The following is a 144,179-nucleotide window of genomic DNA, read 5'->3' as shown; positions in this document are numbered from 1 at the left end:
TCTACCCCGGGGAGGGGTCTGTGTTTATTTTTTTTTCTCCTTTAATTCTTTTTCTTTTTGGATCCTTTTTTGTTTCCGGAAAATACTCGCCATATGTTTTCAATCTAAGCACATATGTGTGGAAGGGTGGGGAGAGCCTGGAATTCTGGGAATTATTAACACATTTCTTCCTGGACGCAGCCAGTGTGATCTCACCACTATTTGAGGTGGCGATGTATCCTCCGGCTTTGTGCTTACAGAAGATCTTAGAAGCGCATCTATTACTCCAGAACCCAGCGTACATACAGAAGGTTACAGCAACCCTTTTATCCTCCATGAACCCCCTTTTATAACCCGACTCCGGGGCCAAATGAAAATCCTTCCTCCCAATGCAGCTGCCCGTGCGCTGTAAGATTTAAACGCAAGTGTAGGTCTAGGCCGGGGGTCTCCAAACTTTTAAAACAAAGGGCCAGTGGGGGTTATTTACTAAAGGAAAATCCACTTTGCACTACAAGTGCAAACTACTAGCCAGATTCAGAGAGAGTTACGCCGGCGTATCAGTAGATATGCCGTCGTAACTCTGAATCTGCGCCGTCGTAAAAATTTCTCAAATTGAGATACACTTAAATCTAGCTAAGATACGACCGCCGGCGCCGTCGTATCTTAGCTGTCTATTTACGCCGGCCGCTAGGGGCGTGTACGCTGATTTACGCCTAGAATGCGTAAATCAGCGAGATACGCCTATTCACGAACGTATGCTTGCCCGTCGCAGTAAAGATACGCCGTTTACGTAAGGCGTTTTCAGGCCTAAAGATATTCCACCAAAAAGATTAAATGTGTACGTCGGAACCGCGTCGAATTTTTACATTTTTACGTCGTTTGCGTAAGTCGTCCGTGAATGGGGCTGGCCGTAATTTACGTTCACGTCGAAACCAATAAGTCTTTGCGGCCTAATTTGGAGCATGCACACTGGGATACGTCCACGGACAGCGCATGCGCCGTTCGTTCAAAACGTCAATCACGTCGGGTCGCGATTCATTAGCATAAAACACGCCCACCTCTTCACAATTTGAATTAGGCGCGCTTACGTCGGGACATTTACGATACGCCGCCGTAACTTGGGACGCAAGTGCTTTGTGAATAGAGCACTTGCCTCTCTAACTTACGGCGGCGTAGCGTATATGAGATACGCTACGCCTGCCTAACGTTAGGCACGTGTACCTGAATCCAGCTATACAGGTGCAAAGTGCACTTGAAATTGCACTGAAAGTGCACTTGGAAGTGCAGTCGCTGTTAATCTGAGGGGTAGATCTGAAATGAGGGGAAGCTCTGCTGATTTTATCATCCAATCATTTGCAAGCTAAAATGCTGTTTTTTATTTTCCCTGCGTGTCCCCCTCTACAGCGACTGCAATTTCAAGTGCACTTGTAGTGCAAAGTGGATTTGCCTTTAGTAAATAACCCCCAATGTATTGCCCTTCAAACTTTATGGGGGCTGGACTGTGGCCACTGGGAATAGAAAATGCCCGGGCATCGGTGGGAGTAAACAACACCATAGGCTTGATGGTCAGTGGGATTATAAAATAATTGCTGTTAGAGGGAAGAATAGTGCCCCATCATTGGTGTCAGTGGGAGGAATAGTGCCCCATCATTGGTGCCAGTGGGAGGAATAGTGCCCCATCATTGGTGCCAGTGGGAGGAATAGTGCCCCATCATTGGTGCCAGTGGGAGGAATAGTGCCCCATCATTGGTGTCAATTGGAGGAATAGTGCCCCAGCATTGGTATCAGTGAGAGGAATGGAGCTCTATCACTGGTGTCAGTGGGAGGAATAGTGTCCTATCAATGGTGTCAGTTGGAGGAATGGTGCCCCATCAGTGGCATCTGTGGGAATAATGGTGCCCCATATTTTGTGGCAGTGGAAGGAATACTGACTTGTATCAGTGAAAATAATAGTGCTCCATCTCTGGTGCCAGTGAGAGGAATGGTGCCCCATCTCTGGTGCCAGTGGGAAGAATAGTGCCCCATCTCTGGTGCCAGTGGGAAGAATAGTGCCCCATCCCTGGTGCCAGTGAGAAGAATAGTGTCCCTTCTCTGGTGCCAGTGGGAAGAATAGTGCCCCATCTCTGGTGCCAGTGGGAGGAATAGTGCCCCATCTTTGGTGTCAGTGGAAAGAATAGTGCCCCATCTCTGGTGCCAGTGGGAGGAATAGTGCCCCATCTCTGGTGCCAGTGGGAGGAATAGTGCCCCATCTCTGGTGCCAGTGGGAGGAATAGTGCCCCATCTCTGGTGCCAGTGGGAGGAATAGTGCCCCATCTCTGGTGCCAGTGGTACCAGAGTGCTTTTTTGTTTCCCTTTCCCCTCTTTTTGACATTGTATCACACCAACGTTGGTGAAGTGTCACCCGATCCAATGCACCACAATGCCGGCATGCGTTTCTGAAGAAAGGGGAGGTTGCGTACAAGAAAGGGGGCAGGTAACCAAAGTTTTAGTGCATTGGATTGGGTGACACTTCACCAACCCTGGATCTGCTATTGGTGTGACACACTGTTTATGCGTTTTCCTCTTTTGTGAGTACAAATTAGGCTTTCATGTTTATCAATAAATCTTTTGGTAATGTACTAGGTGTTTGCACCCTCCTGTTTGTTTGTTTTTTCTACAGCTTTTTTCTAGATTCCCTTATCTGAGGAGAGCTGCACTGGCTGAGCATTTGAGTGGACGATTCCCTATGGACTCTGATGGTCCGCATATTATTGTGATTGTGTAGAAGTCTTGCACAAGAACAAGTTTTGGTTTTATTTAAAATGTCTCTCTTTTTTTTGTCACTTACAGCCTGGCAGCTCCTGAGATGAACAAGTTGCGGCAGAGCCTGAGGAGGAAAAAACCAACGTATGTTCCGGAGGCCAGCCGCCCGCACCAGTGGGGGGCAGACGAGGAGTCGGTGAGGAGGGGGAAATGCAGTTTTCCTGTCCGGGTGAGTGGCATTGTGTGTACCACCGTCTTCTGTCCCCTGTGACCTCCCCGTCATTGTGCACTCCTACAAAGTGTCTCCGCTCAGGAAGGTCGCCAGTGGAGGATTGGAGACCTCAGGAAATGCTCCAAATGTTAGAAAAGCAGAAGTGACGTCACTTGTACATGGCAGGCCTGGAGGAATGTCTTCCAACAGCTGGCCATATACTGCTCACATTTTGTCTGATTCGGGTGAAATTCTGACCACCGATGGCCTTGCCAACCCTACCTGCCCTAAAGTTGCCCCGAATCCTGTGGAAAAAAATGTTTTTTTGTACTTACAGTTTTGGTGTCTTGCGCGGCGTCCATCGGCGGCCTCGTCGGGTCCGGCGTCCGTCTGCGGCTTCGGGTGTCCTCTTCGTCGGGTACGGGTCCTTCTGCGGCTTCCGGGGGTCCTCTTCGTCGGGTCCGGCGTCCGTCTGCGGCTTCCGGGGGTCCTCTTCGTCGGGTCCGGCGTCCTTCTGCGGCGTCCTCGCGTCCTCCCCGCTCGTTTCCCGCGCCGAGTTTGAATACTGCGCCGACATATACCGAGCACAGTACACTTGTGTATCGTCGGGCAGGCTCGGCAACTCTCGCGCTGACGTCCTGTACGCTCAGGACGTCAGCGCGAGAGGCGCCCAGACTGCCCGAAGATACACGAGTGTACTGCGCTCGGTATATGCCGGCGCAGTATTCAAACTCGTGGCGGGAAAGCGAGTATCGGCGTATACCGCGCACCCACGATTTTGCCCTGATTTTCAGGGCAAAATAGTGCGCGGTATACACCGATAAATACGGTATATAGTGCTGTCAATTTACGCATTGCTTAAAGCGGAGCTTCACCCTAAAGTGGATCTCCCGCTGATCGGAACCCTCCCCCCCTCCGGTGTCACATTTGACACCTTTCAGGGGGGAGGGGGGTGCAGATATTTGCACACAGGTATTTGCACCCACTTCCGGCCACACAGTCTCGGGCAGACTGCGGGCATGACGTCACCTCCCCCCCCCCCCTGTTGTGTTCTGGGAACACTCGGCTCCCAGTACACAGCGGGAGCCAATCGGCAGGCGTAGCGCGATTCGCGCATGCGCCGTAGGGAACCGGGTAGTGAAGCTGGAGCGCTTCACTTCCTGGTTCCCTCACCGAGGATGGCAGGGGGAGCAGCAGAGTGATGAGCCATCGCTCGTCATCTGCTGCGGAAGGCGCTGGACTCCAGGACAGGTAAGTGTCCTAATATTAAAAGTCAGCAGCTGCAGTATTTGTAGCTGCTGGCTTTTAATATTTATTTTTCAGCGGAGCTCCGCTTTAACCACTTCAGCCCCGGACCATTTGGCTGGCCAAAGACCAGGCCACTTTTTGCAATTCGGCACTGGGTCGCTTTAACTGACAATTGCGCCGTGCGACGTGGCTCCCAAACAAAATTGACGGCGATCTGCATTTTTTTTTGGTACTGCGACATTATGGCGGACACATCGGACACTTTTGACACATTTTTGGGACCATTGGCATTTTTACAGCGATCAGTGCTATAAAAATGCACTGTTAACACTAGGGGGCGATTAAGGGGTTAATTACCCAGGAGGTATAATCTATTTGTGGTAAAAAAAAGGACGTCAATTTTGTTTGGGAGCCACGTCGCACGACCGCGCAATTGTCAGTTAAAGCAACGCAGTGCCGAATCGCAAAAAGTGGCCTGGTCATTTGGCTGCCAAATGGTCCGGGGCTGAAGTGGTTAAATTGGTTTTAAAGCCTTAAACGGAGGTTCACCCTAAAAAACATCTATATACCATTACATTCAGCATACTTTCACCATCTACAGTATGCCGTTTTTTTTTTTGCCGTACATACCGTTTTATCGTTATTTTCCCCCCGGCTTCCGGGTTCTGGCTCCCGTGGGAGTGGGCGTTCCTATTGAGAGGTTAGATGATTGACGTCTGGTGAAAAACTTCCCTTGGCGCATAAGGCGCGTCACCAGTTTTCCATAAATAGCCGACCTGCGAGTTGGCTCTATATGGCGCCTGCGCAGTCTGCTCTACACGGCGGACGCAGGCGCCGTATAGAGCTGACTCGGCTCAAGAGCATACTGTAGATGGCGAAAGTATGCTGGATGTAATGGTATATAATTGTTTTAGGGTGAACCTCCGCTTTAAGGTTAATGCATTCTATGCATTAAGGTGAAAAATCTTCTGTGCTGCAGCTGCCCCCCAGACCCCCTATTTTTCTTACCTGAGCCCGGTCCGATCCAGCGATATGCACGAGTGCAGCAGCTCCAGCAGCTATCTCTCTTCTCATTGGACAGATTGATAGCAGCAGGAGACATTGGCTTCCGCTGCTGTCAATCAAATCCTGTGACATGGGAGCGGGGGCCAGGGCTGAATCCCGCTGTCTGTGTCAATAGACGCAGACAGGGTGGCTGTATAGCAAGCATGCACGAATGTCCCCAAGGAAAACGGCTTTCCGTGGGGGCACCCAACTTAGAGGAGGGGCCTGCAACACCGGCGGGGGACCCCAGAAGAAGAGGATTGGGGCTGCTCTGTGCAAAAGCATTTCACAGAACAGGTAAGTATAGAGGTGTTTGTTATTTTAATACAACCACTTCAGCTCTGAAAGTTTTGTACCCCCCTTCCTGACCAGGCCATTTTTTGCAATACGGCACTGTTAATTTAAATGACAATTGCGCAGTTGTGCGTCACTGTACCAAAATAAAATTAGCTGTCAGAGTCCTGCTATGCTTCATGGGAGCTGGAGGTCCACTAATTGCATATCCCTGCTTTATATTATACCCAAAAACTGTGGTAAATGTTGCATTTTATTTTATATATTTTTGAAGTCATTAAAAAAAAAATCGCATTAAAAAAATTGCTGTGCAAATACCATGTGACAAAATAAAAAAAAACACAACGACCACCTGCTAAAAAAATTTATAATGTTTGGGGGTTCTGAGTAATTCTATAGCAAAAAATTATGCTTTTTACATGTAAAAAAGCGTCAGAATTGGCTTGGAGGGCAAGTAGTTAAATAGTTCTTGCTTCCTGTCATTGTGGTCTATACTGCCCTCTAGTGTTCATCTGTCATTACTGCCGCACTGTTGTGTTTCATGTCATTCCTTTGAATTCTCCTGTGTCTCCTGCGACTTTCAGTAATGTGTTCTTTTTTTTATTTGTGTGCGCAGTACCTGGGGCACGTGGAGGTGGAGGAGTCGCGAGGCATGCATGTATGCGAGGATGCCGTCAAGAAGCTCAAACTGGTGAGAAAATAAATTGACAGCATGACCGCTGAGTGCGGGATTTCTAATTTAATGGCAAGAAAGGATTAAAGGGGGGTAAGGCAGACTGACTGGCACAGTCCAGCAGCGAAGGCTTGCCATCTCCCCGGCCATCCTTTGCATGTCAGCAGCAGTTTCTTTTGAAGAACCTGAAGTGACACCAATAAATATATTTGCATAAGTAGTGTGGGCTGCGCAGAGGGAATTAGAAGGCCAGGAAATCTGCAGCTCTGGGTTCTCTGAAGATAAGATGAAAGGCTGCCTGTGTGTGAGGAATTAGGAAATTGCCCAAAAAAATGTACATGAAAGAGACGGCAACACTGCCAGCTTAATATAATATCAGGCCGCCTTGTTCCGCAGTACTGCGCAGCAACCAATCAGAGATAAGCTGCTGCCATTATTCTTCGCTTTAAATACATTTCTTTGTATTCCCTGTAGTAAAAAGTGAATTAATTTCTTTTTACTTCATTTTTAACTATAAGTCAAGCAGTTTTTTTTAGCATAATAAGCACCAATGTTTGTATCCATTTTACTGCGCTTCATTATTGTTAGGTATGAAAACAAGTTAAACCCTTAAAGTGGTTCTAAAGGCAGACATTTTTTTTCCCTTAAAAGAGAAGTATAGGAATTCATTTTTTTCTTGAATCATACTTACCTAGGTGGATGCAGCATCTGTCCCCTGCCGGCTCTAAGACTGAGAACCGAGCGATCAAACACTGCCAATCGCTTGGTCCTCTGAGCAGAGAGCGGTGACTGCCAGTCACCGTTCTCTGCTCTGCCCCCCCCCCCCCCCCACATGCTCACTGGAGCACTGGGCTGTGGAGGGATTGGCCTCTGAGAGCCTGGGCCCAGTGGCAGTCCAGGCATGTGGGTATATCCTGACCATATGGTCGCTAAATTTACCGAGCCTGGACTGGCTCGGTAGTGTACTGTCTGCTGAAAGTGGGTCACAGGAGTGCAGAACAAACTGCAATCCAGTGATCCATAGGAGAAGTACAGCCAAAGGAGCTTTGGCTGTACTTCTCCTTTAATTCTTTGCATTAAAGCGGGAGTTCACCCATAAAGGCCGTTTCTGCTCTTTTACCCTTAGATGTATGCTCATTTAGTCTAGGGGAATCGGGTTGTTGTTTAAAAATCCGAGCATTACTTACCGTTGTAGAGGGCGATCTTCTCCGCCACTTCCGGGTATGGGTCTTCGGGAGCGGGCGTTCCTTCTTGATTGACAGTCTTCCGAAAGGCTTCCGACGGTCGCATCCATCGCGTCACGAGTAGCCGAAAGAAGCCGAACGTCGGTGCGGCTCTATACTGCGCCTGCGCACTGACGTTCGGCTACTTTCGAGAAAATCGTGACGCGATGGATGCGACCGTCGGAAGCCTTTCGGAAGCCTGTCGGAAGACTGTCAATCAAGAAGGAACGCCCAGTGCCGCAGCCCATACCCGGAAGTGGCGGAGAAGATCGCCCTCTACAACGGTAAGTAATGCTCGGATTTTTAAACAACAACCCGATTCCCCTAGACTAAATGAGCATCCATCTAAGGGTAAAAACACAATTTTACCGGCGAACCTCCGCTTTAAGGTAAATAACCTTCTGTATGCAGATCCCCCACAATCTCCCTCCGATACTTACCCGAGCCCGATCTCACTCCAGCTATGTGCACAAGAGCAGAGGCACCTTTAGAAAAACTTGCTTACCAGATGGCAAGCAAAACCAGGCATGTGGCTTTAGCCCAGCCAAGGCCTTTGCTTGCACAGAAGATCGTGGAAATAAACTCTGGATGCCAGGTGCCTCTTTTTGGTTCAGGCAGCCCAACTCCCTGGTGACGCATGCCGGGCCCACTCTCCTCCAGCCTCTATGAATGGAAAGTAGGCATCCTTGTATATGTGACATGCATAGGGGTCTAGGGAGGCAAAGGAGAAAAAATTGCAATTTTAGATTGCATAGGGGGTGGAGATAGCGGTGATGCCTGGGGTATCTAGTGGGTAAAGGTTGGCTTTTAGATTATTATTATTATTATTATACAGGATTTATATAGCACTGACAGTTTATGCTGTACTCATCAGCTAAAGGGGGCCTCAATTGTGGCCCCTGACATTACCAAAGGGCCACACATTATGTTCAATATGTGTGATGCTTGGGAGAACTGTCAGAGACTGCAGACCTAATAGAGGAAATGAGGGTCAGAGAGTGAGGACAGGATACATTGTTGGTGGGAATATGCTGCAGAAGACAATCATGTTACATGAGGCTGGTAGAGATTAATGCTATTGCCCTAATTAATGTTTCCTTCGCAGACTGCTGAGTTCCGAGGGCTGTACATCACATATCAAAGGGTTGCATGTGGCCCTCGGGCCACAGGTTGGGCACCAGGGTTGTGCTCATCTCTCTGCAGTGTACAGAATGTTCACATAACAGCATTCCATATTCCAATACTTGAGACTAGAAAAACCTGAACTTTTTCTTTTGGAAGCTTAGGGCTTGTATATAGGGACAAGGTTGGACATATACTGTCTAGTATATTGAACAGAAAATCGTGTACTTTGTTGCATTTTCAGAGGGGCTTATATAGTCTAAAATCAGCTTAATTTATTACACGTTGCTAACATTTTGTTTTGTGTTCATCTCTACATGGCCAGCTTGGGAAGAAATCTGTGAAAGCGATTCTGTGGGTCTCCGCTGATGGCTTGCGGGTTGTGGATGATAAGACGAAGGTGAGCTAAAGAATTATATAGAGTCCGCCAAAAGTCTCATTATAACTTTCTTTAAATGGATGTTTTACTATGACATATAAATCATAAATACAGTGTGGAACAGTCAGGGTCGTCTTTAAGGCAGGGCAAAATGAGCAGCTGTCTTGGGCCCCGTAATTATTGTGGGGCCCAAAGCAACTGTCCCATACTTTTCAACTATCCCAGTTTAAACGCTCGTCCCTTAAGGTTTTTTGTCCAGTGCTGTGTCCTGATATCTCAGTGTGAAGTTATGTTACTAATGCTGCCCAGCTCTGCCCTATTGTTGTGTACAGATGACTCACCTGCAGACTCTGTGTTTATATGTAAATACCAGTATTAATATGTAAATAGCGGACGCATTCATATGTAAATAGTGACGGACCAGCAGCATTCATATGTAAACAGAGGCAGTATTCATGTGTATATCATGCCCCACTGAGGTCATATCCACCATCACCTATACAGAATGCTGCCCACTAGCGAGATAAAGGGGCTAGGGACTCCCAGGAGTCCTATGATCTCTGGAGGTTTTGTGTCTATTAGTGGGTCCCCTCACCTCCTCAGTCCATGGTGTGCAGGCAGTGAGGAGATGATGTGCTGTATCCTCTAGCAACCAATCAGTAAGCAGTAATGATGTGCAGTCCCCTCTAGCAACTAATCAGTGAACAGTATTGATGTATATTAATCTCTAGCAACCAATCAGTAAGCAGTAATGATGTGCAGTCGCCTCCAGCAACCAATCAGTAAGCAGTAATGATGTGCAGTCACCTCTAGCAACCAATCAGTGAACAGTATTGATGTACATTAATCTCTAGCAACCAATCAACAAGCATAAATCATGTGCTGTAACTTCTAGCAACTAATCAGTGAGCCGTAATGTGTGCTGTAACCTCTAGCAACCAGTCAGTGAGCGGTAATGATACACTGTAACCTCTGGCAACCAATCTCAATCACTGCCTGATCTGATTCAGGAAACGGATTTTGAGTCTAGCTGCTATTTATTGTATGCCTCAAAGCACGTAGAGAGCGAAACTGCATGGAGGGGGAGGGTCTAAGAATTTTTTTGCCCAGGGTCCAATCAATATTAAAGATAGCCCTGAGAGCAGTGATTTCGAACCTTGACACCCCAGATGTTTTGGAACTACATTTCCCATGATGCTCAACTACACTGCAGAGTGCAGGAGCATCATGGGAAATGTAGTTCCAAAACATCTGGGGTGCCAATGTTCACCATCACTGGTGTAGAACAACTCAAAAGTATTGCTACCAATGCTATACCATGAAACAATATCATAAGTATGCTCAAAAAATATATAAACCAATCAATAATTAGGTGCATAAAGTGTCCATGTAAATTATCATGTCGAACTTCTTGTGGATCAACACCATGAAAATGTTCACCACCGTGTTGCAAGATCAAAAAATGCCAGTGCAGCCCAATACCAGTGCTTACTAGCCACTCACCTTACAGTTCTGACTCCTGCATCACCAGTAAGGTCATAGCAAGCTGTTGTTCCCTTTATGGGAAATAAGGATGTAGGTGAAGCCTTCCCACTATTCCGTGTGTCCTATGCCAACATGACAACCTCAGACCTCGACTGGCAGTGCCCCCAGTCTGCCCCCACCAAGCCCACCAGGACCCCCCTTTTTCCTCCACATAGCACCAGTGCCCCCTTTCTCACACTGATTGGCAGTGCCTCCAATCTCTCCTTACTTAGCACCAAGACCCTGCATCTCGCCCCACTAAGCAAAAAGACTCCCATCTCTCCCCGCTAAGCACCAGGACCCCCCCCCCCCCATTTCCCCCACTAAGCAACAAGACCCCCATCTCTCCCCGCTAAGCACCAGGACCCCCCCCCCATTTACCCCACTAAGCAACAAGACCCCCATCTCTCCCCGCTAAGCACCAGGACCCCCCTATTTCCCCCACTAAGCAACAAGACCCCCATCTCTCCCCGCTAAGCAGCAGGACCCCCTATTTCCCCCACTAAGCAACAAGACCCCCATCTCTCCCTGCTAAGCACCAGGACCCCCCCCCCACTAAGCACCAAGACCCTCCATCTCCCCCATTATGCACCAGGACCTCCCCCATTTCCCCTCACGCTAAGCACCAGGACCACCTAATTTCCCCCACTAAGCAACAAGACCCCATCCCTCCCCATTAAGCACCAGGACCCCCCATTTCCCCCCACTAAGCACCAAGGCCCCCATGTCTCCCCGCTAAGCACCAGGACCACCCCATTTCCCCCACTAAACAACAAGACCCCATCTCTCCCCGTTAAGCACCAGGACCCCCCCAATTCCCCCCACTAAGCAACAAGACCCCCATCTCTCCCCACTAAGCACCAAGACCCCCCCATCTCTCTCCCACTAAGCACCAGGGCCCCCCCTCCATCTCCCCTGACTGAACACCAGTGTTCCTTTTTGTCCCCCCATGAAGACAAACATTTTTTGTCGGGTATGTGGGGTCAGGGTCGGGGTTGGGGCCCCCATCAGGTAGGCTTTATGGGACCCCATGTTTTCTAACTGGGAGAAATCAAGTCATTTTTTTTGTTCAACCCACTGGTGAACATGCATGACCCAGTGACATCACTCCTGCACATGCGCACAGGCGTAAGATCACCGTGACACAGATTGCGTGCCTTAAATGTATGCTGTGCTGCGCATGCATCATGACATCATCACAGCAAAAGAGACAACGTAGGAGGTAGGAGGAAACATTTATGATGGAAGATTTTCATAAAAATCCTACCTGTCGGCAATTAAAAAAATATATAGTTTAATATTCAAGAACTGAAACAAATAATAGTGGCCAGAAAAGTAAAACGGGACAATGAAACTTTTAGTGACCCCTGAACATTGGTGGAGGAAGGTTGTTTTATACCAATTAAAATGTGTCTTTGAACATCAGATCAGTCTATTCCTCCTCCACTCACATTTTCTTTCTTTCTTTCTAAGGACCTCATTGTAGATCAGACCATAGAGAAAGTTTCGTTCTGCGCTCCTGACCGCAATTTTGACAAGGCGTTTTCATATATATGCCGGGATGGCACCACCCGACGCTGGATCTGCCACTGCTTCTTGGCCCTGAAAGATTCTGTAAGTGAAATGTGAATGTTGGCATTTTAGAATGGTTGCAACGTTTGTTTATCCTACTGAAAGAGCTCTAGGTTTCTGGAAAATACAGAATTAAAGTGTTTGTAAAGGTAAAAGGTTTTTAAGCTTAATTCAGAGAATGCATTAAATCGGAGGTTCACCCTAAAAACGTGTATTTAACATTCCATTCGGCATAATTCCAACATTTACACTATGCCGTTTTTTGTTTTTGCTGTACATACCGTCTTATTGTTATTTTCCACCCAGCTTCCGGATTCTCACTCCCGCGGGAGTAGGCGTTTCTATGCAGAGGCTAGATGATTAACGCCTTGTGAAAAACTTCCCCCCGGCGCATAAGGCGCGTCACCAGTTTTCCGAAAATAGCCGAACTGCTAGTGGGCTCTATACGGCGCTATACGGCGACTGCCGCGTAGAGCTGACTGCGCAGGCGCAGTATAGAGGCGGCTACTTTCGCTGTAAGCGAAGGCTACACTGCCGGGTTCACTTACCCGCAATAGTGGTGGCAGCGCCCGACAGCTGATGGTAACATCAGCTGCGATGCCGACATCACTGGACTCCAGGACTGGTAAGTGTCCTATTATTATATATCATTTTTATTTTTGCAGCGGTGGATGAACCCCCGCTTGAAGGTAAGAAAACCTTTTGTGTGCAGCAGCCTCCACCCTAATGCAGCGTACACACGATAATTTTTCAGCATGTCCAAAAAACGATGTTTTCCCAACTTCATCATTAAAAACGATGTTGCCCACCACACACCATTGTTTTAAAAAAATGAACGCCACGCCTGCAATCCCGTGATTGCACAGACGTGGCGCTACCCATACTGCACTGTGCCCGACGCCCGGACTCAGTGCACATAAGAACCTTTTTTGGAAATTGTTTTTCCTTAAAGGGACATGTTTAAATAACCTTTTTTTTTTTTTTTAGATTTTTTTTTTTACTGACTGGGGGGGGGGGTGGCGCCCGGGCGCCCTTTATGGGCGGGCCGCCACTGGATATATGTAAACCCTAACTGGGCAACTGGACACACTTGCCTACAGCATTGTGTATCATAATTGTTTACCATAGTTTTTTTCATAAAATACTGCTTTCCCATCTGTTAAACTTTTTTTTGTCAGTGCTGCTGATCTCCTGCAGCCTCATTCAGCCACTCTAATAGTTTGCTGATAGTGACAATGGTGGGCCATGTGTGCACAATGTGTGTCAGTACAGCTACTTCTATTCCCCACCAGGGGGCGTATGTGACAGGGTGGCACAGTTGGAGACAACACGCAAGTGCCTGAACAAGGACCTTTATGGCAGGATCATTAATATTTTAAGTCTAACTTAAAAAAATTGAATATATCTTTTCGAATCACTATGTTAAAGCTTATACAAGATTTCAGTGATTGTGTTTAGATCTCCTTTGAATGTCTATGGAGGACTTCATATGAATGTGACCTCTTATCTCTCCGTAATAGGGGGAACGCCTGAGTCATGCAGTAGGCTGTGCATTCGCTGCTTGCCTGGAACGAAAGCAGAAGCGTGAAAAAGAGTGCGGAGTCACTGCGTCCTTCGATGCCAGCCGTACCAGCTTTGCTCGTGAAGGTTCCTTCCGTGTCACCTCTGCATCTGGCCAAAGCGACCGAGAAGAGACTATGCGGCAAGTTCAAGAAAAAAAGAAAGGTAGATTACAATGCCAAAAATCATGACAAAGATCTAAAAAAAGAATAAACAATGATGAACTTTAGGGGAAGCTGAAGGTCAGAAGGATCACCTCCTGAGCATACCTTCTGGTCTAAGAAGGCTTTGCTGTGCTACACAATGATTCAAGTGATACTAAACACACACTGGTTAATTTACATTGTCCCTATTTCTGTATATGGATGATGGCCAGGGCCGATCCGCCCTATAGGCTCACTATGCAAGCCGCTTAGGGCAGAGCTGCGGAGGGCCCCCCAAATTACTAGAGGCCCCGCCTGGTGAGAAGTCATTTTAGGCCCCTCACCCCGCTTCTCAACTCGCTGGCTGCATGGGAGAAGAGGTAAGAAGTCAGCACCCCCCTCTTCTCACTTTAATATAAGATGTAATTTCCGACAGCAGTACACCCCCTCCCCCCGCTTCTCAACTTTAATGTGACATGTCACTGTCAGCAGCGCCTGACCAACCACATGTCATTTTCGGCAGGCCCCCCGCTTCTCAACTTCTTTAATGTGACATGTCATTTTGCTTAGGGCCCCAGGGAGGTCAGGATCGGCACTGATGATGGCACTGTAATTATTTTTAATTTTTAGTTAAAAAAAAACATCTTTTTCCTACTCGATATACAGCTGTCACATGACCCAGCTCTTTCCCAGCCTGTCTGCAGGGAAACATAAGCAGGAGGAGCTTCTAGTCCTCTGTTGCTGGTCACATGTTAAGAAAGAAAAAAAAACAGCCTTTGGAATACAGAGTAAAAATAAATAATTAATATCAATAAACTGTTTTAAATCATCATACAAATATATATTTTAAATTAAATCTATTATTTTTTTTAGCAATAACATGGTGGGGGTGGATTTCTGCCAGTCACATGCTGTCACACCCCTCCAGCTGTGTCTTAGAATAAGAGGGAGGTGAAGCCTCCATCAATCTACATGTAATATCCCACCCCCATTGTGTTTAGCCGATTAGTGGGCATGGAGAAAGGGGGAGGGAGTGGGCTGTAATTTACCACTTTGTATACGCCCACATGTATGACTCTATAGTCACATGGGCTGCTCAGATGTGATAGGGAGGGAATGCTCAGCATAGAAACTCGCTGAAAACTGAGCATGTGCAGAGATGCCAACACTGCTCTGCAAAATCCCTAGCTGAATTGAGGACATGGACAGAAGGGGGAGACAGAGAGCAGCGGGATCAACCAGGTTTTTTGCAGAATAAATAAAGCGAATCTCAGTGACTGAATGAGTATGAACAGCATGTGATACACCATTTATTGATTGCTTTTTTATGATGTGGGTTTAGTGACACTTTAATAAATAGGAGGGCTTTTTGATCCCATTAGTCTCCTCTCACAATGACCTGTATGGTTATACTGTCTGGTTGGGTCCCAAGCCCTACTCCATATAACCCAACGGCGGATCCAGGGGGGGGGCAACAGGGAAATTGCCCCCCCCGAGGCAATCATGTCACATTGGCTTTAAAAAAAAAAAAAAAAAATTTTTTATTTTTTTTTACTATTTTTTTTTTAAACTGCTTTGTGGCAACGGCGAATCCAGGGGGGGGGCAACATGGCAATTGCTCCCCCCCCGAGGCAATCATGTCACATTGGCTTTTAAACTGCTTTGCGGTGCCTGCAGCTCCCGCTGTCGAGTCTCTAACTCTCTCTCCCTCTCTCATCACCAGGGCTGGTAGGCTGCCTGTCCTGAGGATGCTTTGAGCTGTAGCTGACTGCAGCACTCCCCTCTCTCCTGCGTGTATGACATCGGGCATCTCTGGCTGTGTGTGAGAGCTGGATCTGTGTTCGGCTGTGCTGCCTGTGCTAGACCTGCTCGTGTGATAGTAGATGGATATGGGACACTGATTGAATCAGTATTTTGTCTATCACACAAGCCCGTCTAGGGTGGGACTTTGCTAGAGCCGAACACAGACCTACAGCTCCTGTTTGTTCCATGACACACGTCGGGAGAGGAGATACCTGCTGTGTGTGATCGAGGCAATGCCATGGTGAGTGCCATGGACAGTGTGGCTGCATTAATAGACAAAAGTGGGGCTGCATTCATATACAAAAGTGGGACTGCATGTATATACAAAAGTGGGACTGCATTCATATACAAAAGTGGGACTGCATTCATAGACACAAGTGGGGCTGCATTCATAGACACAAGTGGGGCTGCATTCATAGACACAAGTGGGGCTGCATTCATAGACACAAGTGGGGCTGCATTCATAGACAAAAGTGGGGCTGCATTCATAGACAAAAGTGGGGCTGCATTCATAGACAAAAGTGGCACTGCATTCATAGACACAAGTGGGACTGCATTGATATACAAAAGTGGGACTGCATTGATATACAAAAGTGGGTCTGCATTGATATACAAAAGTGGGTCTGCATTGATATACAAAAGTGGGTCTGCATTGATATACAAAAGTGGGTCTGCATTGATATACAAAAGTGGGTCTGCATTGATATACAAAAGTGGGTCTGCATTAATATACAAAAGTGAGACTGAATTTATACACAAAGGTGGGGCTGCGTTCATATGCACAGTGAGGCTGCAATGGTGGGCACTGATGAGGCTGCATTGATCTCTTGTACCATGTGTTCAGTCTCTGACCATCCCTTGTACCATGCCTGCAGTCTCTGACCATCTCTTATACCACGTCTGCAGTCTCTCACCATCCCTTGTACCACGTCTGCAGTCTCTGACCATTCCTTGTACCACGTCTGCAGTCTCTGACCATCCCTTGTACCACGTCTGCAGTCTCTGACCATCTCCTTGTACCACGTCTGCAGTCTCTGACCATCTCCTTGTACCACGTCTGCAGTCTCTGACCATCTCCTGTACCACGTCTGCAGTCTCTGACCATCTCTTATACCACGTCTGCAGTCTCTGACCATCCCTTGTACCATGTCTGCAGTCTCTGACCATCTCCTGTACCACGTCTGCAGTCTCTGACCATCTCTTATACCACGTCTGCAGTCTCTGACCATCCCTTGTACCATGCCTGCAGTCTCTGACCATCCCTTGTACCATGTCTGCAGTCTCTGACCATTTCTTTCACCACGTCTGCAGTCTCTGACCATCCCTTGTACCACGTCTGCAGTCTCTGACCATCCCTTGTACCATGTCTGCAGTCTCTGACCATCTCCTGTACCACGTCTGCAGTCTCTGACCATCTCTTATACCACTTCTGCAGTCTCTGACCATCCCTTGTACCATGCCTGCAGTCTCTGACCATCCCTTGTACCACGTCTGCAGTCTCTGACCATTTCTTGTACCACGTCTGCAGTCTCTGACCATCCCTTGTACCACGTCTGCAGTCTCTGACCATCCCTTGTACCACGTCTGCAGTCTCTGACCATCCCTTGTACCACGTCTGCAGTCTCTGACCATCTCCTGTACCACGTCTGCAGTCTCTGACCATCTCCTGTACCACGTCAGCAGTCTCTGACCATCTCCTGTACCACGTCTGCAGTCTCTGACCATCTCCTTGTACCACGTCTGCAGTCTCTGACCATCTCCTTGTACCACGTCTGCAGTCTCTGACCATCTCCTGTACCACGTCTGCAGTCTCTGACCATCTCCTGTACCACGTCTGCAGTCTCTGACCATTTCTTGTACCACGTCTGCAGTCTTTGACCATCCCTTGTACCACGTCTGCAGTCTCTGACCATCCCTTGTACCACGTCTGCAGTCTCTGACCATCTCCTGTACCATGTCTGCAGTCTCTGACCATCTCTTGTACCATGCCTGCAGTCTCTGACCATCTCTTATACCACGTCTGCAGTCTCTGACCATCCCTTGTACCATGTCTGCAGTCTCTGACCATCCCTTGTACCATGCCTGCAGTCTCTGACCATCCCTTGTACCACGTCTGCAGTCTCTGACCATTTCTTGTACCACGTCTGCAGTCTCTGACCATCCCTTGTACCACGTCTGCAGTCTCTGACCATCCCTTGTACCACGTCTGCAGTCTCTGACCATCCCTTGTACCACGTCTGCAGTCTCTGACCATCTCCTGTACCACGTCTGCAGTCTCTGACCATCTCCTGTACCACGTCTGCAGTCTCTGACCATCTCCTGTACCACGTCTGCAGTCTCTGACCATCTCCTTGTACCACGTCTGCAGTCTCTGACCATCTCCTTGTACCACGTCTGCAGTCTCTGACCATCTCCTGTACCACGTCTGCAGTCTCTGACCATCTCCTGTACCACGTCTGCAGTCTCTGACCATTTCTTGTACCACGTCTGCAGTCTTTGACCATCCCTTGTACCACGTCTGCAGTCTCTGACCATCCCTTGTACCACGTCTGCAGTCTCTGACCATCTCCTGTACCATGTCTGCAGTCTCTGACCATCTCTTGTACCATGCCTGCAGTCTCTGACCATCTCTTATACCACGTCTGCAGTCTCTGACCATCCCTTGTACCATGTCTGCAGTCTCTGACCATCCCTTGTACCATGCCTGCAGTCTCTGACCATCTCTTGTACCACGTCTGCAGTCTCTGACCATCTCTTGTACCACGTCTGCAGTCTCTGACCATCTCTTGTACCATGTCTGCAGTCTGACCATCTCTTGTACCATGTCTGCAGTCTCTGACCATCTCTTGTACCATGTCTGCAGTCTCTGACCATCTCTTGTACCATGTCTGCAGTCTCTGACCATCTCTTGTACCATGTCTGCAGTCCCTGACAATCGTCTACAAACTATGGGATAGATTTATGGCATTTATATTTAAATATTTTTTACTAGTAATGGCGGCGATCATTGATTTTTTAGCGGTACTGCAACATTGCAGCGGACACACAGGACACCTAATTGAGTTCTGTAAGCAACACCTTATTTTCTGGCAGTGCCCCTCCCGAGACTAGACTCTGGATCCGCCCTTGATATAACCATGGTTTTCATTTCCTCTTCCCGGAGATGGGCTTTTTACATTAAAACATTGTTGTAAAATTGACTTGAAACCCACTTTTAATATCATTTATGTATTTCAGGTCTGACAAATGAAGGAAATCAGAGCCAGTCATCAAATGCATCTTCCCTGACTGCCTCTCCCAGTACTGGACTACCAGCCCAGACCGAGAACTCTTCTCCCCTGCAGGGGTCTTCGGTCCCATCAGAGAAGGCAGAGATGGGGGGCCAGCATGCCATCCCACGCCGACACGCCCCCATAGAACAGCTTGTAAGACAAGGATCGTTCCGCGGTTTCCCTGCTCTTAGCCAGAAGAATTCACCCTTCAAACGTCAGCTGTCACTGAGGCTCAACGAGCTCCCATCCACACTGCAGCGCAAAACTAATTTCCAGGACAAGGGCCAAGGTGAGACATGGGTGGCAGGCAAAATCTACTTGTTCTTGGTGGCGAGGACCGCCGATTAGGCTGTTCTGATCTAACTGATTAAAAGTCACCTCCAATCTTATACTTTAAATTAATTCCAAAGGAACATTTTTTTTTTAAAGAATAACAAACATGTTATACTTACCTGCTCTGTGTATTGGTTTTGCACAAAGCAGCCCACCTCCTCTTTTTTTTGGGGGCCCCCTTCTGGCAGTCCTGGTTCCTCCCCTCTGCCGAGTGCCCCCGAAAGCAAGCCTATTGCTATGGGGGCACTTGAGCAGGCTTGCTCCCGCTAGGCCCCACTCCTGATCTCTCCTCATTGGCTCAGCGACTGTTTGACAGCAGCAGGAACCATTGGCTCCCGCTGCTGTGTGAGCCAATGAGGAGAGAGGGACCCAGGAGAGCCTCTGCTCTCATGCACATCTCTGGATCGAGATGGGGCTCAGGTAAGTATAAGGGGGGGGGGGCTGCACCCAGAAGGTTTTTTACCTTAATACATAGAATGGTCCTCATTGGTATCAGTGGGAGTGGTAGACCCTATCATTGGTATCAGTGGGAGGAATAGTGCCCCATCATGGGTGTCAGTGGGAGGATTAGTGCCCCATCACGGGTGTCAGTGGGAGGAATAGTGGCCCACCATTGGTATCAGTGGGAATAGTTGCCCATCATGAGTGTCAGTCGGAGAAATAGTGGCCCATCAGTGGGAGGAATAGTGGCCCACCATTGGTATCAGTGGGAATAGTTGCCCATCATGAGTGTCAGTCAGAGAAATAGTGGCCCATCATTGGAATCAGTGGGAGGAATAGTATGCCAGCATTGGTATCAGTAGGAGGAATAGTGCCATGTCATTGGTATCAGTGGGAGGAATCGTGCCATGTCATTGGTATCAGTGGGAGGAATCGTGCCATGTCATTGGTATCAGTAGGAGAAATAGTGCCCCGTCATTAGTATCCATGGAAGAAATAGTGACCCATCATTGGTATCAGTGGGAGAAATAGTGGCCCATCATTGGAATCAGTGGGAGGAATCGTGCCATGTCATTGGTATCAGTAGAAGGAATAGTGCCATGTCATTGGTATCAGTGGGAGGAATCGTGCCACGTCATTGGTATTAGTAGGAGAAATAGTGCCATGTCATTGATATCAGTAGGATGAATAGTGCCCTGTCATTGGTATCAGTGGGAAAAATAATGGCCAATCGTTGGAAACAGTGGTAGGAATAGTACGCCAGCATTGGTATCAGTAGGAGGAATCGTGCCATGTCATTGGTATCAGTGGGAGGAATAGTGCCATGTCATTGGTATCAGTAGGTGTAATAGTGCCATGTCATTGGTATCAGTAGAAGGAATAATGCCATGTCATTGGTATCAGTAGAAGGAATAATGCCATGTCATTGGTATCAGTAGGAGGAATAGTGCCATGTCATTGGTATTAGTAGAAGGAATAATGCCATGTCATTGGTATCAGTAGGAGGAATAGTGCCATGTCATTGGTATCAGTAGAAGGAATAATGCCATGTCATTGGTATCAGTAGGAGGAATAGTGCCATGTCATTGGTATTAGTAGGAGGAATAGTGCCATGTCATTGGTATCAGTAGGAGGAATAGTGCCATGTCATTGGTATCAGTAGAAGGAATAATGCCATGTCATTGGTATCAGTAGGAGGAATAGTGCCATGTCATTGGTATTAGTAGGAGGAATAGTGCCATGTCATTGGTATCAGTAGAAGGAATAATGCCATGTCATTGGTATCAGTAGGAGGAATAGTGCCATGTCATTGGTATTAGTAGGAGGAATAGTGCCATGTCATTGGTATCAGTAGGAGGAATAGTGCCATGTCATTGGTATCAGTGGGAGGAATAGTGCCATGTCATTGGTATGAGTAGGAGGAATAGTGGCATGTCATTGGTATCAGTAGGTGGAATAGTGCCATACATGTCATTGGTATCAGTAGAAGGAATAATGCCATGTCATTGGTATCAGTAGGAGGAATAGTGGCCCTGTCATTGGTATCAGTAGGAGGAATAGTGCCATGTCATTGGTATCAGTAGGAGGAATAGTGGCCCTGTCATTGGTATCAGTAGGAGGAATAGTGCCATGTCATTGGTATCAGTAGAAGGAATAGTGCCATGTCATTAGTATCAGTAGAAGGAATAGTGCCTTGTATTAGCGGGAGGAATTTATGCCCCAATGGCTGAATAGAAGTTAGCAAAGGGCCGTATCCAGCCCATGGGCCACATTTTGGAGACCACTGCTCTGGAGCTAAGATAGTAAAAGAGCTCTTGGCCACGAAAAAACAGATTCCCCATTGTGATGGTTTAGAGAGTGTCTCAGAGGAGTGTGGAGATGCTTGTGGAAGAGAGATGAGCCCAGGACAATGGGGGGAGTTTGGCAATTATTCTCAAAACTAATAAGTACAAGTGGGGTGCATAGCACATTTTATACCTGCCACCAGGTGGCAGTGCAGTGTTCAGCACAATCCACAATATCGTGGTCCAAGAGAAGGGGGGGGCATTACATTGCAGCAGTCTGGAACATGTGTGAATGTTGCCTAAAATTTCCAGACCTGTTCCTCTAATACAGAACTCCTTCGCACATACATCTGTCAAATCCAATCTACAGATTTTGTTGATCCAGAGCACGTTTTTATTTTTCTATTGCCTCTATTCACATCTACTGAAAGCAAACAATTTACCGGTGGCCATCTGATTGATTCCAATGTTTCTTTCAGTCCCAGAAATGGATCCTACAGGACCACCTGACCCAGATGGAATTACTGACCTGTGCAACCAGATCAATAGCTCCTTCACCAACAAATCATCTGAAGATCACTATGTGAATGGGAATGGGATGAGAACCCCACCTAACGTGGCTTGTCTCCCTCCTCCTCCTCCTCGACAGGCAGTACAAAGTAAGAACGTGGGGGGGTGATTAAGATATGTCATGCTGCCTGTTCCTGAAGAACGGATATTCTCATTGGGAATTTGTCTTAGTGACACTTTTTAAAGCTCACCACAAATTTTTTAGTAACTTAACAATCTACTATGTATGAAACCTCATCAATTTCATTATAATATGTATAACATTTGTACCATTGCAATTAGTGGATTGTACAATCAGATTATGTGGCCAGCTCAACACAAACACGTCATTTTAAACATTGAGAATGATATGTCTTTCTTAAAAGAAGGTACTAGACTAACGATCGGTTTTGACCTATCGGTTACCAGTCCATCAATTCAATTTAAAACAAGTTCTAAAATTTTTAAACGATCAGTTTGGACTGATGAAAATGGTCCTTCAGACCATTCTCTTCTGGCGATCCTATCGTGTGTACGCGGCCTTAGATTAGATGTTCAGCGCATCCCCTCCCCTTACATTAGATGTCAAGAGCCACCCCACCATCAGAAGTTGAGTCCCCCACTCTCCCTTACATCACAGTGCTCCCCCTTTCCTCATGCTGCTGCTGGAAAGAAGCTGGATGCATTGCTTGAAAGCTGAAAGTAAGGTTCTGGAGGAGGGCTGGAGCTGCAGGAGAAGTGCGAGGGCCACATGAAATGGCCTAAAGGGCCGGATTCGGCCTGCGGGCTTTGTGTTTGACACCTGTGGCCTAGGCGGTCAGAGGCAGACAGACAGACACTGACTCAGAGACAGACAGACAAACAGACACTGGCTCAGTGGCAGAGACAGGCAGACACTGGCTCAGTGGCAGAGTCAGACAGACAGACACTGGCTCAGTGGCAGAGACAGACAGACACTGACTGAGTGGCAGAGACAGACAGACACTGACTGAGTGGCAGAGACAGACAGACACTGACTGAGTGGCAGAGACAGACAGACACTGACTGAGTGGCAGAGACAGGCAGACACTGACTGAGTGGCAGAGACAGGCAGACACTGACTCAGTGGCAGAGACAGGCAGACACTGACTCAGTGGCAGAGACAGACAGACACTGACTCAGCGGCAGAGACAGACAGACACTGACTCAGCGGCAGAGACAGACAGACACTGACTGAGCGGCAGAGACAGACAGACACTGACTGAGCGGCAGAGACAGACAGACACTGACTGAGTGGCAGAGACAGACAGACACTGACTGAGTGGCAGAGACAGACAGACACTGACTGAATGGCAGAGACAGACAAACACTGACTCAGTGGCAGAGACAGACAGACACTGACTGAATGGCAGAGACAGACAGACACTGACTCAGCGGCAGAGACAGACAGACACTGACTCAGTGGCAGAGACAGGCAGAGACAGGCAGACACTGACTCAGTGGCAGAGACAGGCAGACACTGACTCAGTGGCAGAGACAGGCAGACACTGACTTAATAGCAGAGACAGGCAGACACTGACTCAGTGGCAGAGACAGGCAGACACTGGCTCAGTGGCAGAGACAGACAGACACTGACTTAATGGCAGAGACACACTGTGCAGAGACAGACAGACAGACACTGACTCAGTGGCAGAGACAGACAGGCAGACACTGGCTCAGTGGCAGAGACAGGCAGACACTGGCTCAGTGGCAGAGACAGACAGACGCTGACTCAATGACAGAGACACACTGACTCAGTGGCAGAGACAGACACTGACTCAGTGGCAGAGACAGACAGACAGACACTGACTCAGTGGCAGAGACAGACAGATAGACATTTGCCGAATTTAGGACCTCCAGGTTGAAGCTGAAATATTTAAGCTCCGACAATGAAATGCTTCTCAGAATTATGAGATTGTTAGAACTATTATTGTATTATTAGTAATTATTATAATTATGCTTGAATGTCAACTGCTGACTATACTGTAATACTGATTTGTTAATAACATTTTCTGTTAAAAATTATTATAATTATTGAGAAATTTCAGAAATATTTACCCAGGAAAATTCCTAGCTCTGAGATAAAGGGGGTGTAAAGGTACAATTTTTTTCCTAAATAGCTTCCTTTACTTTAGTGCAGTCCTCCTTCCCTTACCTCATCCTTCCATTTTGCTTTTAAATGTCCTTATTTCTTCTGAGAAATCCTCACTTCCTGTTCTTCTGTCTGTAACTCCACACAGTAATGCAAGGCTTTCTCCCTGGTGTGGAGTGTCGTGCTCGCCCCCTCCCTTGGACTACAGGAGAGTCAGGACGCCCACTAACACACAGCTCCTTTCTCTATCTGCAATGTAGAGAGCGTCCTGACTCTCCTGTAGTCCAAGGGAGGGGGCGAGCACGACACTCCACACCAGGGAGAAAGCCTCACATTACTGTGTGGAGTTACAGACAGAAGAACAGGAAGTGAGGGTTTCTCAGAAGAAATAAGGACATTTAAAAGCAAAATGGAAGGATGAGGTAAGTGAAGGAGGATTGTACTAAGGTAAAGGAAGCTATTTAGGGGAAAAGTACCTTTACAACCCCTTTAAGTGAAGAACTTGAAACGTTTGTTGTGTATATGGGTCAGAATAAAGCAACTTAAATGTCTGTTTCATGTAGGCATGCCAGTTTGGCCAGATCAAGCTGTGACCACCAACTCAACTCCTTCTAACGTCCAAATGGGTCACCGTCGTACACCGTCTGAAGCAGAACGCTGGCTGGAAGAGGTAGCAAAGGCAGCCAAAGCCCAACAGCAGCAGCAACAGCAACATCCAGAGCCCTTACCGCAGCCTATGGTGGCTATACCGATGGGAGTACCAGCTTCAATACAGGCTTATCCTGTTTCATATGATGCCGCTCCTGCCCCCGTGGGTATGTTCATCACCCCTCATATGCAGCCTGCCTATGTTCCAGTGGGTGCTTATGTCCCACCCATGGCCAACAGCATATCCTACCCTACACCAAGCGTACCGGTGGTAGGCATCACACCTTCCCAGATGGTGGCCAACGTTTTCTGCTCTGCCACCCAAGCACCCTCGTCCAACCTGGCAAGCAAAACTAACCCATTCCCTCACAGCATAATGCACTCTTCAGCCACAAGTGTCCACAACCCTGCCCCAACCCAGCCTCACCTGTCTGGACCAAAGTCAAACAACCCTGCCAACGGTACTTGGCCTCCAGATCCCAGCCAGCTACGACTGGCCTCCACCGCACAAGAAGTGGACCAGTTCGAAGCTCAGTGGGCAGCACTCGAGTCCAAATCTCAGCAACGCCTGGCCAACCCTTTCTCCAATGAACTGCAGAAGACCTTCCAGATAGAATTGTAGCCAACCTACTCATTACTCAGACTTTGTTCAGGAACCACCACCAGTAATTGATCAGCCATGAAGAGCCATGTGACGGAACCTCAGAGGTTCCAAATCCCAAACGGGTGGTTGGGTAAAACTGGAGTTCATGTGACCCCCTCCCCACCCCCCTCCAATGACGACATCTGTACTGATGGATACAAACAATAGAGTTGTATGTTAACCTAATAGCAACATTACGATATATTAGGGTGCTGAGGATTGTTTGGACTGATACGGGAAGTGAATTACCATTCCAGAAAGATGTTTTTGGTGGGAACAATGTACAAACGGGACACGGATTCGGCAGATAAAAGAAAGTTATAATAAGTTGTCTTTGTAAGAGGGTTTGGTAGGTAAGGCAGAGGCACGAGGCACGTGATGTGAAGGTCTGTGAAGGATGTAATAAAGATGGTGCAGATGTCTCATTTTTCATGCAATATTTGACACCACATTAGACCTAGCCCTTATTCCTTTTTGCATTAGTTTGTCCATGTGGTGCTATTTTGGTTATTCATCCAGGGTATGCGCATTTTTTTTTTTATTATTATTTATTTGTATATATAGTACGTTTCATCTAAATTATACCTCTCGCAACAACCATGCCTCGGCTCACTACTGCCACCTGGTGGTAGAAGAGAAGTTTAGCATCGCATCTCATTTTTGTTTTCTGTGCCAAGTTCTGTTACATCTCAAGGTTACTCTAGAGCTGCCATTGGACGGAGCTCATGGCAAAAAAAAATAGGGGGTTATGTCTGTTTAAATCCTCTCAGAGGTTGACCATTTACTATTTTGTAGGTTTATGTTTTTAGCATTGTAACTTAAATGCCAAATGTATTTCATATTTAATATATATATATATATATATTTTCTTAATTTTTTTTTTGTTATCTTTAAGAAATGTAAATTGACCAAATAAGGATATGCCCTGGAGGATTCAGGCAGGGGCCCATTGATAAGAAAAAAGTGTATTTTAAAAAGAAATGCCAGGGTGTGTCTGGGCACAGGCAAGTTGAACCGATTGTTTAGTCAAATGTTTACGTTCTGTCGTGCGGCGATATTTGGAGATCTTATTGGCCGGGCATTATTGGGAGGTAACCAGAATGTTGGGGTGGGGTTGTTTTACTGGCACATAGAGACCTGCAACAGACTCATTAAAAAAGAGACGCACGTCTTGCAAATTGTACCCGACCCATAGCTCCTAAACGTGCGCCATTTAGGAGATATTTTTCTTGTTGTGCGCCGATGACCTCATCGGCGCATGCGCAGTGAAGAAACGGCCCTCAGTGCATTTTTGGCTGATGAGACTGATGAATATATCTCTCGTCATCACTCCACTCTCTACTCCCATCAGCATGCTCCTTGCTAGCACATAAGCACTGTAGCGCCCTTGACAGGCTGCTTCCCTTACCCAGTCTGAGATCTGCTGCACAGGAATTGAAAGAGTCTGATACCAAGACAAATTTAGATACATACACTGCTTGAATTAAACTCTTCTGGCCAGATTCACGTAGAGGCGCGTATCTTTATGCCCGCGTAGCGCATCCCATTTGCACTACGCCGACGTAACATAGTGAGGCAAGTACTGTATTCACAAAGCACTTGCCTCCTAAATTACATCGGCGTAGCGCAAATGGCCCGGCGTAACCCCGCCTAATTCAAAATAGGCAGGTAGGGGGCATGCTCCATGTAAATTACCCGTGACCCCATGTAAATGAGGGCCGTTGGTACAGCGCATGCGCGCGCATACTCAGAAACACGTCGCAAATACTCCTTGCTTTCGACGTGAACATAACCTACGCCCAGCCCCATTCACGTACGCTTACGCAAACGACGTAAAATTCGACGGCACTTCCGACGTCCATACCTTGCATGGGCTGCGCCATCTTTTTGATGGTTTATCTTTACGCCTGAAAAACGTCTTACGTAAACGGTGTAGCTTACTGCGACGGGCGTGCGTACGTTCGTGAATAGGCGTCTTGCTCATTTACATATTCTAGGCGTAAATCAACGTACACGCCCCTAGCGGCCAGCGTAAATATGCAGCTAAGATACGACGGCGTAGGAGACTTACGCCGGTCGTATCTTAGCAACAGAGAAGCGTATCTCAGTTTGAGAATACGCTTAAAGATACGACGGCGCGCATTCGGACTTACGACGGCGTATCTACTGATACGCCGGCGTAAGTCTTTTTGAATCCGGCTATATAGGTCTGCCCAGGGGCGGACTGACAACTCATGGGGCCCCCGTGCCCAAATTTTTGGTCTTTTATTGTATATCGAAAAAACATAATAACCCAGTGGTGATCAAATACCACCAAAAGAAAGCTCTATTTGTGTGAAAAAAATGATATACATTTAATTTGAGTACAGCGTGGCATGACCGTGCAATTACCAGTTAAAGCAGTGCAGTGCTAAACGGCAAAAAAAAAAAATTGCCCTGGTCATGGAGGGGCATTAATTTGTATTTTTCTATCTTCTTGGAGGTCAGCTTTAAATGAGACTGTTGTAGGTCTGCGTGTCTTTTTTGAAGCAGAGGCCAGTCGTATTCCCGTTTACAAAAAACACATATTGAATGTAGCTAAAGGGGTCTTCACTGCTATGGGTGACTCAGTAAGCCATAGGACCCTTTTAAAGGAAATCTATAACTGGAGAAACCTGGGGACAGTCAATGCTGACCCCCCCGTATCCAGGATTCAGGTCCTTGATTCTAAGAGATCCCAACCTTCTTTATCTGCATACCTATTCCAGGCAAATGACTCAACAAACTCTGCAGTCAGAATTCACAGCCCCCTTGTTTCTATTATGATTATTTTTCTCACTTCTTTGCTGCATTCTGTAAGGAAACCGCAGCGTTACCCTAAAGCAGTGGTTCTCAACCTGGGGGTCGGGACCCCCTCGGGGGTCAAATGATGATTTTCCAGGGGTCACCAAATCCTGGGCTGTTCCTGAAGCCCGCACCCTTCTCCCAGCCTTTTTGCATCTGCTCAGCTGGGCGGTTCCTGGAGCCCACGGCTGCCCACTCAGCCTCTTTGCTCAGTCTCTTTGCAGCCGTCCCATTCAGTTCATGGCATGGCTGGGGGGCAGAGACTAGAGGTCCACTGACTGGTGAGGATTGTGAGGTGGGAGGGACTGGAGGAGACCCTATATACTGATTTCTGCATAGGTGTCACTGCTACGAGAAACCACAAAGTCAGAGACAGTGGGTAACACTACCTGTGATTCTAGTTGCCATTAACCACTTGCCGTCGCCGCACCGTCGAAATACGTCCACAAGGTGGCTCTGCTGGGCGAGAGCACGTAATATGACGTCCTCTCTCCCAGCCGCCACTAGGGGCGCGCGCGCGCCCCCCGCTCGCCCCCAACTCCCGTGCGTGTGCCTGGCGGGCGCGATCGCCGCCGGGCACACGCGATCGCTCGGTACAGAGCGGGGAACGGGAGCTGTGTGTGTAAACACACAGCTCTCGTTCCTGTCAGCGGGGGAAATGCTGATCTTCGGTTCATACAATGTATGAACCGTGGATCAGTGTTTCCCCTAGTGAGGCCACCCCCCCCCCCCCACAGTAAGAACACACCCAGGGACATATTTAACCCCTTCCCCGCCCCCTAGTGTTAACCCCTTCACTGCCAGTGGCATTTTTATAGTAATCCAATGCATTTTTATAGCACTGATCGCTATAAAAATGCCAATGGTCCCAAAAATTTGTCAAAAGTGTCCGAAGTGTCCGCCATAATGTCGCAGTACCGAAAAAAAAAAACGCTGATCGCCGCCATTACTAGTAAAAAAAATATAATGAAAATGACATAAAACTACCCCCTATTTTGTAAACGCTATAACTTTTGCGCAAACCAATCAATAAACGCTTATTGCGATTTTTTTTACGAAAAATATGTAGAAGAAAACGTATCGGCCTAAACTGAGGAAAAAAAATGTTTTTTTTATATATTTTTGGGGGATATTTATTACAGCAAAAGTAAAAAATATTCATTTTTTTCAAAATCGTCGCTCTATTTTTGTTTATAGCGCAAAAACTAAAAACCGCAGAGGTGATCAAATACCACCAAAAGAAAGCTCTATTTGTGGTAAAAAAAGGACGCCAATTTTGTTTGGGAGCCACGTCGCACGACCGCGCAATTGTCTGTTAAAGCGACAGAGTCCCGAATCGCAAAAAGTACTCTGGTCTTTGGGCAGCAATATGGTCCGGGGGTTAAAAGTGGTTAAAAGTCCCCACTACAGTTCTCAGATCAGCAGATGACCTTGATCAAGAGCACCTAAGGGTGATCAGAATAACCCCCAAGCATTGCCACTCATCCCCCCCCCCACCAAGGAGTAAGAAAAGGAATACAAATAGAGAATACATGGGAGGGAGAGGAAAAGAGGGGAGGAAGAAAGAAAAAGGGAAAGAAAGAATAAGAGAAAAATTTGGATAGAGAGAGATAAAAGGGAAAGAAAGGAGAACAAAGAGTTAGGCCTCGTACACACGACCGAACATGTCTGCTGAAACTGGTCCGCAGACCAGTTTCAGCGGACATGTTCGGTCGTCTGTACCTCCGACCGGAAAATTTTCCGGTGGATCGGACAGGTTTCCAGCAGACAAATGTTTCTTAGCATGCTAAGAAATATGTCCGCTGAAGCCTGTCCGTCGGACATGTTCGGTCGTCTGTACGACTTACCGGACATGTCCGCTCGGCCGAAAGCCCTTGCATGCGTCAAAGTGATTCGACGCATGCGTGGAAGCATTGACCTTCCAGGGTCGCGCACGTCACCGCATCATTGTCGCGGCGACGGCGCGGACACGTCACCATGTATCCTGTCCACAGGGATTTTGGTTTGATGGTGTGTACAACCATCAGACCAAAATCCGGCACCGGACATGTCCGATAAAAACGGTCCGGCGGACCGTTTTCATTGGACAGTCCGTCCGTGTGTACGAGGCCATAGAGTGGTACATCCTAAAATGTACCATATGAGGTTTTAATACTGTACGAGTGGGGGGGCTCAGGACCACTAAATTTCCATGGGTTAGGGGCGCAAATTACTTGTCTTGCCTTGGGTGCTGACAACCCACGCTACGAAAATAATTTTACTGTTAGGGTTCCCCACAACTTAGGAAATTTTATCAAGGGGTCACGGCACTAAAAGGTTGAGAACCACTGCTCTAAAGACAGTGGCATCATGGGAGCTACCATCACACAATTGGCTGTTAAAGTGGGACTTTAGGAAAAAAATATTTTTTTTTATGTTTGCTAGGTCCAGCTTAGTTACCTCTAATTTTTGGAATACTGCGTCCGACTGGGGTTGCAAAAACAATCTTATGCCCCGTACACACGATTGGGCTTTTGCCCGGCCAAACTCACATCGAAATTTCCTGACGGAATTCCATCGGAGTAAAAGAGAACATGTTCTCTATCTAAACTCCAATGGAATTCCTCAGAAAAAAGTCCAATGGGGCATACACACACGGTTGGAATTTCCGATGGAAAAAGTCCAGCCGACTTTTTCCATCGGAGATTCCGATCGTGTCTCTGGCTTTAGTTGTTTTATGACACATATCACTGTTGGCTTTGCAGCCTGAAATGAAGACAGACACCATTTTTTCTTTATACAGCTGTATTTACTAGTGCAACTTATAACATCCCAGTGAAAGATATAACATCAACATGTCAGAAAAAAATAAAACAAATTCAAAAACCGAATCACTTAGTTGGAAAAAGGATCACCCCCTTATGTCAGCATTTTGTTGGACCACCATCCAATTTTACTGAACTTGAGCAGTTCTGCAAAGAAGAGCGGGCAAATGTTGTAAAGTCTGGATGTGCAAAGTTAGTAGAGACATATCCCAACAGACTAAAGGCTGTAATTAAAGCAAAAAGTGGCCCAACAAAATACGGGCATAAGGGGGTGATCCTTTTTACAATTCAGTGATTCTGTTTTTGAATTTTGAATTTTTTTTCTGACATGTTGGTGTTAGATCTTTCACTTGGATGTTATAAGTTGCACTAGTAAATACGGATGAATAAAACAAAAACTGTGTTTCTCTTCATTTCAGGTGGCAAAACAACAAAATGTGATTGTTTTAAAGGGGGGGGGGTGATTATTTTCTATAACCACTGTATATTCTCGTATTATTGTTTGTGCTGAAGACCACGCTGGACTGACTGGATCAGTCACTAGTTGTGGATGGGTGAGGAGGTGCCCCTCCAGTAGGGCGTGCCCAATGCGGATATGGGCTGTGAACCTTCTTAGGGCTTGGGCTTCTGCCTTTCTGGTACGGCCTTAAGGTCGTTTCCACATGTAGACTTGGAAGAATAGGAAAGAAGGCGCGCGATGTCCAAAAGACGAATGTGTTCAGACAACATTAGTTACCCCAGAGTTCAGCTTTAAAGTGGTTGTAAAGTCAGAAGCATTCTGTGCATTAAGATAAAAGGTCTTCTGTGTGCAGCAGCCCCCCCTAATATTTACCTGAGCCCCATCTCTGTCCAGTGATGTCCACGAGTGTCTTGGCTGTCCAAAACTTTCCCTTTTCATTGGCAGAGACAGAGCAATGCGCCATTGGCTCCTGGTGCTGTCAAAGTCAGTCAGCCAATCAGGAGAGAGAAGGGGCGGGGCTGGGCCACAACTCCATGTCTGAATGGTTACAGGGAGCTGTGACTCAGCTTGGGTGCCCCTATAGCAAGCTGCCTGCTGTGGGGGCACTTGACAGGAGGGAGGGGCCAGGGGCACAGAAGAGGGACCCGAGAAGAGGAGGATCCGGGCTGCTCTGTGCAAATCCATTGCACAGGGCAGGTAAGTATAACATGTTTGTTATTTGTATGGAAAAAAAAAGAAGACTTTACAATCACTTTTAAACCAGAAACCCTTTTTTGCATAGTCATCCCGGGTCAGTGGTTCTTAGTACTGAAGCTAGGGGGCCAACTTGATGGCCAGACAGCTAGCATTTCAAGAAGAAAGGAAGAGCAAAAGCAGCCTTCCTGTTTTCCATCTTGCGGGTGTCCCTTTAAATTTAAAATACATTTTGGAAAGGCCGCCATTGATCAGCTCTGCCATAGTAACGCGTTTCAAAACCGCTTCTTTCTACAGTGCCACCTGCTGGAGCCTGATAGAAAGTATATTCCATAGTTTTATGTATAGATCATCTTTTATGTCTTTGGCTAATGCCCAGAATCATTCAGTTTCTAAATGCTTTGTTCAGCTTTGTAAAAATTGTGAACATCCAATATATGCCGACCATGCAGAGTGCAATGTGTTCTGTCCAATAGGAGCATATTTCTTCCAGACGACAGAGACTGGATCATGGCCGACATTAGACGCAAAGAACGTATATATATCTTGAGACTATAACCATATATAATGTGTATATAAACATACATCTGTATGTGTACATATTCAGAAAACTTGACTCAGGTGTCTGTTTAAAGTGTAAATTATCTTCATTATAGATTATATCCAGAACATGTGTCTATGACTGTATAGGATTCGCATATACATCATAAAATTTGTGTTCACATATAAACTGAGCGCGTAGGTGTTGGGTGTTTTAATGCATTTTATATACATAAAGATATGTTGCCTTATATGAAGGAGCTAATGGGGAAATATGTGGAGATGGTGTCTGCTTGGTCAGAAGTATGAATCGAAAAAAGTTTTTTTAACAGGTGTAAAGGCGGTTCTGAACAGGCGGCGGATTCCTGCGGCACCAATTACAGGTGTATGCAAAAGGCTGCGGCCTTTAAAAATGAGTGACAGGCTGACAGTAGATGCATCTGTCCATGGCTGTCAGCATGTAATCGCACATAGAACAATTACCTGCAGTTAGGGATCAGCCATGGACACAATCTTCCTGCATCTGGGGCCAATCATCCGTCTCTAACCGAAGGCAATCGCTCCAGGGCATGCGGACATATTCGGCCACTGTCAGCCTTTCATTCATTTGCATACAGCTGTGATCCCTACTGCAGGAATCCAATAAATATTGTCTAATAAATATTATTGCGCTGTACCGTTAAATTCAATTGTGCAAACTTCTCAACATTAAAGATAATTCATTTTATAATCGATAAATATAATTCCATCACAGTTAAAAACTTTGTATGTGCCATGCTTTTAAATCAGAAAAAAATGTGCAAACACTGCAATGTGCGGACATGTGAATAAATAATCAATAAGGAAAGTCCATCGCTATTACTAGTGGGCTTCTTTTTTTTTATTTTTTAAGCCCGTGGTGTGGGAACACGCTTCAAAAACTCCACCCGGTGACAAAAAAAGTGCACACATGTGAGACACATAACGGGCAAAGGGTGTACACATGGTCCTCCAAATTAGAAGGACCTTAACCTTGATCCTCCGGGGCGTTAGGCTCCAGAAGGGGAATGGGGTACTTACACTTGGTCCATCTGGCCGCAACCAGACGGACCCCATTCTTTGGAGGGTCTGCCGAAACAGACCCAAGCAAGTACTAGGTGACCATGACAGAGGTCGAACTAAGCCAAAAGGCCTTCCCCATCCCAAGACTTTCAGGGCAGGCCCAAGGACCTACACCCTACCAGTCACACGTGCAAAACCGTGTACAACACCAAAGAAAGTGACAAACAAAGGGCAATAAATGAATAAAGTGGGGGGAGGAAGTGGAGCGAGTAAGTGAAAATGACCATTGTGCAATACAATGGCCGGCCCTTCAGCTAGGAATAAAAAATTCCTCTGGTCCCAACCAAAAGGCCTGTCCCAAGAGGCAGGTGTGAAAAAAATGTGTGGCAGTGCAGTGACCTTGGTGCCGCAACACAAAGTGACAGTCACAGTGAAGTTACGGCACCCCTGGACGGCCACTCCAGGGGCACATGCAACATGGGCTTCTTTCAGGCCAGGCCTTCCGCCAGAACATTGCAGCCCCCATCCCTGCCAGATAGTGAGCCCTTCTGGTTTTCTCTAGTGGGCTTCTTGGTGACTTCATGTGATCCACCACCACGCAAAAACACCAGCTTCTTACCAGAATAGAAGACCCCAAAATTATAGGAGGTCTGTATGGCGCTCAGTGAGATAAGAAATCTGTCAACTGTGCTATCCTGTATAGATAGGGTACTAGGAACCGCAGTTGCACAATACAAGCAAAGATATAAATCACAAAACCAGAAATCGCCAGTTTATTTACTCACAATATGTAATATAAACAGAGCAGTAATACAAAACTGACCGTCAGCATGATGATGTCAGCTATTAGCCCCACCCTGACACGTTGCGTCATAGGGAGACATTTCCAAGGGGATTACTGCAGGAATCTGCCTTCCATTTGACTTGTAAACATAACTTAAAGGAAACCAGTACATATAGAACTATGCAGGCTGCCATTACTGACCTCCCTCTGAACATTTTAGCTGCCTGACTATTTTTGAGTCACTGGAGCAGGACAAGCCTGCAGCCAGTAACGTCAGGACATCTGCATACTTGTTCTGGGTCATTGAGGCTTTATTTACACAGAGGGTCATCCACGAGAATCAATGATTCTTAAGCCTCGTACACACGATAGGTTAACCAGAGGACAACGGTCTGAAGGACCGTTGTCATAGGATAACCGATGAAGCTGACTGATGGTCCTTCACGCCTACACACCATAGGTTAAATAACCAATCGTGTCAGAACGCGGTGACGTAAAACACAACGACGTGCTGAAAAAAACGAAGTTCAATGCTTCCAAGCATGCGTCAACTTGATTCTGAGCATGCGTGGATTTTTAAACCGAGGGTCGTGCCTACTAACGATCGGTTTTGACCTATCGGTTAGGAATCCATAGGTTAATTTTAAAGGAAGTTGGCTTTTTTTTAACCTATGGTTAAATAACCTATGGGGCCCACACACGATCGGTTTTGACCGATGAAAACGGTCCTTCAGACCGTTGACCTCTGTTTAACCTATCGTGTGTACGAGGACTTACCGGTGGAGAAACGATCCCCATTCACAGTCAGCAGTGGTGCAGCCAGATTTGTATTCTTTACAGATTAATAATGACACTGCTGTTGGCATCTGAATGGCCCTGGATGCAGACATTTGTGTCCAGAGATGGCGTTTATGATTGCATACAAACTAATTGTCCAGTTTGTATGTGGCCATAGTATCAGCCTAACCACCATCATTCTACTGTTTGAATGAGGCCTGACTCAGGTGCTTCCGCATGACAGTCAGGTAGTTCGCATTTTCAGAAGCTGCAGTGGCGCATATATATTGGGTAATACACACACTCACACTGGGTTGAGAAATGACGCAGCCTGCAGCTCATGAGATTACAAAAAAAGTGAGAGTTTAGTTTAGAGCTAGGGATGAACTCGGGTGAGTTGATATCCTAGTCTGAACCCACCCGAGCAGTGGTCTAGGCAGGGGCAAACTGACAACTCATGGGGCCCCTGGGCAATCGGAGATTATGGGGCCCCCGGGCAATAGGAGATTATGGAGCCCCCAGGCAATAGGAGACTATGGGGCCCCCAGGCAATAGATTATGGGGCCACACAGTATACACACACACAGAATACACCTACACACACTGAAAAGGTACTGGAGAGGCAGGGCAGCTATAATCTTGGGATATAAATACTGTCCCTGGTTTTACTGAGGCTGGCAACCCTGATGGGGCCCCCTAGTGGCATGGGACCCTTGGGCAGTGCCCGAATGGCATTTTCTACCCTACAGCCACATCTATACACGCCCATTATAAATGTATGGCTGCGTAGTGGGGAGTCACATGGCCGCAGATCCTTGGCCCAGTACAGGAGACATCCTCCTGGCACTCTTGTTCAGGTGGGTTTCAAACGAGAACCGAACACGCCTGAGCTCATCACTAGTTAGCGATGAATCTGGAGCGCACACACAAGCTCATCTATAACATAATAGCACTATACTATCATCCTCCCCATGTCCTGGCCGGAGTTGAGCCAAGTTTCTAATTTTCTGCTGGGACGGGGGAGTAAGATATGACCAGCCACTAGAAGAGTAGATAGTGATTTTTATTAATGACAGGTCCTCTTTAATTAAAGCGGGGGTTCACCCTAAAAACGAATTTTTAACATTAGAGCCAGCATACTAGGGACATTTACTTTCGGCACGTCATTTTTTTTTTTTTTTTCGTACATACCTTGATATTCTGATTTTGTCCGCGTTCTGATGACTCTGGGACTGGGCGTTCCTATCCCTGCCTCAGGGTTCCGATGACTGCGGGACTGGGCGTTCCTATCCTTCGGTTCGATGATTGACGGCTTGTGAAACAGGTGACCTGTCGCAAAACGCGCGTCACCAGATTTCTGGAAATAGCCGAGCTGCGAGTCGGCACTATACCGTGTAGAGCTGACTGCGCAGGCGCCATATAGTGCCGACTCGCAGCTCGGCTATTTCCAGAAATCTGTTGACGCGCGTTTTGCGACAGGTCACCTGTTTCACAAGCCGTCAATCATCGAACCGAAGGATAGGAACGCCCAGTCCCGCAGTCATCGGAACCCGGAAGCCCTGGACAAAATCAGGATATAAAGGTATGTACGGAGAAAAAAAAAATGACCTGCCGAAAGTAAATGTCCTTAGTATGCTGGCTCTGCTAGATGTAATGTTAAAAAAAAATGTTTTGGATGAACCCCCGCTTTTGACCAAAAACGAGCTCCCCCCGTCGCGTAAGCTGCGTCACGATTGGCGAAAGGAGCCGAACAGCGAGTCGGCGCTATACTGCGCCTGCGCACCGCCTTTCGGCAATCGTGACGCAGCTTACGCGACGGGGGAACTCGTTTTTGGTCATCACGTCAATCACCAGCATGTTAGGAACGCCCACACCCGCGGGACTCGCAACCCGGAAGCCACGGGTGAATTAGCTGTACCAAGGTATGTACAGCATAAAAAAAAACATAATAGGCATAATTGTATTGTAATGTGGGGGGCCAATGTAATACTAGAAAGTAGTTTTAGGGTGAACCTCCCCTTTAAGTATTTTAATTTTCCTAAAACATATCAGCATTGAGACTGCTCTGTTTTATAAAGTGATAATCAGCATCGCAGCGGGTTTCAGGCGCATGCACATCGTATGCCTTGGCTGCTTTCGTCAAGACTTAAAATGGAAATTTTACTTTTGTTTTCAAGCAGCATGAAGATCATTTTTTTCCCACAAACTGCTGACTTTGTCATTCTGTAACGTCCTCATCGGCTAGGCCAGAGAAGTCATTGAAATGAACAGCAGGCATTTTGTTCTTGGGAAAAGGAAGACGGGAGGAAATTGATTTCCCAAAGGAACACATTGCATTTCAGATCTAGGTTTTGCCAAGTGGTGTAGGGTCCTGGTGGTGAGAAGTACAATTGGCTCTTTCATATAAGGAACAGCTTGTGTTTTAAATACCGCCATAGAGCGCGGTCTCTGCCGCTCGATCCGACTGCCTATTACTGTCACAGGTGGAGGCTCGGCAATCATTGCCACCAATACACGGACGGGTTGTTTCTCGTGAAGGTGGAAGCTCATTCAATCACTGCCATACAACAGCACCTGACGGGTGATTATTACTGAATAATGACACTGCCACTCAAAATCCCCTTCTTTCTGCCTTTCTAAATGATCTTTTATATAATCTGATGAGTTTCTATAAAGAAGAAATCGTCTTTTTTTTTTTTTTTTTTCCCCTGTCCTCCAGTTTTTTTTTTGTCAATCTAAACAAAATCTGAACAGCCAATCCTGACTTCCAAGATTTTATATGTAAAGACCTTCTGTATTTGTATTATAACATTGTGCAAAAGTAAATAAATTCAGTGAACTCCTTTAAGTTCTGTCTATGACTCTTTTATTTCCAGCTTGGTGGGAAAGAGCTAAAGTCTGCAACAAACTCAAGTTGCCCAGAATGTGCGGGAAACTGTTGCATGATAGCTGGTCGCCGGCCCAATCAGTTGCTGCCGTGGAATTCCCCTAACAAAAAGACAGGGATGCTGGTGATGTCAGGGACTTAACCACTTAACCCCCGGACCATATTGCTGCCCAAAGACCAGAGCACTTTTTGCGATTCGGGACTGTGCCGCTTTAACTGACAATTGCGCGGTCGTGCGACGTGGCACCCAAACAAAATTGGCGTCCTTTTTTCCCCACAAATAGAGCTTTCTTTTGGTGGTATTTGATCACCTCTGCGGTTTTTATTTTTTGCGCTATAAACAAAAATAGAGCGACAATTTTGAAAAAAAATAATATTTTTTACTTTTTGCTGTAATAAATATCCCCCAAAAATATATTAAAAAACATTTTTTTTCCTCAGTTTAGGCTGATACGTATTCTTCTACATATTTTTCGTTAAAAAAAATCGCAATACGCGTTTATTGATTGGTTTGCGCAAAAGTTATAGCATTTACAAAATAGGGGGTATTTTTATGGCATTTTTATTAATATATATTTTTTACTAGTAATGGCGGGGATCAGCGTTTTTTTTTTCGGTACTGCGACATTATGTCGGACACTTTTGACACATTTTTGGGACCATTGGCATTTTTATAGCGATCAGTGCTATAAAAATGCATTGGATTACTATAAAAATGCCACTGGCAGTGAAGGGGTTAACACTAGGGGGCGTGGAAGGGGTTAAGTATGTCCCTAGGTGTGTTCTTACTGTGGGGGAGTGGCCTCACTAGGGGAAACACTGATCCTCTGTTCATACATTGTATAAACAGAAGATCAGCATTTCCACCCCTGACAGGACCGAGAGCTGTGTGTGTAAACACACAGCTCCCGGTCCCCGCTCTGTAACGAGCAATCGCGTGTGCCCGGCGGCGATCGAGCCCGCCGGGCACACGCACGGGAGTTGGGGGCGAGCGGGGGGTGCGCGCCTCCGGCAGCGCGCACGTGCCCCTAGTGGCCGCTCAAAGAGCCGCCATATAGCTACGGGCTCTCGCCCAGGAGAGCCGACCTGCCGCCGGTGCGCGGTAGGCAAGTAGTTAATATGGCCACTAGAGATGGGCTCTGGCGTGTTCGGGATCCTAGTCCCAACCCACCTGCCCGATCCCACCAGGAAGCTGTCACTGTTCAACGCTAATCACAGGCAGTGAGACATTACCGTAGTCTGCAGCTGCACAGATCAGGAAATGTCTCACTGCCTGTGATTAGCGTGTGCAGTGTCAGCTTCCTGGCAGGGTCAGGCACGTGGGTTGGGACTAGGATCCCGAACACACCCCCGAGCCTTTCTCTAATGGCCCCATAGCAATATTTGGAGAATGTCATTGAGCAAATATGGCAATGTTGGGTCAAAGATGTCACCAGCAGCCACTTGGAATAAAGGTGGGGGAATTCTGTTGATATAATTGACCTACTATGGCTATGGAGACCCATGGCTGTGGTTGATTGGGCTGGCGCCTGCTATCATGTGACAGTTTTCTTTGGTTTGGGTCAAGCTGAGTTCAACCTGAACCTTACCTCATCCTACATGGGAGGTTTTACCCTCTTATGCCCCGTACACACGATCGTTTTTTCCGTCGGAATAAACTCCAATGGGTTTTTCAGACGGAATTCCGCTCAAGCTGTCTTGCATACACACAGACACACCAAATACCTACCATCCAAAATGTGGTGACGTACAACACTACGACGAGCCTAGAAAAATTAAGTTCGATGCTTCCGAGGATGTGTCTCTTTTTTCTCTGTCGGAGGTCCATACAGACGAACGGAATTTCCGATAGAAATTTGATCTCTTTCTAATTCCGTCGGAATTTCCAATGGAAAAAGTCCGATGGGGCATACACACGGTCGATCGTGTGTACAAGGCATTTCTATTGAGAGATATATAAACCTGTGTAATTATGAAACAAACCAATAAGAATGAGCTAAGGTTTGGGCCGAACACGGCTTTACCCAAACCCACAGAAAACTGTCACATGATAGCAGATGCCGGCCCAATCAGCTGTGGACACGGAACTCCATGATCATATTGGGTCAATGAGGTCACCAGCATCCCATTTGTGCCTGCTGGTGACATCTTTGACCAAATATTTGACCATTTTTTATTTTTAATTCTTTAAGTTTTTAAAAAATACAGCAATAAATTGGGGTAAGGTAAAGAAGGCCAACAATAAGCCAAAAATCTTGGTGCACATGAAAAATAAAAAAGGTACATAATGAAGTAATAAACAGTATATCAAAAATACTGGGTGATATCTCAACAAGTCCATCAGGACATAAAAGTCAACAAAGCCCAGGGCTTTTTTTCAGGGGGAACCTGGTGGAACTCAGTTCCACCACCTATGGCTCAGACCCTTTGGTGCCTGCTCACCACAATCACTTGTAAACACAGAAGTTCGGTTTCTGTTTTTACAAGTGACAGCTCTGCACTCTGTGTGTAACCCCCCTGAACTCTGCACTCTGTATGTAATGCAATCCTGGTATTTAATGCCCCTTTAAGACCCTCCTACTGTTTGTGAAATTTGACCACACCCACTATTTGATGTGATTTGGAGGGTGTGTGTGGGGGAGGGGTTTTGGGGGTCATGGTTGAGTTCCAGCACCTATTGAAGAAAAAAGCCCTGCTCACGCCGATGGATTTTCGGAAAAAAGCCAGAAAAAAAAAAGAGGGGGGGGAGAACTTGGTTGTGGGGGGGGGGGGGGGGGGTGTAGAGGAAAAAAAATCCTGCTAAATGGCGGGTCTGGTGCGCCGTGACCCACCAGGTGTCCCTCCAGCGCCCCAGCAAATGAGAGTAGGCCTATGCGACATAGCTGAATTGTGGTTAACCTGCAGAAAGTCAAATGCGAAGGTTAAGTTCAACTATTAAGGTCAATGGCATAAGCAGCAGAGAAAGTATAGTCAAACCAATAGAACCAGATTTTGCTAAATTGTTCCTCATTATGGTTAGATGAGGCTATGATATCCTCCATTGTGCAAATATCCTGTATTTTATGTAACCAGACCTTCGTTGACCTTAACCAGGCTTTCTACCTTCCTCCTCGCAAGATGCTTTTTTAATGTACCCTGAGCTGCCTATGATCAGCTCAGTATACAGTACAGGCAGTACACCTGTAAGGCGCCCGGAGGCCCCCAGGGCCCCAGATGGCAACCCCCTCTTTTTTTTTTTTTTTTTTTAGGGGTTCGGAGATCCCCAGGGCCCTTTTTTTATAAAAAGAAAATATTTTTTTTATATATATTTCATGTTCTCAATTCTAATTCCGTTGGAATTTCTGACGGAAAAAGTCCGGCATACACACGGTCGGAATATCCATCTGACTTTTTTCATCGGAAATTCCGATCGTGTGTACGAGGCATTTTAACTGAGAGATATATAAACCTGTGTAATTATCAAACAAACCAATAAGAATGAGCTAAGGTTTGGGCCGAACTCCTCATTACCCAAACCCACAGACAAAACTGTCACAAGATAGCAGACGCCGGCCCAATCAGCTGTGGAAATGGAATTCCACGATCATATTGTAATTACACACTGCAGAGCTCAATGCTCAACTCACAAAACAAACATAAGTAAGCGCTTTTCAGACAGCTGGACTGGACCTCACGGCGCCTGCCAGTAAATCTTCAGACATCAAAACGGCTGACGCGTTTCTGGGGCGTACCCCCTTCTTCAAAGCCTAGATGGTCCGTGATGATCAAAAGCGTGTCTGAAAAGCGCTTACTTATGTTTGTTTTGGACCATTGCTTTTATTCTGTTTTAATATAAAATTTTAAGTGGTAATGCACAAGGTCGGTGCGCCCTCCTTTCTTTTTCTTTTCATTTTAGCAGGAATTATGCCCCATTGCTGGTGTCATTGGGAGGAATAGTGACCCATTGCTGGTGTCATTGGGAGGAATAGTGACCCATTGTTGGTGTCAGTGGGAGGAATAGTGCCCCACTGTTGGCACCAATGGTAAAAATAGTGCTCCATTTTTGATGTGGCAGCAGGAATTATGCCCCATTGCTGGTGTCATTGGGAGGAATAGTGACCCATTGTTGGTGTCAGTGGGAGGAATAGTGCCCCACTGTTGGCACCAATGGTAGAAATAGTGCCTCATTTTTGATGTCGGCAGCAGGAATTATGCCCCATTGTTGGTGTCAGTGGGAGGAATAGTGCCCCACTGTTGGCACCAATGGTAAAAATAGTGCCCCATTTTTGATGTTGGCAGCGGAAATTAGGCCCCAATGTTGGTGTCAGTGGGAGGAATAGTGCTCCACTGTTGGCATCAATGATAGAAATAGTGCCTAATTTTTGATGTCGGCAGCATGCCGCTCGGAAACAATTCGAAGCAAGCTCGGAGGCATTGGACTTCATTTTTCTTGGCTCGTCGTAGTGTTGTACATCACTACGTTTTTGATGGTTGGAATTTGGTGTGTCTGTGTGTATGCAAGACAGCTTGAGCGTAATTCCGTCGGAAAAAACGATCGTGTGTATGAGGCATTACAGAGCTACACCAGATTTTGCATGCTGCAGATTTAGTAAGTCTCCCCTTAATTGAGACAAGTATACACTATAGAGTGATATGCTCTGTTGGGAAGGGAGCCCAGTCATAAGACTTGTTAAAGTCACGTGATCATCTCTCCTCCAATCAAGGAGTTCTCCCTGCAGCTTTAAACAAAGACAACACCATAGGATACCAAAGTCTTTATATTGTGTACTAAATGTTATGTTCTCTATTATATATGAGCCCTATAATGTTGTTTAGTTAAGATTTACATCTACTTGAAGCTTGAACTCAGGGTTAGAGGTCACCTCAAATCAGATAGTTGTTTTCATGTTACTGCTGCAGTGCACACAACCGCACATATACGCTGTGAGCAGGGGGTAACCATTGTTTTCAATGTGCCCTTGCACATTGATGACCAACAGACCTGGTTTGAATGAGCCTTAAAGTGGAGGTTCCCCCTAAAAAAAATTCTAACAATACATTCAGAAGACTGATTACACTGCAGGTAGGCTGTTTTTTTTTTTTTTTTTTCGTACATACCTCGATATCTCCGTTTCATCCCTCGGCTTCTGGATTTGATTATTGTGGGGCTGGGCGTTCCTAGTTGATTGACGTTCCTCCGACCGACGCATACTTGACGTCACGACTTTCCGAAAGAAGCCGAACGTCACTACGCAGGCGCCGTATAGAGCCGACTCTATACGGCGCCTGCGCAATGACGTTCGGCTTCTTCGGAAAGTCATGACGCGCAGTATGCGCCGGTCGGAGGAACGTCAATAAACTAGGTCCAGCAAGAATCATACCCGGAAGCCGAGGGATGAAACAGCGATAACCCAGCCTACCCGCAGTGTAATCAGTCTTCTGAATGTATTGTTAGAATTTTTTTTTAGGGGGAACCTCCACTTTAAGTGTAAGGTTCAGCCAGAACTAAATAAGAGAGAACCTATCCATCTGATTAATGCAAGACTGTATAAACCATGAGGCAACCTATACATCAGATAAAAACAAGACTGTAAAAAAAAGGGGGACAACTATACATTTGATAAAAGCAAGACTATATAAAACAAGAGAGAAACTATACGTTTTCTAAAAGCAAGACTGTTTAAAACAAGAGCAAAGCGACACACCTTACAAAACCAAAACTGTATAAAACAAGGGGCAACTGGAAATGTGAGAAAAACGATACATCTTATAAAAACAAGACTCTAAAAAAAAGGGGGCAACTATACATCTGATAAAATCAAGACTATATAAAACAAGAGATAAACATTTTATAAAAGCAAGACTATATGAAACAAGGGGGCAACTATACATCATAAAAAAGCAAGACTGTTGAAACAAGAGGGAACTAAACATCTTGCAAAAGCAAAATTGTATAAAACAGGGGCAACAAAAAATGTGATAAGTAAGACTGTATAAAACAAGGGGGCAACTACACTGTACATCTTAGAAAAAGCAAGACTTGAAACAAGAGGGAACTCCACATCTTACAAAAGCAAAATTGTATAAAAATGGGCAACTATAAATGTGATAAAAGGAAGACTGTTTTAACTATACAATGGGGAAAATAATTATTTGATTCCCTGCAGATTTTTTAAGTTTGCCCACTTACAAAGAAATGGAGGGTCTATAATTTTTATCATAGGTGTGTTTTAAATGATAGAGATAGAATATCAACCAAAAATCCAGAAAAAAACACTTGACGCAAATGTTATAAATTGAGTTGCCGTTCAGTAAGTAAAATAAGTATTTAATCCCCAAGCAAAACATTACTTAGTACTTGGTGGGAAAAACCCTTGTTGGCAAGCACAGAGGTAAGACGTTTCTTGTAGTTGGTTACCAGGTTTGCACACATCTCAGGAGGGATTTTGGTCCACTCTTTATTACAGATCTTCTCTAAATCCTTAAGGTTTCTTGGATGTCGCTTGGCAAATCGAAGTTTCAGCTCCCTCCAAAAAAATTCTATAGGATTAAAGTCTGGAGACTCCATGACCTTAATGTGCTTCTTCTTGAGCCACTCATTTGTTGCCTTGGCAGTATGTTTTGGGTATGTTTTGGGTATGTTATGCTGGAAGACCCATCCATGACCCATTTTCAGTGTTCTGGCCGAGGGAAGAAGGTTCTCATCCAAGATTTTACAAAACATGGCCCTGTCCATTGGCCCCTCAATGCAGCAAATTTAGGCTGCATTCACACTATAACGCGGCGTATTTTGCCGCGACAAATTGCGGCGTATTGTACCGCAGCAAACGAGTCGTTTAACCTTTTTTTTTTTTTTGTTACAAAACATTGATTAACATTGTTGTCTATGCCAAATGCCGAAAGCCGCCTGAAAAAAAGGGTCCGGGACTTGTTTTGAGCTTCAGGCGTACGACGTTTCGGTGTTCGGCGTGGAGATGTGAACCATCTCCATAGACATCAATGTTAACTCACCCCTCCAGCGGCACGAGCGTCGGGCGTAAATACGCCAAGGTGTGAATGCAGCCTTAGGCCCCGTACACACGAGAGGATCGATCCGCTGGAATTGATCCGCGGACCGGTTTCAGCGGATAGATCCCCTGGTGTGTACGATCCGGCGGATCTATTTCCGCAGATTTTTGTCCCCGGGGATGGATTTCCAGCGGATCAAAATTTCTTGATATGCTAAGAAATCGATCCGCTGGAATCCAGTCCAACGGATTGATCCGCTGGTCTGTACAGACTCACCGGATCAATCCGTCCGAATCCATCCCCCGCATGCGTCGTAATGATTCGACGCATGCGCGGAAGTCCTTATATCACAGCGTCGCGCACGTTGCCGCGTCATCATCGCGGCGAATGCGCGACACGTCACCGCGGACGGAATTCCGCAGGGATTTTGATCTCATGGTTAGTACAACCATGAGATCAAAATCCGCCAGAGGATTTATCCGCGGAAACGGTCCCCCGGACCGTCTCCGCGGATAAATCCTCTCGTGTGTACTAGGCCTTAGTCTTTACCCTTAGCAGAGAAACAGCCCCAAAGCATAATGTTTCCACCTCCGGTCTTGACTGTAGGGATGGTGCTCTGAGGCCTCGTAAACACGACCGAGGAACTCGGTGGGCGAAACACATAGTTTTCCTCGTCGAGTTCTTGTTAGGCTTGTCGAGGAACTCGACAAGCCAATTTTCTCCATTCCCGTGGAGGAAAAAGAGAACATGCTCTCTTTTTGGCTCGTCGAGTTCCTCGACAATTTCCTTGCTGAAAAATGTACACACGACTGGTTTCATCAAGTTTCTTGATGGATTCTGCCGAGGAAACCGGTCGTGTGTACGAGGCCTTAGGGTTATAGTCATCACTTTTCTCCCTCCAAGCATGGTGAGTCCCCCTCCCCAAGAAAACACATGTACAGTAATGCCAGTGAACATCTAAATGATTCAGAGAAGGATTGGGAAAAAGTGCTGTGGTCAGATGAGAAACCAAAATTGAGCTCTTTGGCATTAACTCGACTCCCTGTGTTTGGAGAAAGAAAAATGCTGACTAAGACCCTAAGAACACCATCCCTACAGTCAAGCATGGAGGTGAAAACATGATGCTTTGGGGCGGTTTCTCTGCTAAAGGTGCAGGCCAACTTTGTTGCATTGGGGGGCATACCTCCCAACTTTTTGAGATGGGAATGAAGGACACCTATCAGCAAAAGTATGTAGACATAAAACACACCCTACCACACCCACTTAAAGGAGAATTGTACAAAAAAACAAATAAATTGGTTAAATCGTGCTTTTTTACCACTACTATTCCTTTATATAGGATTTTGGAATTTACAAATGCAGCAATTTAGAAATCAGATGAAAAGTTTAGCACTGGAAAACACTTTTTGAAAGATAAAAAGTGCATTTTATTTACAACTATATAGTTCAGACTAAAATGAGGGACAAATGAGGAGGAAAGAGGGACATTGCTCAAAATCAGTGACAGTCCCTTAAAATCAGGGACAGTTGGGAGCTATGGGGGGGCCATCATGCCATACGTCTCCTGTGGGGAGTCGATCGCCACATTCCTGTCTGTCTCCCGTGAGTGGCAGGGGGGCTTTGATTGCTGTAGTCACGTCTGTCTCTGGTGGGATGGCTTGGTATTAGTTTTCTGCCCCCCCCCCCCCCCCCCCAATATATTAAGCACCAGCCACCACTGAGAGAAACTAAACATCTTTTAAACAGCAAAAGTGTATAAAACAAGGGGGAAACTATTATTGTGGTAAAAGCAAGAGTGTATAAAACAAGGGGGCAACTATACATCTTAAAAAAGCAAGATTGTTGAAACAAGGAGAAAATTCTACATCATATAAAAGCAAGCCTGATCAAAACAAGAGGGACACTACACATCTTATAAAAGCAAGAATTTAAAAACAAGGGGGCAACTATACAAGCAAGACTGAAGATGAAAAACTATACATGTTATAAAAGCAAGACTGTATGAAACAAGGGGGCAACTATACAGTATAAAAAGCAAGACTGTTGAAACAAGTGGAAAACGTTACATCTTTTAACCCCGCTGGCGGTATTCCGAGTCTGACTTGGGGTGAGATTTTTTTGCTAGAATCGGTAACCCCGAGTCAGACTCGGGCTTGCCTCGCAGCATCCATAGGCTTGGTTTACTTACCTTGTCCCTGGATCCAGCGATGCCGCCACGCTGTGTGAGCGAGCGGGACCTCGCTCGATTCACACAGTGCCTCTGTGTGCCGCCGATCTCCGTTCCCTGCGACGCTACGACGCACGGGGGCGGAGAACGGCGCCAAATTTAAAAAGGTAAACAAACACATTACATACAGTATACTGTAATCTTATAGATTACTGTATGTAAAAAATACACACCCCCCTTGTCCCTAGTGGTCTGCCCTGTGTCCTACATGTTCTTTTATATAATAAAAACTGTTCTTTCTGTCTGCAAACTGTAGATTGTCCATAGCAACCAAAAGTGTCCCTTTATGTCAAAAATGGTTTTAGAGCAGCTAGAAAATAGCGATAATAAATTATAATCACTTGCAGAATTGTGCGATAGCGATTTGTGGGGAAATTCGTCATAAAAAAATAAAAGTAATGACAGCGACAATTCTGCAACTGAGCAAATTTCAGTGATTTTGAGTTGATTGCATTATTGAATAATTTTTATTTTAATTATATTATTATTTGTTATAATTATTTATTATATTAAAATTTATAATTTTGTTTTTAAAAAAAATGTCATACCCGGGATGCCTATTAGACTCTTGTTTGGTCAGATTTAAGTGAGTTATTCCTAAGAATTACAGGCCTACAGTATAAAACGCCAAATTTCCTTGCAAATAATGGTACCGCTTTCAGCACCTTTTTTCTGAAATAATCATACCGCCAGGGAGGTTAAAGAGGAAATAAACCCTGAAGGGTTTTACTTCCTCGTTATTCCCCTGCAAAGTGAAAGTATAATTGGCTAGTATGCATTGCATTAAATAGTCCCTAAAACATATTAATAGCTCCCCAATTGTTCCAGAAATCATTAAAAACACTTGCTTTATATCCTCCAGCTCAAGTTGTGGCGTATCCATCATATGTGTGGGCATGTGAAGCCCAGTTCCTTTTTCTTCCTGATTTTCAGGGAGAGGTGCATGCTGGGTGATTTTTAGGCACAGTAATGTCCAGAGACTTCTGGGAAATGAGTGTCATCATTTCCCAGGAGGCAATGGGGTCTTTGGACAAGAAGTTGAACCACCTAGAACCAGGAACTAGGCAGATTTACGAATACTGCCCAGTAACTACCAGATACATTAACATTACATTAACCACTTCCCGACCGCCGCATGTATATGTACGTCCACAGGCAAATGGGCGTACATGTACGTCCTTGCCTTTCCGCGGGTCGGGGGTCGGGACCCCCCCCCGCTACATGCGGTGGTCGGGTTCCCTCGGGGAGCGATCCGGGACGACGGCGCGGCTATTTGTTTATAGCCGCTCCCCGGAGCTGAAGAACGGGGAGAGCCGTATGTAAACACGGCTTCCCCGTGCTTCACTGTGGCGGCGTATCGATCGAGTCATCCCTTATATAAGGGAGACTCGATCGATGACGTCAGTCCTACAGCCACACCCCCCTACAGTTGTAAACACACACTAGGTGAACCCTAACTCCTACAGCGCCCCCTGTGGTTAACTCCCAAACTGCAACTGTCATTTTCACAATAAACAATGCAATTTAAATGCATTTTTTGCTGTGAAAATTACAATGGTCCCAAAAATGTGTCAAAATTGTCCGAAGTTTCCGCCATAATGTCGCAGTCACGAAAAAAATCGCTGATCGCCGCCATTAGTAGTAAAAAAAAATGTTTTTATAAAAATGCAATAAAACTATCCCCTATTTTGTAAACGCTATAAATTTTGCGCAAACCAATCGATAAACGCTTATTGCGTTTTTTTTTACCAAAAATAGGTCGAAGAATACGTATGGGCCTAAACTGAGGAAAAAAATTTTTTTATATATGTTTTTGGGGGATATTTATTATAACAAAAAGTAAAAAATATTGCATTTTTTTCAAAATTGTCGCTCTATTTTTGTTTATAGCGCACAAAATAAAAACCGCAGAGGTGATCAAATACCACCAAAAGAAAGCTCTATTTGTGGGGAAAAAAGGACACCAATTGTGTTTGGGAGCCACGTCGCACGACCGCGCAATTGTCTGTTAAAGCGACGCAGTGCCGAATCGCAAAACCTGGCCTGGGCATTTAGCTGCCTAAAGGTTCGGGGCTTAAGTGGTTAAAGGCAATCTGTTAATAGAAAGTTCATTTTTAGGGTGGAACTCCGCTTTAAGTGGTTAAAACAAGCAAGACTGTTTTACCAAGAGGGAAACTTTACATCTAGTAAAAAAGAATGTATAAAGCCCTCTTTTTAAAAGCAATACAGTGTAAAACAAGAGGGATAACTACACAGTTGTTTAAACCAAAAATGTAAAATGATCCTAATTGAAGACTGTAAAGTCAAATTCTCCCTAAGCACAATTGTGACTGATTCTCTTTAAAGTGACACTTGGCATTGTTCTTCTACAAGACAACTAGTTGGGAAGTCACGTATGGGTTGGAAAATCAGAACATACACAGGCACACCCCACTTTTCATGTTTTTCAGTGAAATGTTTATTAAAACGTTTTGATTAAAGATTTGATTACTATGTCAAAACGCCACTTAAAAAATAAGTCCATAGCAGAAGGAGGGTTAGTTGATACTTTACAAAACAATCGTTTTTTTTTTCTTCACTTCAAATATAAAGTCACTTTTATTCTTTTTTTTTTTAATAATTAACAGTAATGGTAATACAAAAAAAGACATTATACACCTTGTAGTAGCCCATCGATTTTCACAAGTATGATTACACAGAATGACGAATGCTGTTAGCGATAACACAAATGTCACATCAGTCTGCAGGACGATAAACTCTCTTGTGCTACAATCCCACTCTAACCTCCAAAATACAAGAAAACCCATTTATTTTTTACATGCAGCTGTCTCCGACAGTCTATGGTGGTTATGTAGACCCGTCTCGGTTCATCTTATGTTTCTCCTAGAAAACCCACTAGGGATACACACCTAAAGCCTCGTACACACGACCAGTTTTCCCGTCGGGAAATGTGCCATGACAGCTTTTGGCTGGGAAAACTGGCCGTGTGTATGCTCCATGGCAGTTTTCCCAACAGGAAAACCAACAGGAATTAGAACATGTTTCCTTTTTTGCCCGCCGGGATTCCCAATGTTTTTTAACCCGGAAGTTTTCCAATGGGGAAAGCCTGCAGGGGAGCATTCACACGGCCGGGTTTCCCGGCCAAAGTTGTCATGGCAGTTTTCCTGCCAGGAAAACTGTCCGTGTCTAGGGGGGAAAAGCTGCTGAGCCAAATCTCGGCTTTCCCGGCAGTAAAAAGTTAGCCGGGAAAGCCGATCGTGTGTACGAGGCATAAGGGTAATGCAGGAACAAGTTGACCATTTTGTTTCTGGGCAACTTTGGCAGGAAGTGATGTCATTAAGAAATGCTAAGCTGAACTCCAGGTAGATATAAAAAAATAACACCAAGTATGTTTGTTTGTTTTTGAAAAAAAAAGATTATGTGTATTTTTAAATGTAGTTAATGTAAATACCTGACTTTATTTCAGCCTCATAAACAGATTGAGAGCAGGAGGGGCAGCACTAGGTGCCAATCATGTACCCTGAATGCACAAAGGAACATGCTAACAGGTGAAGGGAGCAGACAGATGACCATATTAGTCAGCTGCTGCTCTTTCACTAGCCAATCACAGGCTGGGGGCAGGAGGTGACCTAGCTGTATTGCGCAACTGGTACAAAAAAAAAAACTCTGGTCACCCAGCAGGTTTAGGCTGTGTAAATCTCAGGACTGGATGGACAGAAACACAAATCCTTTGGCAGGTGAAACAGTTCTCATATATGTGTTCTCATGCTGTAATTATCTGTTTGTCTGGAGATCAGCTTTTAACAATACAGGGGCTCCTGACACTTCCCAGAGAGTCTTTAGTTTGCTCTGAACAATCTGTAACTACTAGTCAAAAGCAGAGCAGGAGTAGAATTGCTGTCGATAGCAACTGGTCTGCTTTTATCTCTTACCGAAATTTGGATATCAAGTTGCTACAGGCAAGATTCCACTCTTGCCCCATTTTTTTCTTGCTTCATCGTTCATAAAAGAAGACATTAAAATGAACTTAGACACAAGAATTAGAATATGCATTAGTCAACTGCTGGCTCACTAATTCGCTACAGGGTTTGCGTTGTAACAGCAGTCAGTATAAGCCTATACATACAATGTTGTATACAATGTTGGCATTATATACAGAGCAAAATTGTCAGGAAGTTGTATGTACTTCGCAATTTAAGGTATAAAGATGTAGAGATGGTGCTTATAGGTTTGAATGGTTCTAACAATAAAGCATAATCTGGAAAAAAAGATCTTAACGCCCAACTCTTTTTAGCTTTGGATAGACTTGGGAAAAGTAGATTGTTTTGTCTGTCAATGCTGTCTATCCATGATCCAATTGAGGGAAATCACATCACTTCCTGTCCCACAGGAACAAAAAAAAATTACCTGACAGATGTTCTAATCCTTCTTAATTTTACTAAAAATAAGTAATTTGTTGGAGGATGCGTTCCCATTGGAGGAATTTGCCAATACTTACTGTCCCAACAGGAATTGAGGGAAAATGTCTCCAATGGAGACACAGACTGAAAATTAAACCCGACAGGGATTCCCTCTAAACTGAAAACAATATGGTCTGAAGTTTACATATCCCTTACTCAACAAGGTTTCAGCCTTATTAACGAAGAAACCAGAAATTGTTAACAAAGTAGACATGCCCACTTTTTGGGTTTAGAGGGAGTCTGTAATAAAGCAAGTCACCTGTTATGAGATAGCTGGGATAGAAGTAGCTATAAGCCGACTGTGTTCCCCTTCTAGTATTAGGGCATTGATTTCACTGATAGTACAACTATGTTGCACATGCATTGAGCCACCTTTTGCCTTATATACCCAATGAGCAAGCCATCAGAGGGGTTGATTTACTAAAAGTAAATAGACGATGCATTTTGCAAGTGCAGTTGCACTCATTTTTCCCAGAACTAGTAAATGTGGTGAAATTATGATCGTCTAATCATGTGCAAGCAAAAATGCTGTTTTTTTATTTACCTTGCACCTGATCAGGTATTTTTTACAAAGTGAAGCTTCACCACATTCACTAAGCTCTAGGGAAAATAAGTGCAACTGCATTTGCAAAGTGCACAGTCTATTTTCCTTTAAAAAATCAACCCCAATGACTCCCTCCTATGCTGGAGAAATGTGTAATGACAGTGGAACAGCTGAATAACAAACCTGGCAATATAGGTATATACACGAATACAAAATGCAAAAATACAAATGCATCAATCTGTTCTGGTAGGACAGTCTGACCCTGTATAATAAAGAAAGACACTTTAGTAAGGTGATGCTCTGGACAGGGGCCCAATATGTGCTGATGATTATCCAGTTTTCTGTACGTTATATGCTACTGTATAAATACACAAGAGATTTACATATAGGCCAAACCATTATACACACATGACCATCACACCTATATTAGTCTGTTGGACATCCATTGGCACCCCCATTGAAGCTGTAACGGGCTCCTCTCTTCTGAGAAGGCTTTCCTCAAGATCTTGGAGTGGGCATTTGTGCCCATTCAGTTGTAAAGAGCATTTGTGAGGTTGGGTTGGACTATTGGACAAAAAGGTGTTCAATAGGGTTGAAGTCAGGGCTCTGTACAGGCAACACAATTATCTCCACCCCAAACTCATCAAATCAGTCTTTATGTTGCTGGCTTGTTGCAAGGGCCAAAGTCAAGCTGGACCAGAGAAAGGCCTTACCTAATTTGATGCCATAACGTTGGAAGTACACAATTGTCCAAAATGTCTTTGTATGCTATAGTATTAACAGCTCCCTTTGTGGAATCACCCAAACGTAATTATTTGGAGGGGTGTTCACATACTTTTGTCCATGTGGTGTATGTTTGAAAAAAGTACAGCGTATAACACTTTTTACCCAGGGATAACAAAACGTCCATACTTGAAGCAAGTATTAAAGGAGTTGCTCCTCGCTCTAGATTATGTTGGACCTTTCTCCTTGCAGTTTTTTTATTGGCCATCTCTGTTGACCTACAACTATAACAGGTAAATTAAGAGCTAAGACAGTCAAACAGCAAGAAGAAGTATGTAATCTGCCCCATATAAGTGGATAATGAAAACTGGCTTTAGGAAATGTCATGGAACAATTTTGGCATTTGAACCAGTGACCCCAAGAAAAATAACTCTAGAGTATTAATTCCAGTTCTGGCATCAATATCCCAATAGTGCTCTATCCAACTCAGTGGTAATTGCCCCAATGACAATTATAAATGTTTTCCACAATACTACTCGCCACAGCATTTACTAAAGAGAGAGAACTCTATATTCATTATGTAGGACACTAACACCTTGTTTTTTAGTGTTTTTCTTAAGCAATGTGTTATTATAGTTTGATTTAAACTGATCAATTTCAGAAACAAGCCAAAAAGGTCACTATTACAATGATGTCTTTAGCACTCTTTGATCGAAGCTGCATTAGGGGTTAGAGTGGAGAGATTATCTTGGAAATGTGAGGCCTGCAACTATTAAATACTGTTGTTATATCAAGTGTTTGGCAAAAAAAAAAAAAAAAACAGTTCTGATTGTCTTATATGGCCAGTGTCTTCTCTGTTACAGTCTCTGTCTTGATTTGTTTTGTCGTTGTAACTTTCAGGAAGCCCATAGTAGTCTCTTCCTCCTTGGTTATCTGGTCTTCCTGATGGGTGGTGAAACTCACTTGTGGCAGGCTGATCTTGAAACCTTCTTGAGAACCTTCTTCAGTGTGTTTTTCTATCTCTTTAGAACTGTCCACTTCTGTCCCTGTCTTAGTCCCCAGGGATAATTTAGGTATCTTATATTTATTTGATTTGTCTTTGCTGGTGCTCCCCTCTGTGTCATCCTCTATGCCAGTATTGTCCACTGTGTACTCCCCTTTGGATTTACTTGACAAGAATCCAAGTGAAATGCGACCTCTTCCTGATTTTGAGTCTCCCTCCCCAACGTTTTCCACTGCTGCTGTATACTCACCTTTATCTTTTTTCTTGAAACCAGAGAAGGCTATTTTAGGAGATTTAAATTTGCTCGAGAAGGAGCTCTCATTTGTTTCCTCTTTAGAATCTAGCTCTTCCTTCTTCACCAAATTTAGATTCATTTCAGAGTCTATTTCTTTGCCTTTGTATGGTGACGAAAATTCAAGTTTAGGAAACCTGAGTTTCCCAACCTTCAAGACCCCATCCTGAGATCCATTTTGGACAGACATCTCATTCTCCCCATTCAGGTGGCCAGAGGAACCAGTTCCATTTACATTGATCTCTCCAGAATGTGCCTTTGAGGAGGAAAACCCTAACTTGGGAAATTTAATCTTCGAAGACTTCCCTGAGCCATCAGCACCAATATCAGCATCTGCAGCATCAGATTCTCCATTTACTTCTGCCCCCTTTGCCTTTCCTCGTGAACGACTGAAAGAAGGTTTCATTTTTATTTTTGGTAACTTTATCTTCAGGTCTAGTCCTTCAATTTCTAAACTTCTATCTAGATCAGATGTAGTTTTATCCTTTCTTCCAAGAGAGAAAGTCTTTTTGGCTTTTTTTCCCTCGTGATCTTCCCTGTGGCTTGAACTTTTCAAAGTTATGTCATTGTCATTCGTATCTGACTTTAGTTTGGGAGCAGAAAGCTCAATATTAGCAGACACATCTTTCGGTAAACTGACTGCAACCTTGGGGAGTTTCATGTTGAGTTTCTTTTCAGAATCATTTTCCGTAGTGCCATGATGTTTGTGTTCCCCCTTGGTTTTACCACTCTTCTTTAAAGAATCACTTCCTTCTGTGTCCAGTTTTGCACTATCCACTTCATATTCACCATGTGCTTTGATCTTTGGAGCTGAAAATTCCACATCTGGCATCTTAAGGAAAGACTTCTTCGTCTCTGACTCCTCATTAAGTGACATCTCCATTTCATCATCTCGCTTCCTTCCTGGTAATCCAATTGTTGGCATCTTGATTTTTGGCATTTTCATGCCCAAATCTATTTCTAAATTTTCAATGCTTGATGATGTGGTGCTTTTGATTCTGTCCATAGTACTGGCTTGACCACCTTCTGAAGACACCAATGCCCCACTATCACTTCCTGAAAATCCAACATCAGGCAAAGAGATTTTTGGCATTTTGAACATTGTACCTTCCTCAGATGGTTGCAGTGGCTCAGTAGCAGCATCTGCACTGTCCCTGGTAATTCCAAATGAAGGCATCCTGATATTGAACAGTCGCCCATTTTCAGAATCTTCATGATCTGAAGCTTTTGCATCACCTTTCACATACACTTTATGGTCACCTTCTTTCTCAACATCCCATTTTTCCTTAGGAGATCCTACTTGAAGCTTAGGCATTTTAATTTTAAAGCCCATAATCCCTGAATCTGAACCTTCCTCTTGTTTGGAAGCCTTAGCATCTATTTTGACCGTGTCTTCTTGCACACCAGCACTGTGACTTCCAAATTTAGGTAACTTTATTTTTGGCATCTTGAGTTTTAGCTCATGTTGTTCACCTTCAGAAATGTCTAAATCTGCTTTTAGTGTCTTTGACGTGTCTCCAAATTTTACATCATCTTTGCTTAGGCTGACACCTAGCTCAAGTTCTGGAGCCCTTATTTTGGGAGTAGACATTTTTGGTAACTCTACAGAAGGCAAAGTGAATGCGGCTTCAGTAGATCTTGTTTCAGCACTTGAACCATGCATTTTAAGTTCACTCTCAATAAATGGTATGTCTTCTTCATCTAATTTAACTTTGGGAAATGAAATGTCCACATGTGGCATTTTAATTTTTGACCCTTTCATGCTGCTGTCCTCTTTGGCTTCTGGCTCTCCAAACTTTGGCAGTTCAATCTTTGGCATTGACGATTTTGCAGCTGACTTTTCCAGGCTACGACTAGTTTTATGTGCTAAAGTAGTGTCCACAGTTGCTTTGGGTAATCCAATGTCCAGTTCTACATCTGGAAAAGAGACATCAATGGAATGTATTTTGGGTATTTTTAAATCACCTTCATATCTTTTAATATCTGCATCAGAAACATCAACTTCTGCTTTGGGCAAGGAGGCACAAATATCTGGTTTAACGCATGGTACTGAAATTTGCAAAGCGGGAACATTTGGTGGAGTAGAGATCTCCAGAGAGGGAATCTTCACCTTTTCACTAAGCTGAACCTCAAGGCTTTCCAGTCTCTCTGATATCGTTGTCTCTGTTTTTGAAAGAGTAGCTTCTGCTGCTTGATCACCCTTTATGCCAAAAGAAGGCAGTGTAACTTGGGGTACTTTCACATGAATGTCTGGCAGGTGAAGGTCTTCTTTTGAACCTTTTAGTGTAACATCAGCTTTGGATGTCTGCACTTTTGGAGAGGACATTTTAAACATAGGCATTTTAATAAAAGCCATTTTTCCATCATCGTGTTTTGTTTCTTTTGCTTTTCTAGTTTTATCATCAGGAGTTTTGATCTCCACTTTTGCTTCAGTGATATCAGCATCTTTCTTTGACATTCCAAATGAAGGCATCTTGATTGCTGGCATTTTCATTTTCACTTCTTTGCCTTTTCCTTTGGCCTCAATGCTACCGTCACCGAGTTCAGCAGAAACCTCAACAGTCTTTGTTTTTTTAGATGGAGAGACTGCACTTTTTACTTTTTCTGATTCTGTGTCTTCATCAGTTCCTTTGCCCTTTCCAAATTTTGGCAAAGAAAATTTGGGAAGGCTCAGCTTTGTATCTGGAATGTCAATATTTATTTCAGGTGGTTTGTCCAAGATTTGAGATTCTTCAAATTTTGGAACTGCAATGTCTACCTCCAACTTTGGAGCCTTGATGTCAATAGTAGGTAGTTCAATGGATGGGAGCTTTACTTTCCCATCAGTGGATAATTCAAAGGACTCCAACTTTCCTTTACTAGCTTTTTTGTCTCCTTCAGCCTCAACATCCTGTTTTGCTTTTGGGAACACCATTCCAAATTTAGGCATTTTCAACTTTGGTCCTTTGATTGCAATCTCTGTATCTTTCTCTGTGTGTGATGTTTTTATATCTACCTCGCCAACTTTTTTCACTTTATGGCCTGAAATGCCAAATTTGCGAAGAGAAAATTTTGGACCTTTCCATTTAGCTTCCGCTTCACTGGACACATCAACTTTTGGTACACTGGTATCAAAGTCTACATCAGGAATGCTGGGCGTAGTGATTTCAACAGAAGGAAGTTTGACTGATGGAAACTTCATTGTAGCTCCTACATCTTCCACATCAGGCTTTTCCAGTTTTACTTTAGGGAGCTTGACATCAACTTTTTGCTTGCGCTCACCAACTTCTAGTTCAGAGACTTTCCCTAATCCAATCTCAACTTTTGGTAAGCTCATTTTCACACCTTTATCTTCTACATCCAGTCCAGGTACCTTTGTGTCTGCAGTAACATGTCGTAAAGACAAATCACCTGTGATCTTTGGAACATCAAGTTCTACAGCCATATCTTTGGCTACATCACTCAGTTTAGGAAGGTTTAATTTGGGCATTTGGAATTTAGCCTCCGTTTCATCACTAAATTCAAATTCATCAGTTTTCATTTTTGGAAGGTTAAAGTCAACCTGAAGACTTGGGGTCTCTATCTCAAGAGCAGGCATTTGAAAAGAGGGAAGACCAATTTTTGAGTCTCCCATTTTCCCATCAAATGCTATTGCATCAGACTCCACTTTTGGAAGCTTCATTGCTAATTTTGGCTTCTCCAGCAAAATGCTGTCATCAGATTTAGGTAATGTTATGCCAAAGTCAACAGGTTTAATCTTGGGAATAGAAATATCCAATTCAGGGATGATTTGTTTTTCTTTTACAGTCACGTCACCTTTTATTTTTGAATCACTGCTTGGAATGTGGATTCCCACTTTCGGAGGAGATGCGTCAGGTTTACTAAGCTTTGTAGAAACATCTAACTTGGGTAGGGAGATTTTCGGCATTTTGAGCTTCAAGTCTGGGCTTTCCAGCTTAGAGGCTTTAATATCTACCTTAGCTGAGGGAGCTGTAACTTCCAGCTTACTTGGCTCAGTGACTTGGACTTGTGGTAATGAAATGTCAACAGATGGCAACTTAACAGAGGGAAATTTTAGTTTCCCTTCCAATTCTGTAGATGTTTTTTCTGGAGCATCATCTGATTTCTCCTTGGATGACAAAATTCCAAAGCTGGGCAACTTTATTTTAGGCCCTTTCAATTTAAACTCCTCATCTTCGCCTTTCTCAGCTACCTCCTCCTCCTGCTTATCACCTTTTAAGCCCACTTTAGGTAGGCTAAGTTTTGGCATTTGAATCATCACATCAGGTATTTCAACTGTGCCCCCTGCTTCAGACTTTTCTGTCTTTGCATCGCCCATATGGGCTCTTGCAGCATAAGCATCCTTAACTTTCATGCGTACTCCAGGGGGGCTTATTTTTGGCATTTTTAATGTTACATCTGGAAATTCAACTTGTTCAACAGCAATGTCACTTGTTTCCAGCCTGGGGACACTTACATCAAAATCCAGTATTGGAGCAGATATTTCAAGAGATGGCAATCTTATGGCACTTTTGCTTTGACCATCAGGACTTTCTCCTTCCACTTTACCTTTAGGTATAGAAATACCAATTTGTGGTGTTTTTATAGATGACATGTTTAGCTTATCATCAGAAACTTTCACCTCAATATTTTTTTTTATTTCTGGTGGTGTTGCTCTAAAACCAGTTTCTGGAGTTTTGCTAGACATGCTAAATTTTGGCAGTTTCATTTGAAAACCATGGCTAGTGCTTTCGGGAGGCTCAACCTCTACAGCTCCTTCAACTTTTGGCAGACTCAGATCTACATCCACTTTAGGTGCTGCTATTTCAATTGAGGGTAATGTGATTTCTGTTTTAGACCTTCTATCAACCCGAATAGCAATATCTTGCTCCTTTTCCATATGAGGTGTACAAATGCCAACTTTTGGCAGTTGGGGAATGCTGAACTTAGCTTCTGGAGCTTCCAATTCAACACTAGCTGTTGGCATCTTTATTTCAACATCTGGCATTTTAACAGCAGTGCTCAGCCCAGGTACTTTAAACCTTTCAGGAATATCTGGTGCTTCTGTTTTTATAGCACAAACAGGTATGTCAAGTTCTACTTGAGGTGCCTTAAAAATAGTTTCTTCTTTGGTTTCAATTGCAGCCTTTGTCATAGACACATCAACATCTGACTTTGATACGGTCACGTCCATTTTATTTTTTTTCATTTTCGGAACAGAAATACCAAATTTGGATGAAGATTTTTCTTTAACCTCGCCCTCTGCTCTGGCTTTTGCTTTGTGTTCATCTACAGAAACTTTTCCAGCAGTATCCTTGAGCCTAAATCGTGGGAATTTCATCCTTAGCCCTTTCTGTTCTTCAGTTGTGGAAACCTCTGTAGTCTTGGTGAAAGCTTCACCTTCTGCACCACCTTTTGTTTTTAGTAGCTTGGAGAATTTGGGGAAGGAGAACTCAACATCTACTGGTGGAATGTCCATATTGGCAACAGATAGTTCAGAGCCTTTCACAGCCTCCATTGAAACCTCGGAGTCCTTCACTTGACTTGGCACCTTCTTTTTTTTCTTCTTCACAGGTGTAAGGCTTTTGACAGACTGGGGGGAAAAAAACACATTGCTTAGCATACATTTGATTTTCGTTCCAACATTTTACAGCAGTTCTTATAATTCATATATCAAGGGGATAACTTTTTTGTTTTGCTTATTGATGTTGTATCACTTTTTCACAACTTTAACATATCTGGTGATCTAAATATAAAGGTAAGCAATAATTATATTGGGTCAATTTTAGTTGCTTCTTTTAAAGCAAACCTGTGTTTTTCCTATTCAGGTTCTTTAGTCCCCCTACCCCTTCCCAGTATATTCTTACCTTTCCTTAGCCTCTCCATTCAATGCTTAAAGATAAAGGAAATCACTGATTCCTGTGGCTATGGTGAAGCATGTGAATCACTATGTGACAGCACTTGACCAATCCTTGCTGAGACATGGTGAGCCCAGAGCCCTGTGTAAGCTACAACTCTGGAAACTGGTAGCTCCTGGTTGCTAAATTCAGCAGAGAGGGCATCGAGGGGGAGCAATGCATGCTGCTGATGAAGGATAAATTAAAGGGACCCTGTTGTTTTCCCACTCAGTTTTCTGTTATATTTACAATGTTTTACATAATTATATTAATTTTGTATTATACAATATTTATTGAAGTTTTATATATTGGATTATAATCAGAGCTTTTTTTTTAAGAAAATAGGTGCAGGAACTCAACCACAACCCCTTCAGATTTCACAAACAGTAGAAGGGTCTTAAAGGGGCATTAAATACGAGGATTGCATTACATACAGAGTGTAGAGTTCAGGTGTTACACACAGAGTTTAGAGCTGTAACTTGTAAACACAAAAAACAGACTTCTGTGTTTACAAGTGTTTGTGGCGAGCAGGCACCAAAGGGTCTGAGCCAGAGGTGGTGGAACTGAGTTCCCCCAAGTTCCCCCAGAAAAAAAGCCCTGATTATAATAGTTATATAACTTCTTTATTGTACAAATAAACATTTTACAAGATGCAACATGTGGTTATGTAGAACATTCAGGGTTTTTCTATAAAGAGATCTCAGCTCAGTAGTAGCTTTCCCTGTTGTAATTATCTTTTGAATATTAAAGGGGTTGTAAAGGTACAATTTTTTTTTCCCTAAATAGCGTCCTTTACCTTAGTGCAGTCCTCCTTCACTTACCTCATCATTCGATTATGCTTTTAAACAGAGCTTTTTTTCTCAAAAAATAAGTGCAGGAACTCAACCAAGACCCCATTCAAATTTCACAAACAGTAGAAGGGTCTTAAAGAGGCTTTAACCAGTTAGCAACCGCCCTATAGACGAAATACGTCTACAAGGTGGTTGCTTAACTCTGGGAGGGCGTCAATGTACGTCCTCCCAGAATCGCGCTCCCGCGCGCCCTGTGGGGCGCGCACACGGGAGTCTCCGTGACCGCCGGGTCCTCCGGACCCGGCTGATCACGGATCACGGTAAATCGCGCTGATAGCGGCGATTTACCACGTGATCGCTCCGTCCAATGACGAAGCGATCACTAGTAAACAAACCGGCGTCATGTGATGACGCCGGTTCCTCCGTCTCCTCTCTGTACCGAACGGTACAGTGTGAGAGAGGAGAGGGGAGAGCGGAAGCAGCAGCAGCTGCTGCGGGCTGGATCTGTGACACATGCAGTCACAGATCCAGCCATCCCTCCCTGTGCAATACTCTGCAATGCCCCCATACTCTGCAATTATGCCCCCATACTCTGCAATTATGCCCCCCATACTCTGCAATGCCCCAAAATACTCTGCAATGCCCCGCAATACTCCGCAATGCCCCGCAATACTCCGCAATGCCCCGCAATACTCCGCAATGCCCCACAATACCCCGCAATACCCCGCAATACTCCGCAATACCCCGAAATACCCTGCAATACCCCGCAATACTCCGCAATACCCTGCAATACCACACAATACTCTACAATACCCCACAATACTCTACAATACCCCACAATACTCTGCAATACCCCACAATACTCCACAATACCCTGCAACGTCGTCTATGGGGATTTTTAAGCAGCAACGTTTGGCACCATTCCACAAGCGTGTGCAATTTTGAAGGGTGACATGTTGGGTATCTATTTACTCGGCGTAACTTCATCTTTCACATTTAAGCAAAAGAATGAAGAAAAAATACTAAATTTGCCAAATTTTATAACAGAAACAAAGAAAAATTATTATTTTTTACAGAATTTTCAGTCTTTTTTCTCTTATAGCGCAAAAAATAAAAAACCCAACGGTGATTAAATACCACCAAAAGAAAGCTCTATTTGTGTGAAAAAAAGGACGAAAATTTCATTTGGGTACAGTGTTGTTTGACTGAGTAATTGTCATTCAAATTGTGAGAGCACCGAAAGCTGAAAATTGGTCTGGTTATTAAGGGGGTTTACGTGCCCAGTGGTCAAGTGGTTAAATACCAGGATTGCATTACATACAGAGTGTAGAATTCAGGGGGTTACAAACAGAGTGCAGAGCTGTCACTTGTAAACACAGAAAACAGACTTCTGTGTTTACAGGTGATTGTGGTGAGCAGGCACCAAAGGGTCTGAGCCAGAGGTGGTGGAACTGAGTTCCCCCAAGTTCCCCCTGAAAAAAAGCCCTGCTTTTAAATGTCCTTATTTCTTTTGAGAAAACCTCACTTCCTGTTCTTCTGTCTGTAACTCCACACAGTAATGCGAGGCTTTCTCCCTGGTGTGCAGTGTCATGCTCGCCCCCTCCCTTGTACAACAGGAGAGTCAGGACGCCCACTAACACACAGCTCCTTTCTCTATCTGTACTGTGTACTGACTCTCCTGTAGTCCAAGGGAGGGGGCGAGCATGAAACTCCACACCAGGGAGTAAGCCTCGCATTACTGTGTGGAGTTACAGACAGAAGAACAGGAAGTGTGCATTTCTCAGAAGAAATTAGGACATTTAAAAGCAAAATGGAAGGATGAGGTAAGTGAAGGAGGACTGAACTAAGGTAAAGGAAGCTATTTAGAAAAAAAAAATTGCACCTTTACAACCCCTTTAATACTCTGTATGGAGATGTACAGAAGCGAGATAGAGGGTAAGAGGGATTGCTCATCCGACTCATTCATTTGTGTGGCTAATTTGAGCTTCAGCTATCTAACTCTGTAAACAGTAATAATTTGTTCAGGACAGTAATTTAACATTTCCTGTTAGCTGGATAGTGGCATAACTATGGACATAGTCTGGGACCCATGGCCGGGAAGGAGGACTCTGATGTTTATATTCACTTCTGTCTTTGAGTACATTGTTTTGCCTTCAGAGCTTCTGCTCTTCCTGGCCAATGCTTCGGCCAACACTTTGATTTTAAAGTGAAAGTCCGGTCAAAAGCTAACTAAGCTTAAAGGGTCACTAAAGTAAAAAAATTGTTTAGCTGAAATGACAGTTTACAGGGTATAGAGACATAAAAGTTAACTGATTCCTTTTAAAAATGATTAAAAATAGATAAAAAACAATCATATAATGTGCCTGCAGTTTAGTTTTGTTTTTGCTGTTGTTTCCTGGTTCTCTGAGGTACAGAGAGCCAATAGAGGGCAGTTAGCCAATAGAGGGCAGTGATACGTTGTCTAAAACTCCTCAGCACCAATCCAGTTTAGTTTTACACACAGTAATCACACCTCCTTGATAAGTCACCACAGTGAGAAATCTCCCAGTACTGTGGTGATCAGAAAACAGACAACCAGGAAGTGTCCAGAACAGAGAGGATTTACAGCAACATCAAAGCAAAAACGGACAATTAAGGACATGAAACCAGGACTGCAGTAAGGTAAAGGAAGCTATTTCGCTAAAAAAAAAATATTCCTTTAGTGACCCTTTAAACCTACTTCCACCCCCATTCTAAGTACTAAACTAACTACCCTGTAATGGAAATATATGTATACTTACCTAATCCAATCCAGTGGTCCAGTCATGTGATCTCCCCAGCAGCAGGCTTAAGGAGAGAGGAGACAGCAGCAATAACGGGTGCAGAGCCTGGGCGGTGACGTCACCCATAGACTTACTATGTGACATCTATTGTCCGCTGTCCCTCCTCTTCCCTGAAGCCATCGATGGAACCTGACCATGTGAGGTTCCTTAGATTAGGTAAGCATACGTGTCTTTCTCTTGCACAGTAGTTAGTATAGGGCTTAGAATAGGGTTGGAAGTAGGTTTAAGTTTAGCTAGCTTTGACCATACTACTACTTTAACTCTGTATGTCAGTAGTTTGTCTAAAAAGTCTGAATCAACTTACAATTAAGTGAAGGTAGACAACTGATATCTCCACTAGGATGCTGAACAACTGTAAAGTTTAAGAAGTATACTAAACTAAACCACTCTATTCAAAACAGAAAAAAATGACTCTGAGTGGATTGGTCAGGTTCCAATACCTGTATAAGTCCTATTTTTTCCAACATACCATTTTTGGCATCTTGGCCTTTGGGCCTTTGACCTCTACAGTCCCAGATTCTGATGACACTGTGACATCACTAGACGGCACTGTTCTCTTGAGGCAATAGGAGACTTTGTAATGTTCTGCATACTGTAGGATTTTTAATGCATCTTCATACTTAATGTTCTCAAAGTATACTCGGGCACTGATGATCTGGTCCCCTGTGACATTGTTAAGGAGAGAGAAGGATGAATTAGCACACACTCAATAATTATTCTATAGCAAATAGAATGCTCTAGTTCCTTGTTAGACTTCTGAACAACAGGCCTGCTACAGCTGTTTGAATTAGGAAGAAAGAAATACAGTATCATAAGGTTATTGCCAATTCCATCCCAGATGAGACATGAACACCATCCCGCTAGATCATTTACCTTCTTGCAAAGGCAGATTTTTGGCAGCTGGGGAGTCTTTGAGGACATCTGATATGAACAGTCCATCCTTTCCTCCTCCAGAGATGCTGATGCCACTCATTCCAGACTGAGCCTCAGTTTCTACAATAACCTCCACCATCTCCGAGGCTCTCAACTTCTCCTGGTATCAAAAACATTAAATAGTTGTTAAGCAGATTAGTATGATCAAAGTACATACTTGCCCTTTCTAAGACTGGCCATAAACATCCTGATCATTACCAGGGCTTTTGTTTCAGCAGGAACGTGGGGGAACCCATTTCCAGCACCTCCAGCACTGAATGTATGCAGTAGCAAGGGCTAGTGGGGTGTGTGAAGGGTCCAAAGACGTCAGCTTCTGGGGGAGCTATTGTCGCTGGAGGGTTCTTGTGTGTGTAGCCCCCGTTGTTGTTGGGATCGGCATATTAAGTTACCTCAGTGTTGTCTAGGGGTGTATTTGATGAGCAGAGTAGTGAGCGAATTCCCATTTAATGAATAAAGGTTTTCAAATGCTTTATTTCCAGGAACTCCGTGTAAAATGCGACCCCGGCCTGGTAGGCCATCATCGGGGTTCGTTGGATGCTCACACCCTGAAGGTGGGTGCCGCACCTGGAATCCGGAACCCGTGAAGGACCTAGAAAAATGGCGTCTGCCACAGATATACTCTCCCCCAGCATGCTCCGTGAGTGAAAACTCCTCTAATTGGCTGCTGGGGAAAAGCATCTCTGCCAGAACCCCTCTAGTGCCACCTGTCGCCCAGGGGTGGTGACGACACCCCTGGAGCGCAGACTGATAGTTCAGGAATGACAGCAGCCCAAAATTTAGCAAATTGCGAATGGGAGCAAAATAACTCTCCCATTCCCCACTAGCTTTAACGTAGTGCCCATACTGAAAGTAAGGGGGCGCTACATGTTGCTAGTGGGTCAAGTGTTGCTGGGAGGGATCTACTGTTGAGGGAGGGGTCTGTTGTTGCTGGTGGGGTCTATTGTTCCTGGGGTAGATCTGATGTTGCCAGGCATTTATGTTGGGGGTGTGTATTATTGCAGGGGGTCTATTATTTTTGCTTTGTGGGCGGGGGGGGCTAACGTTGCTTGCTGCATGGGATCCATTTACTGCTTTTTTTATTATAATTAACAAATTTTATACAGATTACTTAGCACTACAAAATTATACTTGGTTCTGTTTTCTCTAAAATAGGGGGTACTGGGAGGTGGGTTATGGGTGGAAACATCTGACGGTGCTTGGAGGTGGGCAGGGGGCGGCGACATCTGATAGTGCTTGGAGGTGGGATGGGGCGGAGACAAGGGGTGGCTTGGGAGAGGGGAGTTCCTGCACCTATTCTGTGAGAAGAAAAAGCCCTGATCATTACTCAATTTATCTAATTTCAGTAAGATCAGGCAGGAATGATCTCCTGCCTATGGGTGCTTTGAGAGGTTTCCAATCGACAGTGTTCATTGGTTCAACACCTTTTGGAATAAAGATTGATGCGGAAGGGAAATGATTCTGTCAGATCATTAAAGTGATCATCAACTGCTTGAAAATAAGGTGTATTGTGAGATCTGAATTATAATTTCCAATAAAGGAAATTATAATGTGTTTTTCTGGTCAACAGCCTGCATGCAAATCAGTTTGCATCATGTCACAACGCTCAAATCATCTCACCACCAGTGTTGCCAACCTACCAGATTAAAATTTACTGGCACAAAACTCTAAATTTACTGGCGCAGCTACGTTTTTACTGGCATTTCACAAAAGTAACTAAATTACATTTTTAGGTGCAAATTTCAGTATTTAGGCTACAAACAAGTACGCTAGGCAAATAGCAATGTGATTTAAGGTAGATATTAAGGTAAACATTTTTTTTTTTTTTCGATATAATAAGGGCACATTATTTAGTCACATCACCCCCTGCCTCCATCCCCCTCTGCCACCAACACCCCCTGCCTTCACCCCCTTCTGCGGTGCCACAATCTCCCCCTGCCTCCAATCTCCCCCAGGCCCCCTGCCTCCAATCACCCCCTGCCTCCGTCGTCCCCTGCTTCCATCCCCCTCTGCGGTGCCACCAACACCCCCTGCCTCCAATAACCCCCTGCCTCTAATCTCCCCCTGCCTCCATTGCCCCCTGCCTCCACCCCCTCTGCATTGCCACTGCAGCCACCATCACCCCCTGCCTTCAATCACCCCCTGCCTCCATCGTCCCCTGCTTCCATCCCGCTCTGCGGTGCCACCAACACCCCCTGCCTCCAATAACCCCCTGCCACTAACACCCCCTGCCTCCAATCTCCCCCTGCCTCCATTGCCTCCTGCCTCCACCCCCCTCTGCATTGCCACTACAGCCACCATCACCCCCTGCCTCCAATCACCCCCTGCCACTAACACCCCCTGCCTCTAATCTCCCCCTGCCTCCATTGCCCCCTGCCTCCACCCCCCTCTGCGTTGCCACTACAGCCACCATCACCCCCTGCCTCCAATCACCCCCTGCCTCCATCGTCCCCTGCTTCCATCCCCCTCTGCGGTGCCACCAACACCCCCTGCCTCCAATAACCCCCTGCCACTAACACCCCCTGCCTCCAATCTCCCCCTGCCTCCATTGCCTCCTGCCTCCACCCCCCTCTGCATTGCCACTACAGCCACCATCACCCCCTGCCTCCAATCACCCCCTGCCTGCAATCACCCCCTGCCTCCTATCTCCATGCGCAGTTCCAAGCCGAACCGATCTCGGCTATTTTTACTGGTACATTCCCGCAACCACAGACATTTACGAACGGGGGAAAAAAGTGCTTGTTTTTACGAACTGTCCGTAAAAATACGAACGGTTGGCTGCTCACCACTGGTTTCTTGAACATGACAATGAGGCCACTGTACTCCAATGGCCTCCACAGTCACCAGATCTCATCCAATAGAGCACCTTTGGGATTTGGTGGAATAGGAGATTCACATCACGGATGTGCAGCCGACAATAAGTGATGCTATCGTGTCATTATGGACCAAAATCTCTGAGGAATGTTTCCAACACCTCGTTGAATCTATGCCACAAAGAATTAAGGCAGTTTAGAAGGCAAAAGGGGGTCCAACCCGTTACTAGCAAGGTGTACCTAATAAAGTGGCAGGCGAGTGTATATGTAAATGCTTTCCCTCTCACCTCAGTAATGTGGATTTTAGTCTCCATCTTTGGTTCTTCTGTCTCTGCCGAGTTTCTTTGTCCTTTCAGTAGTAAAACTTTCTTTAGCTCCTCATGCAGCTTCTCTTTCTGTGCCTAAAAACAAGATCAGAAACAACAGTTTAGGCTACTCCTGATTCCACCATATTACTGAAAGGAAGAGCATCCAGAAAAGAACGAACACAGTCCAAGCTATGCTGTCTCACTTGAGGTTGGTTGGTTTTTGTTTGTAGCACCAGTTCAACATAAAACCGGTAAACTAGTTCAAATACCGTATTTATCGGCATATAACACGCACAGGCGTATAACACGCACCTTCATTTTAAGACGGAAGTTTCAGGAAATGTTTTTTTTTTTAAATAAAGAACTTTGAAGCAAAATAAAGGTCAGTGCCCATCAATGCAGCCTGATTAATGCCCATCTGCAGCCTCACAATTGCCCATCAATGCAGCCTGATCAATGCCAAAGTGCAGCTTCACAATTGCCCATCAATTCAGTTTGATTAATGCCCATCTGCAGCCTCCCGATTGCCATGAATTCAGCCTGATCAATGCCCATCTCAGGGAGGGGGGCGGGATGAGCGCCGCCAGATTACATACAGCGAGAATCTCCTGTTTACTCAGCGGCCTCTGTAATACAAAGTCCCGCCTCCTGGACCGGGTTCTATGATAGACCGTAAACTGGTCCAATTCCAGCCCAGGAAACGGGATTATTTTTAATTTTATTTTTATTTTACTTAATTTTTTTTATTTTTTACACTTTCTTTTTTTGATCACTTTTATTCCTATTACAAGGAATGTAAACATCCCTTGTAATAGGAATCAGTGTGACAGGTCCTCTTTATGGAGAGATGTGGGGTCAATAAGGCTTACAAGCATGAAATCTGTGAAAAAAAAATCACAGATCACATGCCGACAGCCGCGATTGCGGCTTTGTTTACTTCCGGGTACCGGGCGTGACGTCATAACGTCGCGCCCGGGCCTTCCGGCGGTCATAGAGATGACTGGTGACCATCTGGTCCCCAGTCATCTCTATGCTTTCCAGGCACCGCCGACCGATTCGCTCTCCGGGCCCCCGATGGCACGGGAGAGCCCAGAGAAGCACCGGATGGCGGTGGAAGGGGGGGATGTCCCGCCCCGCTGCCTATAAGAACGATCAAGCGGCGGAACCGCCGCTTTAATCGTTCTTATCGTGCACAGAATCGGCGGCTGAAGTTTGCGATATCTGAATGATGCCTGTAGCTGCAGGCATTATTCAGATATCACCGCACAAAGTCGAGGACGTCATATGACGTCCTCCGGTGGACAAGTGGTTAAAGGAAGTAAAGACTGGTGGCACGGTTGACAGGACAGGTGTATGTAGTATTCATTATTTTCTTTGCAGAAAGCACTTTTTAAAGTTTTTAACTCTAGTAATAGAGATGCTTTAAAGTTCTGCCTATAAGCGATCACCCCGAGATGACTGTTATTACATTTATTAGCCAGAGAAGCCTATTTGAACTTTGTTATTGATACCTGACATTCCATAACTGCATAGCGAAGCCTAACCATTACCCTCTGGCCAATGAGGTTGTCTTGGTGTCCAATGAAGGCGCTCTCAATAGACAAGTTTGTAGCAATTGGGCACAAATACAATAATTTTCCCAGTAACAAAGCATAAAAAGGCATCTTGTGATTTCTGCTTCTTATACTTTCATCCACTTAAAATGACCACCTACTTTCCTAAATAGGGCAGATTAGGACCCTTTCAAAGCCAGTAAGAGAAATGAGCAATGGAACTTTACTGATCCTCACAAATGGTTTTGACAGGAAACATTAGGAATTTGACTTACAGGAAAAACGTCTTCTGTTGATGTTACTCATAAGATAACTGGGCACAGGCTAGATCAGGAAACACAAGCAACTAGGGACTGGAAAATTGGGTCAGGGGGGCTGAAGGTTTCTCAGAAAAATATTACCCATTCACTTTTCACCCTGTCCCATTTCCTCGCTGCATTTTCTAACTATTACAGAATATCATTTAGAAGTGAAGTTCTACTTTGGGCTAGGTAGCTTATAAGGAACAGTCATAACAATGTCTTCTTGTGATTTTCTTATTTATGTACGGAACAGTCAGTATTACAATAATGAGTTCAACTATGGACAGTAAAGCACTTCTGCCACATCTACTGCCACAACACCATCAATTTTGCAAGACTTGCATACAGCAGAGTGATCGAGGGTAATCAGGGCTCAAGTCCTGCGGGAACGCGTGGGAACGGAGTTCCTGCACTTTTTTCACAGCAGGAACTCCGTTCCCTTTGCAGGACTAGAGCAGCCGAGCCGCCCGAGCCAATCCTTCACTAAGCGGCGATGCCCAGCTTGAGTCCTTTATGTTACTGGCCGCTTCCTGTATATGGATTCATCGGGTAGTGTGCGGGTATTCCGTCATTTCCTCGATGCCGCAATGTCTCCTGGGAGCTTTTGTCATTGTTCCCAGGGGACACTGCGGAGGTCTGCCGCAAGTTGTCGCGGGATTTAGAAAGAACTTGAATCCCGCGATAACTCGCAGAAGACCTCCGCAATGTCTCCTGGGAACAATGACAAAAGCTCCCAGGAGACATTGCGGCATCGAGGAAGTGACGGAATACCCGCACACTACCCGATGAATCCATATACAGGAAGTGGCCAGTAACAAAGAAATACTGAGGTACAGTGGATCGGAAAAAAAAACATGCGGTTTAGTAATTATGCATATGAGCGTATCATTTTTTTTTTGGTGGGGGAGTGGATCTTGGGTGGGAGTTCCCACACTTTTTTCCCCAGGACTTGACCTCTGAGGGTAATCAAGGATTACTTCTTTAAACAGGTGCCCCTTGTGGCTGTCACATGTGGCCTTCCAGAAGGGGTGCTGTGCTGCAAGGATGTACCAATCCGGATAGCAGGCTGGGCACAAAGGTCCTTCTCCAAATGGCAGGGTGTCTCAAGAGTATGCAGGACTTCTCTGAAACCTTTCCCTAGGATTAGCCTGCCCTTTCATAACCAGTGGGTGTCTGTCTCTGTTTCTGCAGATATAATCAAAGTCCAAGTCTGAGTCCAAGGTGGCTTCTCAAATCTCAGAAAAGATCTGCCCCCAATCAGACACATCTCCCCCTTGGGAAAATGAACTCACTGGGAGCCTAGTGCAGAGGACAAGTCAGTCCTTTGCAAGGTTCCTCTAGTTCTCAACCTTTCTAGTGCTCTGACCCCTTGATAAAATTTCCCAAGTTGTGGGGACCCCCAACAGTATAATTTTCATAGCGTGGGTTGTCAGCACCCAAGGCAAGACAGGTCATTTGCGAGCCTAACCCACATATTTTTAACGCTCACTGAGTCCCTTCCAGAGGTACAGTATTAAACCCCCTTACGGTACATTTTAGGAAGTACCACTCTTACTCTTTGTTCTCTTTTCTTTCCCTTTTATCTCTCTCTATCCTAATTTCTTGTCCCCCATCCCTCTTTTTAGCCGTCTTTCTTGTTCTTTCTCTTATTCTTTCTCTTCCTTTTTCTTTGTTCCTCCACCTCTTTTCCTCTCCCTTTCATGTATTCTTAATTTTTTTCCCCTTCTCTTACTCCTTTCTGGGGGGGGGGGGGGGGATGGGATCAGTGGCAGTGCTGAGGGGAGATCTGATCGGCCAAGTTAGGTGCTCGTGATCAAGGTCATCTGCTGACCTGAGAACTGTAGTGAGGACTTAATGGCAACTACAGTGATACCTCGGTTCACGAACTTAATTCGTGAACTGACTCTGGTCGCGAACCGAATTGGTCGCGAACCGAGGCACATTTTCCCATAGGGTTCAATGTAAATCCGATTAATCCGTGCTGGGGGTTTTTGAAGCACAAAAATATGAAACAAATTACAATACACATTAGTACAGTATGGTAATGTATATTTTCTTCACAACCTTGCTGTCACCTTTACTACTGCTCTGCACTTTCTTTTTGCCACCATGCTTGCGCTGCACATTCTTGTCACCTGCATTTCCACTTTGCACATTGTCACCTGCATTGCTATTCCTGTCACCTTCATTGCTGCTCCGCACTTACAGTACTGTAGTACAGTACAGTACTGTATGTGCTAAAAAGCACACCAAAAATCCAAACATCACTTAAAATGTTTGCAGAGTACTCACAGTACTTCTTTCTGTGTGTCTTCTTCTCTCCACGGTCTTCCTACAGGAAGTCACAACCATGTGAGAGCCTGGAAATAGCATTAAAATGGCCGCGGCTCCTGTTCGTGAACCGAGGCGGAGTTCGTGAACCGGAGCATATTTTTATGAACTTTTCTGTTCGTGAACCGAGTTGTTCGTGAACAGAAGCGTTCGTGAACCGAGGTATCACTGTATAATCACAGGGAGTGTTACTCACTGTGTCTCCGGCTTTATGGTGTCTCATAGCAGTGACACCTAAAGCGAAATCAGGAGATAGGGTCTCCTCCAGCCCCTCCCACTTCACATTCCTCACCAGTCAGCTGACCTCTAGTATCTGCCCCCCAGTCATGCTGTGACCTGAATGGGCAGCTGCGAAGAAGCTAAGTGGGCGGCTGCGGGCTCCAGGAACAGCCCAGCTGGGCGGCTGCAAAAAGGCTGGGAGAGCGTTGCGAGCTTCAGGAACAGCCCAGGATTTGGTGGCCCCTGGCAAATCGTCATTCGACCCCCAAGGGGGTCCCGACCCCCAGGTTGAGAACCACTGCTCTAGTGCCAGAGGTAAGCAGTGATCATGTGATAGCTGTGTTTACTTCTGGCAGCAAACCTGTGAATCACAACCTCACTACCTGTACTGTTATCTGCTAGACAATTGTACCAATTTTCGGGTACAGCCGTACTTGCACAACACCCTCCTTCATACACGCTGAGGTCAGAGGTTGTCATGTGCACAAATATATTCACATAAAACACAATTAAAGAAAAACGATTCTAAAAGAAAATAAAGGCTGCCAGTGCTGACATCTCTGCTAGGCTGTCATGCTGTTTTTTCATGACTTCAAACCCCCCCACACATACACACATGTATTATACCTTATTTCTAGCCGTCGTTTGATTGACAGTGCCACCTTACATTACCCTTCCTCTGCTATTTTGGTGTCAGTGGTGGGAGATCTTTAACGTTGTACTTATTAAATGCGCTCAGGCCAGGGCTCAAGTCCTGCGGGAACGCGTGGGAACGGAGTCCCTGCACTTTTTTCACAGCAGGAACGCAGTTCCCTTTGCAGGAATAGATCAGCCGAGCCGCCCGAGCCAATCCTTCACTAAGCGGCGATGCCCAGCTCGAGTCACTGTCAGGGGCAGGCGAACCTTAGTAATCCTTTATGTTACTGGCCGCTTCCGCTTAAAGTTCTTCCTAAATCCCGCGATAACTCGCGGCAGACCTCTGCAATGTCTCCTGGGAACAATGACAAAAGCTCCCAGGAGACATTGCGGCATCGAGGAAGTGACGAAATATCCGCACACTACCCGATGAATCCATATACAGGAAGCGGCCAGTAACATAAAGAATAACTAAGGTACAGTGGATCGAAAAAAAACATGCGGTTTAGTAATTATGCATATGAGCGTATCATTTTTTATTTTTTTTGGTGGGGGAGTGGATCTTGGGTGGGAGTTCCCACACTTTTTCCCCCAGGACTTGACCCCTGGCTCAGGCTGACCCAGGGGTGTGTCCATGACTGCCTGTGCTCACAGGAAGTGGACAACAATTAACCTAGAAAAGGACCAGTGCCCCTTGTTAACTGTCGGGGGGGGGGGGGGATTTAGGGGCAGTTCTGGAGACAAGTAGCTAGATTCAGGTAGACTTAGGTCTGCGTATCAGTATATACGCCGACCTAACTCGGAATCTGTGCCGACCTAAGTTTAAGTGTATTCTCAAACTGAGATACACTTAAACCTATCTAAGATACGACGGCTTGCGCCGTCCTATCTTAGGGTGCAATATTTAAGCTGGCCGCTAGGTGGCACTTCCATTGCGGTCGGCGTAGAATATGTAAATCACTAGATACGCCTATTCACGAACGTACGCCCGGTGAAGTGTCTGGCCTCAGATGATACACAGAGATGGGTCAAATCCCCCTGTCTATATGCAGTGTTCTCTTCTCTACAGTTGTTCAAAGATCAGAATTATTAAAGCTTGTCTAAGCTGCCAGAAAAAGTGGACGGGGAGCCGAAATTTCACACTGCAGAGCTTAGTGAGGAGAGCTCACACCCAGTTCACACTTCATGCTGGAACACAGCTAAGGCTGTAAATCACAGGCTGTGTGCTGGAGATCCTTCCTCCCAGATGAACAAATCAGCAGAAACTAGAAACGAGTGCTCTTAATTGAGACAAGTACACACTAGGGTTGTCCCGATACGATACTAGTATCGGTATCGGGACCGATACCAAGCATTTGCCCGAGTACTTTTACTTGGGCAAATGCTCCCGATACTTGTACTGTTGGCGGTGATCAGTGCATGGGGAACTTACAAGCACCGATCACCGCTGATTTTAAAGCAGCTGAAAGCCGCCGTGTATCCTGTGTATGCCGCTGTGTGTATCCCGCCGTGTGTATCCCGTGTATGCCGCTGTGTGTATCCCGCCGTGTGTATCCCGTGTATGCCGCCGTGTGTATCCCGTGTATGCCGCCGTGTTTCTCTCCCCTTCGGTGCTCCTCCACCACCCCCTGGAAATGTCAGGATGGAGAGCGGGGTAGGAGCCGGCTCCTTACTGCGCCGAATGGACAGAGTCAGTGATCACTGACTCTGTCCATTCACATAACTGAAACATTGTAACCTGTGTTTACAAATGTTTCAGTTTATGAATGAAGAGAAGACACTGTCTTCACTCCATTCATTTTCAGCGCAGCTGATGCTGCTGAGAAAGGGACAGGGGAACATGTGTCCCTAGTCCCTTTCCCTGTCTCAAAGGGGAGATGTCAGAGGTCTGTTAATACCCCTGATATCTCACCAAAGCCCCCCCAACAGGGCTGAAAAAAGCCCCCCCAACAGGGCTGAAGAAAGCATTATAAATAAAAAAAAATTAAAAAATTAAAAACAAATTGTTAAAGATAAAAAAAAAAAAACATACTGACACATGTGCCGCTGTCACATGAGATTAAAAAAAGTATCGGTATTCGGTCTCGGTGAGTACTTGAAAAAAAGTATCGGTACTTGTACTCGGTCTTAAAAAAGTGGTATCGGGACAACCCTATAGTACACACTATAAAGGGCTATGTTCATATCTCATGTCTGAGGCCTCATACACACGACCGAACATGTCCGCTGAAACTGGTCCGCGGACCAGTTTCCGTGGACATGTCCGACCGTGTGTAGGGCCTAGCGGACAGTTTTCCGGCCGAGCGGACAGGTTTCCAGCGGACAAAAGTTTCTTAGCATGCTAAGAAACTTGTCCGCTGGAAAGCTGTCCGTCGGACATGTCCGATAGTTAGTATGACGCATCGGACATGTCCGCTGGTTATGACGTATAACCAGGGACCGGAAATCCCGCGCATGCGTCGAATTGATTCGACGCATGCGTGGAAGCATTGTACTTCCGTGTCAGAGAACGTCGGTGTCGTATACGTCACTGCGTTCTCTGTCCATAGGGATTTTGGTCTGATGGTGTGTACACACATCAGACCAAAACCTCCCAGCAGACATGTCCGATGAAAACGGTCCGCGGACCGTTTTCATCGGACATGTCTGGTCGTGTGTACAAGGCCTGAGGTTTACAACCACTTTTAGTACTTTTCGAGGCTCTGATTTGGAACAAGTATGCAGATCATCAGACCAACTATTTAGTTGATATTAGCGACACTTCACTTTTCCATTTCCCCCGCCATGTAACGTGCCTAGAATTCACTTGTGCGAGAAGCGCATTTCACCTTCTAACATAACACAGGATGTGAGCTGGAGTGATGACCCCAATCTCTGCTACTTCAGCCTAACATCCCTTTCCCCTCCTTGCAATGAATGAGAGGAAATTCTCACCGCTCGATCTGCGTCTTTGATTTCCTCTAGGGACAGGTGGGGGCGGCCGGCGGGGGGAGACCTCTGCTTTAGGGGGCTGAACTTCTCTTTTACAGTTGCTTGCTGTAGAAACAAAAATGATATACCATTAACAAGGCAGGTGAAGGGAAATCCGTTAAAAGAGAGAGAAAAACATTATTTAATGGCACACAACATACTCTAGGTCTGCGTTTTGGAGGGCTCCAAGTGTTGCCCTTTTCTGCAAATCCCAAGGGTCACTTCACATTTTTAGGGGGCAATAAATGTTTTTTTCTTTGTGTTTGAACATGGCATGCTGGTTTTTTCCTTGGGATTATAATTTATGTTTTGATAGCACCACCTTCACCCTTTTACATTTGGTTCTGATCACTGTATGGTGTGCCATTTTTTTGGTGGAACATGGTATGCTGGTGATCAGAGGCGGCTCTTTAATTAGGCAAATTAGGCGGTCGCCTAAGGCCTCGCACTCACAGGGGCCTCGCGGCTGCCTAACTTAACCAATGCATTACCCCAGTTTTGAGGGACAGGGGACCTTAACGCTGCTGTGCTCAGGCAGCGTTAAGAGCCCTGACTCAGGAACGGGGCCGTCAGCGTCCCTAACAACAAGTGAATATCAGTGACACCACCCCTTGTGAGGTCAATGACCCAGCATGCCCTCAGTCAATGACGTCACAAAGGGGCAGGTTCACCAGGTGACAACACCAGGTGGCCCCCACCCCTTAGTTATTAAAGAGCAGGATCTGGGGGCCACCTTGTTAAAGGGGACTTCCAGATTCCAATAAGCCCCCTGCCCACAGACCCCCACAACCACCGGCCAGGGTTGTGGGGAAGAGGCTCTTGTCCTTGAATTATTTTTCCCATCATGGGGGTGTGAGTGGGGGAACCATGTCAAGTTTTGCCTAGGGCCTCACAAAGCCTAGAGCTGCCTGTGCTGGTGATACCTTGGATTGGAACTTATGTTTTTATGGCACCATCTGCATCCTTTTATAATTGGGTCTGATCACAGTATAGCAGGGGTAGGCAACCTGGGGCCCTCCAGCTGTTGCAGAACTACAAGTCCCATCATGCCTATGGGAGTAATTGTAACTGCCAGCCTTGCAATGCCTCATGGGAAATGTAGTTCCACAAGTATAGAGTGCCCTGGATTTGTTTTAACACCCTAATGCCACGTACACACGTTCAGAATTTCTGACAACAAATGTTCGATGGGAGTTTTTGGTCGGAAATTCCGACCGTGTGTAGGCTCCATCGGACATTTTCTGTTGGAATTTCCGACAACAAACATTTGAGAGCTTGTTCTCAAATTTTACGACAACAAAATGCGTTCTCGTAAATTCAGAGCATGTGTAGACAATCCTGACGCACAAAATTCCACACATGCTCTGAATCAAGTACAAGACGGAATCGCTCGGTCTGGTAAAACTAGCGTTCGTAATGTAGATAGCACATTCGTCACGCTGTAACGGACTGAAAAGCGCGAATCGTCTCACTCACCAAACTTCTACTAACACGACTGGTATTGAACTTCCCTTTTCTAGTGCCGTCGTACGTGTTGTACGTCACCGCGTTCTTGACGGTTGGAATTTCCGACAACACGTGTCTATGCAAGACAAGTTTGAGCCAACATTACGTCGAAAAAAAAAATCCACAGTTTTCTTGGCGGAATTTCCGATCGTGTGTATGCGGCATTAGTGTCGCTGTCACATTGCTACTGGAACCTCCATTTGTCAATGTATATTGTTCTAGGGCACCACAGTGTCCATAGGAACAGATCCTAGTTTTATTCATAAGCGGTGCATAGGGCAAAAGAAGTTTATTATATTAATTAATACAGTAATATTATCTACTTTAGACCCGGGCCATAATAAAAAGACGGCCACCAGGTGGCTCTATAAATCCGGGAGGCCGTCTTTTTACGGCCTCGCGTCCTCCGGTCACTGGGGGGCGCGCGCGCATCCCCGAGATGCCGATGCGCGTGCCTGGTGGCCGCGATGTGCGCCAGGTACCCGCGATCGGCAATGACAGAGCAGGGACGTGGAGCTCTGTGTGTAAACACATAGCTCCACGTCCTGTCAGGGAGAGGAAACAGATGCTGTGTCCCTTGTACATAGGGACACAGTATCGGTCACCTCCCCAAGTCAGTCCCCTCCCCCCACAGTAAGAATCACTCCCAGGATACACATTTAACCCCTTCCTCGCCCCCTAGTGTTAACCCCTTCCCTGCCAGTCACATTTATACAGTAATCAATGCATTTTTATAGCACTGTTCGCTGTATTAATGTGAATGGTCCCAAAAATGTGTCAAAAGTGTCCCATGTGTCCGCCGCAATATCGCAGTCCTGACAAAATTCGCAGATCGCCGTATTACGAGTAAAAAAAAAAGAATAAAAAAAAAAGTCAGAATTCTATCCCCTATATTGTAGCCACTATAACTTTTGCGCAAACCAATCACTATACACGTATTGCGATTTTTTTTTTTACATAAAATATGTAGAATAGGTATCGGCCTAAACTGAGATTTTTTTTTATATTTTTTTTAAAAATGGGATATTTATTATAGCAAAAAGAAAAAAATATTGGGCTAGATTCAGGTAGCCGGGCGCATTGTTACGACGGCGTAGCGTATCGTATTTACGATACGCCGCCGTAAATCAGAGAGGCAAGTGCTGTATTCACAAAGCACTTGCCTCCTAAGTTACGGTAGCGTAGCGTAAATGGGGCCGGCGTAGGCGCGCCTAATTCAAAGGAGTATGAGGGGGGCGTGTTTTATGTAAATGGGTGGTGACCCGACGTGATTGACGTTTTTTTACGAACGGCGCATGCGCCGTCCGTGTACATATCCCAGTGTGCATTGCTCCAAAGTACGCCGCAAGGACGTATTGGTTTTGACGTGAACGTAAATTACGTCCAGCCCTATTCGCGAGCGACTTACGCAAACGACGTAAAAAATTCAAAATGCGACGCGGGAACGACGTCCATACTTAACATTGCGTACGCCTCATAGAAGCAGGAGCAACGTTACGCCAGAAAAGCCTTACGCAAACGACGTAAAAAAATTCCGCCGGGCGCGCGTACGTTTGTGAATCGGCGTATCTAAGTCATTTGCATGATCTACGCCGAAAACGACAGAAGCGCCACCTAGCGGCCAGTGTAAATATGCACCCTAAGATACGACGGTGTAAGAGACTTACGCCAGTCGGATCTTAGGCTAATTGCGGCGTATCTTGCTTTCTGAATACAGAAAGAAGATACGCCGGCGCAGCTTTGAATTTACGCGGCGTATCTATAGATACGCCGGCGTAAATCCTTGCTGAATCTAGCCCATTGTGTTTTTTTTTTCAAAATTGTCGCTCTTTTTTTGTTAATAGCGCAAAAAATAAAAACCGCAGAGGTGATCAAATATCACCAAAAGAAAGCTCTATTTGTGGGAAAAAAAGGACGTCAATTTTGTTTGGGAGGCACGTCACACGACCGCGCAATTTTTATTTAAAGCGACGCAGTGATGAAAGCTGACATTTCGCCTGGGCAGGAAGGGGGTATATGTGCCGAGTAAGCAAGTGGTTAAAAGATGATTTGTGTATTGCGAACATCTTCACATTTTTTTTTGCACAGGCATACTTGTGTACAATTATTTCCTTAGTATCTTTTCTCCCATAGTTCTGTTGTTATAGGATCGCACATGCCATTGATAAGGGTCCACAAGTATCAGTGCACCATTGCTCTGGAATCTTTCATTGTTGTTGTGCCATTATTGTTTTAATAGTCTTATATGCCATTGCCCTAAAACCCAAAATGTGTCATTGTCCTAAGATATAAAATGCCAGTATATTTTTGTTACCTTCATGAGTGACAAAAGCTTTGTGTAATGTAAAGGAGCAGCAATCAGGTATAGTCAAAGGCAGCATGCATATGATAGAAAAAATACTTACTGTGGGTTCAGACACTTTACTGACCACATGTCTTTCTAATCTTTCTTCCCCTATACCTGGGAGAAGAACAATAAGTCAGTATTTTATCCATTTTTACTAAAATCATGACATTCTAATAATGCTGAGCCATAAAATAATTTCACATTATCTTTTCTTACAAAGACGGTCATGCCATTAACAACTTGTAATACAATAATTATTGACATGAGACCAAGTAGAGTCCTGCAGGACTGTTACCCCATATTACCCAGCCTGTGACTACATAAGGTTTAAGCTGCTAAATAAAATCATTCAACTTCCTCTGAAGCTCTCCACCAAGCCCTCCTGCCATAAATGACAGGCAGGTGAAGGGACTGGTGTTTCCATAGTGAGAAGGTTGGATTTTAGTTCTTGGCTGTGTCCAAAAGTAATAAAATCTCCACACTACTGAGTTCTGCTTCCTTCACCATGAAGGTATGAATGAATGAATGAATGAAAAACTTATAAAGCGCGGCGCATGCGAACTGAATCGCTTCTGGGCGCTAGTTGTTCGTGTCTCATGACATCAAAAGAGCAGAGTTTTGATTCGTCTTCTGAAAGTCAGGTGGTTTTCCTCCAACCGAATTCTGGTTGGTAAAGCGTTCCATAGTCTAGGACCCTGAAAAGCAAACCTTCTTTCTCCTTTGGACTTGAATTTGGTTTTTGGTACCCTGACCAGATTTTGGTCGGTGGATCGCAGAACGCGATTCGAATTGTGAGGTTCTATCTTGTCGCAAAGATATTGCGGAGCCTTCCCATGGATGCACTTATGTGTCAGGCAGAGTGCTTTAAATGCAATTCTGTCTTTTACTGGCAGCCAGTGAAGGGTTCTCAACGAAGGTGAGATTGATTCCCATTTTTTTTTCCCAGTCACCAGTCTGGCGGCCGTATTCTGAACGACTTGCAGACGGGAGATTTGGTACTTTGGGAGTCCGAGGTACAGGGCGTTAGCATAGTCCAGTCTGGAATTCACGATTGTTCCCACCACGACTGCTACGTCTTCTTTGGGGATAAATGGAATAAGTCTGCGTAGTAGGCGCAACAGATGGTGCGCTCCGCTGACTACTGACCCTATTTGTGCGTCCATTGTCATGAAGGTGTCGAAGATGACCCCGAGACTTTTGACTTTGGAGCTAGGGGTGATGATTTGGCCCAGAATGGGCGGGGGTGTCCAGGTTGTTGCCAGTTGACTCTTTCGGCTGGCGTGAAACATAAGAAGTTCTGTTTTTGAACTGTTGAGTTTAAGATAACTCTTAGTCATCCAGTTTTCTATCAAAGAGAGACATTTCTCTAAACTGAGATGATGATCCTTTTTGTTGCAGATGCGAAAATACAGTTGCGTATCGTCTGCATAAGAGTGATAGAGTAGTTCTTGGCTACTGATAATATCAAAGAGAGGGCGAAGATAGATGTTGAAAAGCACCGGTGACAGGGGGGATCCTTGGGGGACTCCACATGACACCGTGCGCTTTTCCGACGTGAAACAACCCAATTTAACTGTTTGTGATCGGTTTTCAAGAAAGGAAGAAAACCATGGTAAATCACCTTCTGCGACTTCTGCTACCTTGGCTAGTCGCATCAGTAACAGTTTGTGGTCTACCGTGTCAAAGGCTGCGCTTAGGTCCAGCAGAACCAGGAGACAAGATTCTCCTTCGTCTGCGGCCTCGAGGGCATCGTCCCATATTTTGAGTAAGGCCGTTTCTGTCCCGTGTCCGGGACGGAAGCCTGATTGTAATGGATCCAGTAGATTGTGGGTATCTAGATGCTGTTGCAGCTGTTGTACCACTACTTTCTCCATTATCTTGGAGAGAACATTTAGGCCTGTTATGGGACGGCGGTGAGTTGGGTCCTTGGGATTCAGGTTAGGTTTTTTCAAGATGGGCTGGATTGTGCCCTCTTTCAACAGGGATGGCACTGTGCCTTCCTTAAATGACTGGTTTATAAGCTGTGTGATGGGTGGTGCCAGGATGTCGGCACATTCCTTCAGCAGTTTGGTGGGGATGATATCATTGGGCGATGTGCTGTTCCGCAAAGCACCAATGATATTTTTTGTGGTATCGATGGAGATCGGTTCCAGAGTGAACTTTGTTGATTGTAGAGCGTTTCTGTGGGTGTTTTGTGGTTGATTGACGGTGGGGTTGAGGGGGGTATTGTTTTGCATGATGCTTTCCCGGATTCTTTCAATTTTGTTGATGAAGAAATCCGATAGTTCATTGCAGAACTCTTGGGTGTCTGAGTTGGGGACTTCAAGACATCCTGGATTCATGGTCTGGGTATCCAGCATTGATGGTGAAATTCCGTCATTATGGACATGGAAGGACCAAGAAAGAGAACCCAAGAGATTTAAAAAAAACAATTGGTTAATTAGCTTGCCAGAATGGCAGTACAGTAAAACCTTGGTTTGAGAGTAACTTGGTTTGAGATGGATTTGCAGGACAAGCTAAATTTTTTAATACATTTTGACTTGATATACAAGCGATGTCTTGATATAAGAGTAGTGTCATGTCACAACTGAGTATAAAAGAGAAGAAAGGCACCTCTAAGTGTAGCAATACGGTTACATTTAATGAAGGTACAACATTTAGCAACATATTGATACACTTAAGCCCTGTACTTAAGCCCTGTCAGGAAAAAAAACGTTGGTTTTCCTGATGGGATTCCGGCAAGCTAGCCTTGCCTAGCCCTGTGTACACACGGCCATTCAAAAGAACCGCCGTTCTTTTGAATGGCAAGAACGCGGTGACGTCATCGTCTACGACGAGCCTGCATTTGTCACATTCGATGCCGTCGCCGCCATCTTGCTACACCCTACACGTCCCTTGTATGCTACCGCGCATGCGTCAAAGTGTCTTTGCGCATGCACGGGTTTACCTGGGACAGGTAAGTATACACACAAACGACTTTCTCTGCAGTAAACACTCTGTCGAGAATCCAGACGAGAAACTAGAGAGCAGGTTCTCTATTTTTCTCGTCGGGATTCCCAGCAGCTTTCTTGCCGAGAAAAACGCGTGTGTGTGTACGAGGCTTTAGAGGTGCCTCTCTTTTATTTTATACTATGTAGTTCCTTGCTAGATTTTGCATCTAATCCACGTGTGGAGGCATGTGGGAGACTCCCAAAATGTATGGTGGAATGTGCTCTGGTCTGATAAGACTAAAATTTTACTTTTTGGCCATCAAAGAAAACGCTATGTCTGGCACAAACCCAACACATCACATCACCCAAAGAACACCATCATGCTGTGGGGATGTTTTTCAGCAGTCGGGACTGGTAAACTGGTCAGAGTTGAGGGAAAGATGGATGGTGCTAAATACAGGGATATTCTTGAGCAAAACCTGTACCACTCTGTGTGCGATTTGTGCGACGGAGGTTCAACATCCAGCAGGACCATGACCCCAAACCCACTGCTAAAGCAACACTTGAGTGGTTTAAGGGGAAATATGTAAATGTGTCGGAACGGTATAGTCAAAGCCCAGACCTCAATCCAATAGAAAATCTGTGGTCAGACTTAAGGCCCCGTACACACGACCTGATCTATCCGCTGGGATTTATCCGCGGATCAGTTCCAGCAGATAGATCCGGTCGTGTGTAGGCCCGAGCGGACATTTTCCAGCGGATAAAAATCCAGCCGACGGATTTCCAGCGGATAAAATTTTTGTAGCATGCTACAAAATCTATCCGCTGGAATCTTGTCCGTCTGACTTATCCGGTCATCTGTACAGACTCACCGGATTAGTCCGTCCGATCACCATCCCTTGCATGCGTCGGAATGATTAGACGCATGCGTGGAAGTATTTACTTTCTAGCGTCGCGCACGTCGCCGCGTTATCGTCACAGCGACGGCGCGGATACGTCACCGCGGATGTTTTCCGCGCGGATTCTGATCCGATGGTGTGTACAGCCATCGAATCTAAATCCGGAGGAGAAATGTCCGATGGAAACGGTCCGGCGGACCGTTTCCATCGGATATCCCCTCGTCTGTACGAGGCCTTAAAGATTGCTGTTCACAAGCGCAAACCATCTAACTTGAAGGAGCTGGAGCAGTTTTGCAAGGAGAAATGGCCATAAATCCCAGTGGTAAGATGTGGCAAGCTCATAGAGACTTATCCAAAGCGACTTGGAGCTGTGATAGCCGTAAAAGGTGTCTCTACAAAGTATTGACTTTAGGGGGGGTGAATAGTTATGCACATTGACTTTTTCTGTTATTTTGTCCTATTTGTTGTTTGCTTCACAATAATAAAACAAAATCTTCAAAGTTGTGGGCATGTTCTGTAAATTAAATGACGCAAATCCTCAAACAATCCATGTTAATTCCAGGTTATGAGGCAACAAAACCCGAAAAATGCCAAGAGGGGTGAATACTTTTGCAAGGCACTGTATGTAAAAATACATTTACTGGTTTTGATAGTGGCAAATTACAAATTATATTGCTAATTCCTTATAAAAACTGTCAATTCAGCAATAGACCAGCCTCTATATACAAAGTAAATACATCTGCACATTTTTAACCACTTGGGATCTGCGTTATGGACGAAAGACGTCCACAGCGCGGCTCTCAAGTGCAGAGTGGACGTCCTCTTGTTTACATTCCCTGTGTGCGCCACTGGGGGTGCGCAGCGGGGAAACACTGTGCCCGGCGCATCGCTGGGAAGCTGATGCGTGTGCCTGGCGGCCGCGATGTCCGCCAGGTACCCACGATCGGCCGTGACATCAGGGAAGTGCTGTTAGGGAGAGAGGAGACCGATGCTGTGTCCCTTGTACATAGGGACACAGCATCGGTCACCTCCCCCAGTCAGTCCCCTCCCCCCACACAGTTAGAACACACCCAGGATACACATTTAACCCCTTCCTCACCCCCTAGTGTTAACCCCTTCACTGCCAGTCACATTTATACAGTAATTAGTGCATTTTTATAGCACTGATCGCTGTATAAATGTGAATCGTCCCAAAATTGTGTCAAAAGTGTCCGATACGTCTGCCGCAATATCGCAGGCCTGACAAAAAAATCGCAGATCGCCACCATTACTAGTAAAACAAAATAAAAATCATAAATCTATCCCCTATTTTGTAGGCGCTATAACTTTTGCGCAAACCAATCAATATACGCTTATTGCGATTTTTTTAAACAAAAATATGTAGAAGAATACGTATCGGCCTAAACCGAGGGAAATTTTTTTTTTTTTTTAAATTGGGATATTATTATAACAAAAAGTATAAAATATTGTGTTATTTTTCTAAATTTTCTGTCTTTTTATGTTTATAGCGCAAAAAATTAAAATCGCAGAGATGATGAAATACCACCAAAAGAAAGCTCTCTTAGTGGGAAATAAATGATAGAAATATAATTTGGGTACAGTGTTGTATGACCGCGCAATTGTCATTCAAAATGCGTCAGCGCTGAAAATTGGTCTGGGCACGAAGGGGGTTTAAGTGCCCAGTAATGAAGTGGTTAAGAGGTTAAAGCATGTAACGTGATTTAGGGCCTGCACAAAAGAATGCAAACATACATTATATCAATCAGACCAAACATGGCACCTATTCGGAGGTGGGGGTTACAAGATGGCAGAACGGAGAGACAAAATCAGCAGGGTGGAAAGCAACTTGTCCACATTTACAGCACTGCAGTGATTGGGTTACTTCAGGTTATTATCCGACAATCACTCATTCTGTAAATCCAGAGCCGCATCCCTCATCTTCTAATGGGGTAGACGTCGGCCTGGCTATTTTAAGAAACAAATTCTGAATGCCTGAGGACATATGGACACCTGCCTCCCTCACTCTGGGGTCTCCGACACAGGGATCAAGAGCAGGGCGCGATCATGTTGGACAGCGCAAAGAATTCCTGCACAAGGCATGCCTACTGAATGAGCTATAAAAACATGTGCATGTGCTATGATATACAGTATAGGGGGTGATTTACTAAAGGCAAATAGGCTGTTTACTATGCTAGTGAATTTGTATTTTTTTATTTCCTTACATGTGATTGGGTATTCTTTGCAAAGTGAATTTTAACCACATTTACTAGACAAAGGGAAAATTCCCTTGCAATGTGCAAATTTCCTTGCCAAGTGAACAGCCTATTTGCCTTTAGTCTATCAACCCCATAGTCACAAAATAGAAAAAGGGCCTTATGCCGCGTACACACGATAATTTTTCAGCATGAAAAAAAAAAACTTTGTTTTTCCAACTTCATCATTAAACCGACGTAGCCCACACACCATTGTTTTTAAAAATTGTTCTAGCAAAGCGCGGTGACGTACAACACGTACGACGACACTATAAAGGGGAAGTTCTATGCGGATGGTGCCACCCTTTGGGCTGCTTTAGCTGATTCCGTGTTAGTAAAAGACGATTCTCGCTTTTTTGTCTGTTACAGCGTGATGAATGTGCTTACTCCATTATGAACGGTAGTTTTACCAGAACGAGCGCTCCCGTCTCATAACTTGCTTCTGGGCATGCGCAGGTTTTTTAAGTCGTTTTAGCCCACACACGATCCTTTTTTACAACCCAAAAAACGACATAGTTTAAAACGACGTTAAAAAATATAGCATGTTCGATTTTTTTTTTTGTCGTTTTTTAGAACCTGAAAAATGATGTGTAGCCCACACACCATCATTTTAAATGAGGTTTTTGAAAAACAACGTTTTTTTCATGCTGAAAAATGATCGTGTGTACGCGCCATTAATCCCTGTCTGACTTTTACTGAATCAGAGCACATGTCCAGTGTCCCAGAAGACGGTGCTCTGAGTTTGTACACGTTTCTCTGTTGTGCTTTGTTCAAGGGCCCCAACTTTGCTGACCAACAGTTTTTTCATCAATCACTGGCCAGTGGGATAAAATAGGGACTGTTATAGCAAGTTAGGACTGTCTTTATACTGTATACTGTTGCTAGGTAAATGCAGTTCAGTTTTGTTAAATACTGTTAAGCCTTGTACACACGCTCGTTTTACTCGGCAAGAACCAGCAAGACAACTGCTGGCAGAGCTTTCTTGCCGAGTAAACCGAGCGTGTGTACGACAAGAAAACTGCCCAGAATCTAGACGAGAAAAATAGAGAACCTGCTCTCTATTTTCTCGTCGTGAGATTCTCTGCAGTTTTCCTGCCGAGAAACCCGAGAGTGTGTATACTTACCTGGTCGCAGTGGAAACCCGCGCATGCTCGAAATGACTTTGACGCATGCGCGGTAGCTTCCTAGGCATAGGTAGGGTGCAGCAAGATCGGCGACAGCATCAAATGTGACGAGTGCATGCACATCGTACACGATGACATCACCGCGTTCTTGCCTTTCAATAGAACCGCGGTTCTTTTGAATGGAGTGTCTGTACACTCGGGCGGCAAGAGATTCTTGCCAAGAATCTTGTCAGGAAAAACAAATTTTTTTTCCTGACGAGATTCTGGCCCGTGTGTACGAGGCTTCAGACCTAATACAGTAGGTGTTTAAACAACCCCCCGCCCCCCTCCCTGCTGGATCCGTACTTACCCTATCCATGGTCAAGGCTTCCCCTCCTTCTCGGTCACCGTGAAGTCCATGCACAGCAGATGGGCAAAGCAGTAGGAGAGCAGCCAGGTGGACAGAGCCAGGCCGGGGCACGCTCCAACTACAGAAATCGCCATCTTTCTTCTCCCAGCTCAGGCTGCGAGGCAACTCTGCCTCTGCACGTCACCATCAAAGACTGCACGCTCATTGGATACCGCCAGCTCCTCCTCCACTCCTCTACTCCTCCTTTCCGCTCCAACCTCCGCTGTACACATAACACAAGTGGGTGGGTTTGGAGTGCAGTGCTCTGCGTCCCAAGCTCACACTTTTTTGAAGCAAATTAGAGCCTCAGGCTCTAATCATGTGCTTCTGAACCCCCCCCCCTTTGAAATCCATGCGTTTGGCGCCCTGCATGTGGATTAGGGGGCCGGGCGCATGGATCGGGACCTGCGCCTCTAATGAGCGGGCCACCACTGCATATTGATAACCTTTTGATTGTATCTTAGGCGCAAATATAAAACATACCTCAAAGGGTACCATTTATGTAATCCTTACTTACTAAGGTGTACTTATGCTTAGATTTTCTTTCTTCTTATTCTTCTTAAAACACTTAATATTTGAATAAATTGGATTGGATGAGATTGGAATTTTTTATTTTTTTTTGCTTGGCCTACATTGGAGCTCATCTGACGTCAGTTAGAATTCTAACTAAATGCTATACTAATACTTAGTATTTTTAAAGCATGTACTAAAATTAAACAGTCAACAGGTGGTTGGTTATATAGCTTCTTGGAGGTTTATTGTTTCAGGAAATTGCCCAGTGGTCTACACAGGGAGGAAATCTTTCCATAATGGCCCCACCAGACTCCAACACACATCCCCCGTCATCAACCCAGGAGGGCTCTTGGGGCCCATTCAGAACTGTGTGCTGTGATAAAATGAGGCCCATTACGCCATGCGGTGCACGATGCATTGCAGTATACCTACTTTAGAATAGCACCAACATTTACGGCTACAGTAGGAGGCAATGCACATGCCACATATTGTTATGTGCTGCAATAAATAAAGACTCATGTCCATTTTTTGTACATCAGGGTGAAAACTATGTGAAAATTAATGTGCTTCCTAACTTAAAAACCTAGCAAAACGGACCTTCACGTAAAAGTTCCCCCATAATCTTCATCCAACTTCAACCCCCCCCCCCCCCCCCAGTCTATTAGGCAATCACGGCTTATTTTTGGAGGAGTGAGTACTTTTTATTTAGTGGTACTTACTCCCACCTTATTCCTCATCTAGATGAAGATGGGGTCACCTCTTTGCAACCCCCACCTGCAGCCCACTAGGATAACGTCTCACATCCCAAAAGACTACAGGACCAGCAGCCCGCCATCTCGCCAAGATGGCGGTGTGGAGGATCTGAAGCCATGAGAATTGATTGTGTGGAAGCAAGCACTGGGCTTTGTAGGCTGGTGGGTACCTTTTCCAAAAATATGAAGCTACAGTATTTGTAGCTCCTGATTTTTAATTTTCACACGCTCTGTAAAGTTCCTTTTTAATGCACAAAAATAAGTTGCATTCGTTTACGTGCTTTACCACATCACATAGGAGTTGATTTACTAAAGGCAAATAGACTGTGCAAATTGCAAGGTGAGCTTAGTCAATAGGGTAAAGCTTCACTTTGCAAAGAGTATCAAGAAAAAGAGCTGCTGACCTGAGGTGGAATATCTCGTAGAGTGTCAGCCCCGGCCCGCCTCCGTGGGAAACTTGTAAGAAAAGGAATGGCTGCAAATCCAGGAATTCACATTGCCTTTTATTGTTCAAAGTGATAACACCAAAGACACCAACAGGAGGTTACGTAGACACGTTTCTGTTAGCATACAAGGTTTGTATTTAATGAGCAACAACCACTATATGTCATTGCTGTGTGCCTACTACATTGTATGATCACTAGATGGCAGTGTTACGTTTGTGAGTTCATGTTTTGTCTATGCCTTATAAGTAATAAAAGAGTTCCTGCTCCTGACGCAGTTTTTCCAGAGAACCAACAGACTGTCTGCCTGTACTTTGTCTAGCCCCAAAAGATTATATCTAACAGTTTCACACAAACATCTTGTGCTTAATCATTACCAAAGAGTGCAAAGAGTACCCAATCACATGCAAGGAAAATCTAAAAACAGCATTTTTGCTTGCACATGATTGGATGATGGAAGTCAGCACAGCATTTGCTCATATACTAAGCTCTGGAGCAACTGCACTTGCAGAGTGCACAGTCGATTTGCCTTTAGTAAATCAACCCAATAGTGTAAATGGACCCTTACATTTTCAGGAAGAAGAGTAAAGCGGAGGTTCTGTGGGAAAACGTTTTTTTTTTTAAACACTATTCTGCTGCTTTTACTATAGTATTTCTTTTACTCACATGTCCCGTTTTAGCAGCCGCCGCCAGGATCCTCTTTTCCCATAAAAGAATATTTTATAAAATATAGTGATGGACATTGCCATCTTAATTGTGGGCACTCTGAAGCCCTCCTGTTCTTTCTTCCGGGATGCGGCGAATGCTGATCTCCCAGCATTCACTGCGTAATCCCGCGCGTGCGCAGTGTCGACGGCGAGCCGCGCCGTCAACACTGCAGAGTTGCTATCACAACGGTCGGCGGCGTCCTGAAAAGGACACGCCCCGCTGTGATAATTATAATAGGGGAAGATGTATCCGCCCTCCCTCATCATATGACGCGCTTTGCGAGTCATATGACCCGCTTCCCGCGTCACATGACAGCCTAGCTAGCGCGAGACTACGGCGCCTAGCTATTTGAGATGGCCTGCACGTCACTCACAGGAGAACACACAGTCAGCTCCCAGAATGCAAAGAGCCGTCTGGGAATATAGCGACACGCCCACTCCCCGCTGGGCTGAAAACCAGGAAGTAGAGGAGATAAGAGGTAAGGGAGCACTTTAAAAAAAAAAATTCAATGCTATCATCCGTAAATAGGGTTAAAGCTAGCAATGCTGAAAACTTAATTTTGAGGGTGAACCTCCGCTTTAAAGGTTTATTTCACTTCATCTGTTTCGTTACCAAATGATAGGAAGGCTTTATTAAATGCTTGCCACCTCCGGTATTAGGCTAACATTTTGTCACTTTACCAAGTAGTGTCAGTATATTGCCTTAAAGGGGCTGTAAAGGTTTGTTTTTTATTTTCTGAATAGGTTCCTTTAAGCTAGTGAATTGTTAGTTGAACACAGCATCTCCCGGCAGGGATGTAGTCCAAAGGAAGGGGGCGAGCACGCTGACTAACCCCCATCCAGAACGGCTTGGATGATGGGGGAAAGCTTACTGAGGAGGAACGGGAAGTGAGAAATTCAGACAAAGAAAAAAAAACATTTAGAAGGGAAATCGAAGGAAAAGGTAAGTGAACTGAGGAGGAACAGGAAGTGAGAAATTCAGACAAAGAAAAAAAACATTTAGAAGGGAAATCGAAGGAAAAGGTAAGTGAACCAACAATGCACTAGGTTAAAGGAACGTAACCTATTAAGAAAATACCTATTAAGAAAATAAAAAAACGAACCTTTACAACCCCTTTAACCTCCCTGGCGGTATGATTCTTTCAGAAAAAAGGTGCTGAAACCATTATTTGCAAGGAAATTTGGCGTTTTATACTGTAGGCCTGTAATTCTTAGGAATAACTCACTTAAATCTGTCCGAACAAGAGTCTAGTAGGCATCCCGGGTAAGAATTTTTTTTAAAAACAAAATTATAAATTATAATATAATAAATAATTATAAATAATTATAACAAATAATAATATAATTATAATAAAAATTATTCAATATTGTAATCAACTCAAAATCACTGAAATTTGCTCAGTTGCCGAATTGTCGCTGTCATTACTTTTATTTTTTTATGACGAATTTCCCCACAAATCGCTATCGCACAATTCTGCAAGTGATTATAATTTATTATCGCTGTTTTCTAGCTGCTCTAAAACCATTTTTGACATAAAGGGACATTTTTGGTTGCTATGGACAATCTACAGTTTGCAGGCAGAAAGAACAGTTTTTATTATATAAAAGTACATGTAGGGCACTGGGCAGACCACTAGGGACAAGGGGGGAGTGTATTTTTTACATACAGTACTGTAATCTATAAGATTACAGTATACTGTATGTAATGTGTTTGTTTACTTTTTTGAATTTGGCGCCGTTCTCCGCCCCGTGCGTCGTAATGTCGCAGGGAATGGAGATCGGCAGCACAGGAGGACACTGTGTGAATCGAGCGAGGTCCCGCTCGCTCAAACACAGCGCGGTGGCATCCCTGGATCCAGGGACAAGGTAAGTAAACCATGCCTGTGGATCCAGCGAGGCGAGCCCGGGTCTGACTCGGGGTTACCGATCCTAGCACAAAAATCTAACCCAGAGTCAGACTCGGGAATACCACCAGGGGGGTTAATCCTATTGTGACTAAAGTTCATTGATGCTTACATATTCAAACCACATTTGGGCTTCATATACACGGGACGTTGTTCAACCTCTCGTGAACGATTGAACTTGACAGCTAGAAACCGGCATCTAAAAACGTCCGCATTTACATGCCGCATTTAGCCTAGAAGCGTTTGAAAAAAAAAAACGAAACGCTGCTAAACGCGAGTTGCCGCGTTTAGCTGCGTTTGGTGCTTGAAATGCCTCTAAACACAGATTCTGAATGCCTTTTTTTGGGTTCCAGAAAAAGCCTCTAAACTCAACTGCCTAGAAACGACTATATACGACCCTGTGTATATGTACTGATAAGATAACATAGAGGAGAGTTCAGGATCAGGAGCAGTTGGAAAAAAATGCCCAACTGCTCCTAAATGTCCGTTTACCAACAGAGCAGTGTACACGAGGCCTTCGAACTATCAGGATGCTTCAGCTGACTTGATTAAAACTCTACAACACATTTTTCAGTTTGATACTGGTGTCTGAGAACTAAGAGCAGATGGGATGTGCGCTTTAAGAGTGGAAGAACATCACTGGAAGATCACAAGAGATCAGGAAAACCTTCAACTAGCTCAACCCCTAAAAATTACGAAGCAACTTGTGCTTGAGACGCTTCGAAAAGAAGACATCCAGGACACATTCCAGAAGTGGCAGGAACGCTGGGAGCGCGGTATTGCTGTGCAAGGGGACTATTTTAAGGGTGATAGTGTGAAAATGTAGATAAATAAAGTACTTTCATGTAAATAAAGCTAGTCTCAAAACTTTTTGATGGCACCTTGTATATATCTGGGGGATTTACTAAAACTGCCAGAACCAGAATCTGGTGCAGCTGTGCATGGTGGCCAATCAGCTTCTAACTTCACCTTGTTCAATTAAGCTTTGACAATCAAACGTGGAATCTTATTGGTTTCTATACAGAGCTAAACCAGATTTTGCACTCTCCAGATTTAGTAAATCAACCCTAATTTATTGTGTCTTATAACTGATGTATGAGCCAAGTTAAGTTTATAGGCTCTTGGCTATTAAGCATTGAAGTGAACCACACTTACACTTTATATCTTGTCTCGTTTATATTATTGTACTTATATCGTTCCTGTGATAGTGACGGTAAACAATAACAGCTACGCATCTCTTAGCTGTTACTGTTCATTGTCATAAAGAAATATGAACGGCAATAAACTGCAGTGTTATGTCTTTATCATTTTCACAACAAAATAAAGCAGTGCAGTGCTATATGGATATGTTGACTGTGCAGGCCAATGTAGAACTGGCTGAAGGAGCCTGAGTGCCCATTCCAGAGTCCCACGCCGGGCAGAGTGCTGCCCACATTGACTGATTCTGAGAAAGGTCAAAGCTTCATAGATGAAATTCCCGGACCTTCTCGGCACAATAGGCAACCATATTCAGACTCCCTCAAAAAGCATTACAGACATACCAAGAAAAAGGATTTACACAAGTGAACAATGGCTCCCTTAATACAGGGCACAGTTCCATATTTATTAACCCATCCACGGCAGTCAGCAACAAAGACAAGAAAGTAAATACATGTATATCGTCAGCAATATGGGTCCGATTTCATATACTGCTTATATATTTCCATATAGCAGTGTGGTTTGTTCTTTGTTTTGCTTTTCCCAAAATGTATGTAAAATATGTCAATGCTGAAATCCCATCTCCAGATAAATCTTTTTGTGTGAGTTTTGGATAAAGTGGAAAAATGTTGGAGCCTATGTCAGATTTGTATTCCCAAACTATAGACAGTCCATCCAGCACCTTATACATAAACTCTTCCCACAGTGCCCTCAGTTTGCTGGAGATGCCAAGAGGTCATGCCCAAAGATCTCAATTTTTTGCAATCAGGTTAAACAGATCATTTACAGCAGGGGTCTCCAAACTTTTCAAACAAAAGGGCCACTTTATTGACCTTCAGACTTTAGAAAGGGCCCGATTGTGGCCAGTGGGTGCAGAAAATGTCACAGGCCCAGCACCAGTAAGAATAAATGTGGCATCAGGGTTGGTGTTCAGTAGGGGGAGAAGTAGGGCCCCTATCAGTAAGAGGAATATTATCCCATCATTGATATCAGTAGAAGAAATAGTGCCCCCTTGTTGGTGTCAGTGGAAGGAATAGTGCCTCATATCAGTTGGAGGAATAGTGCCCCAAGGGCCGCATAAAGGCTAGCAAAGGGCCACATCTGGCCCTCGGGCCGCAGTTTGAAGACCCCTGATTTACAGACTAACAGACATACAGCTGCCGAAAAATCTTGGATACCTTCCTCAAGATACAAATGCCCCCTCCTTATACATTTCCTCAATGCAGCCAAAGCGTGTATACCCCTATATTGGAAGCAAACCACTGTTGAGTTTGTGGTTTTGCCAAAAGACTTGACAGCTGTGGCCAACAATAAAGTGGAATGTCGTAACCGATGGCTCTATTGGACTGACTTCACCTTCTCCACAGATTACTAGGTTGTAGGTTGTCAGTAGTTTTTATTTTTATTATATTTTTTTATTTTAGGAGCCCTATTAGGGAGCTTTGGTGAAATATCAGGGGTTTGATGCTGTATAATACTGTGCATTACTGCATGTTTAATGCAGTATATTTCTGTGCATTACTGCACGTTTAATGCAGTATATTTCTGTGCATTACTGCACGTTTAATGCAGTATATTTCTGTGCATTACTGCATGTTTAATGTAGTACATTTCTGTGCATTAGGACATGTTTAACGTTGTATATTTCAGTGTGCTATGTGCAGTTTAATGCTGTATCTTTCTGTGCGTTAATAGTGCACATTTAACGCAGTATATTTTGGTGCAATCTGCACCACACAGGGTGATTAGGGTGTGCCCAGGCACACCTGGCATACCCTGTGCGCACGCCTATGCTGATAGGTAAAACATAAACATTTCTGGACACTGCTGACACTATGGGGTTGATTTACTTAAGGCAAATAGCAGTTGCTCCAGAGCTTAGTAAATGAAGTAAAGCTTCATTTAGAAAAGAATATCCAATCATGTGCAATGAAAATTTTAAAATACAGCATCCTTGCTTGCACATGATTGGACGATGGAAGTCAGCAGAGCTTCTGCTCTTTTACTAAGCTCTGAAGAAACTTCTTTTGCAAAGTGCACAGTCTATTTGCCTTTAGTAAATCAACCCCTATGTGCCAATGGCAGGGAGCCTTGCACAGCTCCCTGTCATCCCCTAAACCCCCCCACCATTTTTTCCCCACCTTTCCCTACTATTTTTAAATGTCTACTATACCCCTAACAGCCATAATCACACAGACATTGACCTTAATGTAAAGGGCAGTATAAAGTAAGCAGTAAAACGCTTTGAGACAAAGGTGCCAATTGTGGCAGAATTACCATTTTACATCTTGGTCCAGTTAACTCTCCTGAACAACATGTCAATTGTGTTGCCTGTATTTGTATTTTAGATCTCACTTGTCTATGGTTTCTTGTGATGTATGGCTATATAAACTTAAATAATTAATAAAAGAAAAAAAAAATCAAGCACCGGACCCCGAACACCACTGACGGGGATAAAGGGTGAGCTAAGCTAAGCCTGAACTCGCAGGAAACTGTCACATGACAGCAGGCTGCCATCCCAATTAGCTGTGGCTGTGAAATTCTCCACCCCGCAGTTGCGTGTAAAAAAAGTTGTGGGCATGCCGGTGACATCATTGACCTAATATGGGAACATGACAATGACATTGTCCAAATATGGCCATGTGGTCATATTAGGTCAATAAAGTAATCAGCATCACATTGGCTAGGGGCAGGAAATTCCATGGCTACAGTCAATTAGGGTGGTGGCCTACTGACATGTGACAGTTTCCCAGCCTGAACCTTAAAGTGGAAGTAAACCCTCCTATAATTTTCAGCCAGGGAAGCTGCCATCTTGGCCTCTGTTTAATCTTCAACTGCCATGATGCTGCACATGTGATCAGTTATGACACCAGCCATTGGATGGTTTGACAGTTTGGTTGAGAGCACAACCAATGTGACAGTTAGCATTCCCGGCATGCCAGGAATGTAACTGCTTTTTTAAACTGTTAAATTGATGGGTTTACATCCGCTTTAACTCATCCCTAAAGGGGAGTGTCGATGATACTGTATTATAGCTCAGAAAAAGCATGCACCCCATAATGGGTCAAAGTTGTTTTTTGAGCCCTCAAGAAACAACTGAGTGCTGAGTATTATGGAGTGTTGGCTTTTTCTGTTTTGTGAGATTTTTATTGCCATCTGTGTGACTGTGTCCCCAATGAAGTGATCTTTCCTTACTTAATTGGGAAATCTATCCAATTGGTGACAAAAACAAGAAACGTTATAGCTTTTGTTTTTATTGTTGTCTGTGCCTTCCTGTCCCGGTGACAACTGTACCGTCCATTTGTTGTCCTGGTGTCACAAGGAAACAAAGTGAGGGAAATCTTCCAAAAAGGGGTCAAAGACAGAAATTTTTTTTTTTTCCACAGTAGCATCCAAAATACATTCACATGTAATGCATACATTACTACAGGGAGTGCAGAGTTATTAGGCAAATGAGTATTTTGACCACATCATCCTCTTTATGCATGTTGTCTTACTCCAAGCTGTATAGGCTCGAAAGCCTACTGCCAATTAAGCATATTAAGTGATGTGCATCTCTGTAATGAGAAGGTGTGTGGTCTAATGACATCAACACCCTATATCAGGTGTGCATAATTATTAGGCAACTTCCTTTCCTTTGGCAAAATGGGTCAAAAGAAGGACTTGACAGGCTCAGAAAAGTCAAAAATAGTGAGATGTCTTGCAGAGGGATGCAGCACTCTTAAAATTGCAAAGCTTCTGAAGCGTGATCATCGAACAATCAAGTGTTTCATTCAATATAGTCAACAGGGTCGCAAGAAGCGTGTGGAAAAACCAAGGCGCAAAATAACTGCCCATGAACTGAGAAAAGTCAAGCGTGCAGCTGCCAAGATGCCACTTGCCACCAGTTTGGCCATATTTCAGAGCTGCAACATCACTGAAGTGCCCAAAAGCACAAGGTGTGCAATACTCAGAGACATGGCCAAAGTAAGAAAGGCTGAAAGACGACCACTGAACAAGACACACAAGCTGAAACGTCAAGACTGGGCCAAGAAATATCTCAAGACTGATTTTTCTAAGGTTTTATGGACTGATGAAATGAGAGTGAGTCTTGATGGGCCAGATGGATGGGCCCGTGGTTGGATTGGTAAAGGGCAGAGAGCTCCAGTCCGACTCAGACGCCAGCAAGGTGGAGGTGGAGTACTGGTTTGGGCTGGTATCATCAAAGATAAGCTTGTGGGGCCTTTTCGGGTTGAGGATGGAGTCAAGCTCAACTCCCAGTCCTACTGCCAGTTTCTGGAAGACACCTTCTTCAAGCAGTGGTACAGGAAGAAGTCTGCATCCTTCAAGAAAAACATGATTTTCATGCAGGACAATGCTCCATCACACGCGTCCAAGTACTCCACAGCGTGGCTGGCAAGAAAGGGTATAAAAGAAGAAAAACTAATGACATGGCCTCCTTGTTCACCTGATCTGAACCCCATTGAGAACCTGTGGTCCATCATCAAATGTGAGATTTACAAGGAGGGTAAACAGTACACCTCTCTGAACAGTGTCTGGGAGGCTGTGGTTGCTGCTGCACGCAATGTTGATGGTGAACAGATCAAAACACTGACAGAATCCATGGATGGCAGGCTTTTGAGTGTCCTTGCAAAGAAAGGTGGCTATATTGGTCACGAGTCTGGACTGATTTGTTTTTGTTTTGTTTTTGAATGTCAGAAATGTATATTTGTGAATGTTGAGATGTTATATTGGTTTCACTGGTAAAAATAAATAATTGAAATGGGTATATATATTTTTTTCGTTAAGTTGCCTAATGGTTATGCACAGTAATAGTCACCTGCACACACAGATATCCCCCTAAAATAGCTAAAACTAAAAACAAACTAAAAACTACTTCCAAAAATATTCAGCTTTGATATTAATGAGTTTTTTGGGTTCATTGAGAACATGGTTGCTGTTCAATAATAAAATGAATCCTCAAAAATACAACTTGCCTAATAATTCTGCACTCCCTGTATATAAGTAGTTGCTATCAGCGCTTGATTTAGACTTCCTCTATTGTCCATGGACACCACAGTAATCATCTGCTACTTTGACATCTGGCAAGACACCACCAAAGGTATTGACCACCACAACACAATCTCCAACCAGGAGATGGATATGACATTATTCTCCATGGAGCTTGCATCAGATTACAGTAGAATAGATACATTGGGCCAGATCCACAAAAGGGATACGCAGGCGTATCTGCTGATACTCCGTCGTATCCCTGTTTCTATCTATGCGGCTGATTCATAGAATCAGTTACGCATAGATACCCCTAAGATCCGACATGTGTAATGGACTTACACTGTCGGATCTTAGGATGCAGTACCGCGGCTGCCGCTGGGGGCATTTCTCGTCAAAATCCAGCGTCGGGTATGCAAATTAGCACTTACGGAGATCCACAAAAGCTTTTTCCCTTTGTTAAGTCTCCGTAAGTGTTAGTTTGCCATCGCAAAGATAGGGCTGCTTTTACAAAGTGTAAAGTTAGTACACCATGTAAAAGTATACCTGTCTTTCCCGCATCGCTGTCAAATTTCTTTTAAAAAAAAAAAAATTCCCGCCGCATCTCTTTTTTACACCGTCGTGATTCACAAAACTCGGCGCAACGTAACGCAAAGCACGTCGGGAAAATAGCGTCGGGAGCATGCGCAGTACGTCCGGCGCGGGAGCGCGCCTAATTTAAATGGGACTCGCCCCATTTGAATTGGCCCGCCTTGCACCGGACGGATTTAAGTTACACCGCTGCAAATTTCCAGGTAAGTGCTTTGTGGATCGGGCACTAACTTGTGTAATTTGCGGCGGTGTAACTTAAATCACAAAAGTTACGTTGCGCCCGCTGGTTGTGGATCTGGCCCAGTGTTCCTCCTGCCAAGTTTTGTATAACCTCAACCTACGACACATTATAGTATAGCATTTTATTGCAGGGGAAGGTGCTGAATTCAAGGTGTGCACTGCAAGATGCTCTTCACCTTCCCACAAGACCATGCAGGATCTTTAGTGACGTGTTGAGAGGCGTCTACTGCACTAAAAAGCTACATCTAGCTTTGAGGACATCCAGTATTTGAATACATGTTCCACTGGCTTCTGGAGTGCACTGGAGCTCTAAAGCCCCATACACACGGTCACACTTTTTGCCAACCAACTTCAAAATCTGCAAGTTTTCTAATTTGTCCGACCGTGTGTACACTCCATCGGACCAACTTTTTCGGACCAAAAAGTTGGGTCTGCAAACGGACCAACTATTCGGCAACAAAAGTCCGATGGTGCCTTGTCTGACCGTGTGTACAGCAAGCCAACCAACTTTTGTACAAAGTGCAAATACGCATGCTCATAACCAATGTTAAAATCAACCAACAATAGCAGAAGTTAACCAAAGGGTGGCGGTAAAGAGCAGAAAAGAGCAGAAAAACCATGTGATGTTGGGTAATTTTTAGAAAAGTTTGCAGAAAAGTCTGAGCGTGTGTATGCTATGGGTGTGACCGGACAAATCAATTAGGACAAAAATCCAAGGGAACGTTTTTGGATGTCTGACCGTGTGTACAAGCCTTTAGACAAGAGATTCTTATGCCGCTTACACACGATCAGATATTCAGACAAAATGATGGAATGTTGGCTCAAACTTGTGTTGCATACACACAGTCACACAAATCTTGTTGGAAATTCCGACCATCAAGAACGCAGTGACGTACAAGACGTACGACGAGTCGAGATCAATAAAGTTCAATAGGCAGTTCGACTTTTCTGCTTGATTCTGAGCATGCATGTTTTTTTTTGCACGTCGGAAATGCATACAGACGAGCGGATTTTCCGATAGGATCTTTTTCCGTCTGAAAAATAGAGAACCTGCTCTCAATCTTTTGTTGGCGGAAATTCAGATAGCAAAAGTCTGATGGAGCCTACACACGGTCGGAATTTCTGTCCAAAGGCTCACATCAGACTTTTCTTGTCGGAATTTCCGATCGTGTGTACACGGCATAAGATTTGCATCTTAGGCCTCGTACACACGACCGAGAAACTCGTTGTAAAAGAAACATTGTTTTCTTCTACAAGTTCCTTGTCAGGCTTGTCGAGAATCTTGTCAAGCTTTCTTTGCGTACACACTGTCAAGACAAAATCTCGTCGTTCTCAAACGCGGTGACGTACAACACGTATGAAGGCACTATAAAGGGGAAGTTTGATTCCACTGGCGCCACCCTTGGGGCTGCTTTTGCTAATCTCATGTTACTGCGTGTTAAAGCGGAGGTTCACCCATAGCTTACACATTTTCCCCTTAGATTCCTGCTCGTTTTGTCTAGGGGAATCGGCTATTTGTTTTAAAATATGATCCGTACTTACCCGTTTACGAGATGCATCTTCTCTGCCGCTTCCGGGTATGGTCTTCGGGTCTGGGCCTTCCTTCTTGATTGACAGGCTTCCGACAGGCTTCCGACGGTCGCATCCATCGCGTCACGATTTTCCGAAAGTAGCCGAACGTCGGTGCGCAGGCGCTGTATAGACCCGCGCCGATGTTCGGCTTCTTTCGGCTACTCGTGACGCCATGGATGCGACCGTCGGAAGCCTGTCGGAAGACTGTCAATCAAGAAGGAACGCCCACTCCCGGAAGTGGCGGAGAAGATCGCTCTCTACAACGGTAAGTAAAGCTTCGATTTTAAAACAACTAGCCGATTCCCCTTGACACAACGAGCATCAACCTAAGGGTAACATTTTTTTGGAGGGGGAACTACCGCTTTAAGTAAAAGTTTGGTGAGAGACTATTTGCGCTTTTCAGTCTGTTACAGCGTGACGCGAAACACGATGAGGAAATTGAGACTCCCGACGAGGAAAAAGAGAACTTGTTCTCTTTTTTTCTCGTCGAGTTCCACGTCAGTTTTCTCGACAAAAAACATACACACGACTGTTTTCACCCGGGAAAAAAGCTCTGCCACCAAGTTTCTTGATGGATTCTGTCGTGTGCACGAGGCCTTACATGGCCTGCTTTTCCTTGCTACTGAATGCTTATTCATTATGTTCTGAGGACACGTTTATTTTAAAAGAAGCCAAGGGCTGATTTGTTTGGTAGAAATCTCCTGAATAATCATTTGTACAGCTGATAGTACACATTCCATAATAAGCATATTGTATTACCGGGACACAAGGCTTCAAGTTTTCTTCCGCCCAAACGGAGAACTGGAAAACTTCCAAGGCAACCATTTGGATTGGTTGCCAACATTCCTAACTTTGCCGATAGTCAGATTGGCCTATTTGAAATTAAAATGTATTTCCATAAAAAAAAATTTAAATTACCCGTACGAGTATAAGCCGAGTTTTTCAGCACATTTTTTTTTGTTGAAAATGCCCCCCTCGGCTTATACTCGAGTGAGTCACCTTTTTGCGCCTGATCTCCTGGAATTTGAGGACCCAGTACCGGCCGGCCGTAGGTCCCCTGGATCCCAAACTTGGCACACATGTAGCCCCACTCTTCCTCTACAAGTGTGCAAAGTTTGTTGTCCGGTGGACCTACGTCCGGGGAGCACCGATTTTTCAAAGCCGGGCACCCCTTCTATAGACTCCCATGTTAAATGGTATTTTCTCTGGTGACTTTGGGGACTTGGTACCGGGCGGTCGTAGGTCCCCTGGACCTGGAACTTGGCACACATGTAGCCCCATTTCTCCTCTACAAGTGTGTTTGTTGTCTGGGGGACATACGGCTGAGGAGCACCGATTTTTCAAAGCCGGGCACCCCTTCCATAGACTCCCATGTTAAACGGTATTTTCTCCGGTGACTTTGGGGACTTGGTACCGGGCGGTCGTAGGTCCCCTGGACCCGGAACTTGGGACACATGCAGCCCCATTTCTCCTCTACAAGTGTGTTTGTTGTCTGGGGGACATACAGCTGGGGAGCACCGATTTTTTTAAAGCCGGGCACCCCTTCCATAGACTCCCATGTTAAACAGTATTTTCTACGGTGACTTTGGGGACTTGGTACCGGCCGTTCGTAGGTCCTCTGGACCCGGAACTTGGCACACATGTAGCCCCATTTCTCCTCTACAAGTGTGTTTGTTGTCTGGGGGACATACGACTGGGAAGCTCCAATTTTTCAAAGCCGGGCACCCTTTCCATAGACACCCATGTTAAACGTCAGTCTAGTCATGGACACAGTGAGGCATGGGCACAGTAAGGCATGGGCACAGTGAGGCATGGACACAGTGAGGCATGGGCACAGTAAGGCATGGGCACAGTGAGGCATGGGCATAGTGAGGCATGGGCACAGTGAGGCATGGACACAGTGAGGCATGGACACAGTGAGGCATGGGCACAGTGAGGCATTGACACAGTGAGGCATGCACATGGACACAGTGAGGCATGCAGATGGAGACCCTAAGCTTATACTCGAGTCAATACGTTTCCCAGTTTTTTGTGGTAAAATTAGGTGCCTCAGCTTATATTCGGGTCGGCTTATACTCGAGTATATATGATACCTTGTATTTCATTAATGTATTTTTCCAGTCATGATATTATCCAGCATCCCCTTATTGTCTGTACTATTTCCCCCACAATTACCCCTCTAATATTTACACATGACTGTGAATAATAAACTTAACCACTTCCCTACGGCCGTACGACTATTGACGGCCGCAGGGTGGTACTAAATCTCTGAGCCGCCGTCAATTGACGGCAGCTCATTTCTGCGTTCCCCGCGCGCGCTCCCGAGCGCGCAGCGGGGAACTTCTGTACTGGCCGTGTCCCTTGGACACAGCCAGTCACAGATCGCCGTGAACGGCCAATCGGAGCGGCCGTTTCCTAGGCGATCTGTGCGGCCAATGAGAGATGATCTCATATGTTTACATATGAGATCATCTCTCATTCCCGGCTCTCGCAGACAGCGGTGCTGTCAGGGGAGAGAGGAGACGGATCTGTGTCTCTTGTACATAGAGACACAGATCGGTCACCCCCCCAGTCACCCCCCTTCCCCCACAGTTAGAACACTATATAGGGAACACACATTTAACCCCTTCCTCACCCCCTAGTGTTAACCCCTTCCCTGCCAGTCACATTTATACAGTAATTAGTGCATATTTATAGCACTGATTGCAGTATAAATGTGAATGGCGCCAAAAATGTGTCCGATGTGTCCGCCATAATGTCGCAGTCGCAATAAAAATCGCAGATCGCCGCCATTACTAGTAAAAAAAATAATAATAAAAAAATAATAATTCTGTCCCTTATTTTGTAGGCGCTATAACTTTTGCGCAAACCAGTCGCTTATTGCGATTTTTTTTTTTTTACTAAAAATATGTAGAATACGTATCGGCCTAGACTGAGGATAAAAAATTGTTTTTTTTTAAAAAATTGAGCCATTTATTACAGCAACAATTAAAAATGTTTTATTTTTTTTTTCAAAATTGTCGCTCTATTTTTGTTTATAGCGCAAAAAATAAAAACCGCAGAGGTGATCAAATACCACCAAAAGAAAGCTCTATTTGTGGGAAAAAAAGGACGTCAATTTTGTTTGGGAGCCACGTCGCACGACCGCGCAATTGTCAGTTAAAGCGACGCAGTGCCGAATCGCAAAAAGTCCTCTGGGCAGGGAGGGGGTTTAAGTGCCCAGTAAGGAAGTGGTTAATGATAAAAAGTTGAACTGAAACATGCTATGTGATGCATGCCAGTCTCAGGAGATGGTGGGTGTATGAAGGCCCCGTCCTCTCTACATGACCACAACTCATGGATTAGATGCACATACCCCAGTGCTCTAGTATCACAGCTGCTGCTCCATTTTTGGATGTGGTCTGGCCATAGTCTGGATGTATTGCTTGCTGTCACACACAACAAATCTCCCACGCAGCCTGTGACAACACAGTAACCAGCACGAGGACAAGAAGTGCGTGAGATGAGCTGGAGCTCCCTTGGCTTCAAGTTCAAAAGAAGCTCGTAGACTATGCTGTCCTCCCAGTGTGGTATGTGAGTTAGCTCATACTTGTCATAGAAGATTTGTATTACGGTCAGAGGTGAGGGACCACGAAATTAAGAGTGCATACCATGCAATTTAGAGAGCAACTCAGCAACGATGCATGCAAAAATTCTGCAGCCCAAACTTTTTTTTTTTACATTTTGGGTGCAATAAAGAAGAGTTAGAATGCCCATGTGTGTGGTACTTTGCATCCTCTTCTAATACACAAGAGTGAAGATTTAGGGCCTTTTCACACGGATGTGTCCGTGTACGGGCTCCGCTTTGCTCAACGGGGATCGCTCCGTCGATCTCCACTGAGCAGGCAGATGACAGGTCTGTCTCTGCACACTGTGCAGGGACTGACCTGTCAGAGCGCCGCTCTCCCCTATGGGGGATCGAAAAAAGATGGACCGTAGAGTCCATTTTCATCCCATCCGATCCAACAGACGGATGGAAAATAGGCTTTCACACTGGAGCGGTGCGCTAGCAGGACGGTAAAAAAAGTCCTGCTAGCAGCATCTTTGGAGCGGTGAAGGAGAGGTGTGTATACCGCTTCTCCACTGCTCCTGCCCATTGAAATCAACGGGAAACCGCGGCTATATTGCCTGCAAAGCACTTCAGCAAAGGCGCTTTGCAGTGGTTTTTAACCCTTTCTCGGTCGCTAGCGGGGGGTAAAACCGCCATGCTAGCGGCCGAATAGCGTCGCTAATTTTACGATAAAGCGTCGCTTTACCGGCGAAGCCGCCCCCGGCCCACTGTGAACGGGGCCTTAAGATCAGACTGTTTTCCATCAGTATGGAAATTCACTATGGGGTTGATTTACTAAATCTGCACAGTGCAAAATCTGTTGCAGCTCTGCATAGAAACTAATCTGCTTACAGGTTTTATTGTCAAAGCTTAATTGAACAAGCTGAAGGGAGAAGCTGATTGGCTACCATGCACAGCTGCACCAGATTTTGCATTCTCCAGTTTTAGTATGTGTCCTAATGAGCCCTTCCAACCATCTAAGGCACAGGTGTCAAACACAAGGCTCTCGGGCCGAATCCGGCCCTCCAGGCCATTTCATGTGGCCCTCGCACCTCTTCTGCAGCTGCCGGAGAGCTCCAGCCCTCCTCTGGTCCGCCTCCAAACCCTTACTTTCTGCTTTCAAGCAATGCATCCAGCTTCTTCTTAACAGCAGCATAAAGTAAGGGGGGTACACTGTGATGTAAGGTAAGGTGACCAGATTTTTAAAATGAAATCCGGGGACATATTTTTTCTTTACTAGTAATGGCAACAATCAGCGACTCTCTGCCCGTCGCCGCCCGCCTCACAGCCTCTCAAGTCTTACTCTTCGGGCCCCGGCTACTACTGGATGGGGAGCGGAGGAAGATCACTCCGCCAGGGAAGGCAAGAAGATAGGCAGGTGGCTGGCCAGGATTTGAGCCAAGGCAGAAGAACATGCGAGCGAAGCTGAATGGGCATGCGCCCAAAACAGAAGAAATATTCCCTCCGCTCCGACCAGCACATGATCATCAGAAAGGGGCACAGATAATGGAAAAAAATAAACCCCCCTATGCTAGTAGGCACGGCGGAGCGGGGGGGTGTAATTCTATTTTTTTTTATTTTAATTTGAAATTGCCCCTGCCCCCTATTAAATCCAATCTGGGGACAAAACCAGGGACAGACTTGGTCCGGGGACAATGGGCCAGATTCTCAGAAGAGTTACGACGGTGTATCTTAGGAAACACCGTCATATCTCTGTTTTTGGCCCCGGGTATCTATGCGTATGATTCCTAGAATCATTTACGCATAGATACGGCGTAGATCCGACAGGTGTAAGTCACTTACACCATCGGATCTTAGATGTAATTCTACGATGGCCGCTAGGTGGCGTTTACGTTCAGTTCTCATTTGACTATGCAAATGAGCCGGATACGCCGATTCCCAAATGAATTTGCGCCGCGGCGTCGTCGTTTACATCGTTTCCGTAAGCGTAAGGTTACCCCTGCTATATGAGGGGTAACCTTACGCCAGTCCGCCGTATGCCATGCTAAGTATGGCGTCGGGTCAGCGTCGTCTTTTTCCGTCGGTTACGTCGTTTTACTAATTTGTCCGCGAATACGACTTTACGTCAATGACGCTCACGTCGGCGTCATTGACGTTTTCCGTCGTGAGCTGGAGCATGCGCACTGGGCTATTTTTCCGCCCGGCGCATGCGCAGTTTCGATCTGCGCGTGGGCGCGCTTAATTTGAATACAAGCCGCCCCCTTTGAATTACGTGGCCATACGCCGGGCCATTTACACTACGCCGCCGCAAATTACGGAGCAAGTGCTTGGAGAATACGGCACTTGCTCCAGTAAGTTGCGGTGGCGTGGTGTAAATGGCTTACACTACGCCGCCGCCGATTCTATGAGAATCTGGCCCAGAGTCCTCAATCAGGGGACTGTACCCTGAAACTGGGGATGTCTGGTCACCCTAATGTAAGGGAGAGTGGGGGACTCAACGTCTGATGGTGGGGAGGGGATGCGCTGGACATCTAATCTTACAGATACAACCGGCCCTTTTGAGGGCAATTATAATGCTGATGCGACCCACAATGAAATCGAGTTTGACACCGCTGATCTAAGGTGTCCCAATGACATCCAAAACATCAGAAATAACCCGGTAAAACAAGGACCATCTCTTGCTTTTATTTATCCATTTCTGGTCAAGCAGAATTTTAATGAAGCGATAGATTTAAAAATGGCTTTTGAAATTACATTCAGATATTAAAGATTATATAAGAGAGGTTAGTAACTTGATCTAGATCTACAAAGTCATAGAAATGGCACCCCGCCCAAGCAAAAGCTGAAACCAACAAATCAGACTGGGAATATTTTAAATACCCTTGGCTTTTTTTCTGACATTAAACCACGAGGAAGGAAAAGGGCCCTTCCTGTCATCCGTGGTCCCCTCCAGTCTACAGACACTTGGGCGTCTTCTCCTGCCTCTCCCACTATACTGCATCACGTCTCAGCGTCCGGGAGAAGGCCAAAGCCCTCAATTGCTATTTACAACACAGTTAATCAGCGTACATCCTTCCGGGGCTCGTCACGTTTAAATGTCCGTACCAGACAATGACACAATAGAGTGACTTGGAACGCAATGATTCATCTCAAAGACATTTCGGCTTTTTCAACAATGCGGTGGAATGACGATGACTAGCTTCTAGTGGCCCAGAACAACCACTCATAATTTGCTATATGGTAGCCAGATCAGCGAAGGTATCCAAGTGATTATTATATGTCATTGAATGGGGCATTGTTGGAGAAAAAAGGCAGTAATAAAAAAACTAAAGAAATTCCACCCCTTTCTGTCTTTCTGTGGCCCTCGCACCTCTTCTGCAGCTGCAGGAGAGTTCCAGCCCTCCTCTGGTCCTCCTTTAGACCTTTCTTTCTGCTTTCAAGCAATGCATCCAGCTTCTTCCCAGCAGCAGCATAAGGAAAGGGGGGTGCACTGTGATGTAAGGGAGAGTGGGGGACTCAACTTCTGATGGTGGGGTGGCTCTTGACATCTAATGAAAGGGGAGGGGATGCGCTGGACATCTAATCTTACAGATACAACCGGCCCCGTTGAGGGCAATCATTGTGCTGATGCGGCCCACAATGAAATTGAGTTTGACACCCCTGATCTAGAAGCAAGTTGTTCAGCCGTTCCCTTGCCAGGGCCCACAGGAAAAGCTTGCATGTATTTTTCAAGATGGTGGTCCAGTGACCCAAATGGACATCTTCTGGTTCTCCATTGAGGTTGCATTCCTGTTTACTAAATGCAAGGGGGGTAATTCAAGAACAAGAGCCTCTTCCGCACAACCCTGGCCGGTGGTTGTGGGGGTCTGCGGGCAGGGGGCTTTTGGGAATCTGAAAGCCCCCTTTAACAAGGAGGCCCCCAGATCCTGCTTTTTAATAACTAAGGGGTGGGGTGACATCACCTGGTGAACCCGCCCCTTGTCACATAATTGACTGAGGGCATGCAGGGTCATTGACGTCACAAGGGGTGGTGTCACCGATATTCACTGGTTGTTAAGGGCGCTGGCAGCCCCTCTTCTGAGTCAGGGCTCTTAACACTGCCTGAGCTCAGCAGCGTTAAGGTCTCCTGTCCCTCAAAACTGGGGTAATGCATTGGGTAAGTTAGGCAGCCGTGAGGCCCCTGTGAGTGCAAGGCCTTAGGTGCCTAATTTGCCTAATTAAAGAGCCGCCTCTGCAGATATCCCCCCAGAACTCTGACCCCTCTACACCTTAGATATCCCCTACCTCCTACCTATGTGATTTCTGTTTATCTGCACTGTCTCCATTGTAGGGGCCCCAGAGCATTACTTTGCGCAGGGGCCCATGATGCTATTAAGATGGCCCTGCTTAGCATGGCACAATGATGAGAATCCTTTTGTTCCAAAATATGGTTCCAATGATATGGTGCATTTTCAAAAAACATGGTAATGCTGGGAAAGGTCTTTTCAGTTACATAAAGTTAGTTACATTGCTGGGTGCTACTGGAGGGGTGCTGCGGCAATCTATGAACTGTTGGAAACTCACCTTTTGGTATTCTCCATTAGCTCTTCCACTATCGGTCCACTGTAGAGGGAAAATAGTCCAAGTACACCACCTAACTGCTTGCCGACCAGCCGCCGTCATTCTACGGCGGCAGGTCGGCTCTGCTGGGCGAGAGCCCGTAGCTATACGCGCCCCCCGCTCGCCCCCGACTCCCGTGCGTGTGCCCGGCGGGCGCGATCGCCGCCGGGCACGCGCAATCGCTCGTTACAGAGCGGGGACCGGGAGCTGTGTGTGTAAACACACAGCTCCCGGTCCTGTCAGCGGGGGAAATGCTGATCTTCTGTTCATACAATGTATGAACAGAGGATCAGTGTTTCCCCTAGTGAGGCCACCCCCCCCCACAGTTAGAACACACCCAGGCATACTTAACCCCTTCCCCACCCCCTAGTGTTAACCCCGTCACTGCCAGTGGCATTTTTATAGTAATCCAATGCATTTTTATAGCACTGATCGCTATAAAAATGCCAATGGTCCCAAAAATGTGTCAAAAGTGTCCGAAGTGTCCGACATAATGTCGCAGTACCGAAAAAAAAATCGCTGATCGCCGCCATTACTAGTAAAAAAAAATATTAATAAAAATGCCATAAAAATACCCCCTATTTTGTAAACGCTATAACTTTTGCGCAAACCAATCAATTAACGCTTATTGCGTTTTTTTTTACGAATAATATATAGAAGAATACGTATCGGCCTAAACTGAGGAAAAAAAAAGTTTTTTTATATATTTTTGGGGGATATTTATTATGGCAAAAATTCAAAAATATTAATTTTTTTCAAAATTGTCGCTATTTTTTTGTTTATAGCGCAAAAAATAAAAACCGCAGAGGTGATCAAATACCACCAAAAGAAAGCTCTATTTGTGGGAAAAAAAGGACGCCAATTTTGTTTGGGAGCCACATCGCACGACCGCGCAATTGTCTGTTAAAGCGACGCAGTCCCGAATCGCAAAAAGGTCTCTGGTCTTTGGACAGCAATATGGTCCGGGGGGTAAGTGGTTAAAGTGGTTGTAAAGGTTTGTTTTTTATTTTCTAAATAGGTTCCTTTAAGCTAGTGCATTGTTGGTTCACCTACCTTTTCCTCCGATTTCCCTTCTAAATGTTTTTTTTCTTTGTCTGAATTTTTCACTTCCTGTTCCTCCTCAGTAAGCTGTTCTGGCTGACTAACCCCCAGCCAGAATGGCTCGGATGATGGGGGCAAGTTTACTGAGGAGGAACAGGAAGTGAGAAATTCAGACAAAGAAAAAAACATTTAGAAGGGAAATCAAAGGAAAAGGTAAGTGAACCAAACAATGCACTAGCTTAAAGCAACTTATTTAGAAAATAAAAAACAAACCTTTACAACCCCTTTAAGCTGGCCATATAGTATACAGTTTCCTTGTTCAATTTCCTTTAGATTTGCCCTAAACTATGTAGTGAAAGAGCCTGCCTAATATCGAAAGTGTTTAGATTTGACCTCATATTATATGGTTTAGGTAAATCTTAGGCCCCATACACACGAGAGAATTTATCCGCAAATACGGTCCAGCGGATTTATCCACGGATAAATCCTCTCAAAGATTTCCGCAGATTTCTATGCGATGGAGTGTACACACCATCGCATTGAAATCCGCGCGGAAATCCTCTGGCGATGACGTGTCGCGCCGTCGCCGCGATTATGACGCGGCGACGGGCGCGACGCTGTCATATAAGGAATTCCACGCATGCGTCAAATCATTACGACGCGTGCGGGGAATCCCTTTGGACGGATGGATCCGGTAAGTCTGTACAGACGAGCGGATCCATCCGTTGGAATGGATTCCAGCAGATGGATTTGTTGTGCATGTCAGCAAATATCCGATCTGCTGGAATCCATCCCAGAGGAGATTTCTCCGCGGAAACAGATCCGCTGGCGTGTACACACCATAGGATCTATCCGCAGAAACCCATTTGCTGGGATTTATCTGCGGATGGATTCTATCGTGTGTACAGGGCCTAAGGCTAGAAAAAATTGTACAAAACATTGACACTGTTCATATATATATATACATACACACACGCATGTGTGTCTAAGCTCTGGGGTGGATTTACTAAAGGCAAACAGACTGTGCACTTTACAAGTGCAGATGCTCCAGATCTTAGTAAACGAGGGGAAGATCTGTTGACTTCTGTCATCCAATCACATGCAAGCAAAAATACATTTTTTCATTTTCCTTGCATGTGATTGGGTATTCTTTGCAAAGCGAAGCTTCACCTCATATACAAAGCAACTGCACTTGTAAAGTACCCAGTCTACACCCCTATGAGTCACTGACCAAGAACAAGAACTCAGATCAGGAGATGTACATTTTCTCTGATTTTACTTGCCGCGTGCTTGTTCTGTGACAGCTACCAGAGACTGGTGGGAAGCTAAGGGCCCTTTCACATGGACGTGTCCGTGTACGGGCTCCGCTTTGCCCAGCGGGACTTGTCACGTGACTTTTTCAAGGTTTGACCTTAAAAAAGTCACGTGACAAGTGACGTAACGTGTAGGGGAGGAGCCGAGTGACGAGAGCCGACGAGTCTGAGGAGTGCAACATTGTATCTGATCGTATTGCACGCGGAAACACATTTGATTAAATGTGAGTTGTTTACATACAAAGTTTTTTTCTAGCCAGTGTTTGGCATACTACGCTATGGTTTCTTCGTTCTTATTTGTTTGAGATCCTCGGTGTGTGGAAGTATACCCGGAGAAGAGGAACGTACTGAACGCTCGGATTTGCTTGACAATTGCTAAGGACTGCTGTCTGTATGTCAGAAAGCACTTTACAGTACCTGTGACCAAACACATTGCTATCTCATATGGATTGATCTCTTCATGATATGTATATATGGATATACACAGGGTGTATTTAATGTAGCAATTTATCCAGAATTTTTGCACATGTAACTTATTTATATTTATATTTTTGCTACCATTGGGGGTTTATTTTTAGTGTCTTTTTATTAGACACACTGGGCCAAATTCAGATAGATCAGCGGATCTTTAGATCCGCGTAATCTATCTGATATAAGATCCGCCACCGCAAGTTTTAGAGGCAAGTGGGTAATTCACAAAACACTTACCTCCAAACTTGCGGCGGCGGATCGTAATTCCTCCGGCGGAATTCAAATTCCGCGGCTAGGGGGAGTGTACTATTCAAATCAGGCGCGTCCCCTCGGCAATCGAATATCGCATGTGCCGTCTGGAAATTTTCCCAGCGTGCATTGTTTCAAGTGACGTCGCAACAACGTCATTGGTTTCAACGCTTATGTAAATGACGTCCATCCATATTCGCGAACGACTTACTGAATACAAGACACTGTTCACTAAGTGCAAAAAAATGCCTGTTGATTCTGCCAGAAATCCTATAAACTGATAACTTCGGTGCTCTCTGCCTGTGTGCTGCATTTTCATCAGTTACACTGGGCCAGATTCACGTAGAATCGCGGCGGCGTAAATGTATCGTATATACGTTACACCGCCGCAAGTTTTCATCGCAAGTGCCTCCGGCGTAAGCCCGCGTAATTCAAAGGGGCGTGTGCCATTTAAATTAGGCGCGCTCCCGCGCCGGACCTACTGCGCATGCTCCGTTTTGAAATTCCCGCCGTGCTTTGCGCGAAGTGACGTCATTTTTTCGAACGGCGACGTGCGTAGCGTACTTTCGTATTCCCGGACGTCTTACGCAAGAAAAAAAAAAATTCAATTCGACGCAGGAACCACGGCCATACTTTAACATGGGCTGTGTAAAGTTTGGGCAGGTAAAACGATGACTAACTTTGCGACTGGAAACTAGACTAGCAATGACGTAACGAACGCGAAAAACCGTCGTGGATCGTCATAAAACCTCATTTGCATACCCGACGCTGGAATACGACGCGAACTCCACCCAGCGGCGGCCGAGGTATTGCATCCTAAGATCCGACGGTGTAAGACAATTACACCTGTCGGATCTAAGGGCTATCTATGCGTAACTGATTCTATGAATCAGTCGCATAGATACTCTGAGAGATACGACGGCGTTTCAGAGAAACGCCGTCGTATCTCTTCTGTGAATCTGCCCCATTATTACCAGTTCACTCTCTGGGCTACAGAATACGTCACTTGATGTTATGAAGATGCAGAGAGATGTGTTCTGTAGTCCTAACACTTCCTTTAATATGGCGATAATGCTGCTGCTCTATGCATACAGTACTGTAAAGTAGGTGTTGTCACCCTAGGACAGAATAACCATTAAAAAGAAAAAGGCCACAATTCCAGAAAAAAATCTAAGGGCTAGTAAGCTGAAATATATTACATTTCTCTTAATGGGTTCCGATCTACCGGTACTTTAACCTGCTAGATGACACGGTAAGCTTGGGATCCTCTTGCAGTCCTGACAGCCTGTCATACACACAATATTATTTATGTTACCCGAGCCCTAAACTCCTCTCGAAGCCCAGAGCGTGATTAGTTATGAAGCCTTGGATAAGTTTAGAAAGTTTATATTGGGTCAGAGCTGGCCATCAATTGTCACATCCTTGAATCAGGATACATGAAAACACCCAACAGACAACACTGAGATCTGACAGATACGTAATACCTGATGCCACATGGAGCCAAGTTGGTGAGAGAAACTCGCCGTGTATCATCTGCCCAACTACAACTCTTACTACGCAGTGAAGGAACAGGAATGCGTGGTTGTTGTTAAATGGTGGCTGAACTACAGAACTATTTACAGACGTAGGATCAAAAGTCCCAAAATGATGTAACACAGCCTTTCTCAACCAGGGTTTTTTGGACCACTAAGGCCCCGTACACACGACCGGATCGATCCGCTGGGATTGATCCGCGGATCAGTTCCAGCAGATAGATCCGGTCGTGTGTACGGCCTAGCGGACATTTTCAGGCGGATAAAAATCCAGCCGACGGATTTTCAGCGGATAAAAATTTCTTAGCATGCTAAGAAATCTATCCGCTGGAATCCTGTCCGCCGGACTTATCCGGTCGTCTGTACAGACTCACCGGATAAGTCCGTCCGATCCCATCCCTCGCATGCATCGTAATGATTTGACGCATGCGTGGAAGTATTTACCTTCCAGGGTCGCGCATGTCGCCACGTCATCGTCGTGGCGACGGCGCGGCCACGTCACCGCGGATGTATCCGCAGGGATTTTGATCTGATGGTGTGTACAGCCATCAGATCAAAATCCGCCAGAGGATTTATCCGCTGGAAACGGTCCGGCGGACCGCTTCCAGCGGAAATCCTCTCGTGTGTACAAGGCCTTAGGTTCCTCCAGAGGTTGCTAGGAGCAATTTCAGACTCTCAGATAAATAACCGCTGACTCCAATTATCTTTTTAGCTATTTGTAAGGGGGAGATTCTTATGACTGACCACACCACCAATGTAAAGAACATTCTTCCCAATGACTCCCAATGCAAGGTGCACTATTCCCACTAACCACAAATATAAGGAGCAATCTTTCCATTGACCTCCAATGCAAACAGCAATCTTCTCAATGACCACCAATGTACGGCCTCGTACACACGACCGAGGAACTCGTCGGAAAAGACACATCGTTTTCCTCGACGAGTTCCTTGTTAGGCTTGTCGAGAAACTCGACAAGCTTGCTTTGCGTACAAACTGTCAAGACAACTGTCAAGACAAGATCTCCTCGTTCTCAAACGCGGTGACGTACAACATATATAATGGCACAACCCTTGGGGCTGCTTTTGCTAATCTCATGTTACTGCGTGTTAAAGCGGGGGTTCACCCTAAAAAAAATTTGTCGGTGCGGCTCTATACGGCGCCTGCGCACCGACGTTCGGCTTCTTTCTGCAACTCGTGACGCGCAGTATGCGACGGTCGGAAGCACGTCAATCACAGCCTGTGATTAGGAACGCCCACTCCCGTGGGGAAGCCGGGGGTGAAATTAGCCCTAAAATGGTATGTACGAAAGAAAAAAAACAACAGCATACTGTCGGTCTCATAGGTCGGCTCCATGCAATGTTAGAATTTTTTTTTAGGGTGAACCCCCGCTTTAAAGCGGGGGTTCACCCTGTTAAAAAAAAAAAAAATGTTTTTTTTTATTATTCCATTACTTTCGGCATCGTAGCGCGAGCTACGGTATGCCGGTCCTAAATTTTTAATCCCCGTACTCACTGTGCTATCGTTGATTGAAGAATCCGGGGAATGGGCGTTCCTATGGTGAGAGAAGGTGATTGACGGCCGGCCCTGGCACGTCACGCTTCTCCGGAAATAGCCGAAATAGGCTTGGCTATTCACGGCGCCTGCGCATAGCCTGTGCGTAGGCGCTGTGAATAGCCGAGACCTACTCCGGCTGTCTTCGGGGAGCGTGACGTGCCAGAGCCGGCCGTCAATCATCCTCCCTCTCCATAGGCACGCCCATTCCCCGCGGGAGTCGGATTCTTCAATCAACAATAGCACAGTGAGTACGGGGATTAAAAATTTAAGACCGGCATACCGTAGCTCGCGCTACGATGCCGAAAGTAATGGAATAATGAGGTGAAGGAGGGTGAACTACCGCTTTACGTAAAAGTTTGGTAAGAGACGATTTGCACTTTTCAGTCTGTTACAGCGTGAAAAATGTGTTATCTCCATTACAAACGCTACTTTTACCGAAGGTGCGCTCCCGTCTCATACTTTATTCTGAGCATGCGCGGGTTTCTTAGCATACACACGCTCGCGTCTCTCGTTGAAAACTAGCTAGGCGAGGAACACGACGAGGAAATCGAGACTCCCGACGAGGAAAAAGAGAACTTGTTCTCTTTTTTCCTCGTCGAGTTCCTCGACAGTTTCCTTGATGAAAGACGTGTCACAACCGTTTTCCTCTGCAAAAAAGCTCTCCCACCAAGTTTCTTGATGGATTCTATTGAGGAAAACGGTCGTGTGTACGAGGCCTAAGGGGCACTATTCACACAGACCAAAAATATAAGAACCACTGACCGCTAACATAAGGAACATTCTTCCCAATGATCACCGATGTAATGAATAATTCGTCCCAATGACCACCGATGTAATGTGCACTATTCCTACTGACCAAAAATGTAAGAACCACTGACCATCAACGTAAGGAACATTCTTCCCAATGACTACCGATGTAAGGGGCACTATTACCACTGACCAAAAACGTAAGGACCACTGACCATCAAGGTAAGGAACATTCTTCCCAATGACCACTGATGTTAAGAACATTCTTCCCACTGACCAAAATTGTAAGAACCTCTGACCACTAATGTAAGGAACATTCGTCCCAATGACCACAGATGTAAGGTGCACTATTCCCACGGACCACAAATGTAAGGAGCAATTTTCCACTGACCCCCAATGTAAACAGCATCCTTCCCAATGACCACTGATGTAAGGAGCACTATTCCCACTGACCAAAAATTTAAGAACCACTGACCACTAATGTAATGCCCCGTACACACGGTCGGGATTTCCGACGGGAAATAGTCCATCGGGAATCCCGATGGGAAAAAAGAGAACCAGCTCTCTATCTTTTGCCTGCTGTTTTTGGCCGTTTTCCTGTTGGAAAAAGTCCAATGGAGCATACACACGGTCGGGATTCCTGACCAAAAGCACTCGTCTGACTTTTTCCCACAGGAAAACCGATTGGGTGTACGGGGCATTAGGAACATTCTTGCTAATGACCACCGATGTAAAGAACAATCGTCCCAATGACCACCGATGTAAAGGGCACTATTTCCACTGACCAAAAATGTAAGAACCACTGACCATCAACATAAAGAACATTCTTCCCAATGACCACCGATGTAAAGAACATTCTTCCCACTGACCACAGATGTAAGGAGCACTATTCTCACTGACCTGAGATTTAAGGAGCAATTTTCCACTGACCCCCCAATGTAAACAGGATCCCTCCCAATGACCACTGATGTAAGGGGCACTATTCCCACTGACCAAAAATGTAAGAACCACTGACCACTAATGTAGGGAACATTCTTCCCAATGACCACTGATGTAAGGAACAATCGTCCCAATGACCTCCGATGTAAGGGGCACTATTTCCACTGACCAAAAATGTAAGAACCACTGACCATCAACATAAAGAACATTCTTCCCACTGACCACCGATGTAAGGAGCACTATTCCCACTGACCATCACACTAATGTACAGTGAGCTGTCGATATAGTAATTATTAGGCTTAATTTCCATGGACGTTTTTGGACGTTTTTACAGCCACTTTTCTGAGCGTTTTTTGCAGCTTAAAAACAGCTCTCCATGTTAGTCTATGGCCTCATGCCCACCATGACGTTTTTGAGCTGTAGATGGCTGAGCCGTTTTCAAGCTGCAAAAAAAACCCAGGACCAGTGCGTTCTGAAGCTCCAGCCTTAGAGCTGTAAAAACGCCAGACATTAAAAAACACTCAAAAACGCGCAAAAACGCTCAAAAACGCTACCGCGGCGTTTTTGAGCTCCAATTTTTTATTTTATTTTTTTAAACATGGACAGGCGTTTTTAAGCTGTAAAAAAGGCTAAAAAAAGTGGCTGTAAAAACTTCCATGGAAATGAAGCCTTAGGAGGAGACAGTTCCCTGAGACTGCAAAATGATTTCATTCTTAAAGTGTGAGAAAGGCTAACGTAACAATTTAAGTTGACTTATCAAATCTTTATCAAAATAATAAAATTACGACTTGTGCAGGCAATATTATTAAATGCAGTCTTTTTTAATTGATTGCATGCTGTTCAAACAGATGCATTTGACCTGCTTTAAAGGCATCTTACTAGGATCTGTTGTGACCAAAGAAATGCAAGAACTGGCATTCCCGTTATACTATTAACATAATTGGAATTCTGCTCGCCTGAGTTTCATGTACATTACACAGGAACCCAGTCCACTACCCAAGCAACCTTCTTCTTCTCTCTCATCATCATGTTAAGGTTGATAGACATGCCAGTACTACAGAAAGATGCTGTATTGATAGGAATTGTTGGCGCTGATCATAAGTGTGCGCAGCCTATTGCATTAGGGTGTGCACCCCAAAGCCCAAACATGCACTACCGATCACTCACGATGTTCATTCAGAAAGGGAAGGGGCCGGTAAATAACATATTTACCGGCCCCTTCCCCCACTCCTAAAACATCCCAGCAGCAACAGCCAATAGGAGAGGAGGGAAACTGGCAGCGCTGCAGGGAGGAAAGATTGTAGCCAGGGCAGTAGGGGGAATCTGTGCTGCACAGGGTGATTAGGGTGTGCCTGGGCACGCCTGGCACACCCTGTGCGCACATCTATGGCGCTGATAGAATATTTTATCCATTTAGAACGGCGAATTTCAACCTTTTTGCCATGGACGAACCCTTGAAATCATTTTCAGCTCCTGTATAGGTGAATTCCTACAATTCATAGGATATTAGTGTGGTCCTAATGTTCATGCAGGCATTAACAAACTAAAAAAGAATGTTCTAGACCTGGAGAATCTGACACCCAGAACAAATCCTTTTTACAACACCCCCTTGCTCTACATGACAAAATTGTGACCCATTACCGTAGTAGTGCGCCCCAATGCTCAAACACACATACATGTGTATACTGTATGTGTATATATATATATATATATATATATATATATATATATATATATATATATGGCAGTGGACAGTGTCAGTAGAGCACTGGACTTGTCAGCAGGACAGGGATTGGTGTCAGTTTTTTTTTTTTACAATTTACATTTTTTTTGTGCACTATAAACAAAAAAAAGCCTGACAATTTAAAAAAAACAATATTTTTTACTTTCTGCTATAAAAACATATCCCAAAAAAATATGTAAAATAAAACTAATTTCTTCATCAATTTAGGCCAATATGTATTCTGCTACATATTTTTGGTTATAAAAATTAAAATAAGCATATATTGATTGGTTTGTGCAAAAGTTAGAGCTTCTACAAACTATGGGATATTTTTATTTATTTTACTAGAAATGGTCGCGTTGGGAAACTCTTGACTCTTGACTCTTTTGACACATTTTGGGGGACCAGTGACAGTAATACAGTGATCAGTGCTACAAAATAGGCACCTTTACTTTACTAAGGGATACCGTATTTATCGGCGTATACCGCACACTTTTTTGCCCTGAAATTCAGGGCAAAATCGTGGGTGCGCCATATACGCTGATACCCGCTTCCCGTGCCGAGTTTGAATACTGCGCCGGCATATACCGAGCGCAGTACACTCGTGTATAGTCGGGCAAGCTTGGCTTCTCTCGCAGTCACGTCCTGGACGTACAGGACGCACAGGACGTGACCGTGAGAGGAGCCGAGCCTGTCCGACTATACACGAGTGTACTGTGCTCGGTATATGCCGGCGCAGTATATCAAACTCAGCGCGGGCAGCGGGGATCGAGCGGGGAGGACACCGCAGAAGGACACCGGACCCGATGAGGAGGACACCACTGAAGCCGCAGACGGACGCCGGACCCGACGAGGCCGCCGCGCAAGACACCAAAACTGTAAGTACTAAAATCTTTTTTTTACAGGAATGCGGGTCCACTTTAGGGGTGCGCGCTATACGCCGGAGCGCACAATACCCCGATAAATACGGTAACTGTGTGCCTAGTCACTATGTGGGAAGGGCCTGGACTAGGTGAAGGCATAGATCCGTGTCCCTGCTTTGCAAGAACACATGATCCATACTGTCCCTACTGACAGAATGGCAATCTGCCGTGTTTACATAGGCAGATTGCTGTTCTGCCTGTGTACTGTATAATCAGAGGGTGCCAGCGGACATCGAGTCCGCGGGACCCGCTGCTGGGCTCCAGCTGTGTGTGATCACAGCGAGAGCAGGTCGCCAGTGGCGGGCGCCCGGGACCCAGAAGTGTCAGGTACGTGATCTGGCACAGAGCGCCCGTCCTGCAGCAGTATATGTATGACGGGCAGTCTGCAAGTAGTTAAAGGGCCATTCCACCTATAAGTGATATTTTAGTTGGACCCTAGTGGGTTGAGTCAGTGCCTGCATTCTTATTTGTCTTGTATACACTAACGGAGCAATCTCCCTGCCATAACTCCCCTATCTGTTCCTGTCCATCTGGAAGTTCTGGGTGTTCCTGTCCACATTTGTGTGTTCCACCATTTCCTTCCCCGAAATAAAGTTTAATAAATCCAACTGGGAGAGTGGAAAATCCTTTTAATAGCCAAAGCAGGTGTTCAGACACAAGAACTCAACAAGAGATCCCAATCATAGAGTCTCCAACCAGTAAACTTATGCTGGCCATACACTATACAAATTTATTTTGCGAAATTCGGTCGTTTAGACCGTTCGTTCGTTTTTCGAACAGTTACCGGGCACAAAATCAATAATTGTTGGGACGTTTTTGAGCCGAAAAAACGAAGGACAAAATTGGAAATTTTCTGCAGAACAAACAATAAATTAAAAAAGGTTAATGTGTTTCCCGTCCGAACTGTCGGCACTAGGTAGATGTAAAAAAAAAAAAAAAAACAATTTTTTTAAATTTATGTCCACCATCGTTTGCGCTCACGTCCGAACGTTCGTTTTTCGAAAATGGGTTTGGCCGATTTTTTGTATAGTGTATGGCCAGCATTAGTTTTTAGGTAGGTTTAGGTGTTAACTCTTCAGGATCTACCCAAAACGAAAACATCAGTTTTGGGTGGACTGATCCTTTAGGTGGGATAGACATTCAGCCGCTCTTCTTCCATTTTGTCAACTGCGATTTTTTCAAATCAGCCCATAAAAGTTGCAAAATTTTTTTTTTAGGACAACTGACACAAAGAGATTATAGCGTGTTTGCTTTGCGAACCTTGAGACTTCACCTTTCATCCTGCAATCTGTGCTAGAAAATAAATAAGGATTCTATCTACCGACAACAGCTGCATTTTTTTTTTTTTTTATAAAGTAAACCAACAAATGTAATAAATTGCTCATATACAAAAAATATATAGGATCATAAAATCAATGAAACATAACATCACAGTCATAGATATACATTAAGCTACATAGATTACACTCACCAAGCTGTCCGTTGCAGTAGCCCCTGCTGGTGTGAGCCCCCCCAGCCTGCTCTCTCCTGGAAGGTCCGGAGATTGTGTGAGCTGTCACTAGGACTGTGACACTCAATGCCAGAGGGAGAGGCCATGCAGAAGGGGAGAGGACAAAAACTTCCCAAAATGACTCTATGCGACCTGTCATTGGATGCAAAGGGCTGACATCACATTTCCCAGCTGTGTGATACAGTATATTATCTAGTGCAGAATGTCATATTGCAATAACAGACATAGCTGACTGCCCTTGCAGCTTTTATATCACCAAGGCTGGCCACAGAGTTACCCATTTCCACCAAAAACCTTAATAATGATCTCAATTGCCTAGATTCAGGTACGTTGCCGCAACTTTGTGGCGGCGTAGCTTAAGGCATTTAAGCTATGCCGCCGTAAGTTAGCGAGGCAAGTACATGATTCACAATGTACTTGCCTGCTATGTTACGGCGGCGTAGCCTAAAATGGGCGGGCGTACGGGCGCCGAATTCAAATGTGTGTAAGGGGGGCGTGTTTTATGTTAATAAGGCTTGACCTTACGTTTTTTGACGTTTTTTTTATACTGCGCATGCGCCGGGCGCCTACATTTCCCAGTGTGCATTGCGGCTAAGTACGCCGCACGGGCCTATTGATTTTGACGTGGACGTAAACGACGTAAATTCCGATTCACGGACGACTTACGCAAACGACGTAAAAATTTTGAATTTCGACGCGGGAACGGCGGCCATACTTAACATTACTATTCCATGTAGCTCTAACTTTAGGCGGCATATCTCTAACGTAAACGGTGTAAAAGTACTGCGTCGGCCGGACGTACGTTCGTGAATCGGCGTATCTACTCATTTACATATTCTTCGCCGACCGCAATGAAAGCGCCACCTAGCGGCCATCCGAAATACTGCAACCTAAGATAGGACGGCGCAAGCCGTCGTATCTTAGATATGTTTAAGCGTATCTCTGTTTGAGAATACACTTAAACATAAGTCGGCGTAGATTCTGAGTTAGGTCGGCTTATCTACTGATAAGCCGGCCTAACTCTTACTGAATCTACCTAAATGTCTTTATCTTCACAGTCATAGATCTAAAAGGGCCATGCAAATTCCTTTTATGAAGAATGTGTGGAGAATGTCAAATTCTTAGGGGGAAAGAAAACTATTCTTAAAATAGAACTTCAACCAAAGCTTTTTCGTTTTGGATAAAGTGGAAAGGAATAAGAACATCTGTCAAGGTTTTACTGCAGTCTATGGCCCAGAAAGTGTAGATGTGAATGCCGGGCTGATGCCCCGTACACACGTGCAGGATTTCTGACGGGAAAACTGCGAGGAGAGCTTTTGGCTGGGAATCCCGGCCGTGTGTATGCTCCCTCGCAGTTTTTCCGACGGTAAAACTGCCAAACCCGCCGGACAAAAAAAAAAAAAAAAACAGCTCTCTTTTTTCTCGCTGGGATTTTCGACTAACTTTTTCCTGTCAGAAAATCCGGCCGTGTGTAGCAGAAACCAGCCATTTTTGGCAGTTTTCCTGTGGGGAAAAACTCAGATGGAGCATAAACACGGTCAGGATTTCCGAGGAAAAGCTCTCATCAGAGTTTTCCAGATGGGAAAACCAATCGTCGGTACGGGGGAAAAGCCTAAAGCAGGTTCTCGGTTTTCCCCTCTGGATTTCTGACGGACCTTTTCCCGTCGTGAATCCCGGTTGTGTGTACTAGGCATTAGATATTTGGTCCATCAGACAGAAGGTGTTGACTGGCCTTGATGACTTAAAACAGAACCCTAAAGACAGAGAACTGGGCAGTCATGTTGTCTCTTAGTTCTCAGTGTTAGAGCACTTCCGACAAACTTTTTCCTGTCAGAAAATCCGGCCGTGTGTAGCAGAAACCAGACATTTTTGGCAGTTTTACTGTGGGGAAAAACTCAGATGGAGCATAAACACGGTCAGGATTCCCGAGGAAAAGCTCTCATCAGAGTTTTCCAGATGGGAAAACCAATCGTCGTACTGGGGAAAAGTAGAGAGCAGGTTCTCGGTTTTCCCCTCTGGATTTCTGACGGACCTTTTCCCGTCGGGAATCCCAGTTGTGTGTACTAGGCATTAGATATTTGGTCCATCAGACAGGAGGTGTTGACTGGCCTTGATGACTTAAAACAGAACTCTAAAGACAGAGAACTGGGCAGTCATGTTGTCTCTTAGTTCTCCGTGTTAGAGCACTTCAGACAAACTTTTTCTTGTCAGAAAATCTGTCCGTGTGTAGCAGAAACCAGACATTTTTGGCAGTTTTCCTGTGGGGAAAAACTCAGATGGAGCATAAACACGGTCAGGATTCCAGAGGAAAAGCTCTCATCGGAATTTTCCAGACAGGAAAACCAATCGTCGGTACGGGGAAACAGTAGAGAGCAGGTTCTCGGTTGTCCCCTCTGGATTTCCGACTGACCTTTTCCCGTCGGGAATCCCGGTTGTGTGTACTAGGCATTAGATATTTGGTCTATCAGACAGAAGGTGTTGACTGGCCTTGATGACGTAAAACAGAACTCTAAAGACAGAGAACTGGGCAGTCATGTTGTCTCTTAGTTCTCCGTTTTAGAGCACTTCTCCTTTAATGTTGATAGAGAGTGTTTAGTTCCACTTTAACCTTGGTGTTCTGTCACAATGTGGGCTTTCTGAAGAGGTGATGGCTTCCCAAACTGAGCAATAACAATTTCATTAACAAAAGGAGCACCAAATGGTCACCTTAAGAGACCATAATTGGTTGGTGCAGATAATAATGTCACAATTGGAAGATAAACAATGTGCAATGCATTTCAGGGTCCAACAATCTGGGCTTAAATGAAAATGACAATGTTGTCTATAGGACTCTAAAGATTCCAGGGTAGTGCACTATATCAGGAGAGGAACATCGATGGCCGTATAAACCTGTGATGAACAGGTAGCTATCATCTCTAACACACATTGACTACGACCATCAATGTTCCTCCTCTAATATAGAGCATTACCCAGGAATCTTAAGATCCAGTCTTACCTCTGAAACGCGTTAGTTTATCTTTCTTTTGTGACATTATTATCGACAATAAATAATTATGGACTCTTAAAGCGACCATATGGCATTCCCTTTGTTGATCTTATTACAGAATGTTGAGATTCATTCTCATTCATTGGATGGCAATCGAGAAGAAATCTAACATTTTACATTAACAGCTGTGTAAGGTGGGATTTTCCTTGACTTTTGGGACATTTCCTTCCAATTCCTGTAGAGTCTCTGGGACAGGAAGGAGGAGAAATGTTCCCATTGTAAGGTTCTTCTCCGCTTTATCTAATGTGGCCCGCAGACCCCTCTGATGTGGCCCGCGACCTCCTGCTCTGGGATGCAATAGAATAGAATACTGTTATTAAAGGTACATTTATTACTAAAATCACAGTGTATATATGGGCATATGTGTTCTGCAGTGGTTACTGGGCTGCTTTCAAACTGATCTGCAGGTGCAGAGAAGAGCACCTGTGGGTTACCTGCACTGGGCCATAGACTTCTATTACCTGCAAGTTTGGCCTACCTCCAATCCGATCCACGAAAAAAAAAGGAGAGTGAGTTCTATAGACTAGAGTGGGCTGCCATCCACCCGCTCCGCTAATTGTGGCCCGCGACCGGTTACCAAGACGGTTAAGTGGCCCTCGCTCTTCAAAAGGTTGGGCGCCCCTGATCTAAAGCCTAGCACATACTATAGTTTTTTTTTTCCAACCCAGCGGGTTGAACAAAAAGAGAGAGACTGACAGCTCAGGTCAAAGCGGCTGTACTAACAATCCGATGTTGGACCAGCTGTCATACACACGGACTAAATGCCAGGCGGGTTTTATTGAACCAGCCAATGTCGCCCGGCATTGGGTCTATGTGTACTAGGCTTAAGATTAGAAAAAAAAAGCTTTGCTGGCGTTACAGTTTTATTGCTGATAAAGATTTTCAAGCATGCTGTAAAGAATAACTGCTATTGCAAGAGTTTTCACTAATAACAAATGCTGGCTCTCACTCATACTTCATTGATCTTCTGGGCTAATTTTATATTAAATTTCCCCCCCCCCCCCCCCACACACACACCCTATACCACCTCCACAGTACTCTCTTTTTTTACTCACTTCTCTTTTCGATGAAAAAAGTCAGACGGACCGTGTGTATGCCCCATCTGACTTTTTCCGACGGACTTGGAAAAATTCTGTTCGTCTGTATGGAATTTCGACTGAGAAAAAAACATGCATGCTCGGAAACAATTTGACGCATGCTCAGTAGCATTGAACTTAATTTTTCTAGGCTCGTAGTAGTGTTGTACGTCACCGCGTTTTTGACGTTTGGAATTCGTTGTGTCCTTTTGTATGCAAGACAGCTTGTGCGGAAATCCGTCGGAAAAACCCATCGGAGTTTAATCCGATGGAAAAAACAGTCGTGAGTACGCGGCATTACACTGACATCAGTCTCATAAGGGTAAGATGAAAGATCTGCTTACCCTCATTAAAGCGGGAGTTCACCCGAACAAATTTTTTTAACATTAGATTGCTCATTTTGTCAAGGGGAATCGGGTAGTTTTTTTAAAATCGAAGCCGTACTTACCGTTTTAGAGAGCGATCTTCTCCGCCGCTTCCGGGTATGGTCTTCGGGCCGGGGCGTTCCTATTTGATTGACAGGCTTCCGACAGGCTTCCGACGGTCGCATCCATCGCGTCACGAGTAGCTGAAAGAAGCCGAACGTCGGTGCGGCTCTATACGGCGCCTGCGCACCGACGTTCGGCTACTTTCGGAAAATCGTGACGCGATGTATGCGTCCGTCGGAAGCCTGTTGGAAGCCTGTCAATCAAGAAGGAACGCCCAGTCCCATACCCAGAAGCGGCGGAGAAGATCGCTCTCTAAAACGGTAAGTACAGCTTCGATTTAAAAAAAAAATAGCCGATTCCCCTAGACAAAATTAGCAGGAATCTAAGGGTAAAAAGTTGTATGTCCGGGTGAACCCCCGCTTTAAGCTGCAGGGACCCACAATCATTTATTAGGGCTTCACCAACATATGTTGTACATGTCAGGTTTTATTGCCTATGAAGAATAGAGGATATTTTTGGAGCAACCATAGACATGCTGGAAAATCCCTGCATGCCATTACAAGCACTTTCAGCACTCTAATATTAATTACTCAAAAGTTAACCTCTGATTATAAGCAACGCTCAGACTGGCTTCACTGCTTGCAGTTCCTAGCTCTGTATGGTCACCAACTCCTTTATCATCTCTATAGGTACACATAGCTCCCAACTGTCCCTGATTTGGAGGGACTGTCCCTGATTTGGAGAAATGTCCCTCTGTCCCTCATTCTCCTCATTTGTCCCTCATTTTGCTCTGATCTATATAGTTGTATATAAAATGCACTTTTTATCTATCAAAAAGTGTTTTCCAGTACTAAATCTTTCACCTGAGTTCTAAATTGCTGAATTTGTAAATTCCATAAGCCAAAATAAAGGAATGGTAGTGGTAAAAAAAAGCACTTGTGGGTTTAACCAATCTTATTTTTTTGTACAATTCTCCTTTAAGGGGGCGTGACAAGGGGTGTGTCCTATGCCTGCATACATTTGCTGACAGGTGTCCCTCATTCCCATCTCAAAAAGTTGGGAGGTATGGGTACATGAGGAATGACCATACCAGTGAGATTTGACCAAGGGCATATTAAATGGCTGTGAGTGTGAGGAAGAAGCAGCATGCGTGGTAGGGACCTCGATCTATGTCATTATACAAACTATGTTCTCTATCAAAGAGATGCAGCCCCTTCCTGCTGCCTTATCTGCACGTTGAATGAGCACCGACTTCCCTCCAGGATGTATACTCTCTGTAAATATATATATATATCTGTATAGTTCCCAGGAGCCACAAATGCCGGGGGAGTGATCTAGAGGCGCATACTGCCAAATACAACAGCCTCCAGTCACTGTTATCATAGGAGAATTCTCGTTTCAAAGTGCACCTATCATTTTGAAAGAAAGACTATTGCCGCGTACACACGATAATTTTTCGGCATGAAAAAAAAAACGTTGTTTTTAAAAACGTCATTTAATATGATCGTGTGTGGGCTGCACATCGTTTTTCAGTTTCTGAAAAACAACAAAAAAAAAATCGGAACATGCTGCATTTTTTAACGTTGTTTTAAAAAATGTAGTTTTTCGGGTTGTAAAAATGATCGTGTGTGGGCTAAAACGACGTTTTAAATAGTACACCCATTCCCTATGAATTCCCTCCAAATCTGACAGGGTAGAAAGCCAGAAGGGATTCAGCTTCCAGATCTGGATCGCAGGGGGAGCAGGCAAGCGTAGCCCAATATGGGGAATGGTCGGAGAGCACCCTGACACCAAATCCCACATCAAGTAGGCTAGGTATGAGAGGGGGCATAACCAGGATTAGATCAATGCGAGACATGGCAAACTGGGAGGGGGTAAAACATGAAAAGTCTACAGATGTTGGGTATTTGTATCTACATGTGTCAATCATAGCGAACTATGAAAGGAGCCTCCAATTCCTGATATTCTGGGCGAGATAAAATTGTGTATATTGCTATAAAAGTTACGATGATATGTCAAAAGTACATAAGAAACAACAAAGAACAAGTCCAAGCTATGGTAGCCCCACAAAACGGAGATTGCAGCGCTTGAGTCTGTTCTCCATGTCATCCAGCTTATGGAAAACGGAGTTTAACTTGTGATGTAGCCTTTCTGTGGTTACCTGAAATGGAGGCAGGCCATCCTCCACGTGGCTGACTCGGCACTCTGTCTCTGCCACCCTCTCTTGCAGCTTGTGCATGTCTTGGCGGATGAGGGATATGTCAAACTTCACCTCCTCTATCTTCGAGGTGAGAGTGGTCTGACATAGGGAGATGACCTTAAGCACTCTGGCCGTGTCTCCAGAAGCTGGCTCGTCTTCCTCTGGGAGTGGATCAACACCATCTTCCTCACCTGGGTCTCGTTCCTTGCGGCGATACTTGTCCTGATTATCGATGGTTCCGGAAACTCTCTTCGGCGGAGACATGTTGGTATGAGGTCTGAGAGTTGTTGTAAGCAGGATGTCGATTCATTGTGAAGAGGATAGCCCCAGGATCAGTATCAAGTGAAGCTCTAACTCTACATACCCTACGCCATGCAGCTCCAAGCCACACCCCCAGCGAGAAATAGTGACATAAACACACAACTTCTAAAGCTTACTGGCTCTGGTGAGGTGGCTTATATGCAACCAGTGGGAACCCAAGAGCGTCATTCAAAGTTTAGACCAGGGGTCTCCAAACTTTCTAAACAAAGGGCCAGTTTAATGTCCTTCAGACTTTAGGGGGGCCGGACTGTGGACAGTGGTAGTAGATAATACCCAAGGCTTGGTGGTCAGTGGGTGTACATAAGCTACATAGTACCCTTCTGGTTAGGTGGAAGAGAAATAGTTCCCAATCATTGGTATCAGTGTGAGGAATAGTGCCCCATTGTTGGTGTCAGTTTGCGGAATAGTACCCCATTGTTGGTGTCAGTGTGAGGAATATTATTATTATTATTACTATACAGGATTTATATAGTGCCAAGAGTTTACGCAGCGTTTACAATATAAAAGGGAGACAATACAGTTATAATACAATAAAATACAAGAGGATTAAGAGGGCCCTGCTCAGAACAGCATACAATCTAATAGTATAGTCCCCCATTGTTGGTGTCAGAGCAAGAATTTATGCTCTATGATTGGTGTCAGTGGGAAGAATAATACCCCGTTGTTGATGTCAGGAAGAGTGTCCCAAGGGCCAGATAAAGGCAAGCAAAGGGCCAAATCCGGCCCACAAGCCGTAGTTTGGAGACCACTGACTTAGACCAACAGAAGGCGTGCCAGACCAAAATCCTAAAGCAGTCATAACCAGCTTTATTGATTCAAAAAAACATTGTGGCCCGGATTCAGAAAGAATGTCGTAACTTTCGGCGGGCGTAGCGCATCTCATATACGGTAGGCTGCCATAACTTAGAGAGGCGAGTACCGTATTCAGAAAGAACTTGCGCCCTAAGTTACGGCGGCGTTGCGTAAATGGGCTGGCGTAAGCCCGCCTAATTCAAATGCGCCGTCCGTGGATGTATCCCAGTGCGCATGCTCAAAAAACGTAACTTACGCACAGCCCTATGACTTACGTAAATTACGTAAATTTCCGACGGTCGTTCGGACGTCCATACCTTAACATGACTTACCCCTGCTTTATGAGGGGCAAAGTTACGCCGGTCGTACGCCTTACGTAAACAGCGTATATTAATATGCCGGGCGCAAGTGCGTTTGTGAATCGGCGTATCTAGGTCATTTGCATATTTATAATGGGAACGCCGAATGCGTCCAGCGTAACTATGCGCCCACGATACGCCGGCGTAGGCAAGTTACGTTGGACGGCTGAAGCCATGTTTTTGGACGTATCTCGCTTTGTAAATCAGCGCAAAGATGCGACGGCGCACATTTGAAATTACGTCGGCGTATCTGGAGATACGCTCCAAATGTGTTTCAGGGGCACCCCTTACCTACCCATCAGGGCTCACTAATGTTTGCAAATGCTTAACTGGACTCAGGGAGGTCGATGCTCTGATAAAGGGGGTTTTCCCCACTAAACATATTTGTGAATCATTAAAGCTGGGGTGATGTTCCTGGGTACCCAGTTGAGGGTAGTCCTGGCTGCGTGTTACCCGCCTCACCAGGGCCAGTAAGCACTTCAAAAGACTGTTTTTTCCCATGATTTGTATTAGCAAGCACTGAAGTACCAGCACCTCTTGTATGTATTCAAAAATCTGGAACTTTTCATGCTAAATTAAGCCAAGGCTCATGCTATTTTCCATCTTAGTATATAAAGCTATTGTATAGGGGGTGGTAACAAAGACATAGATGGATTACGGCTGGTCAGAGATAGGCAAATTATCCATGCTTATGACAGGTAGGAGGACGTGAGACTGTCCCCACATGAGGCAATCTTCAACAGCGGCACTCACACAGTACCTAATTGTTTTCTCTGCTCCACAGCCTGGTCATTTCAAGGGATGCTCAAAACTGGCAACAATGTTTGTAATTATTGAGTTGTCTGTGTCCAAGAAATAAAGGATTTTAAGGTAGATAAATGGATGTAACTAGCTATATTGTTTGTTGGTTTGTGGAGTAAATTGTACAATGACAGACTGGTTACTGGTGCCATCTCCACTCACTGAATTCTTCAGATGAGACAAGGGCCCCCGCCCATCCCCGATGGAGCAACGTTATGGTGACGCCAGATCCTAGCTATTTCTTCTGTCAGTGAGTTTAAACTTCCTGCCTTTATTCCCCAGCCTACTAACTGACACGGAAAGGACCTGCTCCAGAATTCGAGGAGTATTAACCCGCACGGGTAGAAAGGTCACATTTTTCAGGCCTGACTTCCGCCTTGTTGGGGTCCCCCACCTTTTTCCTTCCTAAACACAAAATCAGATCAGCAGTTTGCTATGGCCAAGCCCATGATTATAAATAAGCGTTTGCTGTTACAAACTTAACATTCCTTCATTATGACACTTTATTCCATGGATCCCATGAAGCTTTATACCTTGCTGGTATAATTGTGATGAAGGAAAAAGTTAATCATAGCAAAAAAAATGTCTGGTGTCACTGGAGCACAATGAATAAAAGGAAACTTGTAGTAAGAGAAATTAATAGAATTCCCTTATTGACTGCCTTCTAGAAATGCTAGCTGCCTGGTTGGCTCTGGAATCAACAGCCCTTCCACAGGCTTGCGCACAGGGTGTGCCAGGTGTGCCCAGGCACACCCTAATCACCCTGTGCTGCTTCGCCACAGAGAAAAAAATAATAAAAATGGCATAAAAATACCCCCTATTTTGTAAACGCTATAACTTTTGTGCAAACCAATCAATAAATGCTTATTGCGATTTTTTTTAATGAAAAATCTGTAGAAGATTACGTATCGGCCTAAACTGAGGAAAAAAAAAGTTTTTTTATATATTTTTGGGGGATATTTATTATAGCAAAAAATATTCATTTTTTTCAAAATTGTCGCTCTATTTTTGTTTATAGCGCAAAAACGAAAAACCGCAGAGGTTATCAAATACCACCAAAAGAAATCTCTATTTGTGGGGAAAAAAGGACGCCAATTTTGTTTGGGGGCCACGTCGCACGACCGCGCAATTGTCAGTTAAAGCGACGCAGTGCCGAATCGCAAAAAGTGCTCTGGTCTTTGACCAGCAATATGGTCCGGGGGTTAAGTGGTTAATGACCCTGTGAGACTAAACCAGTGGTTCTCAACCTCAGTCCTCAAGTACCCCCAACAGGCCATGTTTTCAGGTTTTCCTTTATCTTGCACAGGTGCTTTAAATCAGAGTCAATGGCTTGGCATTTTGTAAGCTTTTTTTTATCTAAGAGAAATTCCCAAAGCATGGCCTGTTAGGGGTACTTTAAGACTGAGGTTGAGAACCACTGGACTAAACGATAAACTAATACTATGTATACACAGAGCTTTTTTTCTCAGAAAATAGGTGTAGGAACTCAACCATGACATTAAATACCAGGATTGCATTAGATACAGAGTGCAGAGTTCAGGGGGGTTACACACAGAGTGTAGAGCTGTCACTTGTAAACACAGAAACCAGACTTCTGTGTTTACAAGTGATTGTGGTGAGCAGGCACCAAAGGGTCTGAGGCTAAGCCAAAGGTGGTGGAACTATGGGCCAGATCCACAACCAGCGGGCGCAACGTAACTTTTGGGATTTAAGTTACACCGCCGCAAATTGCCCAAGTTAGTGCCCGATCCACAAAGCACTTACCTGGAAATTTGCGGCGGTGTATCCTAAATCAGTCCGGCGCAAGGCGGGCCAATTCAAATGGGGCGAGTCCCATTTAAATTAGGCGCGCTCCCGCGCCGGACGTACTGCGCATGCTCCCGACGCTATTTCTTTCTCGTACATCACGGGACACAGAGCGGCATAATCATTACTATGTGGGTTATATGGAGTACCTTCAGGTGATGGACACTGGCAATCTCAAACAGGAAGTGCCCCTCCCTATATAACCCCCTCCCATAGGAGGAGTACCTCAGTTTTTTCGCCAGTGTCTTAGGTGTTGGTCACGGAATAGCTTGCCTCCATATCCTTAGGATTTTGGCAGGCTAACCGGATCTGTCCAGAGTGCCTCAGTGCCGAAGTGGACAGTACCCGGGCCCCAAAATCCATGGGGTTTTGCCTATAATGCCCTCTCTGGAGGGCTGGACCCCGGGCCCAGGACTTGGTGCTTTTTTCCAAAGCCAAAAGTATCCTGCTTGCCGGGGTGCTATATAGGTCCAGGACAGCGGTTCCTTCTAGGACCCCAGTGCCTGATGGTCTACTACACTACCCACGGAGATGGGAGAAGATTGGACTATGTTTGCTTGCAAACGTCCTGCGGCATGGAGCAGGTAAGTGGGGAGCCTGCGGAACTTGGTTCGACAGCGGGCTCCCCAGGGGTGATCAAAAGGGGGGGTAGCCTAGGTATGCTCTGCATAGGCACCTTGGTCACTATGTCTGTGTGTAGACAGGATGGTCGGATTTCCCCCCCCCATCTCTGGTTCCCCTGTCCAAGTAAGTCTTTGCTGGCCACCTGCTGCCCTGCTGGTCAGATAGGGTCATCTTTGAATCTCTTCTGGGCAAAGAACTGAGTCCTTAAGAGTCTCTGTTAGTTGCCTACCTGTCCGGGGGTTCAAATTTGCCGCCCTGCAGCCGACGGCTCGATCCTCTCTCCCTGCCTCTGTAGCGCCTGGCGCGCGTCTCCATGTGTCTCTCTCCTTCCTGACAGGCGCGCGCGCGTGCCCGGGCACGCCAAAATAGACTGTTTCGCGCCGTTCGGGAGGAGGGGGCGGAGGGAGCGCAGGAAGAGGCGTGCCTTCGCGTCTGTTAAAGAACAGACAGGCTGCATTCATGGCTCAGTCTGAGCTGATGCTGGAGGAGAGGGGACGCAGAGCGGCACTCCGGTGACCCCCGGTGGCAGGAAAGGGGTAGTACATCCTAGGCTTGGCCTATTTTCTTTCTACAGCCAAAAATTCCCCTTTGCAGCAGGTTAGAGGCCGCAAAGGATATCTGGTGGGGCCGTATGTTTTAAAAAAAAAAAAAAAAAAAGAATATATATATATACATTTTATTTAAAGGAACATAATATCATAGTAAAAAAAAAAAAAAAAAAGAGATTTTTTTCCTTTGTTTTTTGAATAAACATACTCGGCCTCACCAGGGGTTTTTGGACACTAGTAATCCTGCTGTTCCCTAAACCTCTTAACTACTCCTAGCTGCAAACAGTCAGTTGTTGCATGCAGGGGTACCTCGGTATTGTATTATGGCTCCCAAAGGCTCGGGATCAAAAGGGGCAAAGAATGCCAAGAAACAAAAGGGCTCCCCCTCGGATTCTGAGGACATGAGTCAGGCTATGCCGGTACTCTCCCCACCTAATAGCCAAGTTGTGGCCGCCTTGGTTGAGCCAATAGGGGGGTCTGGTGCGGCGGCTGGCCCAGATCCACCCAACCCTGTGTTTGTCACAGAGGAAATGCTAGCTGCCTCTTTGAGTGGGCTAGAGGAAAGATTGGCGGCTATGTTCGCTAAGTCTTTACCAGGCAAGAAACAGACTAGATCCCCTTCGCCTAAATTTGTATCCTCAGATGCTGAAATTCTCTCACCGGAGGAATTAGAGTTTCAGGAGGACATACTGGACGAGAATCCAGAGGGTTCAGAAATTGAGGAATCTACTGTTGAAGAACCATTCTCAGCCTCCCAAGCGGAGAGTCTGTGGGTCCAGTCTTTGACAGATATGGTTCACTCAGCATTTAAGTTGCCTTTACCGGAGCGCCGGGGTCCGGTAGTTTCCTCTTTGGGCTCCTTAAGGGCGCCCTTGAACAACGCAGTTTTTCCGGTCCATCCTCTTTTGGAGGAATTAATTTTCCAGGATTGGGTACGACCAGACAGAATTTTTCTGCCGCCTAAAAAATTTTCGGTTATCTACCCGTTGGAAGAGAAGTTTGCCAAAAGATGGGCGCTCCCAGCTGTGGATGCTGCCATCTCATGTGTGAATAAATCACTAACTTGCCCGGTAGAAAACATTCAAATGTTTAAGGACCCGGTTGATAAACGTTTGGAGACTCTTTTAAAAGCTTCCTTTGCTACGGCAGGGGCAGTGGTACAGCCAGCAGTTGCTGCTATCGGAATCTGTCAAGCTTTAAAGGACCAGACTAAACAGATGCTTAAGGACATCCCTGCCCAGCAGGCAGAGGAGCTATCTGATATACCCAGAGCTCTATGCTTTGCGGTGGATGCTATAAAGGACTCTATTCAGCAAGCGTCTCGTTTATCACTATTTTTAGTGCATATGAGAAGACTCTTATGGTTAAAAAACTGGGCGGCCGAGCCCCCGTGCAAAAAGCTTCTGGCAGGTTTTCCCTTCCATGGAGGGCGACTCTTCGGAGAAGATCTGGATAAATACATTCAGACTATTTCGAGTGGTAAGAGTACGCTTTTACCAGTCAAAAAGAAGTTTCGGGGGCCTACATGTAAAAGGCAGCTTTCCCCGGCTTCGGGGCCCTCAAATTCCAGGCAGTACCGACGGCCTCCTGTACGATCAAACTTTAACAGCAAATCGCAGGGACAGGCCTCTGGCGGCAAGAAACCTTGGTATCGCAAACCAGCTAAGCCAGCCCCTAAGTCTGCCTTATGAAGAGGCGCCCCCACCCATGAGGGTGGGGGGAAGGCTTCACCTCTTTTCAGAGGTTTGGGAAGCCAACATCCCCGACGAATGGGTCCGGTCTACTGTGGCCGCAGGTTACAGCCTAGAGTTTCTAAAAATCCCTCCTCCTCATTACCAGGAGTCAAGAGTACCAGGCGACCCTGTGAAAAAAGCCGCATTGATAGCGGCATTGAATCATCTGCTATGCCAAAAGGTGATAGTAGAAGTACCAGTCCGGGAACAGGGATTGGGGTTCTACTCCAACCTGTTTATCATCCCAAAGCCCAACGGCGATGTCAGGCCAATTTTGGACTTAAAGGGAGTGAATGTGTACCTAAAGGTCCGCTCATTCCGGATGGAAACTATTCGGTCAGCTGTCGCCGTGCTCCAGAAGGACGACTTTATGGCGTCCATAGACATAAAGGATGCTTACCTTCATGTGCCAATTTTTCAGCCACATCAAGTATTTCTACGCTTCTCGGTGGCTCAACGTCATTTCCAATTTATGGCGCTCCCTTTCGGGTTGGCTACGGCCCCCCGGGTATTCACGAAGGTCCTAGCCCCAATCCTAGCCAATCTAAGGACCCAAGGAGTCACGGTCTTGGCTTATCTGGACGACCTCCTGGTTGTAGACCACTCGTCTCCTGGCCTGGAACGAGCGGTGGCCCTCACAGTTCAGTACCTCGAAAGGTTCGGCTGGGTCCTAAATCGAGACAAGTCAGCATTCCTGCCCACAAGGCAGCTGGAATATCTCGGCATGAGATTGGATACAGAACAACAAAAGGTGTTCCTACCCCTATTAAAGGTCAAGGCCATCAAAGAGCTAATACAAATAGTTCTAAGAAAGAAAAGGCCAACTGTTCGCCTATGTATGCGACTACTAGGCAAGATGGTGGCCACATTCGAGGCGGTTCCGTACGCTCAGAGCCACACTCGCATCCTGCAGGCAGCCATCCTGTCAGCATGGAGCAAGAGGCCTCAGGCCTTAGAAATTCCTTTGCCACTCTCACCAAGAGTGCGGCAAAGTCTATCTTGGTGGTTAAACCCTCAGAATCTCCTGAAGGGAAAGACTTTCAGTCCTGTGACCTGGAAAATAGTAACCACAGACGCCAGCCTGTTTGGCTGGGGAGCAATGTTGGAGGGGTGCACTCACCAGGGCACTTGGGCAGCAGCAGAGAAGCAGTTGCCCATCAATATCTTGGAGCTCAGAGCTGCTCGACTAGCCCTCAAGGCTTGGACGTCCAAATTGCAGGGGTTCCCGGTGAGAATACAATCGGACAATGCCACGGCGGTGGCATACATAAATCACCAAGGGGGAACCAAGAGTCAAGCCGCTCAGAGAGAAGTGAGCTTGATTTTTTTGTGGGCAGAAGCCCATGTGCCCTGCATATCGGCTATATTCATTCCCGGAGTGGACAACCTACAGGCGGACTTCTTAAGTCGCCAGACTCTGTTGCCGGGGGAGTGGTCTCTGCATCCACAAGTCTTTCAGACACTCTGCCAGAAATGGGGAGTGCCGGACGTGGATATCATGGCATCGAGACTGAACAAGAAGCTAGACAGGTTCATGTCCCGCACAAGGGATCCCAGGGCCTGCGGAACCGATGCGTTAGTTTGCCCTTGGCATCAGTTCAAACTTCTTTATGCATTTCCCCCGCTCCAGTTACTACCCCGCCTGCTGCGCAGGATCAGGGTGGAGCACATACCAGTCATCCTGGTAGCTCCAGCATGGCCCAGAAGGGCATGGTACTCGCTAATCCTAAAGATGGTAGTGGGAGACCCTTGGACTCTTCCTCTACGGCCAGACCTGCTATCGCAAGGTCCGATCCTCCACCCTGCCTTACGGCATCTAAATTTGACGGCCTGGAGGCTGAATCCCTGATTCTCAGGGGTAGAGGTCTGTCTCAGAAAGTAATCTCTACCCTAATCAGAGCCAGGAAACCGGTCTCTAGGGTGATTTATTACAGGGTCTGGAAGGCCTATGTAGGCTGGTGTGAGTCCAAGCGATGGCTTTCTCGCAAGTTTACCATCGATAGAGTATTAAGTTTTCTCCAGCTAGGAGTGGATAAAGGACTGGCATTAAGCACAATCAAAGGACAGATTTCAGCTTTGTCAGTGTGGTTTCAGCGGCCGCTGGCCACCCACTCGCTAGTTAAGACCTTCCTTCAAGGGGTCTTGCGTATTAATCCTCCAGTTAAATCCCCGCTTTGCCCGTGGGATTTAAATCTTGTTCTGTCAAGTTTACAGAAACAACCGTTTGAGCCCTTGGCTGAAATTTCTTTGGTTTTACTGACAAGGAAGTTAGTATTTTTGGTCGCCATAGTTTCCGCGAGAAGAGTATCGGAACTGGCGGCCTTATCCTGTAAGGATCCATATCTTATTTTTCATAAGGACAAGGTCGTTCTCCGCCCTCATCCTTCCTTCCTACCAAAGGTTATATCCAGTTTTCATCTAAACCAGGATTTGGTATTACCATCCTTCTTCCCTAAACCTACTTCCAGAAAGGAAGGGTTGCTGCATACCTTGGATATTGTCAGGGCCATGAAGGCCTATCTTAAAGCTACAGAGAAGATCCGGAAAACAGATGTGTTGTTCATTTTACCGGATGGGCCCAAGAAGGGGCAGGCAGCTGCAAAATCCACCATCTCGAGATGGATTAAACAGTTAATCACTCAGGCCTACGGCTTGAAAGGGTTGCCTCCTCCGTTATCATTAAAGGCTCATTCTACTAGGGCCATGGGCGCCTCCTGGGCAGCACACCACCAGATCTCTATGGCTCAAGTTTGCAAGGCGGCAACCTGGTCTTCTGTCCACACGTTTACAAAATTCTATTAGTTGGACGTAAGAAGGAATACTGATACAGCCTTTGGGCAGGCAGTGCTGCAGGCTGCAGTTTGAGACCCTCGGATCCGGGGGGCTCCCTTTTGAGTTAAATTTAAAAATTTATTTTTTCTCAACTAAGTTGGATTTATTATGATTTGAGTATATCTCTAAATTAAATCCTTTTGTCTTGGGAAGATGTTCTCCCTCCCCTCATTGTAAGCATTGCTTTGGGACATCCCACATAGTAATGATTATGCCGCTCTGTGTCCCGTGATGTACGAGAAAGAAAAAGGGATTTTTAATACAGCTTACCTGTAAAATCCTTTTCTTGGAGTACATCACGGGACACAGAGCTCCCACCCCTCTTTTGGGGACCATTTTTGGGAGGCATACTGCTTGCTACAAAACTGAGGTACTCCTCCTATGGGAGGGGGTTATATAGGGAGGGGCACTTCCTGTTTGAGATTGCCAGTGTCCATCACCTGAAGGTACTCCATATAACCCACATAGTAATGATTATGCCGCTCTGTGTCCCGTGATGTACTCCAAGAAAAGGATTTTACAGGTAAGCTGTATTAAAAATCCCTTTTTTCCCGACGTGCTTTGCGTTACGTTACGTTGCGCCGAGTTTTGTGAATCGCGACGTGTAAAAAAGAGATGCGGCGAAAAAAAAAAAAATGTAAAAAAAATTGACAGCGACGCGGGAAAGACGGGTATACTTTTACATGGTGTACTAACTTTACACTTTGTAAAAGCAGCCCTATCTTTGCGACGGCAAACTAACACTTACGGCGACTTCACAAAGGGAAAAACCTTTGTGGATCTCCTTAAGTGCTAATTTGCATACCCGACGCTGGTTTACGACGAGAAATGCCCCCAGCGGCGGCCGCGGTACTGCATCCTAATGCCCCGTACACACCATCACTTTATGTGATGAAAAAAAACTACGTTTTTAAAAACGTCACTTTAATTGACCGTGTGTGGGGGAAAACGTCATTTTATGTCTTGTAAAAAACGACCAAAAAAAATTGAAGCATGCTTCAACTTTATGTGTCGTTTTTCAAAACATAATTTTTTACTTCACAGAAATTGACCATGGGTAGCAAAAAACGTAGTTTTAAACGACGTTTTTTCATCCGCGCATGCCCAGAAGCTACTTATGAAGCAAGCTTCAATGGAAAAAGTGGTGAGAACGTAACCTCACTTTGCTAGAACATTGTGAGAAAAACGATGGTGTGTAGGCAACTTCATCTTTGAAAATTGAAGTTTCAAAAACGTCATTTTTTACTTCACAGAAAATGTCGTTTTTTTTCATTACATAAAGTGATGGTGTGTACGGGGCATAAGATCCGACAGTGTAAAACAATTACACATGTCAGATCTTAGGGATATCTATGCGTAACTGATTCTATGAATCAGCCGCATAGATAGAAACAGGGATACGACGGTGTATCAGCAGATACGCAGTCGTAACCCTTTTGTGGATCTGGCCCTAAGTTCCTCCATGTTCCCCCTGAAAAAAAGCCCTGTGTATACCAATAAATCATCAATAGACATGATGGACCACCTGTGTGCAGTCTTTCTAATAAAACATATTGAACAGAAAAAACTACTCACACTGCAGCATCTTCTTAACACAACCCCAATAACTATAGCAACAATTGCTTTGCCAGCAGGAACATTATTTTTCTGCTCTGAGTAATCACAGACTCTACTGTAATCTCATTTCAATTATTTAGCAGTGACATAACCACCACCCCCGGGGGCTCTAAGGCTGATGTGGTACAGCCCCACGCCCGCTGTGTGTCGGATCTTCTCACCACACTACTTTCAATCACGCTCCCTGCTCTATTTATTGCTGTTTCATGGGAATCATGCAGATTTTGGTGAGCCATTCTGTGTAAACAATAATAAGCAATAAACCACAAAGCATGCACGCCACATCTGACCCCCATGGTGTAACCTGGGTGGAGAAGCGTAATACAGAACTCTGAAACCAGCTGGAAGGGAGGCGGCACGCCCAATGACATGTATAGAGGTGACCTCAGTATGTTATGTTGCGCTCCGCTAACGAACGATAACAAACCCACATCCTATTATATAAATGTTATGTTGTATAAAATCTGATATAGGTTACTCAGCTGTACTGTGAGATAATGATGCCATAGGCACTAACACGTTTAATAAAGTCATTTGGAACCTTTTGACAGGATGAGCAAATGCTGCCATTGTGATTTTTCTATTCTGAGGTGATAAGATTCTAAAAAATTGAATGAGCTATTAAGGTTATATGTATTATTTTACCTCACAAAAAAATTCTCACTAAAATGTACAATGTACAAATATCACTACAAAATAGGTGAGGCTGCCATAGATGACTTGAATTTCAGTCAGTTCAGCAATTTGAGCTGTGTGTGGCCCTGTCAGCACCACCGGCTGGACAAGAGCTGATTTTTTAATCAACTTTTGTCAAAGGAGCCATTTGGAAAATGACTGGCCAGACAGAGGGGTAGATTCAGGTAGGGGCGCGCAATGATACGGCGGCGCAGCGTATCGTATTTACGCTACGCCGCCATAACTTACAGGAGCAAATGCTGTATTCACAAAGCACTTGCTCCGTAAGTTGTGGCGGCGTATCGTAAATGGGGCCGGCGTAAGCGCGCGTAATTCAAATGTGGAAGGGGGGGCGTGTAAATGTATGATGACCTGATGTGATTGACGTTTTGTATGCGCCGTCCGTGTACATATCCCAGTGTGCATTGCTTCCAAGTACGGCGCAACGACGTATTGGTTTCGACGTGAACGACTTACGCAAACAACGTAAATAATTCAAATTTCAAGGCGGGAACGACGTCCATACTTAACATTGGCTGCGCCTCCTAATAGCAGGAGCAACCTTACTCAGAAAAAGCCTTTACGCAAACGACGTAAAAAACTACCGCCGGGCGCACGTACGTTTGTGAATCGGCGTATCTAGGTAATTAGCATATTCTATGCCGACAACAACGGAAGCGCCCCTAGCGGCCAGCGGCAGAATGCACCCTAAGATACGACGGCGTAAGAGATTTATGCCAGTCGTATCTTAGTCTAATGTCGCCGTATCTAGCTTTCTGAATACAGAAAGTAGATATACGCCGGCGCAGCTTAGAAATTACGCGGCGTATCTATGGATACGCCGGCGTAATTCGTTTCTGAATCTACCCCAGTGACTGCGTCCAAATAAATGCAGTCACTGTATGGGTATTCTGACAGCAACGGGCGCTGGCTGTCAGAATACAATAGACCAGCAGAGGAGATTCCTCCATTTACACTGTATAGCTAGCTTAAGGCACATGATGCATTGTATACAGTAAGCATGTGGTTTGTACACTTTGAAGTGGCTACAGATAGGAAACCACATACAGGTACTGTGAATGATGTGGACAAACCGATGAAGTTAAGACTCTAACATAATTCTGTATATAAATTGTTCTAGGATAATCTAATAAAGCTAGCATCTTTAACCACTTAACCCACGGACCATATTGCTGCCCAAAGACCAGAGCACTTTTTGCGATTCGGCACTGCGTCGCTTTAAAGCGGAAGTAAACCCATCTATTTGATAGTTTACAAAAACAGTTAACATTCCCAGCATGCCGGAAATGCTTGATGTCACATTTGCTTGTGCTCTCAACCAAACTGTCAAACCATCCAATGGCTGCTTTCATAACTGATCACATGTGCAGCATCGTGGCAGTTGCAGATTAAACGGAGGCCAAGATGGCAGATTCATTGGCTGAAAACAATAGGAGGTTTTACTTCCACTTTAACTGACAATTGCGAGGTCGTGCGACGTGCGTCCCAAACAAAATTGGCGTCCTTTGTTCCACACAAATAGGGCTTTCTTTTGGTGGTATTTGATCACCTCTGTGTTTTTTTAGTTTTTGCGCTATAAACAAAAATAGAGTGTCAATTTTGAAAAAAAATTCTATTTTTTACTTTTTGCTGTAATAAATATCCCCCCCCCCAAAAAAAAAATATATATATATATATATATATAAAAAAAAAATGTCCTCAGTTTAGGCCGATACGTATTCTTCTACATATTTTTCGTCAAAAAAATCGCAATAAACGTTTATTGATTGGTTTGCGCAAAAGTTATAGCGTTTACAAAATAGGGGGTATTTTTACGACATTTTTATAAAAAATATTTTTTTACTAGTAATGGCGGCGATCAGCGATTTTTTTTCGGTACTGGCGGACACTTCGGACACTTTTGACACATTTTTGGGACCATTGGCATTTTTATAGCGATCAGTGCTATAAAAATGCATGGGATTACTATAAAAATGCCACTGGCAGTGAAGGGGTTAACACTAGGGGGCGGGGAAGGGGTTAAGTATGTCCCTGGGTGTGTTCTAACTGTAGGGGAGGTGGCCTCACTAGGGGAAATCACTGATCTTCTGTTCATACATTGTATGAACAGAAGATCAGCATTTCCCCCCCCTTACAGGACCGGGAGCTGTGTGTTTACACACACAGCTCCCGGTCCCCGCTCTGTAACGAGCGATCGCGTGTGCCCAGCCGCGATCGCGCCCGCCCCTAGTGGCCTGCACGAGAGCCGACGTAGAGCTACGGGCTCTCGCGCAGGGGAGCCGACCTGCCGCCGTAAAACGACGGCGGCTGGTCGGCAAGTAGTTAATGCAGAGGAATATTGTGTACTTTATAGAACCCATTATGGGTCAAACCCTCTACAGGTCTATAAACCTCAGACAGATAGAAAGGTCTCCAGATTTGAAATGGAACCTCGGGTTTTAAGACCATACTTACTTCTCCACACTTAAAGGGGTTGTAAAGGTAAATGTTTTTTCACCTTGATGCATCCTATGCATTAATTTGAAAAAACATCTGACAGTTACGGCCCCCCAGCCCCCCCGTTTTACTTACCTGAGCCCGTTCACCTGCTGCGCTCACCCCTGACGTCCTCTTCTCCGCTCAGGCTGGCCGTTGATTGGCTAGAGTGGATGGATTGATAGCAGCACAGCCATTGGCTCACACTGCTGTCAATGACATCCAATGATGCGGCGCGCCGGGGGCAGGGCCAAGTTATACAGTGAGCGGCTATACCTGCCGGCTGCATCACAGGAGCACGGCCGTAAGAACTAACCCCCATGGGAGAGAGCTCCCATGAAGGGGGTTAGTTCTCGCGCGGAGGAGCCGAGGCAGCCGCCGCGGGACGCCAGAAGACCAGGTTCGGGGACACTCTATGCAAAATTAGCTGCACAGTGGAGGTGCAAAGTTTCAAAATTCAATTATTGTGAACTATACGATAGACAAGGGAACGGAGCTACATTGCACTCAGTGAACACTTTATTACACAAAAATACACAAATATCCAGAGAGCTTCAGAAATACTCGGGACAGCTCGGCTGAACTCGGAAACCCTCAGAAAGGCTCAGGAACGGAGTATTTCCGAACGGCTTCGATCAGCTCCGCTTGGCTTCAGTGCCCCTGCACCTCTGGCCAAATGCGGTACTGCACACCGCTGTGGCTTGAATCCTGCTTGTTATGCGAGACAACACTCGCGAACCGAGTCAGGATTTAACAAAAAATGCTCGTATTGCGAAACACTCGTTAACCGCGTTATTCGCAATCCAGGGTTTCACTGTATTTACTGTACATGCAGCCATTGACATCACTGGAGCATGTAACATCACAGCGACCCGTGCTGTTCCTTCAGAGCCCTGTGCTGTAAACGGCGGCTCCGTCACGAATCGTGCGGGAGTGACATCATCGTGTCTCCGGCCAGTCACAGAGCCTGAGCCCGCGAACCCGGAAGCAAGATGGATGAAGATGGGAGCCCCTGCAGCACTGACATTGTGGCTATGGAACAGCTTTGTTTTAAGGTAGGTTTCACATTATGGGCCAGATCCACGAAGCAGTTACGCTGGCGTATCTATTGATACGCCGCGTAACTTCTAGGTTGCTCCGGCGTATATCTTTGTTTTGTATCCACAAAACAAGATACGCCTGAAGCTGTGCTAGATCCGACTGGCGTACGTCTTAGTACGCCTTTGGATCTAAGGTGCATTTTTACGCTGGCCGCTAGGTGGCGCTTCCGTCGATTTCCGCGTCGAGTATGCAAATTAGCTAGATACGCCAATCCACAAACGTACGTCCGGCTGGCGCATTTTTTTACGTAGTTTCCGTAAGGCTTTTTTCAGCGTAACGTTACCCCTGCTATATGAGGCGTAGCCAATGTTAAGTATGGACATCGGGACAGCGTCAAATTTTCCGTCCTGTACGTCGTTTTCGTAAAACGTTCGAGAATAGGGCTTTGCGTAGGATTACGTTCACGTCGATAGCATTGGCTTGTTGCGGGTTCATTTGGAGCATGCGCACTGGGATACCCCCACGGACTGCGCATGCGCCTTTCATAAAAAACGTAATTTACGTCGGGTCAAGACGTATTACCATAAAACACGCCCACAAATTAGTCATTTGAATTGCGCGCCATTATGCCGACACATTTACACTACGCCGCCGTAACTTACGGCGCAAATTCTTTGTGGATAAGGAAAGTACGCTGTAAGTTACGGCGGCGTAGTGTATCTGAGATATGCTACGCCGGACGTAAAAATGCGCGGCAATACGTGGATCTGGCCCTATGACTTTAGCTTGCAGGGGGGGGGGGGGGAATAAATAAAAAATGTCCCGCAGTATACAACTTGCTTTAAGCCTTTTCCCTTCTGTTTTTACCTGCTGATCTGGCCAGTAACACACCTTCTGTATTAGAGTGCCCCCACTCTGGATGAAGGAGCACCTTTGAAGAGTAGTACTGTCAGTCTGTGAGGGAGGCGAGTGTTGGATGAACTAGGGGATTTTAATACACTAACAAATTGAAGCCACAGTCCAACGAATACTTTATAATTAGTTACAGCAAACAGTTTTTTTCAGGCTCTGTGCACATCTAGGCGTTGATTTTTTATGGGCGTTTTGCAGCGTTTTTGTACAGGCGTTTTTAAGGTTAAAAGGTCACCAATGTAAAAGCAGTAAAATGCCTGTAATCTCCCAAAAAAGAAGCTCATGCGCTTTTTTGAGCGACAGGGATTTTGCTTCAAGCGGCAGAACGCTCAGATGTGAACCCAGAGAAACAAATGGAAATTCGCCATTTGCATGTTTTTGTGGCATTCATTTGTGCGTTTTAGCACGATTTTCTGATCAAATTTTTTTTTTCAATTAAATAGTAATAATATATGAATGAATAAATAAGTGTAA

The 144,179-nt window shown here is 45.2% G+C and overlaps 2 protein-coding genes across 2 annotated transcripts in view; one reads left to right on the top strand and one right to left on the bottom strand.

Annotated features, from left to right (window-relative positions):
* Positions 1-25,722, top strand: part of NUMBL (NUMB like endocytic adaptor protein) — a 117,132-nt gene extending 91,410 nt beyond the window's left edge. The window contains exons 3-10 of the mRNA XM_040323166.1: positions 2,809-2,950; positions 6,135-6,209; positions 8,862-8,936; positions 11,913-12,053; positions 13,532-13,736; positions 18,755-19,078; positions 21,827-22,006; positions 24,570-25,722. Coding sequence (XP_040179100.1) covers positions 2,825-2,950; positions 6,135-6,209; positions 8,862-8,936; positions 11,913-12,053; positions 13,532-13,736; positions 18,755-19,078; positions 21,827-22,006; positions 24,570-25,276 — 1,833 coding nt within the window. The 5' untranslated portion in view covers positions 2,809-2,824 and the 3' untranslated portion in view covers positions 25,277-25,722. The remainder of the gene's footprint in view (positions 1-2,808; positions 2,951-6,134; positions 6,210-8,861; positions 8,937-11,912; positions 12,054-13,531; positions 13,737-18,754; positions 19,079-21,826; positions 22,007-24,569) is intronic.
* A 27,268-nt stretch (positions 25,723-52,990) lies between these two features.
* PRX (periaxin) lies at positions 52,991-120,459 on the bottom strand. The gene is made up of 7 exons (XM_040323165.1): positions 120,360-120,459; positions 79,805-79,860; positions 75,858-75,959; positions 67,862-67,975; positions 64,705-64,864; positions 64,301-64,494; positions 52,991-59,914 (listed from the first exon to the last, which is right to left on the bottom strand). The coding sequence occupies exons 4-7, from the start codon at positions 67,886-67,888 to the stop codon at positions 53,882-53,884; spliced, it is 6,414 nt and encodes a 2,137-aa protein (XP_040179099.1). The 5' UTR covers positions 67,889-67,975; positions 75,858-75,959; positions 79,805-79,860; positions 120,360-120,459; the 3' UTR covers positions 52,991-53,881.
* Between the last annotated feature and the right edge of the window lie 23,720 nt (positions 120,460-144,179).

The sequence above is a fragment of the Rana temporaria genome, chromosome 9, assembly GCF_905171775.1.
Source record: "Rana temporaria chromosome 9, aRanTem1.1, whole genome shotgun sequence".
Classification (NCBI taxonomy): domain Eukaryota; kingdom Metazoa; phylum Chordata; class Amphibia; order Anura; family Ranidae; genus Rana; species Rana temporaria.
Note: the sequence above shows the minus strand (reverse complement) of the source record. Positions and strands in the feature narration are given on the sequence as shown.

Excerpts from the sequence above, each read along its gene's own strand:
- PRX (XM_040323165.1), bottom strand. The coding sequence starts at position 67,888 with ATGGAGACTAAAATCCACATTACTGAG. Across the intron at positions 64,865-67,861 it reads CTAAAATCCACATTACTGAG|GAGAAGTTGAGAGCCTCGGA; the intron begins GTGAGAGGGAAA and ends TTTTGATACCAG. Across the intron at positions 64,495-64,704 it reads AAATCTGCCTTTGCAAGAAG|GGGACCAGATCATCAGTGCC; the intron begins GTAAATGATCTA and ends ACAATGTCACAG.